At 44.7% G+C, this 105,000-nt stretch overlaps 2 protein-coding genes across 7 annotated transcripts in view; both read right to left on the bottom strand.

Moving 5' to 3' along the window:
* The window catches only part of mybpha (myosin binding protein Ha), a 17,763-nt gene extending 15,410 nt beyond the window's left edge, over positions 1-2,353 (bottom strand). Inside the window, exons 1-3 of one of the 3 annotated variants that reach the window (XM_042707672.1) lie at positions 2,027-2,353; positions 440-487; positions 174-248 (exon numbers count right to left, since the gene is read on the bottom strand). In XM_042707672.1, the coding sequence (XP_042563606.1) occupies positions 174-248; positions 440-487; positions 2,027-2,273 (370 nt within the window). In that variant the 5' untranslated portion in view covers positions 2,274-2,353. The remainder of the gene's footprint in view (positions 1-173; positions 249-439; positions 488-2,026) is intronic. The other 2 variants (XM_031566570.2, XM_031566571.2) reach the window with 2 other exon arrangements.
* Positions 2,354-3,645: 1,292 nt separating this feature from the next.
* On the bottom strand, positions 3,646-96,705 carry LOC105889852 (neuron navigator 1-like). 4 transcript variants are annotated; one of them, XM_031566564.2, is made up of 33 exons: positions 95,992-96,705; positions 95,518-95,642; positions 85,863-86,777; positions 84,952-85,040; positions 74,050-74,823; positions 59,174-59,276; positions 55,998-56,357; positions 29,580-29,718; positions 26,202-26,532; positions 22,017-22,785; positions 21,273-21,698; positions 19,632-19,673; positions 19,277-19,431; positions 18,701-18,880; positions 18,258-18,310; positions 17,500-17,523; positions 16,612-16,689; positions 15,087-15,170; positions 14,060-14,171; positions 13,446-13,567; positions 12,419-12,603; positions 12,008-12,170; positions 11,493-11,679; positions 11,310-11,404; positions 11,074-11,169; positions 10,784-10,952; positions 10,102-10,337; positions 9,670-9,824; positions 9,499-9,570; positions 9,188-9,384; positions 8,864-8,982; positions 8,439-8,639; positions 3,646-7,550 (listed from the first exon to the last, which is right to left on the bottom strand). In XM_031566564.2, exons 3-33 carry the CDS (start codon positions 86,759-86,761, stop codon positions 7,455-7,457), a joined length of 6,711 nt encoding a protein of 2,236 aa, XP_031422424.1. In that variant the 5' UTR covers positions 86,762-86,777; positions 95,518-95,642; positions 95,992-96,705; the 3' UTR covers positions 3,646-7,454. The 4 variants fall into 4 exon arrangements, with proteins under 4 accessions (XP_031422424.1, XP_031422425.1, XP_031422426.1 ...); XM_031566565.2 differs by having other exon boundaries at positions 11,074-11,166; XM_031566566.2 differs by having other exon boundaries at positions 85,869-86,777.
* Positions 96,706-105,000: the final 8,295 nt, after the last annotated feature.

The raw sequence follows: 105,000 nt of genomic DNA, 5'->3' as shown, positions 1-105,000 counted from the left end.
GCAGCAGCTAGCATTAAACGACCCATGTTAGATGAGAGCCGCTTTCAAAGCGCTGTTGCTGTGGTTGTTGCTGTTGTTGTTGTTTGCTTGAATGCAGTTACTAGGGGTTGTAAGTCATGCACCAATGCGAAGAGAAATAAGGAGTAGGCCTAAATGGCACGACAGGTTTTTACCATCGGCTGGGGCCTCGCCTTCAGCGGGTGCAGGAGCGGCAGCCTCTTCAGCTGGGACAGCAGCTTCAGCGGCAGCTGATTGTTAAACGTTAGATGTTAGTGAACCGACCTGACAGCTACTGAACACTAGATGTTGATGATGATAATAAAAGCTTAATGGCAGAAGCAAGAGGTGAGTGGGGGGCCTTTGGTTTATGGCCTCCTCCAGGTCATTAGTGCTGTCAGCATACTGTATGTTGTGAGAGGTTGCACCAGGATCTAGTTACCATCAGCTGGTGCATCGGCTTCAGCAGGAGCCTCTCCAGCAGCAGGAGCTAATATTAAATAATAGAGGTTAGTATGATTGCATTTAGTACATAGGAACCATTCCTTGGAGAGCAGTGGCTGATACCGAATTAGATATTAGTGTGTAGGCCTTAATGGTCAACCTAGTTTAGTAAATAAGTAGCCAAGGAATAGGGTACCATTTCAAAGCAGTATTAAAACATTAGAATAGCAACTAAAGATTAAAAAAGAAGATTAGGTTTTGCTGCTGTTTACCCTCTACAGGTGCTTCGGCCTCAGGTGCAGCGGTCTCGTCCGTGGCAGGGGGAGCAGCTGATGTTAAACGTTAGGAAGATTAGTGAGAGGACAGTGGGGTGGAGGGAACTGTGTCAAAAGTTGCCCTGAAAACCATCAGTACGATGAGATATGATTAGACTAGATATAATTAGATAGATTAGTAAGGAGTGGGTTACTGTGTGCCAAAGATGTCCCAAAAAGCCAGTGGGACCACTGATGTTACATAATTAGTAGTTGCTCTATGTAATTATGACGCTGTTATTACATTTTACCCTCAACTCGGGGCAAATTACAGAGTAACAGGTGATGCTAAATGTTGGAAGAAGTGTTAGCAGTAAGGATGAGATCACATGTCGAAAGAAAATCAGTTGTTGTAAGCATCAGTAGCTCCAGCAAGTTGGTCAGTAGACATTGCAAACAAATACACCCATAAAATTCACTGGAATTGTTAATGTATTCATTCTAGTGTTCTATTGTTTCATAGTCCTTCACCCCAAACCCTCAGAGCGGAATAACATTTACCTTTGCTGCAGTAGCAATTAAAACAGTCAACTAAAAACAGTTGCACGTGATCAAATTAATTGTCTGTTGAAAACATGATATTATAGCATCCTCAAAGTCTTCATCTATACCAGCCTTTCATGCTGCAAATTCAATATAAGCTAGTGAATAATGTTTTAAAGGAGCAATCTGTAGCTTTTTTCATCGAAAACATTTATAGACTGTCGAATTTTCCCTCCCAAATTTGAAAAGATATTATGTTGCATAATTTCTGTGCATTGCATTCATCTCACTTGTTAGTTTCAGTTTTTTTTCCATGCATGCACAGAACTATGAGAAAATGTTTAATTATGGCTGTCAGTCTAAAAACCCTTGTTTTTGATAACTAAAGTACACATTGCACCTTTCAGCATTAAGAAATGTATACATCATATAGCTTAAATGAATAGCTCTAAGTTATTGGTAGGATAAACAACATGTTGAGTTGTTTTTACCGTCAGCAGGAGCCTCGGCAGGCGCAGCTTCTTCAGCAGCAGGAGCGGCGGCAGCTGATATTAGATGTTCATTTTCCACGTTTCAAGGGTTAGCCGTTTTTGTTGTTGCAAGCACATAATATATAAAGTTAGATATAGGCGTAGCGATGTGAGGTAGTTCAAGAAGAAAAATAAGTAGGTTTGCTAAATGTTATGAATAAAGTTTAGTTGACAGTTTAGTGGAAACCCTTGATTAAAAGCCTTAATGAGGAAAATAAGGTAGGGCTTCCTCTCGTTTGAGACCATACGCTACTTTACCATCAGCTGCAGGTTCCGCTGCCGGTGCAGCCTGTCCCTCGGCAGGAGCAGCTTCTGCGGGTGCAGCTTCCGCAGGAGCAGCCTCTGCGGGGGCGGCTTCTGCCGGTGGGGCTTCTGCAGGTGGTGCTTCAGCAGGTGGTGCCTCGGCAGGGGGAGCCTCAGGCGCAGGTTCCGCCGGTTTCTCTACTGCCTTTTCCGCAGCCTTCTTGGCTGGGGACTTTTTGATGGGAGCTGGCTTTGCTGGCATTGTGAATCAGCACACCCAGTGGGACTACACCCTTTAACAAGTCCTTTGGGTTGACATAGGACGAGGGGGACCCTTGTAATTTATACAGCGCATGGCTTTGGACCCAAGGGACTCCTCCCCTAAAAAAACTTTAAATAGCCTCTCGCTAACTGAAAACTGATGGGATACTGGAAAGGAATCGTGATTTCCTGTTGTGTGCATTTCCCAGACCGGGGCTAGTGACATCATTAGGCATATCCTAACCTACACTTTTGTTCTGATTTAGAATTATTTACATGGAGTATGGATCGAATGTTCCAACACTAGAGTATGCCATTTGTGCTAATACAGAAAGGAGTAATAGAAAATATGAATATTCCGTTTCTCTCAAAAGTGGAACTACAGTCTTTATAATTACCGGAAACCGTTTTGTTTATTGTTTTTTTTTCGATTTGTCGCCATCTTCTGTGCCAAAATTAAACAAGTCACTGTTGCTTTTGGAGGACAGCAAGACCTGTGGATATGTATTTTATTAATGTATAATGTATAGGGTACAGACTGTTGCCTGTAGGCTACTGCAAGCTATACAAGAGTAAACTGTATATATCTGAAGATTTTAAGTTCGACTTTGGTGTCTTTAACATCTCATCAATCTGAGCTTTTGGCCGGAGCAGAACTGGACAGACAGAGACAACTGGAAACACTTTTCTCAGCACAGACTTTGTCAAAACTGTTGGTCTCCTCAAAGTAACTCAACTCCAATGGAGTATGTGTGTTTGGGTGAGAGGACACTGACAACACTGCCAATCAGGATGATTTGTGACCTAATTCTAGAACAAAGTGTAACTTCAGTTGGCCACATGATTTAAGTGGCCACCTACCAGCTATCATAGGTCTGGTCATGAATAATTCATTTGATATGTACATGGCCTTTGCAAAATTATTATTACTTATTAAGTATTATACATTTTGTTCACTGGAGCCCATGTATTTTAACCATTTTATGATGATCTCTGTGGTAGGTGGTAAACTGTAGTGTTACATTTGGATGAGATATTATAACCGCCCAGTGCTTTCTATTAGGATTTATCCCCTGTTGTGAATATATTTTTCCACTCGTGATAGCCAGGGTCCAGGGATGTTGTCTCATACTAATGGTGTCAGACTGGAGGCCAAATTGAATAGCTCAAATTACTCTCCCTTACATTAGCTTACTGAGCTACAGTAAACAGCTAACTATAGCAGGTAACACTACAGTCTGTGCTTGCTAATGTAAAACTGTGCATAACGTTTATACTTAATACAATTCAGTACATAAAGCATATAGCGTAATTACTTTATGCAAATAGTAATTAAAGCAATACATCTTCACATTAAAAGAGTGACTCGAAAATAAAGAATGGCATGATTTTATTGAGAGAACTGAACATATGTTAAATGGATGGAACTTTCCACTTCTAAAACATGCCTATTAAGTGCCCCTTTTGGATTTAGGGCCTTTAGCGCGGACATAAAAAAACGAATCAATCTTTGTCCCTCATATAACAATCCCGAGCTAGATTTTTTTTCTCCTTTAACATCTACTTGAATGTGATTGTTGTCGCGAATGAGGCAACTATGTACACTGTTTACATCTGAAGTGTTCTGTACAAAGTAGAAAGTTTTACAAACAATTTCATAAGAAAAGAAGTTCCTTTTTAAAAAAATAAGAAGGAAAAAAAGATTATTTGAACTTCCCCAGAGGGATACAAAGGTCTTATAATGCAATTTAGGCAAACCAACCAAACTGACGTGCATCCCCAACACTTGTGGCAGCTTACATGGCAGCTTCACCATTGCTTGTTTTACATGTTAGCCACATCATTTCAGTGTTGTCACATCCGCAGTTTTTAAAACCTCCATAACATGCTTCCGCAACCTCTGTTGGCTTTGGCAACGAGTGTCTTACTTATATCTTTAGATATATGCCATAGTTCTCAATAGCCTTGTCTCTATCCACCCTGTAGGTGATCAATGGGGGACTCATAAGTACCATATAGGAAGGTAATTCAGATACTGCAGCTTTTAAAGCAAAACATCTGTTAACAGTTTTTTTTTTCAGTGTCATAAAGCAAATAAATAAATAGTAATAACATAACAGTACATCCTCGAGTTTAAAACCATGGGACCAAATGGCTCAGAGAATATCAAATCTCTTGGAATTTGATGAAAGGACTCAGGTCACTGTAGTGCTCAAAGCCAATAGACGTTGCTGAACAGTCCAACCCTTCAACATCCCTAGAAAAACATTTAAACACACAGGGGAAGATACACAAAAAGCAGCAATGTTCAAACTTGGGGGTGGGGTCATAGTATTGGAAGAAAGAGAATACCTTGCATGTTTTCAACACCTTTCCAGTCATCTACCACACAGGAGTTAATTTGTTTTAAATCATCGTAATCACCTGAATGCTATCACCACATTTAGGCACATGTTGTACAGGTGAAAACTCCCCTTCAACCACAGCCTTGCAAAGATGCCTGAAGTGTTTTTCAATTAACCTACTGTTCAATTAACTACTGTTGTAAACAGGCAAACATGATTTTACGCCATTTTAAAATACCACTTCAATTGAGAAAAAGTAAGAGAGCAACCCAGGGAAAATTAAAATAAATCTGCACAATTTGATTGTGAAATTAAGGATGGTTACAGGACATACATAACATTAGTGGCAGTTTATTGAGCTCCTGGGTAGTTTTGTTATTGTTAACACTAATGTGAATGGAATTAACACATGTTTGGACAAATGTTACATTTACAGTGAATCCTTATGTACTAGGTATGTTTGTATTTGCCTTAAGTCTGCTATACTTACAGATGACTGGTTGGTATGGATTTTTTTTTATAAAATCATCTTATAAAATGACATAGAAAAGGTCCTATGCAGGGTCATCTGAGAATAATATCACATAATCTGCAAGCATTATCTGTTATGATAGGCTTGTTGGCTTACAGTAAATGGCATATTTGGCTGACAAGGTCATATATCTAAGCATGCAACACTTGCGATGATAATTATAGCGAACTATCAGTGCATTCACTTGAAGGCACACTATTTAAGACAAAACCAATTCCGATTTAAGCACTTTGTTTCAACATCCTCACAGGGTAATCTATAGGGGTATGTCTATAGTAGTGCACTACTACCATATAATCACCATTAGAAGCACCATACTAAATCACCAATCTGTTTTTTAGTCAACCAATCAAGTGTAGCCAGGCTGATAATTCACTACAGAAAGCTTAGAATATTTGAAAATGACGAGACCGAAAGCCACTGCCGTATAGACTATCCCCTCCATTAGTAGAATCAAACATGGCTTGTCTCGCTTTTCATGTCTTAGGTTTAGTTTGATTCATTTCAGGAGTAGGACTGCAATCTTTTTTATATCATCAAATGGTAAATGCTCTGACGTCATGCTTTCTACAATCATGCTCTGAGACTCAGGATAGTATCAATATGCTAACAAGGCCATACCTGTCATACTGTTTCTGGGACACATTTTGAAATTTCTTAATTTGATGGATTTATACATATTTGTACGGTGTCCGTTCTTTTTCCCCCCCGTAAGGTATTCCCTACGCTGCAGAAATGTAAAGAACGCTGAACGACACAAACTCATGTTAAAAACATCTCACTTCCATTGAGTGTATTTGGTGGAATAGAATAGCAAAAAAGCATGTTAAGAATGTTGACATGCCATGGCACCACGCAGGAATGATGAGCATCTTCCTCTGGGAGATTAGCATTACGCGAGCGACGGTAGCGAGCTACATGAAGGCAAGTAGTCAACACAGCTAAAACTGCTGTGAGTTAACCGCACTTTTAGGATCCAAGCTGCTTTCCTCAACCTGCGCTGCTCAAACAGACTGACAATAAGAAATCCAAATGAACACTGTATGTTTTCACTTAAGAATATTGTGTGTTATTTACAGTACTAGCTAGTACAACAGTAATTGTAAAACTCAGTGTTTCACATCGGTGTGAAACACCCTTCCGAGGTGTTAACCTGCAACCTGTGTATGGTACAAATGACCATTCATTTGTAATGAGGAATAGGCATGATTTTGTATATTAGTGACATCATAAATTATGACTGAGAAACATATAAGGCGGTTGTCTGAGCACCATACAATATATTGAATAAGTTGCATAAGTGTGGCTTGGTCCCAAACAACTTGATTATTATGCAGTGGACATTAACTGTATTCCAGTTTGGGATTGAAAACCCAGCTAACTGTTCACTAAAACTATTAACAGCCTTAATCACCTATATGTTTGTTTGTACACCACATACACCAGACAGTGTGCCAATTGCTTTCAATTGTCAAGTTCTGAAAATGGGAAAGAAACTAGATGTGGTGGAAGCTTATGAAGCCTGGAACAATAGATGGCGAAGAAGCAGGATATTGAATTTGTTCGGCAGGCACCTGGAGCAGTGCTCTAACTTGACTTGTGATTATTTATCATGTTTTGAGGGTTTCAGGGTACGTTTGCCCCTCGGTACTCAAGCTCTTGTATGGTCTCTTTTTGTACTAGTCTTCAATTTCATGTGCTTACATCAGAAACTGATAATTAGCATAATTGTATGGGGAAAATATTTCAAAGGAAATAGTAAGGTGCCGCAAGATCAATGTAAACAATGGGGGAAAGAAGTATACAGGGAAAGATCACAAGCTGACTAGTGATAAGTTGTAAATTATAAATAACTAGCAGTCGGGGGTGGTGACGCGCACTGAACGACAACTGTCAGACATCCAGTCAGCAGTTGGTTTTAGGAGGGAGCGCCTACTGGCTCCAAAGCAGTGTCTGGATAATCCCCAAGAGGGACTTTGGTGATTGCCACACACTTATACATTTGAACAAGGAAGGAAGGGGGGGGGGGGGGGAGCAGATGGTGCAACAGTCCACTCTCATACATTTGGTGTCAAAAGTAACAGTCCACTCCCTGACACTGGGAGGCAAACCAACACAGACACGCTCCATCAGCTGTTCAGGAAAAAAAGACATCCAAAAATGTTCCACTCATAACTGGGCTCAGCACTAGGGGAAGGAATGGGGGCTGTGAACCAACTATGGGAGGGAATGGATAACAGCACAAGCCATTTAGTGAGCGGTCAGTCTTTATGGTGAGTGGATGGTCTCTATGGTGATGTGAAGATCATAGCGTGGCCTGGAAGTTGGGCTCCCCCGAGAGGTCTCCTTCAGGTGACTCGACAAAATTGGCAGACTCTTGAAGTTTTAGCAGCATAGCCATCTGTATTATGGAGACAGACAAGAGACAATGTATGAGAATTTCTTACACACTTTGTCGTTCAGCAGTTACATTTTCTCTTCCAGAGATCTGAAGGCATTCTGAGACTGAGGACTGCACAAATGACCTTTACTTTTTTTAGCAGCATACCTAATTCCATACTATGACAATATGGAGTACTGTCATAGATTACTCTGGCACAATATGGAGCAATATGGAGCACTCCTGCCTGGACTGGGAATGTTGGCCGCCCTGCTGGCCATTCTGTGCATTGCATTACCATGTGCTTTGTTTATGTTTTGTGTGCCATGTGCTCCTGTTTGTGCCTTTGTCCCCACCCCTGACCTGATCACCATCATCCCCTGTATTGCTACTTTGTGTTCCATGTTGTTTTCGACCAACAGGCGGTTTTCTGTGTTTATTCCTTGTGGATTTCAGTTCTGTGCGTAACCATGTACCACTGAGCCTTATTTTGTTTGTTGACTTTTGACCTATAGCTGTTAATCTTGGCCTGCTCTGTGCCTCTCCTTTTGGATTCATTGTTCTGTGGATTACCCAACCTGTACCTTTGTCGGATTATTTGGATTTGTTTGCTTCCCTGTGCAGTGCTGGCTTTGACTTGGACTGGCCTTGAGTTTCCTTTACTGCCTGCTGATTTGGATTATTTCTCAAATGAATCTTAATTATACTTCATCTGGTCTGAGACTGGATTTCTTCTTGTGAACCCTGACAGAGTATAGCAGCTGGGGAATACTCCAAGCTACAGGACCTACTCTGAAGTCATCCAAGAAATAACTGAAAATTGTCTTATTTGACTACGAAAGTGTGAAAGAACGAAAGTGCATACATTTTCCAAGACACTACAGACAAGAGGTCAGGTATGCAACGCACCAGTGGATCGGACTCCAGTGAGCTGGGTATCTGGGTCTCCTTAGCCACCCTCTCCTCGCAGAGCTGCCCGGAGCTGCTGGAGTCCACGGTGGGGGGAGGCAGGTGGAAGAGCTTGGCCTGGTCCTGCTGGGCTGAGGGCCACGGTAGCGTGTCCCTTACCCATTCCACTGGGTCTTCCCACGCTGGCCTTTGCCTGTGTATCTGTGGCACAACATTTTTAGATTTCATTACATAATTCTGCATTACCACAAATCATTCAAATGGATTTAAGTGACCAAAAGATGCAGAAAAGCAGATTTTTCCGCCTGTAAACATTGCTCTCGGTGGAATAAAGACTTTAAATAATAATTCAGTTCTCAATGTGATGGACTTCATGCACAGTGAACAAAAGTATATTTGCAAATGTTTATATTATAGTAGCCCACCTTTTGGCCATCCTTGGCACCCTCTTGCAAATATGGGATGATAGACTGGTTCCATAGGTCGATGAACCACGGTCGGAATTCCTCTACTGTGACCGGACAGGAGAGGAAGAAGCAAGGACCTACAGGGGAGACCAGAGCCATGAGTCCCTAACTAACCCCAGAACATATTTACTGCTAACAACACGGAAAATAAGTGTTCTGCTACATTACATATCACATAACATCATTATTTTTGTATTGGGTAACTGAGGTACTGATTTTTTTATCTACAATGTAAAACGAACTAGGGAATTCATAACCATTATTCTGTCGTAAAATCTTTACCTATGAGGAAATCCGAAGTGCTGTGCTTCTCCAGGAAAGTGTGCAGGTGATACCAGAGTTTGGGTACCCAGTCCAGCACCCGTGAGAGCTCCTCACTTTTCAAAGTGCTTTCATTCTCAGACTCAATTAGCTTCCTGTGTAAGTAGCGCACTAAGAATCCATTCGCTGGCTCAACGTTGTTGGAAAACGTGACCATCCTTTAAAACATACAAATTGTTCAATTAAATATTCATTATATGCTGTATATAAAAATACACTTTCTTAGTAACAGTCACAGAACACCATGGTCTGGCATAGTAGTGTGAGCTTACCTAAAGCTAAGGTGTAGGCCATGATTGGATGCCATCTTCACACACTGATTTGTTGTTCCGATGATATATGGGCTGTAACAAAAAGACACGTTAATCCTGAACATTATATTCATTTTCATGATGATTCCATGTGTTTAAAATGAAAAAGTAAACAATCTTTGCAGCGCTTACCATTTGTGATATTTGCATGTAAGGGCACTGTTGACAAGCTCACTGATGGCTGAGGCATCACTAATATCATCCAGCATAATCACCAGTGGAATATCTCCAGTGCTGGTCTCTCGGTCGATCTGATTGGCCAAGTTGGACAGATATAACTGAAGATCCTGAGTAAAAAAAAAGAAATTCCCAACACAGCCCAGATTAGCAAACCATGGAAAAGCACTGGTTTTCAAGGATTAATGAAAAAGATGTTCATTGTTAGTTGGTGAAATGTACATTTTATGAATCTCATAGTCCTTCTACAGCCAAACACACTTACATTTACACTTAGTTCTTTAGCGAATGTCTGCCTAGTGACTTTTACAACAATTTACTTCAATTCATTTGGGTTCCTTGCATTCTGATGGTCTTTGGCACCTTAACCCCTTGGGGTGCGCTCACCTTGCAGGAGTGGTCGTGCATGTTGAAGGTGACTGTGGCGCCGGCGGTGGCCTCCTGCCCGCTGCGCTCCAGCAGGTAGTCGGCCAGGCGTGTGGTGAGGTAGGTCTTGCCCGTGCCGCTGGGGCCACAGAAGATGAGGCGTCGGTGCTTGAGCAGCAGGCTGATGTAGTGCTGCAGCATGGGCCGGGGGACGAGCGTCTCAAACACCAGGCTGTCCACACACTTCTCCCTCAGGCCTGCACATACACCGACAGACACGCAGATGGTTAGAGACAAGCAACAACACTTTCAAGCCACAACAGCTTTCTATGCAGAGCATTTCATGTTTCGTACAGGAATATACCAGATATAGATGATAATCATGACACGAACCACTGCTAGGGGTGTGGAGAAACCTAGCATTGCCTCTTTTCAGTCTCCAGGGCTACTGACGAGGTCAACTCTAAAATAAGTGTACCTATGACCCAGGCCCAGATTAAAAACTAGAAAAAGACTGTCGGAGCAGATCCTTAATCCTTAGAGCAGAGAGGAGGAGGTATACTTTTCACTGGTAATTTGACCCTCTGCCTTGAGAATATGTTTAGATTAGCACCAGTGGCGTATTTGTGTTCTAGTTGAGCAGGTGTATAACTCTGGGAAACGCAGCCAGAGGGGGGGTAACACAAACTGCTCTGCTCCTCACCTTTCAGGGACACGTTGATGCAGCAGGGGCCCTTGCCCAAGCAGCTAGCTGGTGCACTCTCTGGAGGCTCGGCCCCTAGCACCCTCTTGTTTTGATTGATGTCATAACTGTGGATGGAGTCGGTGGACAGGCCCATGCTGGCCGCAGGATCCACCTTGCTGATGTAGTCCTGGTGGTTTTGAGAGAGAAGACATCAGTACATTATATTACAGTGCAAACTAATTATTGAAAAGCAAATGCTGCTCAATGTCAGATGTCAACGTGAGAATTGCAAACAACGTTAGACTCACCTTAAAAGCCAACATGATGAATTTATCCAGCTTCTGCCAGTCTGTTTTAGCACTGATTCTCACAGAGCCGATGTAAAAGTTCTGCTGCTTTTCCTGCTAAGTAAGGATGAAGACACAGTGAATATGGTTTAAGAATGACACGGGTATTCCAAATGCTTTGATAACATCAGTCAAATATCAACTTCCAACTACACAACTACAATCTACATGAAGGTTATGTGTGCTGTTTGGCCTACCTCTTTTGAGGGTGTCTGGTCCATGCGGACCACCACACGCACAGAGATGTCATCCCTCTGAGTCGACAGGCTCAACATGTCTAGGGGCGTGATCTCTGCAGAGAACGAAGAGGCAATTAGTGTCACAAAAACAACCCCCCACCGTATACTATACTGGCTGCGAGGTCTTGTCTTGACCCTCACCTGGATCGCTGCACTCATTAAGGCTGAGACTGAAGGACTTGGTGAGGGACATGTTCATGGACCTCTGGGGTGACGAGCCCAGTAGCGATGACAGGCCTGAGGGCTGTGACGTGGACATGGACGGGCCAGTGATGGGGGTCCCGGTCTTCAGCTGATCGTTCTCAGCTTTCAGGTTCTCCACGGTCGACTGGAGGTGAAAGAACATGTTAATTCCAGTAGGACTGCACTTGTGTCTCTCTCTTGGAGCAATAAAGGGAGAACAGAGGAAAATCCCTGCTCTTCTCTGCACAGCATAAATCACTTTTGTTACAATACATTGTGTAACTCTATTCTAGAAATACTCAAAGTTGTTTGACGAGTGTTTTTATGAATATGCGTCATTTTTAACACATATGGCTATATCGGCATGCTATAAACACTTATGCATACACTTATAATACAGATATAAAGAAAAACAAACAGTTGCTCTGTGCTCTGCTTGACGCGGTGTGTAAGTTTGCGACGGTTCTACAAACCTGCATGTTATTCATGGCCTCTCGCAGCTGCTCGAGCTGGTGTGCAGAACTCAGGGCCTCCAAGCGGATATCCGTCAGCTTCATCTCCTTCTGCCAAAGCTCCGAGCGAAGGTCGGACACCGCTTTCTCATCATTTTCATTCTCCTCGCTCGTTTCAAAGATTCTGTAAATAGCATCCCAGTCAACACACCAAGTCACATCAACGAACTCTGTATAGCTGGCTGACATTTCTATTCCACTTGGCAGGCACCTTCATCCAAAGAAACTTAATATACAGTGCTTAGACACCTTAAGTGCCCTTACTGTTTCCGGCACCCTACTTTACCAGACAAGCTATAGGAGCATCAAAAGATAAGGGGATGCAACAGATGGGTTAAAAATAGAGCTGCCAAGAGCGGTATAATCGCTTACATGGAGGAGGTGGCCGACTGGGGCTGTTCGGGGGGCTGGTCCAGGTCCTCTCCCCCCTCGTGGACCAGTTTGGGGGAATTGGGGGCAGAGGAGTCAGGAGTGGCGATCTCCTCGATGTCCGAGTAGAACGAGCCCGTTTTGGAGCCTTTCTTGATGCTGAAAGCCTTGTTGAAGGAGCTCCTCAGCTGCAGAGATTGAGATATATATATGATTATTACTTTTGCAGTTTAAATGATGTTTGATGGTAAATTGTGTTGTCTTATTTCCCTGATCCTCTCTGAAGCAGGTACTGTTCTAGAGTAATGGCAGTTTATTCAGCAGCCATCCTTGCAGTGTTTATGTTCACACTGGAGGAGAACATCTGCCACAGCCATGTTATTAGAAATCAGTGCTTTTGTTAGTGTGACAAATTATTTAAATGTTAGCTTTGTTTCGTACAGAGGTAGAATTAGTAAAAAGCAAGATACGACAAAACGACAGATTCCATTCATAACAAACATGATGTCCAGTGAACATCACTAAACAGAGATGGCACATTCGATAGTTAGGAATCAGCAAGTTGTATGAAATGAATGTTAGGCATCCATGGCTTGGACATATTTCAATAACAATTTGCAAAATATGACATAGTCTAGAACAGGCTGGTCAGAGTGACACTCACCTCAACCACCTTTTACCATTTACGGAGAGAGAACAAATAAAGGGAATACTATAATCAGACACTGAACCCACTCCAGAAGGAAGGTAAATGTTTTAAACATTATTTACAAACCAAACAAGATCATATGGCCGTGACATGAGCAGGTAAGTGTAATGGATACCATTTTATTCCAAACGATCTTTACAATTGATTTAGTCAAAACTACAGTATCATAACAATCTGCAATCTGATACTTCCTGATACTTCTGATGTGCAAGCATATGTATTTCTAAATACTGTCCATATATGCCTATTTGCTTATACCACAACCATATTTCACTTCTCTGTGTTCTGCAAAAATAGATAAATAAATAAAGAGCCTCTTACCCAGCTCTTCTTTTTCTTTTTCTTTGCCTCCTGCTCTTTGAGGCTGCCTATGCTGGAGTGGCTGGTGTTGCTGTTGAGACTGGAGATGCTCTCGCAGGAGTTCTGCCTCCTCATCCCCAGCTCTGTGGAGGACACACAACAGGCAAAGGCTTGTATGCCATGATATTCTCACACCTATTATATTGCATCACTTCCTGGTCACAAGCCTCACTATCAACTATAAACCCATCATATCCCTATAGAATCAGACAATAAAAATGATGGACCGAAAAACAATGAGGTGTTTTTAATAAAGGTGTTCAATCATGGCTAAAAGAGAATCAATACTGCTCTCACACTTTATATCCTTGTGTAGAGACACCTTTATTTTTATTGTATTGTATTTTTATACCTGTGTTATATTTAGACATGTATTGTATTTGTTGTTTTCTCTTCTTTCCTTCCTTGTTTTTGGACTTAAAACTTAAACTTAAAAACCCTCCTGTGGACAGGTGCTGCATCTGGGGCTTGTGCATAATTATATGCAGTTCCAATGCTACTTATACTTATGCTATGTCGAATAAATAAACTATAAACTATAGACACTAACATACACAACATCCCACCACACTGACCTTGTGGAGTGCCATCATGGCTGTTGAGGGCTACATGTATGACTTCCTGGGCCTCTTGGTTCTTGGTCTGCAGACCCTCAATGGCGTAACGCATGTCTTGTAACTCCGTATCCTGAAGAGGAAAAAGAATGACTGTACAGCTACACATCCTGCTCATTCTCCTCCACTGACTCCGAATGCTTTCATAGCCGCCTGCGTATGACAGTTATTGTTCCAGTGACCACAATGGCTGCAGTTAATAGAGGCCTCCAACCACCAGTATTGTTCTGGAAGGTTAATATCAGTGCATGGGTCACTGAAAAGGAGCCCAAACAAAGAGCATCCTCTGAGCAGTCCAGAGCAGCCTACCATGAAATACCGTAGAACAAAAGCAGGGAGAGCAGGAGCTCCTCTGCACTTACGGAATGCACACAGTCACTAAAGCAATGTGAGAGCAGCCCATCAGGAATGTTGGAAATGTGACTACTTGCCCTGAAGGACACTAGTGCACGGTTAAGCACGGCTCGTCGCATGGTATTATGGGCATCACTGAGAGAGGGGGAGACTACCCTCCCCCAAACCCAACATTTGACCCTAATTTGGTGTTCCACTTTAGTGAACACAAGAGGTCACAGTGCTCTTCATGCTGTACGCATGTGCTTCAAAATATCCAGGCCCAGGGGCCCGTGGTTTCTTAATCCGTCCATGCACGGGAGGGCATATAACTCCCGGCCGAGGAAAGCAATAGACAGGTCACCAATTTCAGTGATCCCTTTTTGGCTAACGTATCTGTACCACTCACTTCACCACAAACAACACACTGTCAGGTTGCCTTGCCATGACATCAGCCTGGTAAGTGATAGCGCTAGGGGTAAACTTGTGATGTCTGCACTGTCTGTTTTTTTGTCATCATCAGATTTCAGTCTCTCAGCATGCACCGGATCCGTTATCCACGTGTATGCTGTTTTGACATGCACTTTTGACATGCGCTCAGATGCTTGTCTATGCAGGGCTGAGGCACTGCAGGTCATGTTGGGTAATAACCTACCTTCTGGTCGGCAGTCACAGACAGGGATTGCAGCCTTGTAGTCATCAGAGCCAGACTCTGCTCAAATGCTGCTACCAGATTGGCCTGCAAATGAAATAATAATGAACATTAAAAATAGCATATTAAAACAACCAAAGAGTTTTACAGTTTGAATTTCCTCACTGATTAGAGAACCCTGTAATACAAAAGACTCTTAACTACACCCTATTTCAGCTCAGTGCTCTACAGGAATCTAAGGAATGACTTCACTCACTCCTTCACCCTTTCAAGGCTTTCTGCCGCGATACGCCACTTCATAAAGGCTGAACATGCTGCTGAAATTAGGCCATGCTTTATGGGAGCGAGAATCACAGACTCGTGGCGCATAACTGCTTTATCTGGTTAACGCTGTGCAAAGAGATGGAGTACAGAGTGAGAACAGATTGTTGGAAGGCACAAAAAAAACAGCCATTCAACCCAGTCGTTTCACTTTTAAGGACAGAATACTGATGAGGCCTTGTATAATGGAAGGGAATGTAGGTTATTAATGATGCCTTCCAACTTTATATGCCCAGATTTACTGCAAAGGGGAGATAGACCGGTAGGTGTAAGTGTACTTCAGATGGTCTGGATAATAAATTATTCAGGTCAAACCTGAACTTTCATGTAATCAAGTATTTCACCAACAACATGTCTCCTTGACTAGCTTCACCTGGTTCAATGTCTGTGGGCAGGCTGCGATACAGCTCTGTTAGGGTTGCGCTCAGATTAAGGTTGATAGTTAACATCCCTCATCAGAGATAGGACCATCTAAAAGACTAAGGTGACAACACTGGTAGGAAGGTGAACAGTGGCCTCTTTCATGTTAAATGTTTTGGGAACATTTAAGCTGTTAGGTGAATTATTTTATATTATTAAAATATATATACAGGTGTCCATGATTTATAATTGATGTGTAATGAAAAGTGCTCTTGCAATAAACAGATCAAGTATAAAAACACAAGTATGGTTCGCTGTCATTCTTCCTCATCCAAATCGATTTATTTCTTGGGAGTTACGTGAGAAGCTGTTGACAACATGGTGACTTGATTCAATCGGGAAAGGTCGCGGCAGCAGTTGTTCAAACTGGCATACGACTGCACGTCGAGTATCATGTGACCTGGTTTCCCCTTGGCACAGCCACTGTAACGTTACTCAGCTCTGTCCAGGATAAGTACATCTGCACAGGCTACTGCTGTTTGTTGCCCCCAACAACCGCTGGAGGTGAATAGCTATATCTGATCCGGGTTACCACATACATATGAGCTATTTCAGTACAACTGCAGTTGACCTTGTGTGTAAGCCAATTCCTCTTCTTCCTCTTCTGTCATGCTCAATAGCCTACTCCGTAACTCACACTGATGCTGTATATGCAGCAACAACTCAGGCTTCATTTTCACATTCTGTTTAGCTTCACGATTACGGATTGATGATCTTAACGAGGTAAATATACAAAGGACCATAAAGAAGATGAGGTAATTACAAGCAGACGTTTTAAGGTACGTACATTTGCAGACAGCTGATTAGTTAAATTGGCGACCTTTTCCTGGGAATTTTCCAGCTCCCTCCGTAGTTTACGGATTTGCTGTAGGGAAAACAAAACAAGCGCATGATGATGACAAATGATACCAACAGATGTGTGTGGACACAGGCTTGATTCATAAATAACACAAATTAACAAGGACACATTGAGCAGATGGAATCTAAACACACACACGTAGACACACACACACACAAAACAATACAGAGACGCAAACCACAAAAAATCCCCCACAAATGTGAAATTGAACTCATTTTATGTCAAATGTTTAAAGGCACTATGTAAATTAAAGGACTATAAATAGTCATAGACCATAAATAGCCATACACGTATATGCACTCTCTGATAGCCATCACTGTAGATCAAAACAGGTTTGTATTCTCACCTGACAAAGAAGTGAAGATAATAGTATGCATACTTATGGGCTGACATAGGCCGTGTGGCCATAATATCCTGGCATACTGTATATATTTGCATATATTTAGTTAAGGGGACAGGGGGTGTGAAAACATGTCTTCCCCTCTCAGGATCTGTGAAATATTTGTGCCATTTCAGTTATTTTTTTTTAAATGTATATATATATATATATATATATTTATATCTGATCAAAATAGTATAAATATCTGAAGTGTTATCGACATGCAATAGGTGTACAACGTAACATTATGAGTTGGATAAGTTGCAGCTTTGTAATGTACGAATCCTGAATGACACAGACACTTAGTATGGACAATGGAGAGAGGGGAAAATGCAAGGCTGGGAGGATCACAAGCAACTTAGGTGGAGGATGGAAATGGATGGATAAAAGATGCGAAGACAGAGGTGAAGAAGACAGAAAGAGAGAGAGAGACTTACCTCGCCCTGTATCCTCTCCTCAGCCTGGGAGAGCAGGACAAAGGGATAAAGAGAATAAGCCGCTAAAAGCTACTGCACTATCAGAACTGCAGTCTAAATACACTTGAAGCAGTGAGGTGCAGAGAAGAATGCTTATAAGGCAACATCGAGTCATAGTAAGCAATAGAAGCACTGTGCTGTCACGGCTTAGTAAACCAACACTTGTGTGGTGACAGCATAGCAAATAAATAGAGTGAAGTCAAAGGGGAAGTGTGTGTGTGTCTGTGTGTGTGTGTGTGTGTGTGTGTGTGAGAGAGAGAGTGTGAGAGAGAGAGAGAGAGAGAGTGTGGCTGTGCTAATGGTCACAAAAATACAGTGAACTGTCAAAAGGTCAGTCACTCATATGTGTCAGCAGAAAAAAACGCCTCAGAAGGTTTTTGCCTCTCAGTGATCCGCTGAGGTGGCCAATCTCCAGATGACTTAGTCAGGTAGAGTCATAACGCATGACAGCGCAGTGATCTGGATCAATCTGGATCAATGCAAAACCCTCATCCCAGACCCATCTTTTCAAACTCCAGTGGGAAATGGGTGCCGACCCATAAAGCCCCTGCTTCTCACTCTGACCTGGGCTGTCTATACTGCGCACTAAGAATGGCAAGAATGGCACAGCGCTGCAGCTCTCTGGACAAGGACTGCTGATCAGATCACATGCTGCACACCCTGCGTGGCAGATCTCTACCCAGAGACTAATTCTGTTACAGCCAGCAGGTTTGACTTACCGAGGAGTAGTTGGAAGACACACTGGATGCCAAAGAGAGCATGGATCCATGAACTGGAGATAGCATGTGACGAGACGGTAGGATGACACATAGAAAGAGAGGGAGAAAACAAGTTGTGGATTTGACCATAAAGACGAGTTCCAGTGAACAGCATATTATATAGATTTTAGCATCATGAATGATACACTGCGATTACACTGATCTGTTCACTTGTGATTATGGAGGAAAATCTATCTAAGCAAGCCAGACAAGTACGGCGAGTTATTTGTGAATATACTGTATGTTACAGATAGTTGCTAACAGGTTTTGGTGTTAGTAAAATGTGTTGTAAAATATACTTGCATTGAAATCAGCTGGAAAACTGCATCAGTTATTCATAAATAGCATCAATTCTTGTTGTATAGTATTTGTATTTGTGTGTCATGCGTAACCAAGGTCCTCACCATCATCCCCAGGATCTCGGTCCCTGAAGGAGCCCGAGCGGATCATACTCTTGGGCCGCTCTACCAGGGACAGTGTGCTTCCCAGCGGGGAGGCCGTGTACAGCTCAAACCCGGCGTCGTGGGCGGGGATGCTGTTGGACCGGGTCATCCTCGGGGTGCCACTCCCTGGGCTGGGGGCCACTGTGGGGCGAGAGAAAAGGGTGTGACAGAAGTTAGCGGTGGGGGGGGGGGGCAGGGAGGCCATAAAGGGGCATTGAGGATCTAGGCTTTAACTAACTTAACTTAACTTAACTTAACTTCACTTAACTTAACTTAACTTTAACTAGAGGCTCAGTCATTTTTTTTAATTACAAATGGCCTATAGTCAGTAATCTGCTTCAAATGGAATTAACATGTGTGTATGCAAAAGTCATACAATGATACAATGATAGTGACAACATGCGTACACCAGTATTGACCGTCTACTCCACACATGCCTGTTGAGACGTGTGCTGATAAACTGACACCGCTAAAAGATCATCTGCCATCAACACTGGCAACGGGAGCAGAGCCAGGGGGTCAGGGTTGGGCACTCACCCACATTGGTGAGAGGACCCTTTCCACAGGAGGAGAGGGGCAGGGAGATAGGGGAGGGGAGCTGGGGGGGGCTTTGGGACTCTGTGAGACTCATGATGGTGTGAGAGTGACGCCTGTCCTTGCTGTCATCCTCGGGCTTGGAACTGATGTACTGACTGCAATCAGGAGACAGGGGGCAGTATTACACATACATGTAGTCAATTAACAAGCATATTCTTTTAATGTCATTTACAGTGGGTTTCCAAAATATACTATATGTGTGTGTTTATGTGCGTAACGTACGTGCTTCTGCATTGCACAAAAATAGATGCAGAGAACTGAACAGTACGTAATTGATTGATTTCATTGAAAGTACCTTAATCCTTTCTTTGGGAGAGTATTTCTATCCCTTTGTGCACTGTGGGAACAAAAAGGAAAGGCACAATGTCAGGGTACTGAAGTCTGCACGAGCAAAGAAATGAGGCAATCAAATGTCATACTGTATAGGGGGGAAATTACATTTTAATTATAGGAGGAACCGCACATTTACATTCTATTTAGATTACAGTCAGGGAAGATTCAGATAATAGGCCTTCAGTAATAATAGCCCCTCCTTTGTTGGCATGTGGAGTGCCTTTGTTCCTCTGCGGGTGCTGGCTGGAATGGGAGATGTACTGAACAAGGGAATGAGGACAATGGGGACTCGACAAACTGCTGACTCTAGAATGGACGGGCCCCAGATGGGGAACGGATCAGGGCCGGACCCTCAGTAAGAACCCCGGAGAGAAAGGTTCAGAAGGGATAGTGCAAGATGGGAGGGATATGGACGGATGTGGCCCAGAGAAGGACAGGGTCAGGGCCAGATGTGGGGAGGAGCCAGCCATTATCTGGGAGGAGAGTGTGCTTGCTGTGACCTTGCAGCTGTCTTTTCCTTACAGATCTGTGCATGGGTGTGTGTTCATTCCAGTGCGTTCAATATGAACTCCCAGTCTGCTCCTTCTGCATAGGCATAAGCAGTGGGGTATCTTTACAGGATGTGTTTTGAAAATAAATATTTTTGTATATTGGCTCTTTACAAATCCAAATTGACCAAATACATTGTAGGGTACATTACTCACCACAACACTGATCATATCAATTACTGACCATGCCACTATGCAGTAAACATACATTCTGATATTATTTGTGTCTAGCCTCTCTGCTTTGATCTGTTCCTAATATCTTTTTGAGGCTCAGTTATAGCACAATACCATATGCAGTATTTTCTCTTTTGTGCAGGAGAGGGTTTTTTTTAAGTCTGCTTCATTCCTGGCTTGGCCGTTAGATGGAGCTATATCCACTCTTACTCCCGCAGCCCCAGAGGGGAATGAGAGGCCATAAACTCATAAAGAGCAGTAGCTGCCCACCCGTCACCTTAAGGGGGTAAAGATTTAGAGATTGTTCTGCGAGGAGCATACGAGCGCATAAACAGCAGGGGCGGCAGGAGGCCGGGTCCAGACAGGAAATTCAGGCCTGTGTCCCTGTCAGGGAGCACATGGAGCAGACACTTTATTGTGGAATGAATCACTGGGGTACGAAATGCCCATGGGCTGAAGTCATGCGGGCCGTAGTGAGTGAGATAGAGAGAGAGAGAGAGAGAGAGAGAGAGTGAGAGAGTGTGTGAGAGAGAGAGAGTGGGGGATTCTTTATTCAGTGTGCTGGGAAGGGCTGAGAGAAAATAAGCTAACAGCATGATGATTCAGACAGCCAGACTTTCACTGTCTGCTACTGATGATGGCACCATATGAGCTAGTCTAGATGTTTGGTCAGTCCCTCTACCAAATATACATGCTCTGTAGTTTGCCCAGGCTATGCACTGAAGCATCAGTGAAGCATACCCACTCTTTTTCAACCAGACATGAAGTTGTGCACCGCTGAATAGTTACTGCTGCAGTGTAGCACACGACCTCCATGTTCTTTCAGTAGCCCCCCAAGTCCTGCATCAAGGAACAAATAAAATGACCTAGGTGAAATATACCTGTCAGTTATGGACAGAGATGATCTGCTGCCGGTGCTCCAACCACCCAGCGAGGCTCTGTCCTCGTGCCTGGACCCTGTGTCTGAGCCGCTGTCCCCAGCCGGCGAGACGCTCATCTGGAGGGGCAGTGACTCCATGCTGCGGTGCAGGCCAGAGAGCCTGGGGTAGAGCAGGGGCGAGCCGGAGCTGCTGCGACTCATGGACGTGTTGGAGAAGCAGTCGGACGTGTTCACGTTGAGCAGCGGGGCAGGGCTCGGGGTCAGGCTTGGCGTCGTGGAGACCAGTCCCGCCAGGTCCTGCAGCTTGGAGTACGGAGGCACTCGGGGCGGGAGCTTATCCTGAATGCTCCCGACCCCGGAGTCCGCGCTGCTGGTACTGAGATTGTCTAGCTGGACAGGTTTGCTCATAGATTTATTGCTGGATAGTCTGTGGATTAAAAAAAAACAAGATAAACGTTTGAATATGTGTCTATGCTGGCTGTCTAAAATATTACATGAAAGATACAGCATTCTAATTCAAGCCAATATTGGAAAAAACGGTCCTTGAACGAAACAAGAACCAATTGGGAAGAATCTAATATCGTGTACCACAGCGTAGTACTCCCAGGAAGAGTACTACAAGTTAAAGCAGCCTAGTTTATCCTATCTCTTATGGAGTGCAATAACTATTAGAGTCATGAGGGCCTCCCTTGACAGGGCAAGAACACTAGACATCAATTAAAACAGCAGCAACACACTGGCCTACCTATGAGGTGTAGGTGAGGAGTGGTCTGAGAATTTCCCGATCGACGGATGTCTGAGACCCTGCAGTTTGGAGCTGGGAACGTCCACGGTAGACTGGGAGGAGCATGTGGAACTTGTGGACTTCACCGACCCTTCGCCACACTCTGAGTCGGACACCACCGCCTTGGCTCTGGCCTTCTCCTTCTCCCGGTCCGTCTGGTTGACCGGAATATTTCCGCCGAGGCTGGCTCGGCCCGCGCTCTTCCCACTGCCCGGCTCTTTGAGTCTGGACGGTGGGGGGATGGAGGAGGTTTTCACACTGAGAGTGCCTATGTCTATAGTGCTGCTGACTGGCCGCCCTCCCGGACGAGCCCCCACAAGCGACAGCGCGCTGGACTTGGCAGGTCGCGGCAGGCTGCGGTACTGGATGTTGCTGCGCGCATTGGGGGACAGGAAGCCTTGCTCCGAGTTTGACACGTCGAGGCTGGTCTTTCTTCCCCCTCCCACGGCAGGTTTGATGCCAGGGATGCCCGAGGACTTGGGTATTTTGCCAACGGTAGCTGAGCCGCCAGAGATGGCAGTGCCTCCTGCGGTCATCACCGTGGCCGTGCCTGTCGTCGGGATGGGCTTCTTGTAGCCAAAGGAGCTCCCTGCGGAGGGCCGCACAAGGCCGGATGGGGGCTTGCGGTTTTCCCCTCTCTCTTTCCCCGCATCAGAGCATGACCGCTGAAGTCCTGAGTTCTTCACGGCCAACTTTGCCTTATCCACTGCTTTCTCCTCGATTTTTGAAGCTGCAAATGAACACAACAAAAATAACATTAAATCAAAAGTGGTATGAAAGCAAAACCACATTCCTTATTATGAATGGTGAATAACAGCTAATCAAAACACACCTCGACACCCATAAAACAACTCATCAGTATTCATTAAGTTGAAGCTAAATCGTGCTATCACAGGTGAACCAAACTGCACAGCAATAACGATTGTAAATTACAGCCACAGTAAATGGTGCCCAACCTCTGATGCCATTTCACTAATAGAGTCAGACCTGCCTCGTTGCTATTAATTACTCTGGAAATGTCCAGCCCTGATCTAAAATAGCAGCTCCCTGGGTTATACAGGAAGCAAGAGAGCCCTACTCTTAAATTCTTACCACACCCTACTGGAAAAGTACATTTCACTCTCCACAAAGCGTCGGTGTGAGTGTGTGTCATCTGTCTTATGCAGTGTGTGTGTGTGCATGTGTGTGTGTGCGTGTGAGTGTGTGTGTGTGTGTGAGTGTGTGTGTGTGTGTGTGTGTGTGTATTTCCTTGTGTGCGTGTCTGTGTGGGTGCCCATGCGTGTGTATTAGCATGTGTGCAGGCTCAGCAGTTCTGTACTTTCACTGTGTAGTGTTCACCAGCCTCTCTCCTTCTTTTCTTTCTCTCTCCCCCTCTCCTCCCCCCCCCCTTCTCCTTGTGCTAATGTGAGTAGTGGGTGATATTCATCATCCAACTGGGCCCATGTGGAGTAAGACTGCAGTGTTTATGGTCTTGTGACCCTAATTCAATTAAAAGCAAAGTATGGCAGTGGACACAAGGCCACATGGATGCTGTTTAAGTAAGCCGATACAGATGTCTGAATGCACATTATAATTCCACGAAAGGTTCCTTTGGTGTTCCTACCAAGTAGATAATTTGTTTTGATTCTTTATGTTTAAACAAAAACAGCTTTCCGTCACACGTTAAATCCATCTCTGCGCTGAAGATTATAAGTCATTGTTTAACGGTTACACAACAATGCCAAACTGAATGTGATACTGAGAGATGGAATAGTCGAGTGACAGGCATCTGGATTCTCTTAAGGGTATTTATAAATATCCATGACAAGCAGATAAAGACACAGTGGGCCTGATCCCAAGGGAATGTGACAAAATACAAATGGGGTCTTTGGTAAATTTGAAAATTAGGTTAGCTATGAAAACCCCAACTTGAACGTGCCTAAAACGTAGAGTTTCTGAAAGGCTTTTTCACATTTTGTAGCACAAACATGACAGAGTCAATTAAGAGAGAAGTGATTTGAGAGTGGAGTGGATAAAATAAGGGGAAAAGGGCACTGCTGACACTGCTGGTGCTGTTCAAACACAGGGTAAAGGACCAGAATGCAGACACCTACAAATGTCTCTCTTCTTTTGTCAGAGGATTCCTGCCCTTGAAAACTGTGCAGCAGGCATTAAACTCCAAATCACCCTATTTGGACGTTCAGATTATCTGAACGTTGCTGATTGCACCAAGCCCTCTGTGGAGAGCAACTTAAACATTAAACTGATTGATTTTTCGCTTACATATTTGTACTTTCCACTAGGGTCCAAATCCACAGAGGTCAATTGATGAGGATTCCTTTCCCAGAGCATCCTTGATTCTCCTTACTCTATACTGAGCTCCACGTCAGGGCCCCTGAAGGACTCTCTCTTTCCCAGACAATGCCACATCAGACCCGGAGACTTTTAAAAATAAAATCCAGAAGACAAGATTTGCATTTTGGTTGCTTGATACTTTTCTGTACATAAATCAGCTATTAAGGCCTACTGTTACAAATATCAACCATATGTTGTCATCGAGCCGTGGTAGCGCTGCCTTCTAAAACCAGCGATAATTCAAAAGCGTAAGCACGAGCTCAGCCAGCCCCGTTCTCTGTGGGCTCGTCCCTATTATCATGATCTGAGAGTCCCTACTCAGAGAGCGTGCGCACTCCGTAGGATGTGGAGGGCACTGCTGACAAAGGCTTTCGTCGGGCAGACTCGCTGAAAGACTAATGAGCACTTATCTTTCCCCCTCTCTCCCTCTCTCCCTCTCTCCCTCTCTTTCTCCCTCTCTTAGGGATGAACTGCTCTTCCAGCATAGTTGACAATCTCGCTCGTGGTTTGCTGGCCCACCGCCTGAACAACTGGTAGACAGCTCTATGGTTTTTACTTTCCTTTAGAGCCAGATGATGTCTTTAAATATCATTTCAACTCGTTCTTTTTTTTCTCCAATTGCATGCAAAGTACATTATGATTTCTACAAAAGAAAATCTGACTGGTTTCTTAGCATGCATTTCCCATTTCCGCATAGACTAAAATCCTTTTCTTTCAAAAATGAGGGATTTAACTCCAACTCATTGTCACGTCACCTAAAGGTGTAGAGTCCTATTATAAAGCAGATGTAGGTCTAGTTTTGCCACAGTTTTGTGTGCCATGTAGTGAATGGTTCAAATATTTCGGTGTTGACAGCAATAGTGAGGACAGAAATTAAACATGTGCCTGACAAATTGCTCTTTTAACCTGTGGCTAGACGTGTACCCCAGAGATCAGCTCACACCAGATACACTGTCCAGATGGTCTCTTTGGAACCCAGCTGCACAAACTGTATGTATTGTGCACTCTGTGGCAGCTGAGTAGCCATGTATTGTAACAAAAAAAAAGGGTGACACCAAAGAAAACATGTAAACAAATAGCTGGTTTCTCTTTTGCCATCGAGGGCCTTCAAACAGCTGCTATAAATACTCTACCATAAATACAGGGTCCATTGGGGAAACGAAATGCCACTGGACACAGAAAAACAAAGGCTTTGTGCGCTTTGGCATTGGCAGGAAGGGGAGATGGGTGGAGACGGCACGGGTGATTTAAAGCACGGTGGTGTGTTATCAAAGCCGTTTGTGGGCAACAGCTGTCTTGGCACGACGCCAAGGCCCTCCCCCTGCCACAGTGTGGCACAGTGGGCCATCATCCGGCACCGGCCATTTTCACCACCACGAGGGGCTCATCTGGGCTTTGGTCATGACGGAGTCGAGCAGCTGATCTAATAGCTATAAGGCGATTTCGATACAGTGTGTCTGAGCCAAAGAGGATTTTTCTGTGTTTTTTTTTAAAAAAAGCCTTCCTAAAACACCATGATATTGCCGTGGCTGTTTGTGCTTTTGCAATGCAGCTCGAGCACAAGCAACACGAGGTCATCAGTTGACCTCCCACAGAGGGGCAATACAGATACAGTGACCATGCTCCCCAGCTGATCAGCATCAAGGCATCTGCTGAATAACTAAATAAACCAATAATATATGAGAGAGAGTGTGTAAGAGTGAGTGTGTGTGACTGAAATTGTAGGAGAGTGTGTGAGAGAGAGTGTGTGTGTGTGTGTGTGTGTGTGTGTGTGTGTGTGTGACTGAGATGGTGAGAGTGTGTGTGACTCACCTGCCACTTTGAGCATGCTCTGAGAGGTGTGTGTGATGGGCGAGGTGACCCCCACGGGAGGGTTGCGGCCCTTCTTCAGGCCCCCTCCGCCGTGCTGGCTGAGCGTCTGCGGCTTCCTCAGCTCGCCCTTGACCCCGGTGCTCCCGCCTCCGCCTCCGCCCCCACCCCCGCCACCGTCCAGCGTGCGGCTCTTCTTCCACTTGGTGGAGGTCTCCGTCTTGAGGCTGCCCGTGTCGTAGCCGCCCTCGCTCCTCCGCAGGGCCTTGGCCTCCTCGCCGTACCAGGACAGGCCACTCTCCACCAGGGAGCGCTTCTCCGCATCCGTGCGCAGCTGGTGGAAGAACCGACCGGGGTGGATGGAGAGAGAGAGAGAGAGAGAGAGAGAGAGAGAGAGAGAGAGAGAGAGAGAGAGAGAGAGGGGAGGTTAGTCTCACAAAGGAAACTGTGACCATAGGAACATCAGTGAAGAATGACCTGCCTCAAGCAGAGAATGGAGCAGCCATATTAGGGAGAAAAGTACTATCCCAGTCCATAGCCAATTAAAAAACGAAATCTGTGTTGGTGCTCACTTGCAAACCTGGTAGTTCTCAATGTGAACAATCCTGAGGACCCAAGGTCATTGTTCCACTTTCATAACGTACAAGCACTTATATGGGACCAAAATGCTTTGTGAACGTAGCTACAGCACACACTCATATATAACATCTATATCTGCTGTATGCATAGAGCATTACACTTGGAGAGGCCTAAAATATACAATGAACCTTAGCACCAATATTGTTGAGTTGAATTTCCAATGCATGAAATCACATGTTCATAGAAGCCATGGTCGTGGTGAAATTACTGCTTCACTTTGACTGCATATTGGATTAAAAAGAATAACTCACCTACCCTACTGTTAAAACACAATCCTTACAAAACACAATATTAGCCTAACCCACAGGTCCATTCGATGTTCCCAACGTAACACATACCCAAAACTGAACACCACCAAACATGGAAGTTTCACATCATTCAGCAAAGAGGATCTCCATTTATGTTCGTCGGAGAACCTGTGGTCGCATTCCGCTGGAAGCACAGGGAAGGGAGCTGGCCCACAGCACACCCCTCATGTCACGAATCAGAGAAATGATGACACCACAGAGGACGTGCCTTTGTTCTGATGCCTGCTCTGCATCACACCAGCGAGGGACTGTGCTTTATCCTCAAGTGTCCGTGATCAACCACAAGTGTTGACAGTGTAGTCAGATCTAGTGTTTAGCGTTTTCCCCTGATGAATGGGGATCAGTTACTGCACTCAAATCAGGAAAATGTCATGCTTTGGCCATACACGGAAAATCAGCAGTGGAAAGATCTGTTTCATTGTTTGGACTGAGAGGACCTTACTGCGGTACTTTACACTATCCTAAGGACAACTTCACACCATCCTAAGGACAGCTTTACGCTTTCCTAAGATATCACTGTATTTACATTACTCTATTTTATTTAGAAAAGATCATATATATGACCACTTCTATGAAACATTAACATATTAATATCTATATTATTTTGAAGAAAGTAGAAAACAGACTAAACAAAACCCTAGGTTTAACCATGACACCATGACATTTTCACAGGACTATTGTGATTTACATTTTTCGGTAAGAATTTGTCTGCACCATAAGCTTGTGCCTGGTCCCTGTGTATGAGCAAGGTACTGGCCAGGAACATCTACTCTGACCCGATCATTTAAACCAATCATAATCGACTGCCGTTTGTGTGTTCCACCCCCATGCTGAGGGTGAAGGGTAGGCTCTAAAGATGATCCATTCATGGTCAAAAGCAGGGCTGTGAAACCTCCTCTGCCCTGCCTTGTCTAAGCCGACCTGAGGCATCCCGGGCTGGCCGGCCGACCGGGTACAGATGGCGCCACTTTCTAGGAGTGACCTTCACCGCAGAGCGAGGAAAAATGCACCTGCACCACTCCCGGCACCACCAGCAGCTCCACGCATGCGCCACCGTTGCCATGGCAGCGCCACACCACCCACTTCCAGCAGCACTGGCATGGGCTCACACGACTGTGTGGCAAAACAGGCCACAGACGAAAGCCTCTGCACCGCCTCAACCATCTAAAACACAGTCGGCAGCGACCTACATTGGATATGTGGGCCTATTCACATGTGGGTGTGAAACTGCTTTTTCTGTACACTGTTTCAGTGGGAGGCATTCTAAACTGACCCTGATGAAAATGAAATTGAGAGATGGAGACACCCTCATATTTCAGAGTATGTTAGGGGAGCCTCGGCTCTGGGTGGCCGCGAGATGGTGCATGCAATCATATATCAGACGGCCACATCACAGTGTCCCGGGATGACTTAACAGCGAGGCTGCATCACGGCAGTACGGTGAGGGGTGAATCACACACAGCAGTCAGAAGGGGAACGGCAGCACAGTCTGGCTCTCATCACTGACTAATGGAACACAACTACCCCCGAGACAGTGTGTGTGTCTGAGTGAGACAGGGAGCAAGAGTGAGTGTGTGGTTGTGTCTTTGAGATAGAGGAAGGAGAAAAGTGCACGGGAGAGGCAGAACATGAGTGTATATATGGTCAAGAGGTAGAACATGAGTGTATATATGGTTAAGAGGTGGAACATGAGTGTATGTATGGTCGAGAGGTGGAACATGAGTGTATATATGGTCGAGAGGTGGAACATGAGTGTATATATGGTTAAGAGGTAGAACATGAGTGTATATATGGTCGAGAGGTGGAACATGAGTGTATATATGGTTAAGAGATAGAACATGAGTGTATACAGTATATGGATGTCTCTTTATATGTGTACATTTTACTCTACTTATGTGTGTGAGAGAGAGGGAGACTAAGTGTGTGTGTGTCTGTACAGTCTACTGTGCAGTATGTGTGTGTCTGTGTGTGTGTGTGGGGGCGCATGCTTGCGTGTGTGTGTGTGTGTGTATGTGTGTTTGCCCAGGTCTTGGGACACAGTATACTTCTGTCCATGTAGCACAGCACGGAGTGGATCTCGGATGACTATCGATCACATCAGTCTAAGCTGGTTCATTCCACACGGAGAGAGTGGTTCGTTACTCACACATCCTATTTGTAGTCTCGTGCCATGTTTGGTCTGGGAGTCACCGATCGCGTGTTAAATGTCTGATACTGAACACACACACACACAGAACACTGATACTGCACACAACCCTCACACTGCACACACGTGTTTGGCTGGCCCTGAAAATAATCCATGAATCTTGAATATGACTCCTTTGATACAACACATTGCAGCTGTGTCACCGAATACCACGAAAACCAAAACAGGCATTCCAGTAAAAATAATGTGCGTTTTTTTTGGAGATAGATGACGCCAAAGATGACTCACCACGATAGCGGAGTTTCGGCGGGAGCCAATGGGCGTGGTGGGCAAAGAGTTGAGCGAGGAGCCAGCGTTGAACTCCTCGGAGCTGAGATTGTCTGAGCCATCACTCAAGCCACTGCTGATGGAGCTGCTCTCATCCCAGCTAGAGAGAGAGAGAGAGAGATAGAGAGGAAGAGAGGGAAAGAGAAAGAGAGATGATCAGACATTGTCAAAAAGTTCTAAATCATGTTTCTAAACAAGACTGCTGTTCTTGTTCTTTGTCTAGACTTAAGTCTGCTATAAAACCAAACCAGGAACCATGCTGTGTTGAATTCCATTATGACCCAACTGCGTGCGACTATCTTATACTCTCTACCATTCGACATTTTGGGGGTCTAGGAGCCTGGATGGCACTGATTAATGGCTTTGAGCTGCTAGCCTGGAGAACAGCTCCGTCACTTGACAGACACAGCGCTGCACACCAGAGATTTCTCTAAAAATAACCTCTAATGAGATCTCTTTCCACATAACACCATCCATCTGGTAAATTAGCGTTATTAAGACACAATGACTGAACCATGAATGATGCAACGCTTTGACCTGAAAAAAAAAAGGTTAGGAAATGAAGGTATGCGGGCTGTTATTGTGTGTCAGTGGGCTGACTGCTTTTGAACACTGAACTTTTAGGATAGCTAGGTGTATTATGTGAATTATATTGAACAAGTCTTATCATGTCTCTGAATCTATTCTCAGCATGAGAAGCTAAATCTCAATAAGTGACACAAAACAAAACAAAACCTGTTTGAAATGTTCCCTCTGTGAGAACAAGGAAATCATGAAATTCTCTTTGGATTGAGAGGATCCAATGAAGCTATGAGGGGGGAGGCGAGACTCTTCCAGATGGGTGGTCGAGTAGGTCAGACCATAGCCAAAGGGGAGCTGGGGATGAGATGGGTGTGGGGGAGGTGGTGAGGGTTCACCTTGAAAATGACAAAGGCCAAGGTTATGATTGTATTCCTAAGAACACTCTACAACATTCCGATCAAAACTGGAAAAGGGAATTTCCAAGTGTCACTTGTTTTTTAAACTATTTGCAGTAACTTGTGCTGTCACTTGCATCAATGCGTGTTTCAAACCCTGCACATTAGATAACAAGCTCCATGAATAAAGGCAGACTCCAGAACAGAAATATAGGGTGTCATTAACAGGTTGTCTAAAAGCTGAGGTAAGTACATAATCTCACTGCTCAGGGCATCCCTGAATGACAGATGAGTGAACTTAGTGTGTGTGTGTAGGGGGTGGGGGGGGGGGGGGGGGGGGGGGGGGGGGGGGTGTGTGTGTGTCATTATTAGGGTTTGAGTTACACTGTTTAAGTCCACCTCCACCTCCCCTCTTTTGATGATCCCTGTATAGTTAGCAGTGCAGAGGAATACAATACCACTTCAATTACATGCTGCTAAGCAAGAGACCTTTAAAAACACACAGCAACACCATCATAATAACTGTCTAGTTACGCTAAGCTATTTAGGTTACCAGTAATCTCAGTGTCTCAGCCAAGACGGCCTGTCTTGTGGTTAATTACGGGGTAGTTTATTAAACTCTGGCTAAGAACCTCACTTGGGGTCATGAGAAAATACAAAGGTTGCACTTCCGACTCTGGAGAAAAATTGGCTACCTGAGCTAGCTCAGCACTACTATAACAATGACCTCATCTCTGGAAATAAAATATGTTTCTCCTCCACCCTTCCCACAGCATTAATCTCAAACAAAACCCACATAGTATTTCACAGTAATGCCCTTTCAGACACACACACAGACATGGAGAGACGGAGGAGGAGATGGCTTTGATCCCACGCCAAGATGTTAGCAGTGGAAATTGACCCATCGGTGATGCAGTACTTTCACTAGGAAGCCATTGATAGCTTTTACATAAATAGCAACATGATGTAAGCCAAATTGACTAAGTGTACAGCTAAACGGTGATCCGAGGGCATTTATCTGCTCTACCAGGCAAAGCTAATATTTATTTCACATAGACTAGAAAAAACTGTTAGACAAACTATCCTCCAACAATATCCATACTGAAGGACAATGACCAATTAAGATTGGTTCCATGTTGATCAACTGCATTACAATGAACTTCAGCTGAAAGTAATGTTGACAAATAATTAACAGTAATTCTTCTTATGCAGGAGGTCGTTGAAGAGATAAACAAATTAAGCTTGTGTTAAACTGAAATAATTTTCAATGTGAACGCCTGATCCACATTCAAGGACCGATTAAAATGGGCTGACTGACAGATAGACAGACAATGGTACTGAATGAGATAAAAACTAAATCCACTATCACTGCCGTATGCCCATTGGTTCACCCCCTTTATTTCTCCCACAGACAGATGTCTGAAAATGCAAACAAGATTTGAAGAGTTGAGCGAGTATTCAAATCAGATTAGTGTTGGCAGTCAACCATATTTGAGTTGACAACGATATGTCAACATGATATTAAATGTTTTCACACGTTTGACCTGATGTCATTGGAGCACTGCATTAAACCTTTGCATAAGATAACCACTGATGCAATGCCCATGTAAGAGAACGACACACTGGATAGATTCATCATCTGCTTTAGCAAAGTCAGCTGGACGACACTGCACACAAGTGCAGTAACGGCAGGAAACATGTTGCCCGTTTCTCCTTGGTGGCTAGGCAGTAGCAGGGTAGCACGGGAATAGAAAGAGGGACACTGAGCTTATTACTCGGCCTTCGTCTCTCTTTTTTTCTCCTACTGCAAGCCAGTGTTCAGCTTGCAGCTTAAAGCCCCTATCTGAAACAGCCGTGGGTATGTCCGCCCATTTCAGAGGGTGGCTCCCAAACACAACAGACAATTTCAGAGGCAGTAGCAATTACAGTAGGCTTAATGCCTGCCAACAGGGAACAAAACCCACAAGCACTTTCCCCGTTTGAATTATCTGAGTCAGAGGATGCAAGAGTAAGGTATATAGAGCGGGAGTCAGCGCCACATCAAGAGAACTAGACGTGCCTCAGTAAGCCGTATACGCACAGATGACTATTTTATGAGCTGAACCGTGAACTAAAACCATATGTAGCTATCGGGAGTGTAATTTGTATATTGATTTGCCGACTACTGTTTCTGTCTGACACTAATTTTACGCTTGCTAAGGGGGGAACTAAACCTGGCCCATGGAAGCAACCTTTTATTTTTCTGTGCTGAAATGAAAAGAGTGCATCACAAATGGCAATAGGCCCAACAAACTACTACTACTACTATTGCTACTACTACTATTGCTACTACTACTACAACTACTGTAGCTTGTACAGGAAAACAAACAATGTCTGGCGGAAAAGTATCTGTTAACCATTTCTAAGATCTATCTAAGATGATTTTGATTAAGCAAAACCAATTTCTCACTGAGGTAATGCCCTTTTTCCTGTTAGGGTAAATAATGTTTTAATATATTTTATGACCTCCAGTTTGTATGGATGACAAGCCCAAATATATTTTATGACCTCCCGTTTGTATGGAAGAAGCCAAATATATTTCCCCCTCACTTCTTGGCTCTCAAACCTTGGAGACATACCTCGAAGCCTGTCAAGGCCGACTCTCTACGAGTCCAACTAAAGGTCTGTTAGATCTAACGCCAGAGGAAGTGGAGATACTTTTCAGCTCAAACAGCTAAAGGGCTATACTCAAACAAGACCATTACTGAAATATTATTTATGATAAATAGATATGCTTGATGTATTTGCTCTTTTTTTTTCCCCAAACGGTCTCATGTCAAAACATACCTGAAAGTAATAATGAAATACAATAAAAAAAAGATTTCCTTAAAAAGATTCTTCAGATGAACAACGGAAAAGATAGCAGACAAATGCAGCGAGTGAGGACCAGTCCCAGCCTTTGGGTTCCTCTTTTTCTCCCTCTTTCTTTCACTATCTTCTGTGACAGAGGCGTAAGTTCACTGTATCTGTCAGACCAATGTGACCCAGCATGAGTCCTTGTGCTCCCTGCTTTTCTTATGGTGTTCTGTTCATCATTTGTTTTCTATCACAAGGCTTTCTCTTCAGTATTGAATGTAATACAGTGTGGTGTCTGAGGCACTAGCACAGATGGTCCCCAATATGTGTCGTAAGACCACCTAACCGGTTAAGCCTTAGAGAACAGATTGCCCTGACAGAACACTGAATATGGGGGACCTTGGACTAGGAAGCCAGCATTGGCACTGTCATTTCAATGACAATTTAATGTGTGAAACCTTGGAATTCACATTTGCCTATACCATATGATGAGTGCTGGACTGAATGTTAAACAGTGTCATGTTCAATGTGTTGAATATCACAACTATTAATGTATATAACATACTACTATTTTCACAATTCAGTACAAATTACATCCCCCCCCTTCAGTACATCTAGTGTTCCATTACATCAATGGCAGCGGATGAATAGTCAATAAAATCCCTCGCACCATAGCCCCATCACAGCTTGCCCATTGTAGATTAACAGAGATTAAGACTACATGTTTGGTTTAAGCAATTGCGGCATAATTACAGTTAATTCCAACTGTCCAGAGGATTATTCTTCCACACAGGTCCACACCAATGAAATTCTGACAATGTGGATGGATTCCCATTGTGAAGCACTACAGGATATTGGTTTGGTCTACCAAGGGCAATGTTTTGACATTGCAATTAAACTCCTTTGGATGCCTTTGATTCCACTGTAAGAATACACCATTCTGTCACAGTTACGGCAGTTTCAAATTAGGAAAAATAGTTGGGTGTGACCAGAATGTCTGTTTTGCTGTTCTTTGAAGATGGCCAACCAAGCTTGTGAAGTAAATCATAACCATTGGCATATGAATATTAGTCCTCATGGACAAGGGTGATGTGAGTTTATGTTCATATGAGGACCTTGGCCATCCACCTCCCGTGTCCCCGATAGCCACTCCCAACTAAGCAGACACAAGACTTCATTTCTCACAGTCCCTTTGTTGACATTGGTGGAAAGCTGCTGACATACTGCCAGATGCTAGACCTGATACTGAAAAACAATACTGAGACCATCCATACTCCACGGAAAAGTCATAACACACAGAAAGACAATGATTAAAACTATATCCAAAACCTGTAGGTACATTATAGTGTCTTAGTTATCTCAATGGTGTTTTTATTAATTGTATCACAGCTAGAGACTGACTAACATAAAAGTGAAAAGTCTCAAGAGACCAACCAATCAACTGATAGTATATATTATTATTAGGACTGTTAACAGCCCCTTATCTAAATGGCCCTTATCTGGTGTGCTCAATCAAAGAGCATTCCGAAAAGACGAGAAACACTCTCTCTAAAATAAAACCTCAGGTGTGGTCAAACAGGAAGCAATGGATACAGACAATAGTTGGGTTGGTTCATCATTCACTCCCTCCTCCCTCCAACCATGAACACCTCTAAAACATAACAAGGAAGGAGTGGCTCTTCAACTACCAAACCACACTGTGCCATTGTTATATGGGGTTTGTGTTTACCATGGCTCCAATCCAGCATTGACAGTTGATGTAGCAGCCACGCTCACGTTTCGATTGGCAACGCTGAGAGATGTTTTGTTTCAAATACAAGGAAACAGTACAGGGGAAGGACAGGGAAGACTTTTGAATGGAGCGAGCTGCTCCTCCCCTCACTAAAATAACTTAAAGCAGCTGTGGTCTCTCACTACTACCACAGCCCCAATATCCAGCCCCAGCTGTTTGGATCACACACCAGATCCCCCTGTAACAATAACTGGGCTATAATTCAAGTGGAATTCCACAACAGTGTGAAAAAGTTATGTCAGAGGAGCTATGAAATGGTGTTTAATGTTCATTTCCACACCAGGTAATTACAATATACAATACATGCAGTTCCATTGTGGTATGAAAAACTAACAGTAAATCATGTATCACTCCGAGAAAGCCAAAACTATTAAACTCAGGTCCAGTCTGTTATTAAGGGACCTGACAGAATGAGGCAAATATAATGTAAAAGGATAGTTATAAAAGCAGAATATACACTGTCCATCTGTTTGTCTGGGCTGACCTCTGAAATGAATAGTACACTAAATGAGAATAAAGTCTACTTTTTGGAAATGAAAGTTGTGCAGGTGGCAGAAACATGCTTGGCTAGGTCTGCTGGCTAACTCGGCACGAAACATGAGGACCCAATTGAGAGACATCATTCACTTGTTGGAACTAAAAGAGCTTCAAGAAAAACAGGACAAACTTTAGCCAACACGACAACTCACACCGATCTGTGTTGTGAGCACTTGGGAGTTTTTTTCCACAAAAGAGAGAACAATGACCTGCATGAGGTCAATACACAACACAGGATACCAGCTAATTAGAATGAGAATGGCACACATCAGCAGGACACTGGCTGCTAGTGGTTCAGTTAGACCTTCACTAATCTTGGGGAAACTTCACCAAGCACACAATGGCACCATGTAAACATATTTAAAACCACTTCAGATCCAGTGGTTTCATATGATCAGTTCCCTAATGTGGTCCCAAACCTGACCACAAATGAGGGACGGTGTGCAAACCCCAATGTTTAAAGGGCTATAATGCAAAATGTCTCACCAGAAATAATACAAAATGACCAAGAAAATAATAAAAGGACCAAAGAAACCCTCTGTGAAAATCAGAGGTTGTGACATTTTACCTCCTTCCCCTTTCCACCTGTTGACATCAAAACTTTCTCTTAGTGTACATGTGTTAGGGGAACAACCCCTTCAAGCAAACATGCATTGTCCAGTCTTGTTATTCTCATAACAAAAGGTCACTGACCTTCTACTGTCTGCACTGGCCATCATGATCCCTTTGCAGCACAAAACCTCTCCTAGCCATAAAACGGTTAGGCTATAAACAAATCAGCAGCAAAACAGGCTCCAAAACCGGATCAGGTTTCTAACTGACACTATCCGGGTATGCAGCTTCCTTTTATGTCAAACAAGCAAGCCTGGGTCAAGTGAGCAAGATCCCTAGTCTCTCAAACTTCCCCATTTGACAAAGACATTTTGTTTTACTTGGCAGCAGCAACTGTGAATGAATCTAAGTAAGTGTTACAAGATAAAAGACTAAAGGTAAATAACAGATGTAAGAAGAACGCTTCATCTCGCATCAACATCGACAATCAGCGGCACTATTCGACTGAATGCGTTCTCAACAAAACATTCCAACTTAAACAGATAAACGAGTTGACCAGCTGGCAAAAAGGCAAAACTCTTGAGATTATTGATATGAGCCACGGCTGCCGCACCACCCCTCTATCAGAACTTGGGAAGCATCTGTGCCTTGACTATGGCTAATGGCACGATCAGCTGTCTTTGTTTTAATGGGTTTACATAAAGGGTCGATGGTTGGGTCAGCCACCCAGAAAAAGCAAAAACAACACAGAGCTCCAAGGTCAAAATCAATGAGGTCTAATGGAGATGAAGAGGGGGCCCACCGTCTGTCATCTAGGTCAGAATATTACAAGATTACCTAAATGTAGGCCTATAACGCACCTATAACCAATTATGACGATATGATTTGTGCTTGCACTGAGTAGCTTACTATACACACATATATAAGAAGAACATGTCATATGATGTTCATTATATCATTCGTGTGACTTAAGTGAGCCATCGCCGTGAGACTGCATTTCAGCGGAGTTCACCTCAGTCACGTTCAATTGGAGAACCGGGTGCATTGACACAATTGCGGCCGCTAAAATGTAGGTCACTTTACAGAACACCGTCTGAGACTTAATCAGTCTTCCATTTACACCACAACCTACGCCTAATGGGTAACAAACAAACACTTGTCAAGGCATCTCCATCACAAAACAATAGAAATACTTCCGCAACAATGTGAGAAATCCGCTACCCCCACTGCAATGCACCCCCCCACTACACACCCCTTTCACATTCATCGTCTTTGCCTGCATCGTCAGACAGTGACTGACCACCATCCCTCCAGAAAATCAAACCGCTAAAAATAGTCACAATTAATTCCCGGTTGTCTGAATCACCTCTAAAATACAGAATATGAGATGTTCATGCCTATGCAAAATGACTGTAACAATGTGTGCCTTTCAGTTGTGTGGTATCTTAATGTGTCAGATATTAAGTTAGCCAATAAACACCACATGAGCATTTAACGGCAAGACAAGGACAAAATGTAACGCATAAGAACCAATAGTTTGTATTTATTAACTCATTAACCCATAACCTACAGCCGAAGTCTATCAACCAACATGTACATCCACTTTGAACAGTCACTGAAAAATGCCCTTTCCAGTGGCTAAATCGGCAAACAAAACGTCACTGTATAACATAAAGCTTCTGCAGGGTTGATCTGCACCATGCCCTACTAATGATCTAAATGCTTATCAATGAAATCCCCCTCTCGCACACCTTGCGGTTTAATATAGGTTACTAGCCACTGGTCCACTGCAGCAGACACCGAGTCACAGACAGCATTATTAATAGGCTACCCGGCTTTCTTTTCCCTGACTGACATTTAGCTTTGCTTTGTTCACACGTGGAGTACAGCCACATTCATGCTCCAACTATGTGATGGGAAGAATAAATAACCTGTATTGCCTCCCTTACCTTGAAAGATAATGCATTGTCCTCCCTCTCTGAGACGGGAGCTGCAGCACTTTTCCATTGAGAACTCGCCCACTCATCGTTATCCCTCTGCTTTGTTCGCGTTGGACATTGCCTGCTACAATCCTTAAAATCCCACGTTTCCTTGCCGAAAAGCGCGCTGCTTAATTTTCAGATTCCGCCTGTTAGGATTCAGTGAGAATCCGCAGCGCCAATCTCCCGACCCACATTTGGGGAGTATGTGTGGGAGAGAGAGCGAGGGAGAGAGAGAGGAGGAACGGTAAGCCCACACCCCCTTATTCAACCCAGCCTCTCTTCCTCCAGCCTGATCGCAACCAGCTGTAACACTAAAAACGCACACCGAGGTCTTTCACGCAACCATCCGTATTGAGACATCAGTTTTCTAATAATGAAATATCACTTCAGTTTGAAAAGGTCGCTTCAGTCGTTATGAAGACAACATAGCGTCCTTCGTTGATTTATTTATTTATTTTCTTATTTCAACACATGCTTTAATAGCGGTAAGCAAGACATTTCCATAAGAAGAGTTAGAATACTGTAACACAAGCGTGGCGTGGGTCAGATGTCATTTCGGGTAGGGAGGAAAATGGAGTGCATTTTCCCTTATGTGGCTCGCCAGCACTGAGTGAATACTAGCCTTTATCTGACAAATCAATAGCCTGCTATTGACCATGCAGCTTCAGAAAGTTAAGACTCTATTGGAACGGGTGAGAAGAGATCATGAATATCCCTCCCACAAACAGAAGACTGTGCAAATGGCAACAAAGAGGGACTTCTTCCTTCAGACACCCTCCCTTGCACCCACCAGTTCTGGGTGGCGGTGGTGCCATGCTGTCCCCGGCCAGGTGTGTGGTGTGTGAGTGGCATAACTGATTGGTGTGCTGGCAGTAACCTTGAACACAAGGGCTGCAGGTGTGCGTAGCCCGTGCCCGTGCTACCCTGGTTGCCTGGTACGGCCGAAGAAAGGGAGGGGGGATCAAGAACAAAGGGAAGTCTGGGAAGAGTGACTGTGCATAATCAATGACTTCACTTGCCTCTGGGCGTTAAGTGCCACCCCTGTGGGTTAGCAAGGGGTTACGGTCAAAACATTTCCACTGACAAGCCTGGATCAACAGGACAGGGAGTCTGCATAAGTTAAGGGTGATGTACCATCTATGCTTCAGGAGCTTCACCTCAATATCTTACGCAATACTTAATTCTAAATGTATTTCCTTGCCAAATGAAGTTTAATTAAATGGACCTGTTTCTGTAGAACACAATGGTTAGATGTCCCTCAAAACTGACCCCTGACATCGATGACCACGAGAGCAGAACAATCCTCCCATCCTCCCCTGGATTTAGTTTTAACCAGAGTAACAAACCGCCACCGCATTTAACGTAATTAGCAACTGTAGCGATTGTCACGGCCCCTTGCTCAGCATAATAGCCCAGTTCAGCCAGGAGCCTTTGATTACCCTGGGAACCTGTCACCACGGTGAAGATGAAAGCAGGGACGGAGAAGCCAGGAAGAGATCTGGGAACTCTCATCCGTGTTATCTAGTGCACAGGCCATGGCTACTCCCCTCTCACTCTCTCCCACCCTTTCAGGGATCTGTCCCCCCTGGCAACACAGGCTTTAAAACGCCAGCCTAAGCACCCCAAACACTGGCCTGCTCCACAGGCTCTGTCCCATCCGTTCCCTGCTCAACCAGCCGTGATGCAGGCTGGTGGAGAGGGACTCCTCCACTGGTCCCTCTCTCTGGTGTGGTACTGATGTATCCCATGTGTGACTCAGTGTGAGTTAAGATACCTTCACACGCACACACACACCCACACGCACACACACCCACACACACACCCAGACACAGACACACACAGACGTACACACGCACCTTTCCTCACGTATCATTTCAAGGAACAAGCTAAGCCTCTCCCTCTGCCATGCTACCCATGTACGGCACACAATGTATCCCATTGTAAAACCACGTAGAGCAGAAATATACACTGGAGTCTTTTCCAGTATTTTCCACACTTTGACTACTGTAAAAACATGTCAGCCTGAGACATACCTCAGACAAGTCTTTTTTGTTGTTGACTTAAACCTGTGGCGTTTTGCTTAGTCCAAACGTCCCCCGTGGACATCTCCGTCTTTCTCCAGATGTGAGGAAATGTTGTTATCTTTATGTGAAAAAGCTTTCATCACTTGAGATGTTCCCTCACAATCCTTCAAAGTGAACTTTTACCAGAACCTGCCCCCTCGGTCCGAATAGACTGCTTTTGAGAATGTTATCACGGCCATAATCTCTTTGGGTTCGGTATGCTTTCCTTGGCCAATTTCATTTTGAACCATAACAGTTAAGATGAGGCCAAGGTTGAGTTCAGACAGACTGGGCAGCCAGCTCTGCCTGAGTAGATAGCTGCTCTCAATCGTATGCCATGCGCTTCTTTGGCCTATTAAACATGCAAATTCATACAGACTGTCTTGTCACATGTTCAGACCACTTTAGTTTTTGTGGGATTGTACGGTACCATTTTCAAGCTTTCCAATCTGTTCTTGCATTCAAGTCAAGTCTAAGTAGATAATTTTCAGTTTAGATATACATCCTGAACTGTAGTGTTTTCCACTGTGGTGTTTTTGTTTAACCTGGTCGCTGGCATAAATAGGAAGTGGCTGTGCACATATAGGTCTGTATCATCATTTCCCTATCAGCACTGTTTAGCATAACAGACACAGAGATAAGACAAGTGGGGTAGAAGCATTCACTTACCACATTAATGCTCCCATTGTTTGTTTATACAAAGGATGGACTGAACTTTAGTGAACTTCAAAGAAATTGAGGCTGTATTCATTTAAATACTTGTTTACTTTGGCGAACAGTATTATGTAGAGCAGAACATGTGAGGAATGTCACAAGGCTATTTTTGGTAAAGGTATATCTATCTCTGGGTTTGTTAGTTTTCCTCTATGGACATTAGGTCTTTTGAGTGTATTTTTGGCAGGATAATAGTGGCTAGACCACAGTTTCCTTCAAAACTGCATACATCTGATATTGTGTGGAATGCATTCAGTCAAGGCTTATTTCATTCCACTTGGAGGTGACTGCTGTCATTGTTCTGTACAGGGGTGAGATCCCCAATGACAAGACAAGACAAGACAAGGCAAGTGAAGAGCTGGAGAAATTCAAACACTGCTTGTAATGAGAAATAACAATGTTGTCAGCTCCTGGACTTTATGAAACCTAAAATGTTAGCGGGCATTAAAACGAAATCCATAATGTGATTTGCTCAGTTGTTGAAATTACATTAAAGCTAACAAAACGAGGCCATCTGAGCTAAAGCAGTTAAATAGCCCAATTGAGCACAAAACCACTTGATCCCCTGAAATGAAACTCTTTCAAACCATTTTCCAAAGAGAGAGAGAAACAATACAACTTCAAAAGAGGCACAGATTCTCTGAAGCAAAGGACAGCTGAAAATATTCCACCACTGGACTGTAAACTTACTTAGCGCACATTTAACAAGTGTGTCAGACGGCCTTTTTTCCCTCAAACTCACAATCTTTCCACAGTAAAATGACAGAAAATAACCCACAAGTGAAATAAAAAAAACAGCTACACTTCAACATTACAATTTACCAAGAAATCGTCCCATACAAATCCCCTTTGCATGAGCTGAAGTTTGGGTAAGTGCTAGGGGGGAGAAGAGACCTCCTCTTCTTGCATGTGTAAGCCGAGAGCTTGTGGATGCGAGTGCGCAAGTGACTGAGCGAGGGCTGGCCTGTCGCTGGGCTGGCCAACACAAACAGGTGGCTCGGGGAGGTGCGTGACTGACTCGCAGCAGTCGACAGAAAAGCCCAGCGGGACACGGCCGAGGCGTTCTTCATCTTCTGACGCATTTCATCACTCTTTACACCTTATTGTTTAGGGACGCAGAGCCTCGGCCCGACTCTGTCACTGGGTCTTCTCCACTATCTCACTCTGCAGCCTGTTTGTTTGCCTTTCCACTCTCCTCTCTCTCCAACTGTATTGCATTCCCCCCGTCTCTTTCACCCTCTATTCCACTCTCTTTCTCAGTCTGTCTGTTTGCCAACATAGCCAGCTGTCTGTCCATTTCCATCTCTACTTCTCTGTTTCTCAATACTTCTCTTTTTATTCTCTCTCTGTCAGTCTGTCTGTCTAAATGCCTTCCTTTCCAGCTATCTGTCTCCCCCATATCTACCTCTCTCTCTCTCTCTCTCTCTCTCTCTCTTTCTCTCTTTCTCTCTTACTCTTACACACTACTCATTCCCTTTCTTGTTCTGACTCTTTCTCGTTTCCCCTCTCTCTAACTCTTTCTCACTCTCCCCCTCTCTCTCACTTTCTCTCTCTTCCCATATTTGCATTCAACTCTATGACTATGGCAGTAAAAAGATAGCGTCGGGCCATTGAGATATTTCAGCTGTATTTCTGGATACTTTCTCCACACAAACGTCTGGACCTATGACCACAAAGAGTCCACTGTAAAAAAAATAAAAAAATAAAAAAATAAACAGCACAATGCTTTAAAACAACCTATTCCCTACTCATGAGCACGAGATCACACGCGGCCACCCAAACACTGAGGGCTGACAACGGGATTTAGGGGGAAATATTTGAATGGGGCTGACTAATCCTTTGAAGCCATTACTGCATTGAAAAGCCCGAACTCAAGCTGCAGCCAGTTACCCTGTCTCTGACCCCCTCATATTTGATGGAGTCAAGAAATTCCCCTGAGCTTACTGGTGAACTAAGCCGAACGGTTGGCCTGATAGATTGAAAAAATAAATCAAGGGGGTCCTCCAGCGACTCCACTCAAGGCTACTCAGTGTGAACAAAAGAGAGAAAGAAGAGGAGCTCGCGGGAATCTGGAATGTGCTGAAAACTTGCGGAGGGATATGGAGTTCATTTGTTTATTTCATAGACTCCACATCACCAGCCAAGTGGGGTAACTAAAGGCAGTTTGATTTTATATCGCACACTTGTCATCTGGGGGGATTTTATTCATTTCTCAGATAAGGAGTTAAGATAAGGAGATATCATTAGTTTACATTATGTAAGATAAGGACATGGGTCATTTTTAAGTGAAAGGAAAATGGATAGTAGCCTGAAAGACCCGCTTCCCTGAATTAGGTAGGAGGGTCTTTGTCTGGAAGGGTTTGTTATGATTGCAGAGGTCAAAGCCTAACTACGTTAACCTTTTTTCAGAGCCCCCCTGATGTCTGGCAGTAAGGGGATTCTGTCTCTTATTGATCCCCAGTTTGTCATCGTCATCAACAAAAGGTTTCCTGAAGGCCTGCTTGGCTTGACAACAGACGCACACAGCCTTGAGATTAGCGGAATCGCTGTTTAGTCAACTCTTGCACTTTCCCTCCCTCTCCCTCTCCAGACGCTTCAGGTAAGCCGAGAAGGGATTAACCACCTTCCGGATCATTCCGGAAAAAACATAAGCATTTTTTTCCCTCTTTTCTTTCTGGGCCATTTTTGGCAGGGATTAAGGCAAGATAAAGACTGGTCATGCAGAAAAAGAGATGCACTCCCAGTACGAGTGGGTCAAGGTAATAAAAGCCTGTGACGCAAACAGGCCCACCCCTGCTAGCTGGCCGTGAGTTGATGCACTTCAGAAAGAGGTGGAGGGCCTGGGTCTTGAACATCTGAATTGGCCGCCTTTTTATCTCTGAACAAAGACTGTGTTTTTTTTTTCCAGACTACAAACCAGAGACTGCTTTTGTCCTAGATGTGCCTTTGACTTTTCTACACTGTATGGGAAGGAAGGTCATGTGTTCCCTCATTAACTACCTGCTTTAGCATCTCAAGGGTGGGTCCATTTTGGGGATGACCAAAGAGCTGCCACACTCTCTCTTTGGCTAATGACTAAAGCAGCAGAGTGATGAAATAACCACAGAATGTCATCACTGTCTCTCGTCGAGAGCGAGAATTGATTTTTAAGTACAATCTGGGGGAAGATGGTGATTTCAGCACTAGACTGCATAATAACATGTTCGAGTTTCAGCTCGTGGCTTTTTCCACAGGGATGGTTTTTTCAAGCGGCCTCCACATCGTCCTTTAGACAGTACGGGATGAGCTCATAACCTCCAGCAAAGACAAACAGACATTTGCAAGTGTTTGCAAGTGCTCAACCTGTAAGAGAGCACGTAAAGTCAGATACTGGGCGCACACACGCACACAGACACACACACACACAAGCGCGCACACACACATAAGCGCATGCTCACACACACACACACACACACACACACAAACACACAAGCGCATACACACTCACACACTCACACACACACACACAAACACACACACATTCTCTCTCTCTCTCTCTCTCTCTCTCTCTCTCTGTGTAATCTACCTGAAAAACAACACGGAACACAGTGAGCGCGTCGGTCGGATTGGGGCCTCCAGTCGAACGGCATTCCTCAGTAATGACAGCGCCTGACTTGCTCAGTGCTCTCTGCAGGTTGGTGCATGACCAAACAATAGGGGGTTGTCATCTTCAACCTGACCTCAGGAGAAGTAAATGACGTTGACCCTCAGCTGGTTCAGCCTGCTTCTCATTCCACCCCGGCCTCATGCAGCTTCTAAGACACACACACACACAGGCCCGTGGGAAAGGCTGTAAATTTCAGCACCTCCCCGAACCACTTCTGACAAGCTCACCTCCTCTGCATCAAAGGCACTCACACAAATCTAAACTGAAAGCTATGATGAAAACACAGACAGTCTTTTTCCACGGCAGATATGAGTGAGCTTGTATACTGGCGCTATTTGTTTGAGGATCTAAACTCACCCACACAAAAACACAATGCTCAGTGTTGACTGAGTGATATTACTATGGGTCTCTGCTGTCAGGGCCTCGACAGCGCCTAGAGGCCTCATTTTGACACGTCTCACAGTGCCGAACCCTGGCACAGATGAGGCTCCTGTCTCATTGTCATGTGTCCCACCTCTCAGAAATGCCTTAACCAAAGAAGTCTATTCCACAGGGGGTTCCACTGTCACCGCTCACTTGCCAGTGTCACCGCTCTCTTGCCAGTGGCAAAGAATGATGGAGCACAATAAAATAAAAAGCCATTTCAAGAGCCATTTTCTATTGTCTGCGTCCAGGAATTTACAAAGGCTTCAAATGAAAATTCCTGGCATTACAGAAAGAAATCTGATACTTGCACTGTCTGACAAATGACTGAAGTGTTTTTGCCACGATACAACATAAGGTCTGTGTCAGCTGCTGGGGTTGACCTTAACCTGAAGTGGCCATTTTAAAAACCCAACCCCTGTACATTCCACTGACCACCTTTGGGGTCTTCTGTATATTTTCCAAGTCTGCGTATGGAATGTGTTCATTGGCTCGCTGGAGCCGGCCCATGGAACTGTAGCGTATTCTTCGCCAGTGGAGAATAAGTGGATTTTTGGCCCTTCTGTGTACACTGCTGAACGATCCCCAGCCTAGCAGTTGTGTCCCCCGTGGAAGTATTTCGCAGTGGGTAGAAAGAGGCTGCATTGTGAGCTGGTTTATTTGAATGGGGGATGCTCCATTGAGTTGGCTCGCCACGGCTGCGCTTTGGGGCAATTGATGGCGAAAACATATTCTGCATAGCAAATTTCAGAGAAAATAACCAAGCCTGGAGGCTGGCAGCCTGCTCTGTGGTGGTGGAGTCTGGTGAAAGTGCCACGGAAAAAAAAGCATAAGGAAAAAGTGTATATAAAACCGAGGTCCAACTGAGCTCTGTGACAAAGTGTCCATTAAAGTCCATCTGTAGAGCTGCAATAAATGATACTATGAAGAATGGATGTCCATAAAGTCACAGCAAATAAGGGCCTCAGGATTCTTCATATCTGACCTTAAGGCTTCATATCACACAAAGCTAAATCAGAGGGCATGCCGTTTATTGTATGACTGTTTCCCTTTGCCAGAGATTAAACTCAATAAGACACTTGACCCAGCCCTAATCATTATTTTGAATGGGGACATAACATTCACATCCAAAATGATGTCCTAGACCAGCCTAAATCCTTTTCTCAGGAGGGGGCCATTAGATTATGAATAGAAAGAGGGGTTGTTGAGTTGTGAGTGCACAGTATTCATATTACTGTATATCCTCCTTTGATGGACTAAGCCATCCAAAAGACAAAGGGATTTCATTACAGACACACACTTCTCAGGACATTGAGACATCACGACAAAACTAATTTACAGTGACCTCCTAAACCATTAGGCCACAATAGAATATTACTTAAAATCTATGCATGTATTTCTAATAACAAATAACACACAAGGTTATTATAAAACAATATTACAGCCTATGGGACAATAAGCCATGAACCATCATGTCATAAATAAATCATCAATATCATCACTTGGAAGCCACCCAGTGCATGATTAAGGCAAACAAAGGAGCGATGCGTCTCCTTCCGCCTGAGAATGTCATCAAATGACAGGAGAAGCAATCGATTTCACGCTGAGCTGGGCGGGCAGAGTGGACACACGACAGGGGAAACAAAGACACAAAAGGAGCAGGTAACCGACGCCACCCCAGCACGCCGCTGCAGCAGCGTCCCCACCAAAAGGAACATTTTGTACATTTGCGTGCTGTGGGTCGTGGGCCACGGTAACCCGACAAAATGGATCAATCACGAAAGCAAGCAAAGACTTCAGAAAATAACAGAACTATTGGCTTTTGAAAAAAATTAAATCCTTAGAACGATACAAAGAAAATGCTAGTGTTCTTAATCTTCTTAATAAACCAGCAGAGAATGCTGTTGTCATTTTAATGGATGGCTTTCAGGGTTAAACTCATTGCTGAGTGTCTTAGGGGACCCCTAACCTGAGCTGAGGGCTCCCCCTCCTCTCTTTCCACTGCTTGCACTCTGAACATCTCTGCAGGGGGGGGGGGGGGGGGGGGGGGGGTTGGCAGGGAGAGATGGAAGTGCCAGCTGGGTTCACGCCAGACCTGACTCTCTTGGCCCATGCGATTACAGATTAAATCACTCTTCATTTAACAAAGAGCACCATTCTCCCAATAGCACCCGACCAGGAGTGCCAACCTCACATGGCATCCACCTGGTGGGGCACAGTCGTGGCTCCTGATGCTGCAGGCCTGTTTATCATGGACGTTTGAGTCACAGCCCTGCATAGTGTCAGTAGTGCAGAGAGAGAGAGAGAGAGAGAGAGAGAGAGAGAGAGAGAGAGTCTGGCTTCTCTTGTGCCACTGGGACAAGCCACAGCCAGGCTATGGTCATTCCTATGCTATGGGAAAAAGCAGATAATGAGAGAGAGTGGGCGTGAGGGAGGGAGGGAGGGGCCGGGGGCCCCGAGGGATGTGGCCCCTGTGGCTCAATGGAGATGCAAACCCACTGCAGGTCCACTCAGTGGTGGAGGAGGCTCCCTGCTGCTGACGGAGTGGGCAGTGGACAATACCTGAGGGGCCGTGACCTCAGAGAGTTTAATCCTATGGAGTTAGTTGGTTTGGGTTTAATCTCGCTGTAACACTTAAAATGCTTTTGGATTTGGGGCTGACGGGATATCCTCTATTCTCTTGGAATTAAAGACAGGATCTCTCTCTCACACACACACACACACACACACACACATATTTCCATTCACTTCATTCCCTTTTTATCTTTCTACTTCTTTCGCTCTCAGACACCCACACACATATTGACCTCCCCTGTCAATCACTTAGACACACACACACACACACACACACACACCTGTTCATGTGAATTTGAACTGTACTCCACACTGATCCCATTGATTTGACAGACTCCCCCACCATGAGGTATGAGTCAGGTTCACGTCAGTGTGACTATCAGCACAGGCTGGAGGGTGTAGTCACTAAGGGATATCAGGTTCTGGGGGGGGGGATGTTTTATATTAACAACACGCTGGGGTCTGGCCCTGTGACTCAGGGGGGATGTGGATGAGATCCAGATGGGATGATTTTACGCAGGGTCTCTCCTCTGATATAATTCTCCAAATATCATGTCACTCTGATGGGTTATTCCTCTCAGACGATCCCCACCCCTCCTTCCAGTCCACTGTTTACTGCCTGCTCACCTGATTTGACTGCTATGAAGTGAGACTGGGAACTGCAGTGGAGACATAACAACACAGAGCTTTGAGGTATGACATGTTGACATGTTTTAACTCGCTGAAAGACAGCTGAACTTGAGGCAATGCCAGCAACTGACACTATAACATGCAAAGACAGGAATAACAAACATTTTTAATGAAGAAGATGCAATGGCAAGTGAGAAACTCTTTCACAACCAGGAAAAAATAAAACTCCAGGCAATTTGACAATTACACTTATTGTCCAGCAGGGGGTGTCAAGAGCCAGAAAAGGTCACCCATCTTTATGGACTCTGTGGCCGAGTGCTTCCCCCAGGGGAATGGATGTGTGTGCTAGGCATGAAGGCTATCTAAGTATCTCTCCGCTCAGTTGTCAGGCCTATAAAATAATAATGGATGGGTGTTGGCTTCACTTAGTGTGACACCCGACACAGCAGGAAACCGAGAGGTCCACACGGGGGAGCAAGGCGGGGGGGGGGGGGGGACAGGGAGGGGGGGGTTGGGTGTTTGGAGGTGAAATTAAAAACATTAAACACACTGGACTGAATAATTGGAAGGGATGCCATGTCATCTGGTTGTGTTTGCACACTGCACTGAGGTAATGCAAGGGCTTGGGTGTAGCACTGTGTGCTTTTAAAAAAAAAACATATGGTCAGCATGTGGACATCACGGGTGCTGGGCCATGATAACAGGGAGGTTCTGGCGTAGACGTGATAGGAAAACAACTGGGCCATAAACTGAACAAACAAGTAAATAAGCAACAAGGGGACACACGAGTGTTAGAGAAAACACACATGTTATGAAAGAACTCTTGTCTGGTCTTCTGCAGTCTGAATCACACTTAAGATGGACATCAAGCTAAGGTCCAATCCATTCAGCATCCGTCGTGTAAGAGTGACTGAGCAAACAGACACTGTTTGTGCGGGGAATAAAGCAAGCTCATCTGCATTCATTATAACCCCTTAATCCTAGAAAACATTGTTTTTTTTCTCTGTGTGTGTGTTTGCACTTTACAGACTAAGAGACACAACACAGTTTACACTACTCATGCAAACCAGCACAGACGAGCCTGCCTCTAGAGGAGCACCCTGCATGAGTGGCTGCTGCGTCTCCATGGCAACGGCGTGGCTCTCCATCGCACCACAGGCGCCCCCCACCCCCTACCTTAAATGGAGCGTCTGTGGGCAGCGGGGCGGAAAACGAGCGACACGAGCGACCAATCAGAGGCCCAGGAAAGCCGCCACAACAAACGCGGAACCACAACCTCCCTCGGTGGGTAGTCACCATGTGAGCACGTGGGATCTCGCGCCTATTGTTTGGCAATTACACCTCGCCGCGCAAGCCCACATAATGCAACACCACCACCGCCGCAGCAGCACTGCAGGATGACTGGAAAGTGCACTCCATTCCCGAACACACCGAACGCTCTAGTGCCTTTTTGCTGGTCAATAACATTTTGCTAAACTGATATACACACACTCACACATAATGTAATCTACCCTACAGTGTGTGTATACTGCAAGGCACTCTGTTTCCCCTGTACACCGTGGTGTGTGTGATGGATTGGATGTCCTGCGGGGTGTCAGGCATGTGTGATGCATTGCAGAGTGTAACTCATGAGACTGCCTCAGCGCTTGGGAAAACACTTTGCTTAGGACTTGACGGGAACTGCAGCGGGGGTACACTGGTGTGTGTGCCCTTGCAAAAGCTGCCGAGCACAACACGGAGTGTGTGTGTGTGTGTGTGTGTGTGTGTGTGTGTGTGTGTGTGTGTGTTTGTGTGTGTGTGTGTGTGTGTGTGTGTGTGTGTGTGTGTGTGTGTTTTGTAAATCAAGCTGGTGAACATACATGTAGTGTCTGGTGACTCACAGCTGTTGTTCAATAAAGACCTGTAGGGGTGCTATGACTCAACCTAGGGTGTTCTCAGGAAGTCTATGGTGACTCAAAACACTGAGTTTGAGTGGGACAACACACGCTTAATCACTATATTTAGTGCTTCAAATTGGGGCCTCAGTCACACACAGGTACATTCTTCCTGTTTGGACTGCCCCGGGGTACTTAAAGAGGGCAGACAGGGTTCTGACTCACATCTCACAGCAATAATACCTACACGCGGACCTCCTACCTCCTAACATAGCAACCCCCTCCCCCCCTCCCCTCTGAACATCTGACCCCGTACGGGGTCCCATACGGAGTCTTGGATCGCGCCACCCCTCCCTGGTGTTTCCTGTGCAGGCATGACGTGAGCTGAGCTGAGCTGAACTCCCCTGGATATGTGTGTGTGTGTGTGTGTGTATGTGTGTGTGTGTGTGTGTGTGTGTGTGTGTGTGTGTGTGTGTCTGTGTCTGTGTGTGTGTGTGTGTGTGTGTGTGTGTGTGTGTGTGTCTGTGTGATTAGCAGGGGGAAATACGGCTTAGGTGGAGGTACACACTCCCCCCCGCCCCCCGTGAGCTACACGGAGACTCCCCCTGACCCCTCAGGAGAAGGGGAAATTGGAAAGTGAGATTGATGTAGTGAAAACTGATAGAGGAGGGGGGGATGACACATGTGAAAACTATGTCTAGCTCATGACTGAAGACTTCCAACTCATAATACAGAAATGTGCTCAAGTTCACGTCAAATTAAGACTAAACTTCTGGATGACACAGTAAACCAACACGAATGTATTATGTATTCTACCTCACAACCCCTCCGTAAAGGTTGCTGCACTAAACCCACATTTCGTCTACACTCTGTACTTTCACTACACACTGTAATAGTAAATGGGTTAGCGCTATCCCCTATAACTATAAACCCAAATATGGCTGTTTCCTCAGATCAAGAGAAAACTGTTGTGTTTGTTCGTAAACAACCGGGCCTTAGGTACATCACCCACTTAATGTACAGCAGAAGCGCATTGGAGCGGAGACAAAGCCTTGAGTGATAGGGAGGGGTCATGTATAAAACATGATGTGAGAAATAAATGATGACCCAGGAGGGATGTTGTCAAACCCTTGGCTTCAGGGAGGAGAGGAGAGGAGAGGAGAAGAGAGGAGAGGAGAGGAGAGGGGGAAAAAATAAACATATTTCTGGCCATGCCATCTCCACCCCCCTCCAACAAATGCATTACTCAACCACAGCAGTCTTTTAAGCAGCCAAATATCCCAATTATGTCAAGCAACGTGACTTGATTAATGTGTGTGGTGTGATGAAATCAGCAGGGTGCATTTGCCATTCTGATGAATGTGATTTCCTTCACATGATTGAAATTAATGCCAGTTTTTTTTAGGTCACTGGCAATAACCATATCGATTCTGGGAGCTTTCTGAATTTGCAATGATCCATGGTAAAAATTATTTATAAAAGTGTTTTGAGAGAGAGAGAGAGAGAGAGAGAGGGAGAGAGAGAGAAAGGGACCAAGACTTAGAAATCCCTGACATATTAGTAGAGGATGAAAAAGGACACTTGTCTGAAAACATTTAGGTTATATATTGGGTCTCTCACGCTGGACTGTGCGCAAGCAAAGGCACATGTTTGAAAGGAGGCCATGTTAGCCTTTTTCTTTAGAACTGTAGAACAAAGGCTTTTAAGGAAATGTGTTGTTAGCCATATCATAATCATTAACTAAAAATAGGGAACCTGTTTACTTCATTGGCTGCGCCCTTACAAAGGAACTTAACACATTATGGCTGGACTTAACTCCATTACCTCCTCTATACGCATTCACACAGCTTCGTAAAAATGGTGGCATTAGGATATGAGTTTCCCGGTAGCTCTTCTAGTCTCTTTACTAATGGAGAACTGCATGCGTAGTCCCATGGGAAATGAAGTCCATGTGTGAAAGAGCAACTGCATCAAATATTTGTGTCTGACTGGCCACATGTTGAGGATGGGTGCATAATGCTCAGTCAGCTAACTGAGCTAGTCATATTCAAGTCATATTCTAGGAATGAAAAAATCAATTCTGTCTTCTCTATGATGTGATATGAAGCTTGATCCTCTCAGTGGTGACTGCAGTACAGAGACAATGTGAGATTCAAGCTGAAAAAGCCTCAATGTAAACAGGATAGTTGATTATTGTTCGGTGTCTATCATGACATTTGTTTGTCATAGAGGAATACTGTAAGCATTCCACTCGTTCCAGCATTTCCATACAGGTAGACCCCTATCCACCTACACGCACACACACCCACAGACACACTACAAATGCACATTCACACCCTAAATCTAGAAGAACCGTAGCTCCCACACCGGAGACAAAGTTCCCCCTGAGGGGGGCCTTAGTCCCGAGGAGATTGATTTCCTGCTGCTCCGTCAGCTTTGTCACAGTTGCCATGGCAATGGTATGGATGAAGCCGAAAGAATGCGTCAGGCCACAGGTTCTTTATCCAAACTCTGTTGTGAGCTTCCAGCTTGAAAGTGGATTACACAGCCATGACACAAAGCCAACATCTTCACAGACTTACTCTCGAGAACACAAAGTGCAGTGTTAGCCTGACGATGCCGCAGTGGGGATCTGACTCAACAAGTTTTTAAAAGGGGTGAGGAATCGGAATGGAGTTCCTCGATCCAACCCCCATTATGACCGTGACCGCAATCTTGTTTGTTACGAGCAAGAGCAGGTGTATGCACAGGTGCTTGACCTACTATCACACAGTCACGTACAAACACCCTCGAACCGCTTAATAAATCAAATAAAAGCAAAAGTCCAGCATAGGTTTTTGAGGAGTGCGGTTGCCATAGAAACAAGCCAAAGCTCCATATGGTGGCATAAAAAAAAATTGCACTTGTCTTCTGGTGTGCTAGTGTGGGTGTACGAGTGAGAACTATCCCCACTAAGCATTTATAATGGAGCACCTGTCCCAACAGTGCTGATAAGGCACCAAGATTACTAGCTCTGGATTCGATTTCAGGAGAAACCTGGTTTAAATACTGCCTGCATCTCGTGTTGCCAACCTTGCGATAAATGGACTAATATGGAACAGATCTCTCTAAACCTCCTCTGCTTTCCCTGGTCCCGTCACAAACACTGGGGTCCTGTGAGGGAAACAGAACACGCAAGAGCATTTGAAAATCCAAAAAATAATAAAAAATAAAGCATATTTTTTGGTGAAAACATATTTTTCATGTCAAACTGACTGACAAGCAGATAGGCTTGGAACCTCATTAATCTACTTCTGTCTCCATGTACCCCCCCCCCCCCCCCCCCCCCAAAAGCACAGAGCTGTAAGTCCCACAAAAAGATTCTCCTCTGCAGTAATTAGGCAGGGCCAACTCAAACAGACGCCCACGCGGCCCGAGACGCTAAGCCCCGGCTCGATGTGTCCAAAAACGAATCACGCCGCCTGACAGAGTTACAGTTTGTTTTGTGTGACTCCATGCGTTTCTTTTTTTATGTTCTATGGGAGGGGGAGGACTTGGCTGGCGTAGTCCTCTGTCCGAAGGGCTCCCTCTGGACGTGCATTGCATCTCGCAGGGCACAGAGTTATGACCCGTGTCCAGGATCCAGGGGGCTTCGTCATACCCCCTTTACTTGGCACAGGGATTCAGACGGGGCGATGGCACTCCAACACAAACACGGGTGTGCTCGCGAAAGCATGAAGAACACGACGCCTCATCACACAAATCTTTCCACCATGTTTGCCCCCTGTTTGTGTCAATGAGCCAATCTCTTTGGATACGATTACAAATGCAGAGATGATGAGAGTGGAGTGAGTGGGTAAGGAGTCTGTCACTGGTGTTCAATAGACACACACACACGCTAATCTTACCCTGTGTAGAGAATGGTGTGTAGAGAAATGGACACACGACACGTGCGTGTGCATACACACACACATGCACACACACACACACACACACACACACACACACACACACACACACACACACAAACACTTAAAGTTACAATACAGTGCAGGAAGTGTTTGATATTCGACAGGAAATAGACCTAATTCTCTGCCCCATTTATCCATTATCTGCTTGGGAAAACTTCCTTCTCAGCAAACCTGAGGGCCATTTACATGATTCAATCACACCAGTGAGTGGAGGAGGGCAAAGCCAAAGCTAGCGAGAGGTAGCAGAAAATAACTTCTGCACAACTTAATATTACAGAGCCAAGTGTTAAATATACCGTCACACATTGAGTGACAAAAACAGACTACAAAGATCAAAGATGGTTTTATAATTACATTTAACTACATGGTAAAGTTAGGATTAGGGATATGGTTTGGGTTATGTAAGCACAGATAGTATTGTTACATACTAATGGTTTGTGTGTCAGTGTTGCAGTAATGGCACAGCTAAGGGCTGTGTAATAGAATGTGTTTGCAACCTCCCTCTCCCTACAGAGGACGTCAGGACTAGAACTGACAGACTGCCGGATGTGAATGGATTGGAGGTGTGAGAGGTCAAGGGTCAGGGCTCCAAAGGTAGCTAGGTGCTGATGAAGCAGAAATGTAGCCATGGAGGAGAACATCCAAACGCCATTAAAGTTAAACGACCTGAGGTTTAGCTCACTGCAATAAACTTGCTATTATACTGTAATGGTTATCTTCCAAGACTTTATGGAGTCATCTTCAGATGTTGTTGATACTTTGATTGATACTCAAGAGAACAGAGCGTTCTTTCTTTTCATCAGCAATTACAAAACAAAGACTTTAGATGCTTGGCTGCTGAATTCAAACAGAGGCTTATCCCAAATGCTAAAACACCATCATAAACATATCTGGACCCCAGACCATGCCCCCCGTGGTCAATCCCTCTGGACTCCACCAGCGGTGCGGAGGGACTTCAAAGCAATGCCCATGGCTACAACAACATCATTTTCTAATTTAGACTTCCACAAATGTTTAAACACCCTTAGTCCTAGCTTCAGGGCTGTTCTCTTACAAAATAACTTGTGTCAGAATAATACACAAACACAAATTATTACATTCTATTATAGAAAGGCTTCCAAAAACACACCAAAACACACCAGGACAAGCATGAAGTCACACACTCATAAACACGCATGGACACACACAGACTGAATAATACGCTTAGATAGTCACACTCCCTGAAACAGAAACACACACACACGCACAGTCTCCCCAAACCAACGTACACACTTTCTTAAGAGGCCCAACAGTAGGCCCACTAGTAGCCCACCAAAATTCCATTCAGCTCCACACAACAGATCCAGAAAGGGGGGGGGGGTTAGGGGGTGAGGCCTCTGTTCCAACAGGAGCCCCGCAGCTAGCCGTGACGCAGTCAGCACTGTTAGGAAGCCTGGGGCAGAGCATGACACGACTAGCGCAGCAGGAGGCCCCAAAGCTGATTGTGAATTGGACGGCAATGTGAGGGGCCTTTTTATAATTCATCTCATAACAGTTGGTCATTACGCCGTTCCGCTTTGAAGTCATATGCCACGGGTTGGAGTGACCTCAGCAGAGCTCTTAACTGCTAACAAATGACTGAATGGCACAAACAAGGCTGTGTGTTTTTCCAAAACAGTCAACAAACCTGTATTGTGCAGCAGTGAGAGCAAGGTTTTATGCACTTTAGACTTTAGAATGAATTAGAGACATTACGTGCTATTTTTAAGTGGGTTGATTACTCTGTAAGTGTTCAAGACACATAAATGCTGCAATTGTAGGTGTTTGAACCAAATCCTAAACACCCACTGTCTAAGAAATATCAACAGAGAAAAACTAACCTATACTTATATATTTACAAAAAGTTCTTACCCATTGGCCAGGTCGTCGTCATCGACTTCCACATCCACATCATCATCATCCTCTTCATCTCCATTCAGGCTCTTCCCCTTAAGGTTACTCTCGCCCAGGTAATCAGACTTGAGGTCACCCAGTTCGTCGTCGACGCCCTCGATGAGCTGGATGTGGTGGATCTGGCTGAAGCGGCTGGAGACGCGGAGGGGTTTGGTGTGGGCGGCGGGGCTGCCCGTGGAGGACGGCGCGTCGCCCGCCTGCAGCCGGGGGCTGGACTGGCCCTGTCGCCAGGACAGCGGGGACGAGCGGTTGGACAGGCTGGAGATGCTCCGCGCGTTGGTCTCGTCGCTGTCGTAGCACACGCTGCTCTCTAAGCAACTGGGAAGAGAGGGAAGAAGATGGGTACAGGATGGCTCAGGTCAGATCAGATTCCATACGTGTGTTCAATGTTCATGTGGAACATAAAGCAGTTTACTGAGATGAAATGACACAGACAATATGTATGGGGAAGTTCCAGGGACACAAAAGGAGAGTAGGCAGGATGAGGCAGACAGAGAGTCACGAGGTGCTCCCCCCATCATCCCCTGCTCCACTGCAAGACCAGCCTGGGAGCAGAGAGTTGTAACTACTTAGAATGTTCTACCACTATTTTGTGAACAAGTAGATATTCCTCACGTTTCAGATATGTTTCCCTAATATGCTTTAAATGTAACTTTTGAGAGTATTTTTTAAGATACAATAAAATGTTTATGCACTAAAAACTACTGTGATCACTTCTTAAATGGTTGCAGAATTACACACATTTTTTCCACAACAAATACCATCTGTGTCTGAGTGCTTGACTACTGGCTACCGAGCTTGATCCCAAGGGAGGGTTTGAGCGCCCTCTCTGTCAAAAATAGGAAATGCATCTCATTTCCTTCCCCCCTTTCACATGCGGCCCTTTCAGCAGGATGTGAGTCACTGAAGCTCTCTGGACCGACTGCCACTGGACTGCTCCCTTCCTTAAGATGTTTCCAAAAATGACTCCGGCTGTGTGTGTGTGTATGTTTGTGTGTGTGTGTGTGTGTGTGTGTGTGTGTGTGTGTGTGTGTGTGTGTGTGTGTGTGTGTGTGTCTGTGTGTGTGTGTGTGTGTATGGCTGGGGATTTGGGCGACCTTGTGGCTGACGTCTGCATCCCCCCTGTCCTCTTTTGTCATCGCCGGGGCCCCTGTGTTGGGATAAAATCCTGTCCTACGGGCCCCCTTGGCTAGGGCTAATGCTTTATTATGTTTCCAGGTGTCTGCTGTTTTTATGCATCGGCGGACATGCCTTACTTCCCGGAGGTTCCCGAGCTCAAGCTTTCAGCACCAGGCCCATTGGAATTCTCATCTCTGATTTAGGGCTTGCTGGACACCACCACCAAGAGGATCATTGCTATATCGTCTGTTGCACATGCATGCATTTGCATGACACGACCCCAGCGGACTCACCCAGTGTGGAGGTTATTTTGTGTGGGTTTAGTGTGGAGACATTCCCAGAGGATGCACTGTGAATATGACTGATACCTTTGGAAGCACACTGTAAATGTCCCTGTCTCGCAGCCACAGGGTGTTGCGCAAAATAAACCCAAGGTTCAGTGACGACGCCGGAGAAATCTCAAGGACAGCAGATAGCAGATACTCTGGATTCTAACTGCTTGGAACTGACCGGCAACTCAGAGAGAGAGAGAGAGAGAGAGAGAGAGAGAGAGAGAGAGAGAGAGAGAGCAGGAGAGGCGGAGAGGTAGCCTAATGGAGAATGAAGCAGATTGCAGTAGGGAAATGTATAGGGTAGGTGCTGAGTTGTGTGTTTTCCCTGTAAATGATCTCTGGTTCTGAGTAGCCTCTCCTTGCCTCATGCTTTCAGTGAGTGTAATTGAGGCTTTTGATGGGGCATTTAACAAAGCCATTAAAAGCAGGCAGGGCTTTGGATGGAGGGCTGCTGCAGAGGTCTGGGAGGTGCAGTCCAGTCCAAGAAGCTGTCTCCTTTCCATAAGAAATAGGCAGGCAGGGAGTAGTTATGGTCATTGGAAAAAGCCATAAAATTAGTGATTAGTGCACCAGGCTTTACTACAGAAATTAAACAAAGATAAAGGAGACACACGGCAAATAGCACCTAGCCAATGTCTCAGACTACTATTAATGGAGACGAACAGCATGGCAAAGACAGAAAGATAGAAGATAGAAAATGAACATATAAATTGATGTGCACAGATGAGTTTAGATGTACTTTGTATGTGTGTGTGTGTGTGTGTGTGTGTGTGTGTGTGTGTGTGTGTGTGTGTGTGTGTGTGTGTGTGTGTGTGTATGAGTGTATGAGTGTAGGTTTGTGTGTGCCTGAGTGTGTGTTTGAGTGCTATTGACTATTTTTTTGTATGTCAAACTGTTTTGCCAATACACATTATGGGAAAAAATCAAATTGAATCCATTTTGCCACAACAACACAGTAGATAATGACTGTAAAGCGCTAGGACAAAAAACACTGTTCATGTCTGGCTCAGAAGAAACAGGCTACGGTAGAACAAAGCTAAGCTGACATACGGCTACAGGCACAACCAATATGGGGCTAAGACATGACAAAGAGGGCAAAAGCAGCACAGCAGGCAAGTGTATAAAGCTACTGTACTTTGTGTTTTATTACTGAGTTTATGGGCAACCTTGCTAAGCCACTAAGCTCTGAGCCTTTGCCAGCAGAACCAAGTCACACAGCCCCCCCCCCATTAACAGACTATTAAACGGAGGACTCACAGGCAGTGTACTTCCTGACGGACTGGAGAAACACTCACAACAGTAAACAGCCCCACCACGGCTAAGTAAACATGGCCACTGGGTACTGACAGCCTCCCCTCTGCTCTCTCTCATTTGCCAAATTTACACTGGGATGCTGAAAAAGGCTAACTAATGCTAATTATTTATTTACACTGTATTAATATGTATATTTTATATGTAGAAACAGATGTTTATTTTTGTGTGAAATTTCATGAGGGAAACAGCACTAGGTGGTGATGAGCTTGTTATGCAGCCCTGGTGGTATAAAGAGGATCATGATACATGTATTCGTACTTACTGGAGATAAGATAAATACCATATGTCACACAGTCGGCTCTTTATTTTCCAATTACATTACTTTCATGGGCGGTGCTGCTGTGGAAAAAGAATGGGAGGAGAAATTACCTGTGACTGAGCTGAGCCCCCCGCAGACTGGACATGGTATCTTCCAGGTTCTGTCGGAGATCAAGGACGTTCTGAACAGTCCGCTTCCTCTGTGACTCTGGGTCTGTGGGGAAATGGAGGCAGAGGAGAAAATGGAGTTATTTTACACGTTGTTTATTGACCATGACCGTTTTATGTGACGAGCCAGAGAGGAAATGGAGGTACTCCTGTAATATGACAGCTCTCAAGCAGGGGGCCATGATTGGATGAGGCAGCCAAGATGCCAAGGGGCTAGCCCATGATGACATTCAACTGACCGACCATCAGGACTGTTTCAAGTCTGCCTTTTCTTTGCTTCAGTAAATGCACTTCAGGGGAGCCACTGTGTGAAAGCAGACAATGGAGAGAATAGCATTTCTGAAAAAAGTTCCCTCTAACGTTCCATATGCACCTCATTCCTGTCGAGTTATTTGTAAACACAACATTCAATGATTTGTGGGATGTTCTTGCATATGAAACTTCCTATTTCACCTATCATTGGCCTAATAATAATAATGATTAATAATGATAATAAGGATAATAATGATTATCCTATGGAGCACATGACTAATGTCCCTGTCATTTGGGTCATAGGACCCCTTGCAGTTCAACTATTCTTAGCCATTCTTACGGGCACACCCATAGCCTTTTTATGGCTAAGGATATGCCTTACTGTAATATAGATCAAATGTCTTTGACTGACATGAATATAAAATATGTCTGAGCATCACAGGATTACACTGGTTCTGTGCTTCTCTCCGCCTCATCTGAGCCCAATATCCCTGCGCTCTATTGGTCAGCATGAGCAGCGGGCACTGACACCATGGCACACCCCAATGCCACACCTGTCACAGCCATGGGAGACCCCTCTTACAGGCCCTTCATTGGCACCTCTTCCCATAAGCCCCCCAGCCTCTAATCCTGGTGGCTGCCCAATCAGCAGGGCCCCTCAGCAGCCCCCATGCAGCCAGCGCTCCCACTGGGCCACACATTAGGCTGCCATTCGCTCTAAACCCACTTTTTATTCTTGCTAATCGGCTCAGATTGTGCCATGATAAGAGACTCAACAATTGGTCACCGGGTCAGACGGTGCAGGGATAAAGCAAAGATCTCCAGGCTGTCAGGACCACGGGGGAGTGGGAGCACAGGGGGGTCCCGTTCACCCAAGTCTGACCCCCTAGAATGGTGCTTCTCATGCTCTCTCCCTATGGTCTTATGTGGGGAGATGGAGGTAGGGCTATGTCAGTACATCGGAGGTATACATGCTAGAAAGCCTGCATGGTGTACTGTGGTAGATTTACAGTTAGTGAAGGTCTTTATCCAAGTTATAATACAGTATATCACATAACATACAGTAAAGGCTTTTTGTTAATTTGTTGCCATTTTCAACAATATTTTAGTTCTTTTTGAGGGGAATTTTGTTTTAGTCCAGTGTAACATTGTAGCACTGAAGATGATGTTAATAGGTTGTAATTATGCTTTTTTCAACAGGGATTAACACACCATTTAAACACTCTCAGCTGATGAGTAACTGGGAGGAGGAGAACCAAACCCCATTAGGGTTGCAGCGACACAGAGTCACTTTGTCTCCCAGTGTGATAAGGCTGCCCTTAATGACACCACTTCCTAAAAACGGCACACCCTTCGACAGTCCTTAATTAGTCAAAGCCTTAAAGGTCTCTCCGCTCACAGTCTTGATTGCTCCACATCAACATCTGGGCTTCTGACAGCTGAAGATGAAGTGGTGTGATTTTGACCCCGTTTCAAAGGCCTTTAGGATAAGGGCCATATAATACCCTCTCAAGGTTAGGCTGGTTCAGGGGTTGGTGAGAGGGGTCGGGTACAGGTCAGAGGTTGAGAGAGGGGGGTGGGGAAAGGGATTTCTCAATCCATCTATTTCTCTTGTGAGACAGAGAGACGCTTGCATGACTACAGACATCATGAGCCGAATGGCTTTATCTTATATGTTGAGGACTCGGAATGAATCGGCAGGAAGTGGCTTTGATTAAACGTCCCTTCTTTGGTGTTTCATTCAGAAGCTTGCTCCACACAGCGCATGACGAATGCTCCCTTAATTAATTAATAACGCCGCAATAATGTATCGCTGCGGAGTAGGGCTGGTGGGGAGGATGAGTCTGTAAATGGTTAGAGCTTCAATGGTTAATGCTGACGGCGGAGATGACTAATAATCCAGACTTACTCATTTCTATTCTTACCCCTGAGATGACTGCCATTAGTCTTAGCGGCCAATCAAGCCAAATTGCTCGAGTCTTCTGTAATACAGAACGGCCTCTTTACACGGCAACAGGAAAAATCTGATGTAAGATATGAATTTTGATTGAATGGAACAATGCCTTGAAATGGAAATAGAGACAAATGGCGGTGTGTATCAAGGGAGCCCTGGAGGCTTTCTGCATTCATTTGAGTTAATCAGGCCAGAATTTAACAAGGGGACAAAAAAAATTGAACTCCCTGCTTGCCACCTACAGAGGTGTAGGGGAGACAAAAGATTTATCCGCCATTTTAATAATTCCAATTATGGGTCAGGAGGAGTCCAGCTGTCAGGAATAATGGAGCACATCCTCCAGCTGGGACAGGGGACGCGGAAGGGGTGGAAAAGGCATCCCAAGCGAAAGAGAAGAAGACAAGAGGAGAAACAGGAACTGACCTTCCTCTCACACACCCTCCCACTGCCGCTACCACCTGAACCTCCCGCCCTCCCAGCGCATGGGCTTGCTCCAGCTGGTCGATGCAGGAGTGACCCCCTGTGAGAGTAGGGGAGTCACGGCCCGCTTCGGTGGTGTCCATCGTACTAACTAACAGCTGCAGTTGAGCATGCCCATGGCAACGATCTCACAAACACGCTTAGGGGAGGGGGTGTGATTGAGTCTGAGGCAACACATCAGACATTGATTTCCCATGAAAGTCTGTGTTAATATGATGCATTGATTGGCCCATTTCTGTGAATAAGCTCAATCGTGAGATGATGAAGTCATTGGTAGTGTAGGCCACTGTCAATTACAGCACCATATGGCCACTATTATGGAGTTGTCTTGGAGACAGCAATTTAAAAATAGGAAATGTAATGAATTCATTTCTTAAATGTCCTAAATCGGGAGTGTTTATGCTCTTCTTGGGTTCTCTTCCTTGTCTGTCCCAGCACAAGATGTTCTACATGCATTAGTCACACTTCATTCACAAGTACAGAGTATGCTTGATTCTGAGTATGAGAGTATGCATACTGAAAACAGCATTAAGACTTCTGCATCCTCTTTTGCTTTCATAACCATGATAGGAACGGTTCAATATTCTTTCTGTTTTTGTGTGTTGTTGTTCTAAATATATAACAGCAGTGCCACTGTGAGCGAATCCTACCAGTGGCATAAATATTGAACTGAATGAATACGTGGATGATAGTGTCTATATCAGTTTGGTTTGTATGGTGTTTGTCCAATGGATCAGAGACATCCTCCCCCACTGCACCTAATCAATCCTGCTAACATGTTCAACACAGCTTCCGTTTATGTTAATGGAGGTCTCCTCCTTTAAGTTCTCCATCAGACATGCCAGAGCCTTCCAACTTCCTGTTTTGTAAATATGCCCAGACGCAGCTGTGAGCAGGACTACGGGAGAATTAGGGGAATTAGGGATGCAAATTTCTCTGTCAGCCACAAGCTCCAATCCCAGAGGGAGTTAAATGAATCATGTATGGCTGGTTAAACTGGGGAAGCCCTTCACCTGCACCCCCCATCATACACACACACACACACACACACACACACACACACACACACACACACACACACACACACACACACACACACACACACACACACACACACACACACACACACACACACGCACACACAGAGCTCACCCTCTTGTGATGGAGAGCCAATAGGAGGGGGGTTGCGTGGAGTCAAAGGCACCGCACCAGAATTCATCTGGTCTTTGGCTGCCCATTCGCAGGCATGCAGCCTGATTAAAGCAAGCCAGAGGCAAAGTGGGAACACGCACTGAATCCTAATGGGGTGATGGTGGTGGTGGAGGAGGTGTGTGTGTGTGTGTGTGTGTGTGTGTGTGTGTGTGTGTGTGTGTGTGTGTGTGTGTGTGTGTGTGTGTGTGTCTGTGTGTGTCTGTGTGTGTCTGTGTGTGTCTGTGTGTGTGTGTGTGTGTGTGTGTGTGTGCGTGTGTGTGTCTGTGTGTGTGTGTGTGTGCGTGTGTGTGTGTGTGTGTGTGTGTGTGTGTCTGTGTGTGTGTGTGTGTGTGTGTGTGTGTGTGTGTGTGTGTGTGTGTGTGTGTGTGTGTGTGTGTGTGTGTGTGTGGAAGGGGGTCTTTGAAAAAGGAGTGGCACAAAGCTGAGAGGAAACCTCTTCTCTCTTTTGCAGCACCCAGGAAAAAAGACTCCATTGGTTATTGAGCAGACAAAGCCTGGAGAGGATGGACCTGTATAAAGAGCTTGATAGGCACTTCATGTGCAGGACCACTTTGGGGTTGAGCTCAGCTGAATACTTTCATTGGGTGACACAACAGAGAGGGTGGAAATACAAATTGTAGTGTACTCAATTGTAGTGTAGCAAATAGACCACGTAATTACACTGTATCTCGGGGTGTGTGAGTGCGTGCGCGTGTGTGAGTGCGTGCGAGAGTGTGCGAGTGTGTGCATGTGAGTTTTAAATGTGTGGGAACTGACTTTGGTAAGGACATCCTTGGCAAAAAGTAAAACATAAAAACAGCAAAGAGAAAAACACAGAGGCAAACCTCCAAGTCGTAGCACATGGGACACCGCCCTGGCAGCTCAGAGGGCTATTGTGCAACTGGCTTCATCCGTCTGGCTGATGGCGCAATAAGAAGTGAGTGATGTGTGACACACAAGAACTCTGGGGTCTGAAATGTGCACAGTACAGCATCTTTTACACTTTGAGTCGAATACGTGGAATTCAACCGTGAAATCACAACTGTGCCAAACGTGAACTGTAAGCCAACTGTTTTTCGCAAATGCACTTCACTCCACTTTTACAGGAGACGTGGAGTTTACTTTGGAGATTACTTTGAGTCTTACTGGTAACAAATTACTACTGTATTTCAATCAATCAGCGTCACACTGACGTTGAACGGGGGCAAATATACAGTACTTAAAATCCTTAAACTGTTATTCATTATTCATGTACAGCACAGCTTTGATATACATTACACGGTCTCCCCCATGGTTAATGTCCACGCCATCCTGAAGGATTGGAGTCATTAGGCATGGGGCACCATGCCTGTAGGTGTACCCTGCAGTTAGAAGTCTACTGAGATGAGTTCATACATTTACTCATAGTGCTGCCTTATCTGGGAGTGTCTGTCCTCCACTGTACTGTAGGAGGGTCGATAATGAACTCCTAATGCACAGACACTGCTAATACGGGAGCAACCAGAGCACGGGGAGGATGGCTGCAGAAGAGGTCACGACTAAGAGTCTCATTAGAGGATTCGGAGGCAAGAGGAGGATGGTGTGAAAAGAAAAACGAGAGGAGAGAGAGAGAGGAAAAGGACGTGAGGGGGGAAAAGAGGAGAGAGGCGAGAGGGAAGAGAGGACAGGGGAGACAGAGGAGAGAAGAGAAGAGAGAGTGATGAGAGAGGAGAAGGGGAGAGAGAGGAGAGGGGAGAGAGCGGACAAGTTCGGAGCGAGGAGATGACACGCCTTTGGCTAAATGTCGAGCAAGCTCCTTTTCTCTCACCCGCGTCTATATAGGTCACACTTGGTAAGGAGGATGTTAAATTGCGAGGCTACGGTAAAATCAGGCAAAGTGGAGATGGCAGAATTTGAACTGACCCTCCCAGCTGATTCGCTGTGAATTCAAAGTGATTCCAGTTGAGAATGTGAGGGAAATTAGAATGTTACCTGACAAAGTTGCTCTATCCTCTGAAGAGGTTTTCAGCGAAGGCATTTGTATCTTAAAGCATGACAACACATGATGTCTTGCACGCCATGTTTATAAATAGACTTCTTTTGCCACCAGTGAGTCACATCTCATCACACAGTAATCTCAATCTCAAAGTCAATAACAAAAACAGTTTTTCTAAATATAATTCCCTCTCCATAGATGTCACTGTCCCACTGATGGGGACACTATTGTGTCAGTCACCCAAACAAAGTCTGCAGTGAAAAACCAAAGCTTTAGTGGCGTCAGCTGTCAGCACCGCTTGTGATGTCTCATCTCGGGGGTTTTGAGTTTCCTTTCCTTTCAAACCCTTTTTCATGTTGCTTGGAGGCAAAAGGATGGCCCGGACAACATGAAAAACAGGATATGAAGCACACACACAAACACACACACACACACACACACACACACATGCAGACTCCATCCTTCACATCTGGTGCTGAGAGCTCTGGCCATCCAACGCTGTGGCCAACAGGCCTTTTGGCAATTCAGAGGACAAGGGAGGAGAGACTAAGGAAATGACCAGCTGGATGCAAACATCCCTTCAAAAGTTCAATGACTTCCTGCATCCTCAAAAACCACAGGCAGAAAAAAAGGGAAATGAAAAAAAAATGAAAGCAAATATCTTAATCTTAGTGGCATTTATTTTTCCTTCATTTTAAATAAATTTGTTTTGAAGTAAAGTCACTGTTACATAATCTTCCACAAGACCTCTTTGTTCTCTGTTTGGGGTGGTGAAAGCACATGATGACCCGCTTGAACACACATATTCAAAACATGTCCAGAAACCATGTGATGATCAGATCAGAAGTGTAGACAGTAACAGCTGAAAAGCAAAGCATTGCCAATTGGATGTTTTTTTCCCATGATGGTCACATTCAATGCTGCACCATTCACTGTACAAACTTCAAAACACAGTCTCTAACTGACCAACATGGTCCCTTGTTCTCCAGCATCCTCTCCCAGCTCACTGGAACAGCAAAGGTGACCTATAAATGAACTCCTCGCTCTCATAATGGGCAAAATAGGTTCCCATCTGGCTAGCCTGTGGCTTGTTGTGGGACGAGCGGGCAATGGGCCGAGTCTATATGGGCAAGTGGGCAGTGGGCCGAGTGGGCAGTGGCAAGTGGGCAGTGGGCCGAGTGGGCAAGCGGGCAAGCGGGCAGTGGGCCGAGTGGCCGAGCAACTGGAGGGCTTATGAGCTCTTGCTGCGGCTCAGTAAAGCACCAAACAGCCACAGCTGCATTGACAATAAACCTCCCGCTGCTGGGCAAGGCCTGTGCTTGTGCATCCTGTGTTGGTTCTGGGGGGGGGAGGATTGCTACACTTATCACTGGCCGAGCGCTCGTCTGGCGCAGGGGGCCATAAAAATTTGCGCCCATGTGGAGAAAATTGTTCACAGCCAGCCAGAAGCAACTTCAAGTGACGTCTTTGTTCTGCCTTCTTTTTCTGTGAAACTTAAGCAATTGGGAAAGGGTGCCACTTCGCTGTTCTTGTGCAACAGCAGAGCGTCAACAATACAACAGCCGAGCGCAGGAAGGATGACCTCAGGCCCCGCCTGGCTCTCTCCCCTGGACGGGGACATTGGGAAACCACCAGCTGGAACGCCTTGGACAATACATGTGAAGAAAGAAGAACCCCCAAAAACGAGTCAAACTCAAGCCCTGGAGACGTTTGCCTCCCAAACACTGTCTTCCAGTATGCTCCCCGTACCAGACAAACCCAGAGAGGATTTGGTTGAAGTGAGAAATCATACATGCAGGGGAATTTGCTCAGATGTGTTCTGCACCATCCCTGTGCGCTCACTGGAAACACTGACAGTCACTGAGGCTATTTGTGGCGCACGACAACAAACGCGGAGACGCGTACCGCCGCACAACACGACTAAGCCAACTGGGCTCAGCGTCCCCATAGGATCGACCCTATATGACACGCACTACACAGAGAGCTGAGCGAAAAACAGCTTGTCAACAAGGAATGCATCAGCTAAGCCATCAGAGCCTACGACAGCAACCACACCGCGACGCTCTTTCATTGAATGTGACAGGCCTGATGTAGGAGTACCTTTGAAGACTTGGAAACTGTAAGTGTGGCAGGCCTTGGAGACACAGCACTGCACTTGCATTGGTCACAGCCACAGCCACAGCCACAGCAAACACAGACCTCGTTTGACGTTCGCTTGCATGGTGAGATCCTGTCAGCCAAGCCTATGGACTCTCTAATACATCTGCATGACTCAAGCGGTTTTGGTGTTTGAGTTCCAAGTGATGATGGTAGAGTGATCTAAAATGATGGTTCTGGGCTGATGTACCCACTTCACTCTGAAACCCCACTGGACTATGCTGAAGATCTCCTGGATAGTCCAGCATTTACACCACTGGTAACCATTAAACTCTGAAAGAAAGTCTACATCACAAGACATGCACAAACCAAAAGTGTGCTTTATGTTCAGAGCACCTCTATGTGTAAATTGGCATAAAGAATACTCAACTACTCAAGGATATAAACATAACAAATAATCATAAAACATTATTGTTTTTGCTTGCTTAAGTGGAGACACATTTGAATAATTTAGCCTTATCTGTTGTGCAGAAATATTTATTTTTGAATTTGAATAAAAAAAAAAAAAATTATTTTATTTTTGTTCTTTTGCAATTTGTTCTCACAATTCAAACAAAGATTTTAGAATACTCCACCTCAAGTCTCTCTGATTTAAACCAGTCCAAACTGGTTTTGTGGATATAAACTGTTCAAATTAAATATGACAAATTCAAATTTGAATTTGAATGTGTTTCAAATTCAGTTTTTAATGCAATCATTCAAGTTGAGCAATTCAAATTCAAATATACATTTTTCAAATTCTCTTATATAAATATTTCTGCCCATCCCTTCAAAATCTGTAAATAAGATGCCAGCCGAGGCTGTCCTATCCGCTTAAATCCACATCCACCCCACTCTTAAGATCTTAAGCAGGGGAGCTTCTGGTCATTACAAAGACAACTGATTCAAGGGATCTACACAAGGAGGACCACCTCATATCAAATGAACATCTGCTTTTTTCCACTGCCCTCTCACTCTTTCACTTCGTGCTCTCTATCTCTCTCTTTCTCTCCCTCTCTCTCTCTCTCTCTCTCTCTCTGAATAAGATGACTGAGCTGCTTAGAGACTCAGGGCTGCTTAGAACCACCATAGATTAGCAAATGTATGAACTGATTAAGGTGCTGGGGAATTTGAAATGGTGGCTCCAAAAGATGAGATGGGGGTGCATCTGATTATCACAGCAGACACCTAAGGGGATTGACTGAAATCTGCTGGTGATTAAAAAGCATTGGCCAGAGACCGCAGCCTTGGTGGGAAAGAGTAACACCATTTTATAGGCCTCAGTTAAGACTAAGTAAACCAGGCAAGTGATTTTTGTCAAATAGTGGAGAAACAAATAGTGTGTGTGTGTGAGTGTGTGTGTGTGTGTGTGTGTGTGTGTGTGTGTGTGTGTGTGTGTGTGTGTGTGTGTGTGTGTGTGTGTGTGTGTGTGTATGTGTGTGTGTGTGTGTGTGTATGTGTGTGTGTGTGTGTGTGTGTGTGTGTGTGTGCGGGCATGTATGTGTCAGAAGTGCTACCAAATGAATGAATGAGGTTGGTATTTGCAGTTTCACACTAGCACGCTGTAACTAAAATAAACAGTTTAAAAGAGGGGACATATGGAAAGACCCAAGGACAGACCAGTCAACCCTTCTCATCCTGGTGATCTGATACGCACACAGCTGAATATATTACAAATGTATTTCTGTACAGATAAACACAACAGCGTTTCAATGCTATTACCCAGAGCGAGTTAGTGTCACACAGAGTTAATGAATAGTAGTTTTATAGACACACCAGGGTTTTTATAGCCGTCAGTATCCCTCTGTGTCCGTACCATCAACAGCTGTTGCTGGACACTGGCTTTAGTGTGAGCAGAGAGCCAGGGGCAAAACCACATATGTGCGTGTTTGTGGCTTTATTCAGAGCTGGTTTGTGTTGCCCTCCTGCAGAGTTTTAAGAAGCCCTTGACGCAGATGCTCAGAACCATGCCTTGATTTTGTTCTTGAGTGTAGAGGACTACAAAGTCTGTTAAGAATGGACCGCAGGATTCATGGTAATGTCTTGTTCTAAAGGGGAGCCAAATGTTTCGACAAATACACTTGTAGAGGAAAATAGAGTTCGTTATAAGTGATTTTATATTTGTTATATAATTAGCTACCCATTCTTTTAAGGAACAATACATTATCTGTCGACACGGTGCAAAATAGAACAATATGTCATTTCTATTATGTTCTGACCTCATCTACACTAATGGAAAAATATGTAACTAAAAGCTACAAAAATGTCCCATTGAGAAAAAAGAAAAACATGCTCTTAATATCCACTCCGATCAAATAAGCACATAATCAGGCACTAAATAAAAATGTTAATACTTAGAAACAAGCTGAGGCTGTGCTTTGGGCTGTTGTAGTGCAGAAAAGCACAGAGGTGGCGGATGAGTGAGTTTAGCCAGCTGGGTATATAGACTACAGACTGCCGACAGTTCACAGCAGAAGAAAGCAGCCACAAAGTCGTTCTGGCCCTCTACAAGAGTAGTCTCTTGTGTTCAAGTGCCGTATAAAACCACCTCTTGAAATATGACAGAATTTCTGGACAAGGCACCCAGACCAGCCCCCTATAACTGACAAACAAGAACTAAATATACACTAGCTGGGGCATTCTGAGTTGCAATGCACTGGAAAGTATGCCTTGCGGTCTTCTGAGAGTTATTTTACGATACGCTTAAACATAGGGCTGCTTTTTTGACACAGTTGCAGACAAGCTAGACTCTGCCTCTAAAGAGTAGTTTCCAGAGAGATTGCTGAATGGAAAAGCAAAACAATGCAACGTCCAAACAATAACAAGTTATTACTGAAGGGACAACATTCATTCATTCATTCATTGCGAACGCTAAGCGCTGTGTTTTCACATGTTTAACTAATTGAACAGATTCTCTCGATTCCCAACAGTAGCTTTGCAGACATGCAAAATTAGATTGCAAACAAGATTACGTTAGAGCAATCCACCGAAAAAAAAAAAGAACGCATGGAGAAATGAGCCCTGGTTGTAATGTCATTACATTGTTGCCGCACATTATGTGGTAAGCTGGTGGAAGCCATCAACATATCAACAAAGACCTCAAAGCCACACTATGTAGAGGTTTTTGTGTAAGTGCATATATGTATGAGTGTGTGCACGTGTGTGTATGTCTTTGTGTTCATATGGACATCAGTGTGCGTATGTGTGTGCGTGTGCGTGTGTGTGTGTGTGTGTATGTGTGTGCGTCTGCGTGTGCATGTGCGTGTGCATGTGCGTATGTGTGTGTGGGTGTGTGTGTGTGTGTGCCTGTGCGTGTGTGTGTTTGTGTTTGTGTGTGTGTGTGTGTGTATGTGTGTGTGTGTGTGTGTCTGTCATCCTCATCATACTTGCATCTGTGTATGTGTACATGGACATCTCTGTGTGTGTTTGTACATGTCTATATGGACCGAATCCTCATCTCAACTGTGGTGTGAATGAAAAGCTCCACTAAGGGGTCTATATGAAATAAGCCCAGATGAACCAGAGGCAGAGGGCACATGTGGTCTGGTCTGTAATACACATTACCCTCAGCAGCATCCCATCCTGCTTCCTTTACAAAGACAGGCCTCATTAGCATAGCAGTCACAGAGCAAAATCCATTTCCTGCACCATTCAAAACCATCCTTCACTACAGCAAAGAGACAGGCCTCCAATACCTACATCTGCTTATGTGTAACTGTATAAGTGGAAACACACACACACACACACACACACACACACACACACACACACAGACACACACATTGTAGGATGTATACACTGAAGTACATGCACGCATTAACATTAAACCAGCAGTGAAGGGTTTTGCCACCACAGAGCAGAAATGGCCGTGTGTGGCACTTTTATGTCACCATAGCATGTAAATAGCTAATGGTAATTGCGGTAATAGCATTCTCTCTCCCCTGTCTATCGCTCTGTCTCTCTATCACTTTCAGAGTGTTTCTAAGCATGGGCACGTGTCTGTGTGTGAGTGTCTGTGTGTGTGTGTGTGTGTGTGCGTGTGTGTGTGTGTGTGTGTGTGTGTGTGTGTGCGTAAAGAGATGGGGGAACATCCTCTCAGGCTGTCAGGAGCCATCATGTCCGACTGCCCCACTCCACTTCATGCCTAAGTAGCGCTGCATCGAGGCTGAAGAAGAGGATGAGGAGTGAGGAAGATGAGGCATGGCAGAGATGCCAACGCCACCAGGGACGCCACAGGGCCAAGGGACACACCCAGTGACCAACATGCCATGCTGAGATATCTCACCGCATTGCAGGAATGTTTCACATGACCGCAGTTTAAATAAAATTTGAGAAATGTGTGACTGTCAGCTGAGAACTGCCTCAACCTTCTGGCTGCAGTGCAGAATAGGGACGAAACAAAAGTGCTACAACAAATGTGTAAACAACAAAGGATGGTTTAAATGTTACACATGCAACAGGGATCTCTTAAAGGCTTAACAAACGAGGACATAAAAGGAAGTCGCATTCATCCAAACTATGTTGCCGTTGGGCGAGTGCAACAATTTGTAAATGTGGCCCAGGATGTTTGAAGCAAATGGGTAAATCTCATTATGTTTATGTACTGTTAATCCCCAAATCCTAACCCTCTGGTTGATTCACTTAAAATGTGCCAGACCCACACTTGAAGAAAAACTGATTTGCATGGTAAACCTCTTACGGTCACAAATTAAGAGGCATCTGTCAAATGTTTCTGTGGCACCTAACACATCAGCGCTCCCTTTCCTCATATGGTGAAGGTAGCTTCTTTTGACTGCCCTCACTTTTAACACAGACTTCTGGGACTTGTTTTAATGCAGGCATACCATCACTCTTTTACAAGAAGTGGGTTTGTCACGAGATGCTGTAATGATGGTTGGTGATTCATTGTGAATTCATGCCCATTATTTCAGCTGTCAGTTAGGGCTAGTGAAATTATCCCCTTACAAAGAGCAGCAATTTGACATAGTTCACATTTGATCATGATTTTGTCTTTTCAACCCATACGCCATGTAACCTAGCAACATTAACAGCACATTCACTCAACACTACACAGACCAGCTAGTGTAGAAGATAGAATCAGTAATCTGTGCTATCTGAAGTTAGTCATGCTGTTGCAAGGAGAAACAGCACGAATCTCCTCTTCCCCTCCAACCTCCCCCTCTGCCACAGATGAGCACACACAGAAGGAGGTGGAGGAGGAGAAAACAAGAGGAGGAGGCGGAGGAGAAGGAGGAGTGCTTGCTGCATGGCTGCTCCCAACAGACTGATCAGACCAAAAGGAGTCCTCTGGTAATTTCACTGGCCTGCTGGATAGCATGAATAAAATAAAATTGAGGTCATCTGCTGCACGAGATCTGATATAATTCTCCTCCAATCTCTTCTGCCCCCCCCTCCCCCATCTGGGCCACCTACCTACCCAGGCGAAAGGTGAGGGAAGACAAGGTCACAACGAACAAGGGAAGGCTGGGCAAGGGAAGCCTCACAAATGAACTGAATTCTATTTTCTCCTATCTCTCTCCTCCACGCCCAGTACAGCATCCATCCCTTGCCGTGCCCAAATGAAAAGCACCGATAACAGGCCACGGCCAGGTGCACATATCCGGCCCGTCACACACCAGTGCACCTCAAAGTAGCCAATGATAGAGAAAAAAATGGCACACAGTGACATGGCGCTGAAAAAAAAAACATGCAATATGTTCCAGTTGCCAAAAGGCATTGCTGAAATATCTAGTGGACCTGACAGTCAAGGGAAAGTGGGGGTGGGGTATTTTATATAATATGTATCATGATATAGAGAGAGATAGTAGTTCATTGTGTTGTCCTATTTAATTCTAGTTCCCCTTATGCTGAATGTAAACAAAACAAGCAGCCTGTGCATGCAATACCTGCTGAATGACCTCCGGCCAGAGTGTGACCCTCCCCATTATTCCCCTCTCCTCCCTGCGGTGACAGGGAGGGAAGCGGGGAGGGTACCATCTGTCAGAGGCCCCCTCTGGATCAATGGGAAGCAAAGGAAAAGCTAAATATGTCCCTCACTATGGACCTGAAACCAGTTCAAAAAAGCCCTGGTTTATTTTCAGGGGAGCCCTGATGCCCTTTTCTTCCTGTTGGATTTTGCTGGCTGTGCTCTTTTCGCTACTTCAGAGTTGTGCATGTATTGTTATGTATGTGGAGTGCATCTAGGAAAAGCATCAAATGTGCCAATATGCCCTGGAGGGAGGCGGTGAAATGGCAGCTTTAATCATATGATCTGGACATGACAGCAGCATATTGTTGTGATCCCTGCATTAGGGCAGTGTGTCACGTTCACTAAATGCTGTGAATCCATGCACAGAAAATGATATGCGCCTTGTGTTTTTAGAGTCACCGCGATCGTCTCACCCCCTCTTAAACACCTAATTGGTTTCACCCAATTTTTAGACAGCTGCCTCATGCACATACAATGTAAACAAAGAGAGAGTGATGCTCAGAAAAAAAAGATTAAAAACGCTGTTTGATCAATCGATGAAAAAAAGGTGAACCAGATGGTATCCACTTAGCATAGCTGTAGTTGAGAGAAAAAAGGAGCGTTTCTTAGCAGCAGGGGGTCTGTGAGATGATGAGAGCATGACTGTCTGGGTTGCCGGAGACCAGCAGAGGCAAGCGAAGTGACAGCCCAGGCAGAAAGGGCTGGGTTTGTTTTTGCGACGGTCTGAAGCGCAAGAAGCTCAGGCAGGCAGGTAGGTAGGTAGCAGAGCGCTAGCAGGCACAGCCCATGTTGCAAGAAGCATTCCGAAGCAGCAAAATAGTAGAGTGCAGTAAGGTACTCACCCAACATCTGGCTGAACAGCAGCTGTTCCAGGTCCCCCAGTACGGTCACCACCAGCTCGGGGTCCACCTTCACGAAGGACTTGTCACCCTCTTGCCCCTTCCCACCTCCATTGGTGGCAGCCCCGGAAGGGCTGGTTGCCCCTTTCCCACCATTCACTTTAGCCTTGCTGGTCAGTATCTCGTCGTCCGACTTGCTGTCCTTGGCCGCCTCCTGCGCTTTGCTGATGGGTTTGACCTCAGCGTAGGGCCCGCGAGGTAGGCGGCTAGGTTTGGTTAAGTTAGAAGGGGGCACCAGCTGACTGAAGGATTTAGACTTGCCCGGACAGAGGGAATGCTCAGACTTCGAGAGGTTCCTGGAGAGAGGCGCATGCCCTCCTCCTCCTCCTCCTCCTCCCCGTCCTGCACCCCCTCCTCCGTCTTTGGGCTTCCCCGTCTTGACGTACCCTTGGCCCGGTTTGGCCATGTCGTCCGACCATTTGGGCTGGTAGAGGTGCATCTTCTTCTCGGCGTCCGTGAGCACGCACAGGTTGGTGAGCGACTTCTGCTTGCGCAGGTTGGTGGGCACCGGCAGCCGCCCCTCTGTGCCGCCCGCCTTGTACACCCTCAGCTCCGACCTGGAGGCGCTCTGGGGCAGCCCCGATTTGCCCCTCCTGGCCGCCATGCTGCCCGGTCCCTTAGCTTCCCCTTGGCTGTGTGCAGTCTGGGCTTGGGCGGCCCCACTGTGGTCACTGTCCGGCTCTACTCTGCTTGTGGGGCTACCCCCAGGCATTCTTCCTGTATGGAACCATTTAAAAGCATCAGTGAATCAGGGAAATGAAAGAAAACAGAAATAATCCAGCAAACGAATGCCACTGCGAATGTCGTTCTGGTCTCTCTCTCTCTCTCTCTCTCTCTCTCTCTCTCCCTCTCTCTCTCCCAGTTTCTCCTTTAGCTCACAGGCACCTGTGAACAGTGCCGCTCTGTAAAAATAAATCCCTTCCGAGCAGCAGCAGCAGCAGCAGCAGCAGCAGCAGAGACAGGCACAGAGGAAGGTCCTGTGCTGCTTCACGTGTAATCCTTGTATCAGGTTTATTCAGCATGTAAATCCAGTCTCAGTCTCTCAGGTCTCTCAGCCTTGGGCAGGAGGCTTGCGTCTGTGTCTGCAGCTGTTTCTATGCTGCCCAGTCTCTCTCTCTCTCTCTCCCAGTCACACACTCACTTCCTCTCTCTCGCTGTCTCTCTCTCTCTCTCTCTCTCTCTCTCTCTCTCTCTCTCTCCCGCTTCCTCCTCTCACACTAGTGACTGTCTCCTCCCTTCAGCCCACAGTGAAGCCGCCTGCTGCTGCCTCCTGCAGCAGTCGAATGCCGAATGGAAGGGAAGACAGACGCAGAAACAATCCCTCCCCCTACTCCCTTGAGCTCATTCAACCTTGCTCCCTCCCCCTTCTCCCTCCTTCCCTGTCTCTCTCTCTCTCTCTCTCTCTCTATTGCTTGCTTGCTCGCACTCATTCTCTTCACATACACCCACTTTAAAGATGCTACCCTGTTCACCAGCACATACTGGGCAAACATTAGGGGTCAGGATAAATTACCAACCTTTTGTAAAAACAGGTTCTATTAGCCCTTATCAGTCGTTATCATGCATATCAGTCATCACTATGGCCTCCCTTTGTCCAACCCCTTTCTCCCTCCACCATGAACAGTGTTAATATTAACTGACTGGGCTTTGAAGGGAAGACGGAGGGTGGAATAACTAATATTTGCTGTTCTTCTTTTGTTGAAACAAATTGTTTTATTTACTTACGAATCAGTTTACAGATGATAAAATTAGGAATTATTACAAAGATGTAACAACTGTTTAGCTATTTTATATATCAAATGTACTTTGTGAATGCCTTTGCCTCTGTGGGGTTCATCCTGGTGTCTGCAAATCACTTTAAAGAATATGGATGAAATTGAGTGTTAAGTGGCTAATAATGGATTTGGATTAGTAGGCTGAAAGGTCCTTTTCTTATCTCTGTGTCAAACCTAACCGATTAACCCTTCATTGTACATCACAGTTGGATGTTGGGATTGTTTGAAACAATTCAAAATCAACTGTGACTTAATGGTTGTGGACAAATGGATTAACAATTAGGAATTTTGGCCACAGTTCCATTTAAGCACATCTAGTGCTTGTTTCCCTAATGCGGCAGGGTTTCCATTCTGTCCTAAAGTAGCCGTACTGTGTGCTAGAAGAGGGATGGGCACGTCAGATTAATATGGCAGCCGAGCTCATGCTTGCTCCCAGTAAAGTAAGAAGAAGCACAGGCACGTTTTAATCATACGCTAGAATGGCCAGTCGCCTTTTCTTCTCCTCTTCGAAAAAAGACCCTCAAGCAGGACTTCCCATAACATTTGATTTGCCTTACATTCTATGAAGCTTCCTCTCTCTCTCTCTCACACACACACACACACACACACACGCACACACGCACACACACACGCACACACGCAAACACACACACACACACACACACACACACACACACACACACACACACCAAACAAGATGACTAGGAACTGCAAGTCTGCTAGTTGTTCAAATGTATTTCATATGTACTATATCTAACTGATAGTTGTTGCTATCAACAGCCCTCTCTAAAACCAAAGCGCTCTGCATTTTAAAACCAAGACTGAAATTGAGGTCCGTCTCCTTCCTCAGTAGAGCTTACTGATCATTAACAAGGTATTTGCTCCCTGTCTAAACTGTATGGCCATTGTTGTATGGTTAATGGGAGAGGGAAGCCATTTAACAAACTTCACCTTTCAGCCAGGGTTAGAGCTGGGGGTTTCCTGAGAATAGTTACTCATTGATGAACTGTTATGTGCAAGGATAGTATCTGAGGGAATTTGGCAATGTGCAAGTGAAAAAGCGACTTTGGTTTTTGTTGATACACTATATCTACTCATATAAGCCTCTTGTTTTTTGCTGTAGTTAATTACCATGATAGCTCTCACAAAGCTCGATGCTATGACAGTTTATTCACATGAGCCTTTGGCTGAGTTGGTATCTAATGTTACAAAAGCTGTTAAAAGCAATTAAAGATAACAGTAAGACACTGACATAATTTGTCATTAACTGTCATGATGACAACCCCGAGGACATAGCAACTGCTTTATGACGCTGTTACGCCAGTCTTATCAGGTAGGGTTCAAGCTAAGTGTCTAAAACTTACTTTTGGTTTTTACACTTTTGGTTTTTCAGACTCAGCACTGCTAAAAGCCTGACTGATGTATAATCCAATAATCCAGTCAGAGGGTAACTAGAGAAACATGGGCAAACAGAGCGGGCCTCATCCAGCAGTATATCGGGGTGCCTCGTCTAGTTCATCCCCAGAATGTATGAACTGAAGAGGTGCAGCAGATTTTACTCAACGTGTTAGTTTCATAGTTCTTAATTCCACATTCTGTGCCTCCCCATGGAGATATTAATGCTTCACAGCACATGAAACGCTGTGAGGACGCAGTACAAGGCTGGTTTTGTTCCAAGGGGGGAGTCCGGGGCGTAAACAGTTGCTTATTTGTTCAAGCGCTCGTCGCCGTGGCTCCGGCTACCTAAGGTCAGGAGCAAGACTGACCGCAGGTCGCCAGCGAGCGCAACAGGGATGACTTTCATGGGTGCTGACGTTGACTCATCTGTAAATCACCCTGGAAACCAGACGCATGAGCCGAACGAATGAATGACCCTCAAATGATACGCGCTTACGCAAAAGGCAGTCAACGGAGTCATTGAAAGTGTGAATATATAACTCCTGAATCACTGTGAAAAAAACACACATACATTCATCATACAGCTCATATGCATTTCTTAAGACTCTCATGGCTGGTTCCCAGTGACGAAGCTCTGCTCACGAATCTCACGCAAAAGCACAGGTCAAGTCAATGGTACATGGAAATACCCAACACGTGACTAGTTAGAGCAGTTGCAGAGGTATTTTTGAAAGATTAAGCTTAATATTTACTTATGTGATAGTCAGCATACACTGAGGGCTTCACCGTGGCGATGCATTCTGTGCACTTCAAATGAACTCCTAGTAAAGTGTGTAATTTTGTAAAACATATACTCTATACATATACCCTAGAGAGAATGTGCTGTTTCAGAAAAGAAAATCATATGTAATATGCATGACTAGGAAAGATCAAAGACTCTATACTCCCTTTCTGTCTGGTGTAATAACAACCTCCCTCCCGCCCGCTGTATAAAGGTCAGTTAGTCCTTCTGAAGCTTCACCAAAAGCATGACTCCAACAGGCCCAAAGCCGGACAAAAAGAATACCCCCCAAAAAAAGAGGAAAGCTGTGACTACAAAAGGATATCCTTTCTCCTTTTTATAAGTCTACAGACAGCTCAGCTCAGTGCAGTTTTTTGCGATCGGCCATGAAGCAGTTTCCCCAAACAGGAACAATAATACAGACCATGAGAGAGGATATCCTGTTGATTCCTCAGATGACCCAGCAGATTTAGATTCAGTCTGATTCACCTTTGAATGAGGGTGCCATTTCAGGCCGGACTGTTCGAACAATTCAAAGCAACTGACCAATGAGCCTTGCGGTTATTCTCCTAAAATAGGCCCTGGATACCTTCATGCCTTAGCGTGGTATGATTCTCTTCACCTCACAAGAGGAGAACACAAATTAGCTAACAGCTATTACATTTGATTTCATTAGCCGTACTTACCATTCAAAAGACTTCTTTTGTCTTTATTCTTAAGAAATTAAAGGTCGATGAATGACTGCATTTATAAAATGTGCCATTTGATTAAACTAAATTTATGCATTTTAAAATGCACTGGCTTCTTTTTCTTGCCTGTGACTCGGCTTCTTTTTCTTGCTTTTAGCCTTTGATTTCTACCCACAATTCATGATAAGAAACAGTGTAGTTAAAAATAAAATACTCCACCACTCAATGGAGACAGGATTGCAACACATGTATCTCAGGAATACAGCTATTTATCTCTAATACCGCAAAGAACTACAAATGAGGGAGTATGACGTTTGCCTCTATAGTCCAATAGGGTTTATCTATCTGCTATATATATAACAGTAAGGGTTTATCTATCTGCTATATATCACATAACTGGCTTAACTGGTTTACAAACCCCAGTGTTAAAGTTTGTTAACTGGGTACATCACTGACTGTTCCTAAACTATCTTAGTCCACAGTTCTTGGGCATCACCTATATTGTTATAGTAAGAAAACAGTGCACTGGTAGTTCACAGCAAGAAGGTTACTGGCATTTTCACCTTACTGTTATCTTGAAGTAAATTCTCATTTACAGGAAGGACCGAGACTTTTAGGGTCTCTTAGGATTTACTGTTTTCATCTAATCACTGTTTTTCTAATCTTTTGTATGACATCCCTACATCAAGCACTGGTGACAGAGGGTCATGCCTTCTGCCCTGTAATTACCTGGGGTCAGAGCCATTGAATGGCATGACTGAGAGATGAAGCTGTTTCTTTTCAGGGCTTGGATGTGCACTGTGGAATGCACTGCACACACACACACACACACACACACACACACACACACACACACACACACACACACACACACGCACGCACGCACACATACACAAACAAAGAGAGAGAGGAAGAGACAGAGACTCAAAAGTGTGTGTGCAAGAGTGTGTGTGTGTTTGTGTGTGTTTGTGTACACGCCTGTGTGTGTATATATAATAAAGGGAGCGAAGTGGGTCATTAATTCTGAGAGATGCGGATCTCTTCTCTTCTCTGTGCAGCAGCTCCCTCCCACCCACAGCCTGGCTGTGACAACGAGAGCATGGGGCAGCCCACCACCCACAGAGAGGTTCCACACATGACTAGGCCCAGCTCTCTGTTCCCCTGGTTTCTGGGGGCCTTTCCACAGGCCAATTAACTTTCACTGTGCACTGAGGAAGTAGGCAACCGCAGGGGATGGGCCGTAATTGCACCACTGGGCTCTTTAGGTGCCTAAGGTGAATGAGTTGGAAGATGACGCAAATTAGATTTATTGGTCAAGTCGTGTATGCTGTGGAATCATGTCGAAATGCATTGTTGAAGTTAAGTTGTGGAATTGTGTAAAAGACGTATTGACTGTATTTGATTAAAATCAAGCTGAGAACAACACTGAGAAAGAGGCTTACACAGTAGTGGGATTTTAGACGAGTGGAGTAGGAATGCAGTCACAACAACAGACTGAGCAAAACAAGACTGATTCCCTGATGTCTGGGAATTTTCTGGACAGATGCGTGTGCTGTAAATTCCCATTGGCTCAACTTCTCGCACACTGGAAGTGTGACAACGTCCTCTTTACGGGCCTAGTAGGATCAGAATTACAACACCACAGACTCTACACTCTACTCGTTAGTCTGCCAAATGAAGCTTCGTGGTCTTTACAGTTGTGCAAATCAACAGCTAGCTTGTGGGTCTGACATGCCTTAGGTCCATATGTCCAAATGCCAAACGTACGTGTGTGTGTATGTGTGTGTGTGTGTGTGTGTGTGTGTGTGTGTGTGTGTGTGTGTGTGTGTGTGTGTGTGCGTGTGTGTGTGCGTGTGTGTGTGTGTCAGGGGCGAGGCCACATAAGGGCCAGGGTGGGCCCATATTGACAGCTGTTGTAGCCTGCGGTTTGAAAATGAGAGAAGGGGGAAAAAAGCAACATAGCTTGTCACATGCAAGAGTAAGTTGAAACTAAATGTAAGTGCAGAGAGAAGGACTACAGACCTATACACGCCATGATGACGACACGGTGCCCTCAACCTTCTCCTCTCACCCGTTCTCAGCCTGTTCTCTGTGAAGAACCCATGAGGTTTCTTCGCCTGCAGACCTGTCTGCACTTTGGGAGCTGGCTACTCAGCCCCACTTACACGACTTTTCCCTTACTGCCAGGAATGGCAGGCCATGGGAACTCCCCATCTTTGTCACAAGAGTTAACAGAGGCACTGGACTGCAATGAAATAATAAGTGTATACAGTACGAAGCCAAGGCATTTACATCTCGTGGTGTAACATGCTGAACAAGACAGCACAAAACGGGAAGGAGAGATTGGTTTTTACACCTCCCAAGACTAGCTATGTTCATAAAATACACAGGCTTGTAATGAGCTTGATGAGCTTTGATTTAATTAATCTAGGCTACCTCAGACTTTTATAATTGGGGGCCTTTCTAGAGACCCTGGGGGCCCCAAGACAAAGTCTGTGCATGGGCCCCCTATCCCTACCCCTGACCCCCACTGTGTATAAGGGCTTATACTGCACCATCGTAATTACATTTGAGTGTCCAAAATAGTGGCCCACCCTATTTCACAAAAGTCCACCAATCTTAAAGTTTCTGGCCTCGCTACTGGTGTGTGTGTGTGTGTGCGTGTGTGTTTTTGTGTGTGTGTGTGTGTGTGTGTGTGTGTGTGTGTGTGTGTGTGTGTGTGTGTGCGCGCGTGCACGAGAGAGGGACAGAGAGAAAGAACGAGTGTGTGTGTGTGTCTGTGAGTTGGGTGATCCTTACAGGGGTCTCCTTGGTGATTTACAGCAAAATCACATAGAGAAGACTTCCAGGAAATCTTAGGATTTATTTCTGATTTGCCCCATGGGTGCCAGTGTTACCCAAGAAATCTTTTGAAAATTGCAGATGTTTTGAAATTATGAGGAACACTTCCACGTCTGGAAATGGCTGTTGCCAAACGATAAACAGCAGCTATCTTTACAAGAATCCCTTTGTAACAGTTAGAAAGTAATATAACTCCCACAGTATATTTCAATGCCTACCTCACAGACTCATATTCACTGACAAAAACATTCTAACAAAAGAGAGAATCTTTGACAAAGAGAAGGAATGTCTTGTCCTCAGTTTAGCCTGAAAAGTTATTTACTAATTTGTATAGCTTTGTAGATAATGTGTAGATTAATGTGAACAGCAGACAAGAAAAAGATTTCGAAGAAAACTCCCATTGTTCTGCTAAAGTTGTCGAGGCCAGACTTTAAATGAGTATCCTTAACTTTAGACTTTTCCACAGAAGACAGCTTTGCAGTGTTACATTTAACTTCCTTTGATCTTTATAAAGCAGGTGACTCCCAAAATGAAAGAACTTCTTGTTCCATTGTCTGATACCTAAAGTCTATCGTCCAGGTATTTTAGAGTAACTACTTTTGGTGGGATCAATTAAAACGAATCAAAATCAGTCTGCACTGACTGTGAGTGACGGCAGTTCACTGCGGCGAAGGGCGTACAGAGGACAACTGTGGAATGCTGGAGTGAGACTGTGGAGTTCTAGTCCATTTCCCTTTAGATGCTGTCTGCAGACCATGAAGTCATTAATCAATGCATCCACAGCCCCGCGCTGAGAGACTGCCTAAAGTGGGCCCTTGAGTCGCACCAGCAGGGAGAGTGTGTGTGTGTTTGTGTGAATGTGTGTGTGTGTGGGTGTGGGTGTGTGTGTGTGTGACCCACCCCTGTGGCAGAAGTAAGACGATCTGCAGATCGAATCACACATCTCTCACTGGCCTGCATCTGTCCGTGGCTCTCAAATGCTCCAAATGCATATGGCCACCCAGACATATGTGCTCATTCCTCTGAGGAGCAGTGGGGGGCAGGGGGCAGGGGGGGGGGGGGGGGGGGGGGCAGTATGCAAAACTGATCTGTCTAATTGAAAGTGCGACAGGGAGCTGATGATGCAAAATGTCTTGCTGCCTCGCTGAAGTCTTAACGCTGAGCGTGGACTCCGGAGTTGGCACTGTGGGGTTTAGGAGGTTATTTAGAATCCCCACCTTGATGACTGGGCACTGAGGTGGGCTTGGCAGCATATTAAAGAGCACATTTATACTGCTCAATGGAGCTGCTCACCAACATACAAACAAGTTAGTCTGAGCTTCCCTCAAGTTAGCCACCCTGTCAGGCAAAAGTTCTTTTAGACAGTCTCGATTAACTTCAATCTTGCCACACACATACATTTGATTTACACAATAATATGCGATTACTAAAGTGAATAGATTTGGTTAAGTGTGCTTTGCATTTAAACAGTTAAACGGTCAAACCCAAACAGAAAAGGTCTAGCGAGGCTTAATGGGTTAATGTCCAAAATATTCAAACCAACATTATAAATAATAGTATTTCTTAAATAGTCTGGAATATGCATGAAATTGTATTAGATGATTCGCCTTAAGGGGCTGGGTGGGATTACAGTGGGTGGTTTTTTTGAGCAAGAGAGAAAGAGATTTAAATGCAATCGTCTCTTTCCAAAGAAGTGTCTGAGTTTTGGTTCCCCTTTCCTCCTGACAGTTATTACAACATCAGTCTTCATACCCAGGGTAAGAGTCTTCAGTGGAAACACTCGGAGAGGAACCAAGGATCTCACACCGCCTGATGCTGATTTCCAGACCAACTGACTTCAGGCCAGGGCAAAGCTGTGTGTCTGTGAGATCTCTTACGAAACCAACTGACTTCAGGCCAGGGCAAAAGCTGTGTGTCTGTGAGATATCTTACGAAACCAACTGTGAAAGTGTCAACTCTCATTCCTATCTAAAGCACTGCAAAGAAATTGTTCTGCACTCAATATGATTGTTTCTGACTTCAGTTTGACAAAACATGCAAGACTGCAAAAAATCTCTCAAAAGCACCCTGCAATCTTCCAGCCAACAGGCATACAGTATGCGATATTCACTACTTTACTTCTCCGTCGGGAGCAGACCACATGGCTGCTGTAGGGACCGCTTGTGGGGAGTGTTCAGATTGCACTAAACGTATTTCTGATACTTATTTGTTTTTTTCTTTTCTGGGCAACGTTGAAAGGCTGGCTGCCTTTGCATTTGAATTGAACTGTTTGTAACTGATTGGGATTTTGTCCACTACATCTAAAGACAACTCTGCCATGAATATACACAACATGAGCATGCTGGGAAGAAAATACTAGGGGATGATATGCATAGGACCCAGTTAAAATAATATGTGTGCATGATGACTTTTATAAAGATATTTGATCTAAAATCAGACTAGGGCATCAAATTTACATCTTTAAATCTGCAAGCTTTGTACGTCTGGAAGAAATACAAAGCATACTATACACTTTGAAGATCCTTAATGTACTTTTAATGTTGCTTCATTTCAATGTTTCTCTGATGTACTCATAATCAGCTTGAGTACATAGTGTTTTGAACCGAGTTAAAGGGAGTTGCAGGACCCAGCTAAAATCCAGTCTCTGTTTAAAATCTAAAACTGCCCTAATCCCTTCAAGCACCCCAAAAAGCCTGCTTCTTCTACAACAGGCCCTCTTCAAAGAGACAGATAGAGGATGCTCTTGAGTTTGTGGTCTGTGTAGTTTTGCTTGCGAAAACATCAAAGAGGAGATTCACGGCGGGTTATCTCCTTAAGTCCTGCGCTGGTGGCTGTCTAACGTCACATCTGTCTGTCTCAAAAGCCCACGCCACGGCCTCACTGCGGGGGTCACGCTGGGTTCTGCTAGGCAGCGGCGGTTGGGTTTTGCCCTGATTGCTCCATTGTGATGGCCTCATTCTCCCTGGGCTGAGGGATGGAATGGGATGGGAGCGGGAAGCACTCCCTTTCATCTCTGTCTGTCTGTCTGTCTGTCTGTCTGTCTGTCCGAGGCTAAGCAGCACCGCCGCGGGCAGTGAAGGATGCGCAGGAACAGAAACAGGGCAAATGGAGATGGGCCGACACTCATCTGTGCAGACCATGTCTCATGTTCAATTGACACCCTCATAAAGATATGCTGTCACTTCAGGCTTCAATGTACTTGTAGATGTCTCAGTTAGTGGAACATGTTTCTTTTTGTATATGTTGTGAAATACGGTCAAAAGTGGAAAGTGATTTAGGAACAGACCATCCACTGAAACACTGAACCCATATTTCTAATCGCTGAACACTGATGTGGGACAAATAAGACAGTGTGACTCACCGGTTGACAGGTCCTCACAGCAAACCTCAATGGAGTCTGAGGAGTCACTGAACTCATCCAGTGATGAGATGTCCCCCTGAATCTGCAGTCTGCGTCAAAAAGGAAACAAGATATGAGGTCATTCCATTGGCAACTGTCAAAGTAGGAACTCTACTTGTCCTACACTGTTTAAATGTCTAAAAATGGTCACAGGGATTAGCAGATATGACAAAAATAAATCATCTTCAGTGTGGCATCTGGGTACAGACACTTCCACAGCATTCATCATTTAGACATCATCTTGACTATAAATGTCTGATTCGCTTGAGCTCTCTCAAATTGGCACGGCGAGGTCTCCTGAAAAAAGCTCGGGCTCGACGTGCCCGCTGCCCACGGGCCTGTACTGCCCAGTCATCAGAGCATGTAATCTGGCCGGCTCTGGGCAAGAAGAACCTTTTATTCCCCCACCCGCCCTCCTTCTGAGGCCCGGCAGCCATGGAGAGTGGTGCTACTTTAAAAACCACCACTCAAATTGGCCCGCATGACTGATCCAATGTTTGAGGGATCCAGAGCAGAAAGCGCTGAGGCCACGGAGGACACACAATGAACAATACAGTTGAGGCGCGAATCCAGGCAAACAAAATCATTTAAAAAAAAAAACACCTTTCAAAAATAAGTGGGCTAATTTTATGAGAGGAGAATAATGGTATCCTGGCAAAGAGGAAACAACTGTAATAAAATAAATGTGTTTTTCTCAGGATAATTTTGGGGTGATTTAGTTTACAGGCAACACATGAAAACAAATGCTTTCGTACCAGGAGCTGTGATGATTCCTGGACGTTTTTTTTCTTTTTGAAAACAAACTCGCCAAGCCATCTGCAGTGACCATGTTGTTAAATGTAAAGCCAGAGGAAAAGCTCACAAGCCCTTACCTGTACCTGAATGGAGGCACAGTGGCCATGTTCACTCTAGCAGTCTGCTTTCCTCTCAAGAGGTCCACACTGCGGGGATCCTCCTGGGGAGGGGCAGCCGGGCTCCAAGGGGCCAGGGTCTCAGGGCCCGTGGCGGAGGGACTCAGGTCCTCTGGAGTGTACATCTCCTCATCCGAGAAGCTGCTGGAGGCACTCTGCCTCAGACGCATTCTCTTCTTCTTCGATCCAGAACTTTCCGCCATCTCAGGGGAGGCTGAGCACTCTGCGGCAGTGGCGGAAGCATCCGGAGCGTGCCGGAGGTTGTTGTTGCTCGATTTGTAGGATGGAAAAGTCATGTCGCTGGCATTTGATGTCGAGCTGTCGCCTTCGTCAAGGACGCGAGGGAGGTCACAGGAGTTCAGGTTGGGGCTATTGTCTGTCTTCCTGGGCTGGGGCCTCAGGTTCCCGCAGAGGAAGTTCTGGTTGTCGTTTGAGAACTGAAGGTTGTCTGCTCGTCCGCACACTTCCAGGGTGTCTTTGGAGCGAGGTGCCTCCTTCCGGCGCACTTGGGGACTACTGAAAGCTGAGCGCACTCCCTGAGGCTTGACATGCACTTTGGAGGAGCCCCGGGGAGCAGGCAGACCCCCTCTGAGCAGCATATGCTGGGTCCTCAGGGTCGTGTCCCTTAGGAGATCCTTCGAGGAGGAGCTGCTGCTGCTGCTGCCGCTGCTGGGCGAGGCGCTGATGGAGGAGCTGGTGGCAGCACGAGCGCTGGAAGGGATTTGGGTGGTTGGCCGAGGTAGGCCCCTAGTCGGGTTTTTGGGTTCAGGCTTCGGTGAGGAGAGCTTGCTACGGGGGAGAGGGATGCCAGAACCAGCCTGGGCCCTCTGCATGGTCTTCATGTTGACCCCTCCACTCATGGTGGACTGCGGTCAGCTACACCCCCGGAAGAAGAGACAGGTGTAAACATAAAAATGACAGAGCAGGCAGATATTATAATATCATATATCACATAGTCCATGATTATAGTACTTTACCCAGCAAAGTCAATCATTTGATCGAATAGTTCACACATTTTCAGATCAACAACTGAGAATATGCCACCTTCAGAAAAACATGGGATCACTTACATTTTTTAAATCATTTTGCTGAAGACAATGCTTGGATGGAAAGTTTTCCACACTACTATCAATGCACTATTTTGAATTCTTATGGAACAATGACTGATGCATTACTGGCAGGCTGTTGTGTTTCTGGATTCTATGATATAGAAAGTGGAGTGCCAGCAACAACAGTATGTGTAGCGTATTTTCAAATGTCACCAGCAAGAAGTAGTAACTCCATCTCAGTTCACTGATCTGATACCACACCTTGAAATGATCATAACATGACTAAGGCCAACTGGTAAAGTCTTCTAACAGCACCAAAAAGTTTATTTTCCTTTTTTTCACAAGCACATATGGAGCAGAACACACAGAGGGGAAGTATCATTTTATTTCTTCACATTGATTTGGCAGCGGATGAAAACCACAGCACTGATTTCAATCTGCAAGCAGGAGAGAGAGGAGTTAAATAATGTTTATGTTTTTACCAGGCCTTTGGAAATCAAGAGCTAAGAGTAACCTTGTAGTGAAGAGGCTGTCAGTGAGCTATTAGCTCACCATATGTCCAGAGTCAGACAGAAATAAAAGCAGAGGGCTTGGACAAATCTGGGAAAATTCTCCCGAAATACCCTTAAGGCTTTAAGATGAAATCAAGCCAAGGACATAAATGAGAAGTAAGCATTCTTCTGGCACTGACGGACAGTGCAGTACACATACGTTCTTGAAATCAGACTGGGCATGTTCCATGGGCCCACAGTGGCTGCATGGCCCTCCTATGGTTAAAGAGACTGACTGGGCTACTGTGTGGTATCGCATAACATATAGAACGGGCTGGAATCAAAGGACTTTTTGACTTACATTAACTCAGCTGTTACAGCATGAAACTAAAGACATTATGATCATGGGTTCAGTTCCCACAAAGCACAAGCACTAAGACCATGAGCATGCGTGACCCAAGACGTGCAGCGAAAGATAACTGGGCGTAACTGCCGATCAGTTCCCCATCTGAAGGCTTCAGCCTGTGATGGTCATGACGGTTCGACTTCTTTTGAACTTCCCCATGAACCGCATCTCATTAGTCCGGGTCTTCAGTCACGAGCCGACGGCATGTTACCCCTGAGTGTGAAGGAATGCCAGCTGCCCACCACAAACTCAATCTGGGGACACTGAATGGAGTGCTAATGCCAGACACTAGCCTGTTTGCAGGGCTGCCATTGCTTCTCGGCTAAAGACCTGCTAGACTCTGCCAGCTCTAACTCTATCTGTTTGGAGCAGCAGTCCTCCACTCCACTCCACTCCCTTCTCCACATTCACCCTTCCCTCCAAAGAGCCTTTCAGTAGAGAAATCCTTCCTCACACTCTCCACCGCAGGGAGAAAACATGAGCCAGATCTGTGTACAAATACTCCCATGGCAACATTGTCTCTCACCAATGAATACACAATGCAAGTCCACAAAACAACAACCCCCCCCCAAACACACACACACACACACACACCCTACCCCTACATCTAAAGCAAGGGAGGTTATTGTCAGTTTTTCCAAGAAGTGTACTCCATCAGCTCAGAGTTTAGCAGTCTTGTGCCAGCTATATCAATGCCAGTCATCAGAAAACAAACCAGAGGCTCCACGCTCAATCTGGACAAAGACCTGGGCATTTTCAGTGTTTCCAAAGAGCGACCCAATGGATGACGCTGGGCAGTTTTATGCCAGTGTTGCCGGGTTTTACCGAGAGACCCCACGCATACTGAACCGTGAGGTGACCCAGGACATCTGCTGCCTGGCAGCGCAACCTCTAAACAAGCCAGAAGCAGTGGAAAAAACGAGTGGGCAAAACAATAGTTCCACTTTCTGGAGAGGTTTATTTGTATTCTACTTGGTCAGGAACAGAAAAAAAAAGGCTAAACGTAATGTTTACCATGTGACTGCTACAGACCTTGAATGTTAAAATAGCCTGAACAAAATCAGAAAAAGAAGAAACATAAGTGATCTTCTTTATGTGTGACCTTTGCACATCAAAGTAAACCATGGTGAGGAAATTAGTCAGGGTATGCAGAGAGATATTTTTCACTTTGGCTCTGTGAGAGATACCACACAGAGGTTAACACATGACCTCTCACGCCTTTTCTTTAGTTCCTGTGCCAGAACGCTCCATGGAAACGGTGGAGCACACAACAATCTGTGCCACCATCTTACGCATTTGATTTACTGTCCTGCACTCTGGCTGCCACTCGGGGACAACACTACGAAGCACACAAATGTTTACAGAAACGATTAAGAAACAAGCAAAAAAATCACTCTCTGTGCTTGCATTGTTGAGCACCAATCAAATTCACATGAACTGGACAACATATACAGCAAAGCAGTGTCATCTTGGGAACTTGTTTACTTTTTGAGACCCCGTGACAGGCAACTGTTTACCATCTGAAGACCATGAATGCCAACCCCAAAACCGCACAATATAACGCACTAACTTGCCATGCACAATGGGGTATTCATGGCATCCCTGAACATAAATTAAGGCCAGAACATAGTATAAATTGAGTCATGACCAATAAGAAGCCTAACTTATTTTGAGCAGCCTTCTAAATTCCCATGTAATGCAATTGGCCTGTATGAGTTGAAAAGATGCGAGGGCTTTCTCACACTCTGTCTCACACTGCGTCACTGAAAACACTGACGCAGAAAGAAGACTCACCATGGGGAAAAAATGGATCCCAATATATGCTAACATTTGAGTGCGCAGGCAAGGGGAACTAATTACAGAAACATAGCATCATGATTACTAATCAACCTAATTAGAAGTAAGTTGTGCAGCTATTTTGTTGCTCAAGTATTCCATTGCAAGAACTACTTCCCTATCTGAAATTATAAAAGTACATACAAATCTTTGTAGATTGCCTAGACATTACTTGCAATATGATTATAAATGCATTGGACACATTAGATGAATATACAGTTTGCTTCCATAATGTGTTCACCTTAAAGTCAAATATGCAGCGACAATACTCAAAAAGCATGGCATGAGAAGAGGTCAGACAATGAATAGAAACACTATCCTTGAGCCAGGGGGAACTACATTTGTTACAAAAGTAAATTGGTTACGGAAACTGATCGATTTACAAAAGAAAACAGAAATAGCGGAACTTACACAGTAGCCTGCACCAGACTATACACTACTCACATTTCAGTCATATCACACAGGAAAATAAAAGGTAGTTATTTCTGTATGCAAGTACAAAAGGTTCACTCGCTAAAATCAGACTGACAAGAGCACAAGACAGACACAAGACGTATGTGCAAATACTCATCCTCACTGCCAGTGTGGTAGTCAGACACCTCTGTCCTTCCCTGCAGCACCAGAGTAGTGGCTATCTGTGCATGTATCTCATGAGCATCTCTGCTCTCTGTGTGTGTGTGTGTGTGTGTGTGTGTGTGTGTGTGTGTGTGTGTGTGTGTGTGTGTGTTTCCTCTCCTCATCTACCAGATGCTTTCTGTTGCAGTTGGATGTATTCTATAATGCAATATTACAGTCCTAAAGTCTTCACATTACCTTCAACTGTAAGTTGTCTTGTGAGTGTGTGTGTGTGTGTGTGTGTGTGTGTGTGTGTGTGTGTGTGTGTACGTATGTGTGCGTGTGCGTGTGCGTGTGCGTGTGTGTGTATGGGTGGGGGTGTGTGTGTATGGGTGGGGGTGCTGGAGGGATGGTTTGGCTCGGGTACAGTTAATGAGGAACCAAGGGTACTTAGAGTGGAAGCCATGTGAGTATAGAGAGGATCACAAGGTCTCTGAGAAAAAGGGAAAAAGTACACACAGATCCCTTTACAGCCAGCGCACCACCCTTCCCCGTCACATGCTGAAAACCCTCATCTGACTAACTGCATGCTAGCATGTTAGCATGGCGAGCAGGTCAACCTCAGAAGAACGCAAATGAAGGCAAAAGGTTTAAACTCATGAGTTGGCTACACAGTAATGCATGGGAGTAACTGTGGCATATGCTTTGATGCTGCGACAACTAAGGCATTGGTTGCATCTCCACGGCGATAACGGTTCTGCTGCTCTACCGCACAGAAACTGTTGGAGATGGAGGCTGCACTGGTCCAGTGAAAAGGTTCCATGTACTTAACTCCTGTACACCAACACCAGTCTTGAGTTTGCTAATGTTTTCTGTCTTCATGTGCTGCAGGGCCATTGACAGCTGTGGCTATTTACACATGGCAGGGACCTATGACTGCATTCTGTTATACATCCGAGACGTTGTACACACAGCTGCACAGCACATAAATATGAGCCTGTGTGCTGATATTAATCCAAATATTTAAGCACATGCTTTCATTTCTTATACACATTGGAAAGCATACCATAAACATGGATTCTGGATGGTTTGCAGGACGCAAACAATGCAAATTATCAATCACACTGGTAACAAAGAGTAAAGAAATGAGTGAGGTGCTGAGTGAAAAACACATAATCCCAGGGTGAGCTCTTTGCACTGGTGTGGCAGCCTAATCCTCTGTGACACACTCATTGTCCTGAATAGAAAATCATCAACAGCTGCTGACACTGATGAAGGGAGACCCAAGCAGTGGAGACCCAGGAGGATTTGGGCTGGGTGGGGTAAGATAAGCGCTTCTGCTATAAGGAGCTTCTCATCCTTCTAGCAATCGTGGTGCAATAGTGCATTACTTCACTTTTCAATGTTAGGTCTGCACCTATTCTCATTGATAAGTCTGACTGCAGCTCCAAATGTGACCATTTCTAGTTTTTAACTATGGCCAGATGTGCTTCAATTGAAATTATCTCTTCAGGTTTATCTAATAAATGTAATTCAATTTACAAATGAAGGAATATAAAAGCTATTTCAATGATGTGTTTATCTGGCTATGCAGCCAATGTTGAACAGCACATTACTATGAGAGTATAACACAGAACAGTACTTCCCCTTCAGCTAGAAGACCTTCAGTAGTGGGGAAGTCTACAATAGGCTTGACAAAAAAGTAAGTATCTCTGGACACTTCCTCCCCCAGCTCCAGATCAAGTACGGCCCAACCACAGCAGGATTGTCTTAAAGTAAAAAAGACTGTCCTAAGGTAGGAGGACTCAGCTGACCACATACACTGCAGTATCTGTATTCTATTCAAAGGCATCACGAGTTCATGTTGTGATACCAGTTTCGTCCACTAGGTTGTACTGTTTGGAGATGCTGGAAGAAGAAGAATTGTGAAACAATATACACTGCCATTGTCTTGGCTGTCCCACACATGTCATTCATAAAATTATTTGATTATTCCCTGTCATTCCACGCAACACTTTCTAACTCATTTCAAACGCATACAGAGGCTAGATCTACTTATCTTTGTAATCGAAGCAATGGTGCAAAACTAAATGCATCATGTAGTGTACTCATTCGCCTTCCCTGTGATGGCAGTGTTACCTAACTGACATATTTATTCAACTGGCATCTCTGAAGAGTAGGTGGAGGTGGGGGGGTAACAGAGCTCTGAATGCACTCCATAAACTGCAGAGATGTGTAGGAGTGGAGTGGAGCGTGTGGGCCCAAATGTGGGTCAGCAGAATATCAATGCTCTGAGACAGGCAGAGGCAACAAGTCAGCTCATTTTTTACGCTTGCTTGGAATCAAAGGAAATGTATGTCAAGGTAACCGCTTTTGTGTCCAAATATAGTAATTCATCTTTGCTTCATCAACAGTCCTTCACACTGCCTGACTTATCCAAAGCAATAGCTGTATCAGATCTTCTATTTACAACAGCCATTACTTTTAGTTATAGTCATTATCTGTATGTTCACCATCAAGTTATAAAGTTCACCACTTTTTTCTTGTTTTCAATGTCATTTGCAGAGCTCAGCAGTATATAACTGTCCACAGTCACACTGAGTAACATGCCTAAAGTACAGTTGAGAAAAGGCAACGCAGCCTCACAAACAATGCATGAGTGATTGAGGGGAGATGGTGTGGTCAAGCCTTATCCACAAATCAGAAATGGCCTACAATGCAAAACAAATAAACAACACAGAGAAATTGGAGCTCAACTACATTCAGCCTTTACCCTTGTCAACAACTTCAGCTCTATTCCACCCAAACAGACAGAGAGTTAGCCTAAGTTATAAACACCATTTTAAAGCAATGCTAAAGACAATACAAAGAAACAATCAAGTTACACAACAGAACCAGGTTTTAATTCCTGTGGTTACAAGTCAGTGTGTTCTCTGGGAAAAGTTAAGAAAATAGTCATTCTCACAGAGAGAGAAATTAAGGGTAGGCCTACATTAAATGTTCTTGTTGCTTCGCTGCAGGGGAAGGTCATGGCATTTTGAATAATGCTGTAGAAAATGGAAAATGACAACCGGGTCCAAAGAGATCCAAATATTTATTCACAAAGCATTCAGCTATCAGGATTTCTGGATGCTAACACCAAAACAGCTTAGTCTTAAATGATTCTATAACTGCAAAGGGTCAACCCAGCATACGAAAAGTGAAGGAAGATTAAATTACCCTTAATGTCATCCCAAAATGGTCACATCTTGAAACTCCTGAGGCAATGTACGTAGCGCGATCTGGTGTTTGTATCATGTAATATTAGCTATACATCACATGTACTGTTCTGGTCACTGCAAGTGGCACATAGCACAATTGATTTGTGCCATATCCATCTTGGCTGAATTCCAAATGAATGGAATAGCAATAAAAAAGTAATCTCAACAGGGCACTTAGAATATCCACAATTTACACATTCTGAGAAATAACTAGAAATGCCTACAATGACTGCTCATCATTTCCATGTGCTTGAGCCTTGGGACGCAATGGCATAGTACGCTTTAGATCGCCATCTGCTGGTGGGTACGTGCTAAGCCCGCGTTAACAGTGTTATTTCACTGACTGTATTTAACACAGTTTGACAACGGACATATGAAAACACACAGATACACCTACAGGTGCACTGAAAGACACAATTGATTGGTGTGTTGTAGTGTGTTCCACTAGTGTGTTCCACTGTTATATCCATTAACTAAACATTTCAATTACATATTAGACATTTTGACAGTATCAGCAAGAAGTTTAAGGCTGCGTCCAGTAATCCCATCAACCCAACTGAATGTAGCAGTTAAATAAACACTGACACAACATACCAAAACAACTAGTGCTATGATACTTTACTGAATCACCACCAGACCCAAAACAATGGCTGTGCTCTGTGGGCCGGCCAGGCCACCTCTGCGTGAGTGGGTGAAATGAGCTCTTCCTGTCCTAGTATGGTGTGACCTTCCTCTTCCCAACAGCTCATGTGACATCAGTCTGACACCTGCTGGTGACTCCAGCGTGACTCATCTCATTGTTTCAAATCACTTGGTTTTTCCATGAGAGTGGAGAAAGTTACATGGGCCAGGCATACTTTCGATTATGACCTTATTCCTCGCCCATGTCTAGGACAGTCATTATCATTCTCTCTTTCAGTCACAGTTCAAGGATGCCTCTCTCCTTTTTTAGATATGGAGAAGCTTTCCCATGGCACAAGCAGTTCTTGATTTCATAATTGTAGAATATTGCTCAGCAGAAATGAGTTCTTACGCAATATGTCCCCCCCCCCAATAAACATAGATGCACAGACTAAGATGAACTCTACCGATAACATTCAAAATAGGTTGATTCAAATCCTAAAAATGAACAAAACTCCCAGTTAACCATTTCAAGCCAAACCAAAATGTACAGAAACCCCCACATCTTTCTGCAGAATGTCTCAGAGATTAAGTGAGCTTTCCATCTGAAATCCGAATAATGGTGCCTGTCTTAGATTAATCTCTCATATGAGACAGTAACAGTTTTATTGCCAGAGCGAAGGGGATAGTCTGCCTACAGACACTTTCCAGATGGTTTATTGAAATTCAAGTTCAGTCTTTTCTAATTGTTCACTGAACATCACCTTAACCAAACCCAATCCCTTAACCTTAACCTTAACCATACATTGCACTTAACAGATTTTCAACAGATAGTTTGTTTATAATCTGAGCATCTGTGGATAGTCTATAAGGCACAATCCAAATAAAGTGTGACCAATGAAGGCTGTATTTCAACATTCATACTTAACTGAAAAGAAAAGAAATGTTGGAAGAAAGAAAAACACTGAAACCCAAGACACTGTTCTTAGAAGGTGGTCTATAATCTAAAACAGCCCATTTGCACAGCAGTACCACCTGTTAGTCCCTACGCAGACTCCCACAAGGCTGCCATACGCCCGGCTGGGAGACGTGTGTGCGTTTGTGTGTGATCAGTGGCTGGGCCGGGGACAGACAGTGCTCCACAACGCCTCTCAGTAGAAAGTAAATGCTGTAGTTAAACACCAAACTGTCAATTATCCGGCTATACTGGGCGGCTCCGCCACCTCTGAGATTCCAGTTTACTTCTCCTACTCAGTATAACCACTGTGCCACACTGTTTCCATATAAAACGCTAGATAGGCGATAATACCATAGTACGCTACAATCATACTGTAGACTGTATAGTGTGTAATAATATACTTGTACACAATAGTAAATAGCACCGAATAGATTTCTTACCTGCTCTTTCTAAAGCTGCTGTCACGAGAGAAAGTGAGAACCCCAAATGAGGTTAGATGGTCAACGGTTCTCCTCTCACTGGGTAGGATGTTTTTTCCTGGATTACACTTGCATCCATGGCCCAGCTGTTTCATTGGTGCGCAGAACACATTGGGAGGAAACAGGAAGCGCTCACAAAGGGTAACAATGGTGCTGGCCTGTCAATGGCTGACTTTTTTCAATGGCAAATTTTTCAAATTCCATATAAAATCCATTCAAGCGTGTCAGAATTCATTTTAGAATAACCCCACAGATGTATTCATATAGCATTACAAACAGGATGTCATGACTGATACATCACATGGGGAATGTTTTTTTTTTTTTTTTACATATTATATTATCAGGAAGTTCAACTGTTATGAAATGAAAACAGAAAGCAGTAATGAACAGAGAGAGAGAAGTCACATGACTTCAAAAAGTAAATTATGTACTCACATAGCCACAAGAAATAGTGAAACAGCAGCTCTCTCTCTCTGTCTCTCTCCGTCTCTCTCTGTCTCTGTGTGTGTGTGGGTCCAGGTGGGACTGTCACTGATCTCACATGCAGGTCCTTAACAAGTGCTGCACTGACTCATCCATCCTCTGTGCACGCTGACTCAGTGAGAGGGAGCTCCAATAGCGGACGGCACCAGCGGCAGCAGCAGCACGTCCCACAGCCACATCTCTCCTGATGTCTGATGTTAACCACTTCCGCCACGGGACTTCAAGAGCACCGCCAGTCGGAGCCTAATGCGCCGGCCACTTGAAGTTCATTCATTAGCGTGTCTCTACACTTCATCTGCCCACTTCATCCATATTCAGAGACACTGGTAGAGGTTTCTCCGGTTCAGTGCTAAACTAGGCTATGCTACAGTGGCTACAGCCCTAGGGGGGCTTTCCATGTCAGTTCTGTCATCTCTCTCTTGCCCTCTCTCTCATCCACTCTCTCGTCCACTCTGTCTCTCTCTCTCTCTCTCTCTCTCTCTTTCTCTCTCACACACATACACACACACGTCACTCCCTGCTGCCGCAGTCTGCCTGCAGTCTAAGCCCCCCCCTCTTTTCTCTCGCTTTCTCTCTCTTTCTCTGCTAGTAAATGGACCTGTTGGCTCACTTCCTGTTCAGTTTGAAATATTACCCCCCCACCCCCCTTTGAAGGAAGAGGATACCTGGACCATTAGCATCTAGAATGAGACATCTAGATAAAAATTCTCAGAATTAGTGTCAGGGGTATGAAATCTGTGTGTGGATGCTAACCGTCACTCTGTCTGCAGGCTTGTCTGCCTGCCTGTGTGTGTGTGTGTGTGTGTGTGTGTGTGTGTGTGTGTGTGTGTGTGTGTGTGTGTGTGTGTGTGTGTGAAAGGTGTGTGAAAGAGAGAAAGAGAGAGAGCGTACGCATGTCAATACCAAGGACAGTGAGGTTGTGGGAAAATGATGGGAGTGCAGCAAAGCAATAGATGCCATGCGAACGATTTTGTCCACATTTGCACAAATCCATGTGAGCGTTTCTCGTGAGTGTAGACATGTTTATGTAGGTACAGCATACAGATGTGCATTTGTACTTTCATAAACACAGATGAGCGCTGTGGAGTGAGCATCTCAGATAACTTAAGAACTAAGTTGTTTGGACTGTACATATGCTTCCAATAGTACAACCATCTCATTGTCTGCCTATTACCTCTCCTTATTCATTGCAGTTTAGAATTGTAACCGTAGTAATTGTTAGTATAATTGTAACTGTAACTCTCAAAATGCTGTCTAGTCTAGTCCAACAAATGGTTCTTTCCTGCAAACTGATAATTCACTGTCGTGCAATGTTCAAGTAGTGTGTGTGTGTGTGTGTGTGTGTGTGTGTGTGTGTGTGTGTGTGTGTAGTGCAATGTTCAAGTAGTGTGCAAGAGTTCACAGCTAAAACCATTTGGGAACCATTCAAGAAAAATGTGTGGCTGTGGAAAAGACCACCACAGACTTGGGAATTATAAATCTGCACAGCTGTGAAGTGTGTGGAGCATGTTTATATATGCTCTGCAACAGTTCAGCTAACAACAGCATATCTCATGTCAGAATGGAGATACTAATGGGCTATAACTCACGCTGTCCTTATCCAAAAGGAAGAACATAATGTCTCATTTGCTCAGCCACACGTTACCGGATTCATGGTGCCTTAGGTTACCAAACGATCATGTTAGCAGAGCAGTCTGCCATTTGAAAGAATGAGTAATTTTACCCCCCAGTCAACATCAACGTGAAGTGGCCAGCAGTTAAATAAAGCTAAAATCAATTGAGCAATACATCTGCTCTAACTGCCAAAAAGCACATTCAATTTTGTCCCTTTTAAATGCTGGGGATGCTCGCAGCTTGGCAACATCTGGTAAAGGGCCGGGCATGATAACTAGCTGTCACCAGTGGCTGAACGTGGTGGAGGTTGTTTTAATGGAGCCTGCAGGAGAGCTTTATAGAGGCACAGCTGCAGTGGAGAGCGGAGAGCGGAGAGCGGAGCCCGTCTCCTTTCATAGCCGGGACAGGGGGAGAGGAGGCGCTAATTAAAGTCCCGCAGTAATGAGGGGGAACAGACAGAGATGGAGCCCTCCGCCAGCTGGGCACGGCCCTCTGTGCCACCCACCCACTCGCTGATCTAATGGGACGGGTTTTAAAAGGTGAAGAGAGCTGTGATGCTAATGGTGGCTCACAAAAGGCTAGCCGAAACAACCAGCTGCAGGGTGACGGAAAAGCTTCGTTGTCGTTTAAGGGAGAGCCTCTTTCCATAGCTCTCCATAGTCTGAAATGTCAGCTGAAATCAAATGGATTTGAAGTAAATGACTATTGCAACAAAGCAACAAAGCTAAAATCAACAACAAAACCAGTGAAACTGGCCATTATTATGAATCAGTTGCACAGCCATAGCTGAGAGGTTGTAATTAGGTGACACCCACACTGGGGAATGTGCTGCTTAAACATTTACTGACAAAAAAAAAAACATTTGACTGCACTTGACACTGCAAGTTAGAGTCATTATGGATGATCATTGGTAGGCATTCCATTAACTATCTTTCACGCTGCCTCTATTTAATTAATCACCTGTCAAGTATTTCCTGACTGAAAGCAAAGGTACACACAGTCTCCCCTTGGACTGGCTAGCCCTAACAGTGTCAAGGTCTACGTATTGACAGCGGCTTACAAAGCTGAGCAAACAGCACTGTTTGTCTACCTCAGATTTTCACACGGAATCTGACTCTGATCTGAAGAATAGCTAACACTGTATGAAGATTTTTGCTCTATTTCAAAGCTAGCTTGGCTTTAGCTTCTGTGATGTCAGTGAAAAGACAGACCAGGCACTATCTCTCGCCATCTCTTGAAATACAATTCTTGGAAACCTATTCATATTTATAGTTCAGTGCCTGGGGAAGCATTGTTCTGAATGATATTCATTCATTATTCCCAGAATGCATGCTGGATTTACTATCAATTCTGCCATGCATTCATTTGTCTCATTAAAGATGAGCTATGCTTTAATAAGACGTGTGTAATAAGCCCAACAGTTCAATCACAGGATGCCTGGACCTGAGCACTGAACACAATTAAAACACCAAATTGATCTAATATGAGAGCGCTTCCATGAGAGTCCCCTTTATAGCACTTAATGGATGAGATTGGACCCTCCTCATATTGTTCAGTAACCCATAAATCAAGCACTTATATTGCCAGTATACCCAAAATATTGATTTTATTACGCAGAACATGTGCTAGTGTCAACATCTTGTGAATAGCTTTTTATTTCAAAATTGTCAATTTCAAACGGTAATACTAAGCAGTTCCATCCATTCGTCTGTTCAGAATGCTTGGCTAATCTGTATAATGAAATGAGTGTTTGCAATTTAGCCAATCAATCTATTCAGCATTCACGTTTTATATGCACTGAGTGATATGGTCGGCCATCAAACATACACAATCCCCAAATAGCTCTGCCTGCATGTGACGGACCAAAACCAATGAAATCTCTCCACCTCGCCCAACGCCGTCCTGTCCCTGTTATATATGGTGTCATTCCTCACAGCCTCAGGAGGGGGGAAACACTCCACTGTAATCAAGCGTGCGTGTGTGTGTGTGTGTGCGTGTGTGTGTGTGTGTGTGTGTGCGTGTGTGTGTGTGTGTGTGTGCGTGTGCGTGTGCGTGTGCGTGTGCGTGTGTGTTTGTGTGTGTGGACGAGACTCACTCAGGAGGCAGTATGAGAGATAATAGAATGGACATGGATGCTTACCAGGATCGAAGAGATTTGGGAGGTATTGTTTACATACCAGGACGAGTGTTGACTTGTGATGTAGACCTAGTCATCATATAGATATTTCAGCATAATCTTAACTAATAAATGGGGCAAAGAATAGCTGAGAATATTAGAAATGTTTTCAAATAAAGGATTAAGGTCAAGGGTGATTAGTTTTATGAATATTCATGACATTATTGCTGTTTGAATCAACTCCATTGCTTGATCCCCAAATGATTTTGAGTGTTTGCACTGCCACTGATGTATCCACTCATTCTGCTTTCAATGAAACAGTTCAATGCATGCTGTAAGTCCTACACATAACCTATGACAGAGCAAAAAATGTGAATTCTGCATCTCTAACCCAAGGCTAGGTCACTCTCTGTGACTGGTCTGTTGTTCATTCACACAGTCCTGATGAGGTAAATGAGGAGACGATCCCAAGAGTACAAGTATGAAATGCACAGTCCAGATATACGTCATGTGGGTGTTAACCCGATGAAGTAAAGTCAACAGTAGTGTTTTCATTACTGTTGTGAACATGATACTCACTCCATATGAATCCCTTATAAATACGTACGTACACACACCACTCATGAGAACAGTAGCAGCTGAGGCTGGTGGAAAAACAAGCCCTGCCCATCTGCTGCGCTTCTCTTAGTGCGCTGACTCTGAGCTGCACCTGATGGGAAATGTAGTGCGATGGCATACTTCCAGGCTGGAGGCTCAAGCGTTTGTGACCCACTTCAGGACGCTCTTCAAGGATGTGCTTTTATGCGTGCTTTTCAGCTGGCCAAACTCCAGACCCCTTTGATGGACCACATTAATCAAACTCTCAAAAACACCTGAGAAATCCCGTTCCAAAGAGGCAATCCCAGCGGATCTACTGAGCCATCTCACCAGATACAAACGTACAAATGAGTGTCACTCACAGCCACATCTGAGAAATGCTGATTAGACTAATGCAGAGCTTCAACACACAGACGCCTGGACAGAGGAAGTTACTTGGAAATACAAATTGGAGATACAAAACACTGGGCGAAGCTGAGGGAGGAGTTTGATTGGCTTATTGTTAAGCCTCACAAAAAGGTTGGCACGGTGACGAGTCCCACTGAGGCCGAGTGTAATTGAGGGTGAATTCATGCAGAGTATATCAGGATGTCCAGCTGGTACTGTGACACTAACTGATGTCAATCTACAGTCATTTAAATTATATTCTCTTTTACTGCAGTACTGGAGATTCTAAAACTTAAATTAGTCATTTACCTAATCATGTATCTAATTACCTGATTACCTAATACCTGTAACCATTTACCTTATCTTGTAGTGTCAAGTTATTTAAATGGTACACTGTAACATACCATACCCAACCAAAATACTCGCTTGATGCTACAGTACACCAGTAAAATATATCAATATTATTGTGTGTAGCTTAGAACTTGTTTTACAAAAGAAAGTTAATTTTACTAAAGGTAAATTGTATGTATAAATACAAAAACAACTGCTGTCAGCGACTGCTAAACGGAGTCTTTTATCACAACATTCAATATCCGCGTGTCCTATTCTCCTCAGTCTGTGAGCTGTGTGGTGAGATTGTGATGGAGAGAGAGATTTTAGGGAGTGGTTCCTCTGCAGTGCTCAGAGGCTGTTCTCACATGATGAGCGCTGTCACTGATACTGTCTCCGCAGTTCTCAGTCTGAAGTAAGCGTGCCTTTTATAGCTCTGCAGCGCTGGCAATTTAGTTTGGCAGAAGAGGATTTGAGTGATCCTCTGGCAGCGCCAGTATTGAGCAGACTATAGAGATTTACGCCTCTAAATTAATTCACCTCAAGGTTTGCACTTGTGGGAAATCCACACAATTGAGCACCACAAGCAAAACCTCCCACTGACTAATGGTCTACACTGTAAATCTACCCCCAACTACACTAGATGTAAATCACCCTGACGATTGCATGGATAGTTAAGCTAAGACAAAAAGAGCTTAATCAGCCAATAGCACTTTACAAAAGCCTGTGCTGTAAGTAAATATAATTTACCATCCAAGCTGTACCTTAAAATTGACTGCACATTGTAAATCAGGATCTTTTTGAGTTTTTTGGTCAAAATCTTTACAAAACTAGAAGCATGATAGGAACCATTTCATCATGTGTCTGGTTACATTTGGCAGCATTCCAAGGCCCACCATCCTTGTTTTTTTAACAATATATAGTATAATGTACTCACAGGGCTTGTCTCCACACCCACTTCATGGAGGTTGTTGTCAAAAATTCCTTTCTTCTCTGAGCCCTGGTGGACTGGATGTGTGTCTGTGTGTGTGTGTGTCTGTGTCTGTCGCTGTAGGGTACACTGTCAGTGGGACAGGGAGGATCTGTTGCAGAGGGCTCAGCAGACTGTTACACAAAGGCCTGGGGAAACATTCAGCAGGAGCTACAACAGGGGGACTAGACTACTGTGGGTGGGGTGCAGTGTTTTGGCATGTGTGTTTGTGTGGGGTGTGTGTGTGTGGGGGGGTGGAGGGTGGGGAGGGTGTGTGATTGAATCTGTTATTATACTATGTGTGTTAAATGTTTGAAGTGGAGTGTACGTGTGAGTGTGTGTGGTCAAGAGTGGGAAGTAGTCTATTGTGTGTGTGTGTGTGTGTGTGTGTGTGTGTGTGTGTGTGAGTGTTTGTGTGTTTTTCTGCGCGTCTGAGTTTAAAGTCAGTCTACGCCAAGAAACATGTGACACCCCCACCCCCTGGCGTCTTTTTACCCCCACGCCTATGACTTCTCATAGCGGTAAGGAAAGCCCCGGCAGACGCCACCACAATGGGGCATTTGTGCCCGTGTCACCCCTGAGGCCACTGGAAGGAGGGGCCCCTCTCTTCCTCCCTGTCACAGATGATTCAAACACTGCCATCTGTTTGAGTCAGACCCTGAGTCCACTGGGAGCTGCGAACACTCACAGGGAGAGCAACAGAAAGGGATGGAGGAAGAGATAGGAAGAGCGGGAGATGGAGAGAGAACGAGAAAGACAAGGCGAAAGAGAGAGAGGGAGAGAGAGAGAGAGAGCATGTTAGAGCTCCACGGATGTGACTTCCTGTCTTGAATGGGTGTGCGGAAATGCAGGAAAGGGGCCTGCGAGGTCTGGGGCTCCGCACAGAGATTGGTGGAGAGAGAAGCGGGTCACAGCTGCTGTGCGGAGCCCCCCAAAACTAATCAGTCAGCCTCTGACAACAGACAGTCAGTCAAAACACCAGGGCAGCTCTGAGAGGCTGCTGCAGGAGCCTGAGGCCCACCTCCCTTCCTGCTGTTTGAGACTAACGTCACAGCACCATCTAGTGCCTGCTGTGAAATTGCAACACACACTGTTTCAGCCAAGTGTGCTGCATGATGATAGGGCAAGCTGTTTCAACACCAGGCCTAGATGTTATACATCCCTTAAACTATAACTACACTGTATGTTATACATCCCTTTACCTATAACTACACTGTATATTATACATCCCTTAAACCAGGGGTCTTAAACCTTTTTCAGCCCAAGGACCCCTTGGCTGAGAGAGACACTGAGCAGGGACCCCCACCCCCGCCGCCCCAAATTTGGGCCTGATATTCATATAATTTATTTGGAACTAAGTGTCAGTTACACACACACACTCCCCTACACATTTTTGAACAGAATTACAAATCATCTGTGACACACAACTCGTTTCAATTTATTCTGTTTATTATTGACATTTTTTCTCCCTTACAGTTAGCCATCACTCTGTATTCAATTAGGTAGGGACAAATAAATGAGTAGCTTGAGAAGCTTAAGTATGGATGAAATATCTCATACCTAGTGAGAGATCTGACGTTTGAGAATTCATCATTCATGTCTTTGGCAACAACATTCTCCCTATGAAGCATGCAGTGCGTCATACATGGCTCTTGCACCGTCTGTGCACATCGCGACACATTTTGGCCAGGGTATATCTTGATCACGGAACAAATTGTCGATCACTTTGAAAATCTCTGAACTTTGTTTACCTCCAGGCAGCTGCTTACAGAATAGAAATTCCTCCTGCATCTCATTTTGGTCGACAAATCACAAAAAAGCTAAAAGCTGAGCGTCGTTTGACACATCGGTGGATTCGTCTAATTGTAGTGCAAAATAATCTGCCTTCGGGAGTTTTGCGACTAGTGCCTTCACATCAGCTGCCAATTCATCAATAGGCATTGGGATGCTTTTCAGTTTACGTACTCATCCTTCCCAAACATTGTTTTGCACATATCACTAGCTGTTGGCAATATTAAACGTTCCGCAATTACGTATGGCTGTTTGGTCTGAGCGACACGTAATGCAACTTGATAAGAGGCTTTTAAAGCTAGCTCGCACACTTTGGCTGATTGTCTTATCAAGGTCTGCTGGCCCTCAAAAGATTTTAAACGGGAAATATTAAATGGTTTTTTTCTTTCAAGTGAGCATGGGTTGCTTTTGAGTGTCGTTGCAGCTTTGATGGTTTCATAGTTTCGTTTGATAGCACGGAAGAGCAAACCACGCACACTGCTAATTCTTCACCATTGTTCTCTTTGTAGGTGAAGGCAAACTTCAGATAATTATCTGAATATTTACGTGTCTTCTCCCGTTTGCGTTTTTGGCTGTTCATGGAAGGGGTGTTGGCATCCTCTGAAGGTAGATCATCTGAACCGCCATCAGTGGTGTCTGACGAGGAGATTTTGTTCCGAGAAATTACAAAACGATCAATTATTTCAAATTGTATGGTTATGGCAGGTAACGTCTTTTGGCACCATAGCTAAATGTAGCTAAAAGTGCATATGTTAACATTGTGATCACATGATCGCGTGAAGACTCATGGGTAGCCTATGTAGGATATTATTTTTAAGGAAAAGAAAGCAATTTTTACGTTCTGTTTATGTTTATGTAGTCTTTTGGACGTTTTTCATTTTTGGAAGAGGGAAAAAATGCTTCAGATGAAATAATTTGGCGGACCCCCTGCAGTACCTCCACGGACCCCCTGGGGGTCGCGGACCCCCGGTTGAAGACCTCTGCCTTAAACTATAACTACAATGTATGTTTGGAAATGGGGCTGAAAACTACACCATTAGCCAGAGATCCTGAAGCTGTCTGGACAATTTCATAGTCCTTAGGTATTTACAGACTTCACCTACTGTGTGGGCTACAGATATGGCAGTCACAAATTACATCACTGGTCAGATAGCAG

This window comes from Clupea harengus, chromosome 4 (genome assembly GCF_900700415.2).
Source record: "Clupea harengus chromosome 4, Ch_v2.0.2, whole genome shotgun sequence".
Taxonomy (NCBI): domain Eukaryota; kingdom Metazoa; phylum Chordata; class Actinopteri; order Clupeiformes; family Clupeidae; genus Clupea; species Clupea harengus.
The sequence above is the reverse complement of the archived record's forward strand: the minus strand, read 5'-3'. Positions and strand labels throughout refer to the sequence as shown.

Bases quoted from the DNA above. Each gene is read 5' to 3' on its own strand.
- LOC105889852 (XM_031566564.2), bottom strand. From the start codon at position 86,761: ATGAGTGGAGGGGTCAACATGAAGACCATGCAGAGGGCCCAGGCTGGT. The intron at 56,358-59,173 runs GTAATTTCTCCT...CTCTCTTCCCAG, and splicing joins GGGGCTCAGCTCAGTCACAG to TTGCTTAGAGAGCAGCGTGT. The intron at 13,568-14,059 runs GTCAGTGTGGTG...TGTCCTCCACAG, and splicing joins CCATGATGGCACTCCACAAG to AGCTGGGGATGAGGAGGCAG.